Source organism: Pogona vitticeps, chromosome 2 (genome assembly GCF_051106095.1).
Source record: "Pogona vitticeps strain Pit_001003342236 chromosome 2, PviZW2.1, whole genome shotgun sequence".
In the NCBI taxonomy this organism is placed as follows: domain Eukaryota; kingdom Metazoa; phylum Chordata; class Lepidosauria; order Squamata; family Agamidae; genus Pogona; species Pogona vitticeps.
Window position 1 is genome coordinate 127,787,485 of NC_135784.1, and position 134,049 is coordinate 127,921,533.

The following is a 134,049-nucleotide window of genomic DNA, read 5'->3' on the forward strand; positions in this document are numbered from 1 at the left end:
AGATTTGTATGCCATAAGTCCTCTTCCTAGCTGCCCCCCTAACTGGTCTTTTCCTAATCTGTAAAACTCACCATTATCACAAGGATGTTTTGGATTTCAGATATCCCTTCCCCATCCCCATTTAAGATGTTATCAACAAAAATGGAACTAAATATGGTGTAATTGTTGTTGCTGAACTTTCTTTGCATGTGTTTAATATAGATTCCCATTTCCATTAAAATAGATATGCGATTTTTGGGTGGAGGGGGGTGGGCTTTAGAACTAAATAAGCTGTAAATACAACAAAAACTCAGACCAGGGAAATGTGGAAATTGAACCATTCAGGCTGGTAGCCATCATTTGCATCAAATCATTCCTCACACACTTGGCGATAATCACCATTTAGTGGACCACGATGCTCAGTAAACCAGCATGGTTGAAGTAAAAAGACAAAGCCAGTTTGCCTCCTCCACTCCAGCAGCAGCTTAGATTGAGGACAGGTTTTGATTGATCATGTGGCAAAACCTTTAGCAGAGTTTTCTTTAGTTCTGAACTCGAGTGCAACAATAAGAGAACCACATTTGCTTCATTTTCTGCTGCTGCCTGGGTGGTTTCTGCTCTTTGAAGGAAACAGAGCACTTTGCTGGTCTCCTTCCAGTGACAAATTAATGCTAGGAAAAGATGATGGTGCTGCTCTGCTGTCATTTGAGAGGCTGAAGACTTTGCAGGGTTGTGTGCAAAGGGGAAGCCCTGCAGCTTTCTGGTAACCTGAAAAGGTGTGAGCAATAGGGAACCCACATTGATCCCATAGACGGAGCTGGGGAGGACTCCAGGATCAAGGAGGTGGGGTCAAGTAAGGAAGAGAATATTGATAGATTGATCCTGGCCAAAAAAAGAGAGATCTCCATGTGGGATTTTGTATGTGATCCGATGGGTATTTAGCCTACTGTTTGGACCACTGTAGGGATCGGTTGGTTCTTTTTGAAAGCGAGCACATGACATAATCACTGCAGAAACCCAAACCATGTCCACAGAGTTTCTGTCTACACCTTTCTGGCCCCTGTCATTGGCTTCTACTTTTTGGGAGCAGGTAGGATTGCTCTGATTCAGTCTGTTTCCCGCTCTTGTGATCACTTGAAACAGGCCAAAATCGAGCTTTCTGCTGACAATTTGTCATTTTGTGAAATAGCTTACGAAGACAGCTACTTCACAGTAGCAGCAAATTAATCACTTCCTCTGCTCTACAGAGGGTCGGAGGAAGTTTTTTTTTTCTAAGTGTGTCATTCATTGAGTCATTCCAAAAAACTAATGGAAAACAAATGTGTATTTTGACAGCAGGGAAATTGACAACAAGCTGCTGCAGACCAAACAGGCTCCCTTGAGCTCTGTACACTGTTGGGATGCGAGGATTGGTCCATAGGAATGGGGCGGTGCTATAAATGTCCAGGCACAATGCATCCTGGGGAAAAAATTTTCCTGTTCGGAAAAAAAACAGGTAAAAAAACATAAACCGAGGCTTTATTTTCAATGGATTTTGCTTCGTAAACAGAAAATTACCATATATTAACCGAGGCGTTCGTAAATCAAGGTACCACTGTATAGTCAATTCACATCTGACTATATGGAAATAGTCCCTGAACAAACTACACTGTCATACAATAGTGCCCCATAATGTAACATCTTACTCCCATGCTCCATGTTTTTATATTTTTCTATGCTTTTGATTTTATTTATTGGATTGTAATTTTATCCTCACTGCTCTTTATGACTTTTGATTTTCCACCATATGTATTGAAGTTGTTATTTGCTATTTTGTTACTTTGTTTTTATGCTGCTTGTTGCAAGCCACCCAGATGGGCAGTACAGTGGTGCCTCGCTTAATGGGCGCCCCGTTTAATGACGAAATCGCATACGACGAACTTTTTGCAATCGCTTTTGCGATTGCATTGCGATGTTTTAAATGGGGAAAAATCGCTTTGCGATGATCGGTACCCTGTTTCGCTTACCGATTATCGCAAAGCAATGATTTTCCCCCAGCTGATTGGCGGTTCCAAAATGGCCACCGGCTAAAAAAATGGCCACCCGCTGTGTTTAGGGATGGGTTCTTTGCTTACTGGGCAGCGAAAATGGCCACCGTATGGAGGATCTTCACTTTAAGGTGAGTTTTAAGCCCATAGGAATGCATTGAAGGGGTTTCAATGCATTCCTATGGGCTTTTTAAAATCACATAGCGACGAAATCACTTTGCAGCACTTTTTGCTGCACCGATTAATGTTGCTATGCGAGGTACCACTGTATATAAATAAAATAAAATAAAACAAACAAACAAACAGCTTGCCACGGGCCAAGTTATTCTGCTCCTTTCAAGTCTGTTACTGTAGAAGATGCTCTCTCTGCCTTTGCCTTTGTTCAAGAAAGTTTCCAATGAGAGTCCCAGAGGGACATCTCAAGCAGTAAAATGTCTTGAGCTTGCTGTGGTCACTTTAGTGATATGTGGATCAACTGGACGATTAACCTTCTAGACCAGGAGAAAATTATAGAAACATGTTTAACCAACAGAAGTTTCTTTTTTTGAAATTAGATTTCAGAATTCTAGTCTGATAATTCTTCTGTATCCAAGGCAGACCTTTCAACATCACAATAATCCAAGTTTATGCACCAACCTCCATTGCTGAGGAGACTGAAATTGAACAATTTTATGAAGATTTACAACACCTTCTAGAACTGACACCGAAGAAGGATGTTCTTCTCATTCTGGGGGACTGGAATGCTAAGGCAGGGAGTCAAGAGATAAAAGGAACAACAGGGAAGTTTGGCCTTGGAGTTCAAAACGAAGCAGGGCAAAGGCTAATAGAGTTTTGTCAAAAGAACAAGCTGGTCATCACAAACACCCTTTTCCAACAACACAAGAGGCGACTCTACACATGGAAATCACCAGATGGGCAACATCGAAATCAGATTGATTATATTCTCTGCAGCCAAAGATGGAGAAGGTCTATACAGTCAGCAAAAACAAGACCTGGAGCTGATTGTGGCTCTGATCATCAGCTTCTCATAGCAAAATTCAAGCTTAAACTGAAGAGAGTAGGAAAAATTACTGGGCCACTCAGTAGAAGTGAAGAACAGATTTAAGGAACTGGATTTGGTGGACAGAGTGCCTGAAGAACTTTGGATAGAGGCTCGTAACATTGTCCAGGAGGCAGCAACGAAAACCATCCCAAAGAAAAGGAAATGCAAGAAAGCAAAGTGGCTGTCCAACGAGGCCTTACAAATAGCAGAAAAGAGAAGGGAAACAAAATGCAGGGGAGATAGGGAAAGTTACAGAAAATTGAATGCAGACTTCCAAAGAATAGCAAGGGGAGACAAGAGGGCCTTCTTAAATGAACAATGCAAAGAAATAGAGGAAAATAACAGAAAAGGAAAAACCAGAGATCTGTTCAGGAAAATTGGAGATATTAGAGGAAAATTTTGTGCAAAGATGGACATGATAAAAGACAAAAATGGAAGGGACCTCACAGAAGCAGAAGACATCAAGAAGAGGTGGCAAGAATACACAGAGGAATTATATCAGAAAGTTTTGGATATCCCGGACAACCCAGACAATATAGTTGCTGACCTTGAGCCAGACATCCTGGAGAGTGAGGTCAAGTGGGCCTTAGAAAGCCTGGCTAACAATAAGGCCAGTGGAGGTGATGGCATTCCAGTTGAACTATTTAAAATCTTAAAGGATGATGCTGTTAAGGTGCTACATTCAATATGCCAACAAGTTTGGAAAACTCAGCAGTGGCCAGAGGACTGGAAAAGATCAGTCTACATCCCAATAGCAAAGAAGGGCAGTGCCAAAGAATGCTCCAACTACCGGACAATTGCACTCATCTCACACGCCAGCAAGGTTATGCTCAAAATCCTACAAGGTAGGCTTCAGCAGTATGTGGACCGAGAACTCCCAGAAGTACAAGCGGGATTCCGAAGGGGCAGAGGAACTCGAGACCAAATTGCCAACATGCGCTGGATTATGGAGAAAGCCAGAGAGTTCCAGAAAAACATCTACTTCTGCTTCATTGACTATGCAAAAGCCTTTGACTGTGTGGACCACATCAAACTATGGCAAGTCCTAAAAGAAATGGGCGTGCCTGACCACGTTATCCATCTTCTGAGAAACCTATATGTGGGACAGGAAGCAACAGCTAGAACTGGATATGGAACAACGGATTGGTTCAAAATTGGGAAAGGAGTACGACAAGGCTGTATATTGTCACCCTGCTTATTTAACTTATATGCAGAATACATCATGCGGAAGGCTGGACTGGAGGAATCCCAAACTGGAATTAAGATTGCCGGAAGAAATATCAACAACCTCCGATATGCAGATGATACCACTCTGATGGCGGAAAGTGAGGAGGAACTAAAGAACCTTGTAATGAGGGTGAAAGACGAGAGTGCAAAAAACGGTCTGAAACTCAACATCAAAAAAACGAAGATCATGGCCACTGGTCCCATCACCTCCTGGGAAATAGAAGGGGAAGATATGGAGGCAGTGACAGATTTTACTTTCTTGGGCTCCATGATCACTGCAGATGGAGACAGCAGCCCTGAAATTAAAAGACGCCTTCTTCTTGGGAGGAAATCAATGACAAACCTTGACAGCACCTTAAAAAGCAGAGACATCACCTTGCCAACAAAAGTCCGAATAGTCAAAGCTATGGTTTTTCCTGTAGTGTTGTATGGAAGTGAGAGCTGGACCATAAAGAAAGCTGACCGCCGAATTGTGGTGTTGGAGGAGACTCTTGAGAGTTCCCTGGACTGCAAATTGAACAAACCTATCAATTCTAAAGGAAATCAACCCCGAGTGCTCATTGGAAGGACAGATCCTGAAGCTGAGGCTCCAGTACTTTGGCCATCTCATGAGAAGAGAAGACTCCTTGGAAAAGACTTTGATGTTGGGAAAGTGTGAAGGCAAGAGGAGAAAGGGACGACCGAGGATGAGATGGTTGCACAGTGTCATCGAAGCAACCAACATGAATTTGACACAATTCCGGCAGGCGGTGGAAGATAGGAGGGCCTGGTGTGCTCTGGTCCATGGGGTCACGAAGAGTTGGACATGACTAAACGACTGAACAAACAAACAGACAATTCTTCTGTCCATGCAAGCATCTTTTTGATGCTGGTAGATCAACCACTGGGTTTCAGAAGAGGAAAAAAGCACATGGAAGCAGTGACGCTCAACTAATTTTAGTAAGAATGGAAGAGTGCCAATTTTGCTGCTAAATTCACAGGCCCCCTTAGATATGTGAATAAATAATATCTTCTGAACTTAAACACCTATAAATCTATACCAGCAGGATCTTGTGCAAAAAAAAAATTCTTGCAGAAGTCTGGACAATTTTAAAGTCATGCTACATTTTTCTGAAATAACAATAGCCTTTCCATTCTGAAATATATGTACAGTGGGGTCTCTACTTAAGAACGTCCCTACTTAAGAACAATCCAACTTAAGAACAGCTCCATTTGCTAAATTTTGCTTCTACTTGAGAACAGAAATCCAAGATAAGAACAGGAAAAAAAACCTTTCCTGCTCTTTTTTTAACCTTAGGTCATCTTAGGTTAAAAAAAAATTCTCCCCCTAGTGGTAGAGTACGTATTAACCAGCTTTGCATTAGTTCCTATGGGAACTAATGCTTCAGTGTACGAACACACCTCTACATAACAAAAAAACAGCCAGAACGGATTAATTGGTTTTCAGTCCATTCCTATGGGAAATTTTGCTTCAACTTAAGAACGTTTCAACTTAAGAACACCATTCCAAAATGGATTAAGTTCTTAAGTAGAGGTTCCACTGTAGTTTCTATGGACGGAAAAGAGCAGATACAGATTAAATGGTTTTCAATGCATTCCTATGGGAAATGCAGATTCAACATAAGAACTTTTCAACTTGAGAACCACCTTCCAATACGGATTAAGTTCTTAAGTAGAGACCCCACTGTACATCATGGCATTTATTGCCTAAAATTGATTTTTAAAATATATTGAAGTGCCTCTTTGTTGTTGTTGTTGTTGTTTCCTACCATCAAGTTGCCTCCAATTTATGGCAACCCTATGAATGAGTGATCTCCAAAATGTTCTGTCCTCAATAGCCCTGCTTCGCTCTTGCAGGTGCAAGAGCTCAGCCTCTGGCTTCCTTTAGGGAGTCAAACCATCTCATATATGGTCTTCCTCTTTTTCCTACTACCCTCAACCTTTCCTAGCATTATTGTTTCTTCTAGAGAATCTGGTTTTCTCATAATTGATTATCTTTCCTTTATTTCTGCCCTTCAGAGTCTCAGTCTTCTTCTGATTCTTTGGCTGCAGTCCCCATTTGGATTGGGGACAAAAAGCTCAACCAATGTATGCAACATCTTTCCTCATTGTTGATATTAAAGTTATATAGTTCTTTAGTCAGTGGCGGTGGTAGGGTGGCTGCAATGGAGGGGCAGCAGTGGGTCAAGGTGGTGGCAGGGAGGTGGCAACCCTTGGCAGTGGCAGCAGTGGCAGAGGCTCAGGTGTCAGAGTAAGTTGGCTGCTGCAGCAGCACAACTGGAAAAGGTAAACCAACCACCAACAGGCATGGATCGAAAACTGAACTGGTTCATGGTTCAGTTTTCTGATTGGGTCAAAGTTTGTGTCCAATCACGAACCATGAACCATCATGAACCACCATTTTTTCAGGTTATGCCCATCTCTAGTTTCTTCTGTCACCCATATAGTTTTTTTCTTTTCTTTTTGCTACTAAAACTTTCTTCTTCAGCATCTGTAGCTGGAGAGTAGACTTGAATGATGGTTATGTTAATAGTTTTTTTTTCCTGGAATCTAATCAATACTATTGGGTCAGATTTTGCATTACAGCCTCTAACTGCCTGTGCAACATCTTGCCTCAGTATTCAAGCCATTCCAGTCCTTCTGAGATTGCCCTTTCCAGAATAGAAACTTTCGTAGTTGTCTTACTGAAAACACATTGTTCTAGTCCACTTTAATTCACAACGCCAACCACTTGATTCATATGACTCTCACATTCCATGTTCCAACCGTATGTATTGTACAGCATCACATAGATTTTAGCCCAAATCAAAACTTTTGGGTTGGCCATCTCTGTTGTCGCCTCGGCCAAGATGGGGCAGGTGTGACAGCAGGGAGAATGCTATCTAGACAGGGGATGAGGATGCGAGGGAAAAGGGGGGAAAGGGGGAAAGGGGGACAAGGATGGGCAATCAGGAGTGGGCAATCGGAGAGCAGGCAGGCAGGCAGGCAAGCAAACAATCAATCAGGTGTGCAAATGAATGGGCGGTTGGGTGGGTGGTGGGTGATCTGACAGGTGGGTGAGTGGGTGGGCAAGTAAGCAATCAGATGGGCAGGTGGGGGAGTGAGCAAGCAATCAGATGGGTGAATGAGCAGGTGGGGACAAGCGGGCAGACTGAGGGTCCTGGCAGCTCCTCCTCCAACCCCTGCCATGGCTGATCATCCTCCTCTCCACTCCTGTTTCTTCCCTCATGCTGGTAAGGTACAATTTATTCCAACAGAGGGGGTTTATATCTACCAAACCGAATCGGTTCGGTATACTATCTGGTGGAGAAGTATTTTACTTCACCTTCCAGTCAAAAAATTGCTTCCTGGGCAAAAGCAATTCATGCTTGCATTTATGTCATGGAGAGACCTTGGTTCTAATTTGCAGTGTAATCACTCCCTCCCTTGGTTCAGGCCCCCAGTTTTTCATCTTTTGTGTCCCAGCCTTGGAATATGAATTGTATGCTGCTCCTCACATCAGAACACCTATGCTGTCCCCAGTACCTATGTTTGAGAGACTCAGCCAAATAAGCTTTACGACTTCCCTGTAAATCCTTACAGAAGCTAAGTAAACCCACAACCCTCAGAGTGTCTTACAGATTTGCCAGTTCAAAAGCCTGGGCTAGGACACTCTCTCTGTGTGTCAGGGCTGCACGTCTGGCTCGTCTCTGAAAGTTAGCTTTGATTTCATCCCCAAATAGCATAAATAAATAAAAACCCTTGAAGCTCTCTATTAATAATAGAGCAGGGCTGAAACAGGGAGCTGCTCTTTGTAAAGATTCCTGCACACGAGCAGCAGGAGATCAACATGCCCCTGGCTTTAGTGAAACCCAGGAACAGAATCAAAATTTAAGGAATTGGGGAGCAAAGAAGGGGGTTTTGCCTGTGAAGTTTTGGCAACGCCTGCCATGTCTCCTTGCCTCTGATGTGAAACCTTGCTTTGTTTCTTTCCTGTATGATGGATATGTCTTGGGGAGCAGAGAGAACCTAATTCTGTCTGAAATATACACTGCCTGTGTTTATGTTTTTAGGATCTGTTCCCAGATCTCTGTAATCCATTTGTTATGGGGATACTATGCTTCAATCCCAAACACAGTTACTAGGGAGGAAGCCATAGAGAATATAGTGGGACTTACTATTAAGTAAACAGCTATAGGATTGCAGTCCTGAAAGCTGACTATATGACTGAGTCCTCAGCCACTGAGCATTATCCCATGACACAAAAGCTATCCGTGGGTGTTATAGTAGGATGGCTAAATCTCAGGATACCAAATGAAGTCCCTGGGAATTGCTATGGGCTTCTCTGATTCTTCAGGCAGGGGGACAAATCTTGAGGCAGGTAGGACTGAAAAAGGTGGAAGTTTGATTTTGAGTGTGTGTGACCTGGGTTTAAAGACTCATTTCTGTCTATTCCCAGTGAAAACTCCACATGATCTGACTTTATAACTCCATAAATATAGAAAGCCTTAGCATAGCTGGTGACAACAGCTGCAAATGCTGAGTGCATTTTGCCATTATCCAACCACCAAAAAAATGTGCCCCCTCCAGCTCAGAGTTTATTTATTTATTATTTATTTATTTGATTTATACCCCACCCATCTGGCCTATAAGACCACTCTAGGCAGCTAGAGTTGCTGTATTATTGGTTAGTTGGGTTCCACCTGGATTCTGGGCCCATTTATGTGGTCTCTCCTCATAACTAGTTTTCAACATCAGCTGGCCCAGAAACACGTCTGATCTTTCTCCCAGTTCTTGTCTGCCCCACCTTTGTGACATCACAAGGACATACCTTGGATCTCAGAGAGTGGTAACTGTGTTTTTTTTCAGAGTAGTCTATTTGTCTCCTTTCATAGTTATTTAAAATGATTTACAGGAAGCAAGATGACTATATAAAACATATGTAGAAATATGCCATTGTGACTTTCAAGGGAAGAAAATTAAAATAATACCTACTGGATGGATGTTAATGTCTTTGCTTAGCACTTCTTTGCCAGGATGGAGTGAGACCATCTTACACGTACGATTTTAACAATGTGTCAGGAAAATGATGTTAAAAACCACTAGTGAAAACCCTGGACACATGGCTAAAGACCTCAGTTCTGTAATGTATCACGTGGCACATGATAAACCCAAGGGGCAGGGAGGCCCTGGTAGCCACAGGAAGGACTTTGCCTACTTCACTCTCCTCAGCCAGCCCATCATGGGAGTGTCATTTAGAGAACCAAAAAGAAGCAGGGAGGGAATGGCCTATAAATACTGCAATATGGAATGAGCCTGAAAGGAGTCATTAGTAGGAACCACAATGAAAAAATATTGGAATGGAACAGGAAGCAACATTTGCTGCAACTACTGCTACGACTCCAACCACTAGTGTCTCTGCAAAGGGGTGACCCTAGTGTGGTGATGCCAGAGGAAGGGAGCCCACAGGACTGACTCTTTTTCATTATTTGCTGAAACAAAGACAAGGGGATTGGTTTCTCCTCACCTCCCACCCTCACCCCATTGGAGGGAAATAAATGTTTACCTTGTTTTTCAAAGCATGTGAGGAGAAGGCCAGTGAAAGGTCACCTGCAGGGAGGTGGACACAGCAGGGCCAGGTCCCTTTATCCCAAAGGGCAACTCCCCCAACCAATCAGCATATAATATTAAAACAAAAAGCCTACCAGGGTCAGAGGATTCCTATAAGCAACCGACTGTGGTCATTTTTTTTAAAATCACAGGCCTGCTCTACACATGGAAACCATGTCCAAACATGAGTTTTGCTTCAATTCCTCCTGCACACACTTTGTACCATTTTGAGTCTTTCTGTTAACATCTGCCATACACCATGGCACAGGTCTGGTGGCACTGACTGGCAGCAGCATTTCAGGTTAGATTTATCCCACCCCACCCCCCCAATCCTAGACGGAGATGCAGAGGATCAAACCACATACCATGCTGGACTGTAGTCGAAGGCACACGCAGATCATCTGTGGTTTGATCCTCTGCATCTCCACGTAGGATTGGGGGGGGGGGGTCTAGCCTGAAGTGCAGGAGAGCTGCTGCCAGTCAGTGCAGACAATTCTGGCCAAGAGAATTGATGGTCTACCAGTGGTCTACCTCAACACAGGGCAATTTCCTACATTTCCTAGTTTCCTTACGATAAAAAGCCCATAAGTGGTAAAAATCAGAACAGTTGAACAATGCCAGGTGACTTATAGTGACAGGAGCCCTCCACCTGGAGGCCTCTTGATTCTTTTGTCTGTGCGATTTTTTTGTCCTGTGCAGGACATATTCCACTGAGAGCATGCACTATCCTGACTGAGGTATGCCACCGCTCAAGGGGTGGGGCTAAAACAGCAAATTGTCCTGTAGCACCTTTAAGTCTAGCAGAGTTACTGTAGCCGGAGCCCTACTCTTCATTGTTAGTTGGTGTGCAAGGAGACTGACTCCCCAGGTTGCAAGATTTCACCTGTGTGTGCCCACAGCTGCAAGGTCAGGAAAAAAATTCTCTCTCTGTGTGTGCTTTCTCTCCTCCCCCCACTGCCTTCCATTCACCCTTGAGGGAATAGAGTTACTAAGCAGCTAATGAGTCCTTAACAACGCTCCCTCCTCCTTCTCCCCCCCACCCCCTTTGCCTTCCACACTCTGTTTGACCAATGGCAAGTATTGGAAGGATGTATGTCACAAAGGGTGAGGGCGGGATAGAAGCTCTGAGTGGGAGGGAAGAACAGAAAGATGTTGCCACTGGGGCATTGGGTGAACAGCAGCCTGTAGAGACAGGAGCCTCCATCCATACCTTTGTTTCCTCTTCCTCAACACACTGCCTGCAGACAGGTAAGTAGCAGCCCCAGTGACTACCTAGGAGGCCTCTTCTAGCTGCAGTGGAGCCACAACCTACCAAGGATCCACCACCTTCACTGAGCGCATCAATCGTGCAGGCAAGCATCTTTCGTCCACCAGTCTCTGGGCATTGCCCTGGCACCCTGAGTGAGTAAGTAGTCTGTCAGAAGACAGCCAGCAAGGCACAAATGTCCCTCTCCAAAAGGTTGGCTGCTTCAGAAATGAAAGGGGACCCACCTGCCTATGGGGAAAATGAGGCAAAGAGATGCTGAACATAGTTAATCGTGAGAAGCACTGAGATATATATTGTTGCACCTCCCCACCCGAAAATTATGACAGTCCACTGTACAGATTCCCAAAGGAGCCATTTGTTATAGATTTTCCAAGAAACCTGGGAAATGTATGGGATGCCTGTCTAAGGGGAGGGTAGAACTGAATGGAGAAGAAGAGGGAGGGAAAACGAAGTGATCGTCAAATTTACTCAAGCTTATTCTCAAGTTTATTGTTAATTGCAGAGAGGTGGGATTTAAAAGGCCAAGGGAGTGGAATGTGCTGGGAGGGATATTTATTTATTAAATTTGTACTCTCGCCTTTTTTGCCAGAAAAGGCTCTCAGGGGAGATGATGCTGTAGGAACATTTCTGGTCTCTTTCCCTATAACCCAAGACCCTAATATGGGTTCATGTGTAAAAATGGAGAAACTGCAGAAGTTTACTTGCAAGTGGACAGGGCAGGGCAAGGGAACAACAGCAACACTCAGCATGCTAGTAATGGCATAACAGTAGCATGCCCATCATGTCTGTGCACATTTAGCATGGGGATTTCTTTCTTTCTTTCTTTCTTTCTTTCTTTCTTTCTTTCTTTCTTTCTTTCTTTCTTTCTTTCTTTCTTTCTTTCTTTCTTTCTTTCTTTCTTTCTTTCTTTCTGGACCTCAGGTATTGTAGGGGTGCACTCTATATGAACAGGTAACCTGCCATTACAAGGGGGAATTCTTTAAGAGCTAATTCTGTGATCATCACAAGGGGAACTTTTCTGGCCTCTCTTAGAGTTTGAAATTAATGTGGTGTTTTTTGTGATGGTCTTCAGGGAGGAAGCACATAATTTTGCTTGCAAGTCTGGTTTCTCAGACATGAAGGTATGGACAAATCATGTCTATGGAGCTCTAATGTGGTTTCTTCTCTAACCACGCTTGGTAATATAGTTTAGCCCTGGGATTCTGGATTAACTAGAGTGTCTGATCTCTGAATGCAGCCGTTGCTAGCTGGCCTAACAGAGATAAACCAATGTTTGAGATTAACAAGCACTTGAGCACACCAATGTGAAATTAAAGGATGCTTTAAAAATTAATTTCCCAGTTATTACCACAGGATAGCTTTCCCTCTTAATTTTCACTTTTTAAAAATTTGTTTTGCTGTAAGGATCTTCTTGGGCCATGTGGCTACTGTAATTTTCAAAAATGAATAAAATAACGGCATCTATCTGGTGGCTTTGTAACTTATACCATGTTTTCATAAAACACAGCTTTTTTGTGGATACAGAAATAAAGCAAGATCTTTGATCTTGTGGCTCTATTTAAACTCATGTGGCAAACGTCTGTGTTCAGCGTATGAGGAGAGTCTGAACAGTTGTCTCTGTATGATGGAAGCCGACACTCATGTGTTCAGGGCGAAAACCTGAACAAGGCTTCCTGAACTTACACATCCAGTGCCTCCATGTAGATGGTCAGAACTTGGAGTCAATTAATTACAAGTAATGTAGTTACTAGCAACTAGTTACTCTGTAACAAGCAATGTAAGTAGTAACAACAAAGTTGCACTAACAATAGTGTAATCTGAAGTGACAAAGTAGGTGTATTCAATGTTTTCAAGTTACTTTCACACAAAGGGCATTTTAAGCATTTTAGAGACGTTTTGATGGGATATTTTTCAAGCTTTGTGTCATTCTGTTCTCAGTCCTAAGTGGCAAGGGAACTCTTCTTTGGTTTTTATCTTGAACATTTCTGTAACTATTTGCAAAGTGTTGATAAGGGCACTGCAGTGCTAATGTCTTATGACATGGATTACTTGGGTGATCACAGCAACATTAGTGGGCAAACACGCTGCCAAGAGGTAATGAGTAACACAGTGGGTTTCTTTTTAAAAGGTAGTGTTCCAAAGTCTTTCCACAATTGCCAGAAGGAGACATTTTTCAAGTCGAATTTCCTTGCATTGGGCCATTTTCTGGGAGCAATCATGGCACAGGAGACAGCAAGCTTCTCAGCTGGACTTTTTTTGGGGGTAAAAAAAATACTTTCATGGACACCAGTGAATGCTTTCAGATGTATGGCTCTTTTTAAAAAAGCAAACCTACATGCTGAACAGCTAGGAAGTGGGGTAAGGAAGACGGCAGAAGGGAAGGGAAGGGAAGGGAAAAGAAGGCTTCATATTGGATGGGGCATCCCCCATGGGCAAGATGTGGCCCACAGGCTGGAGATTCTGCATTCTTTGGGCCAGCAGGTGTTGAGGAGAGGCTAATCTATTCTAGACATCAAGGAGGAAGGCATACAAGAGAGGAGGGAATGAGGGTGTAAGTGCAGATGAACATATGTGAAGCAGAAAAACAGATCGGGAAATACACAATGGAGAGAAAAGAGAAAAGTTTTAAGTGGCAGTTTTAAAAATAACATTCTTAAACTGGGATAAACTTTCATGGATACCATCCAACTTTGTCAAAGGCAGTCTATGAAAAAGTACACCAAATACATGCTTGTGTTAGTCTTTGAGTACCACTAGACTCTTTGTTGCTTCTGCTGCTACAGGCTAACACAGCTGCTTCCCATAAAACAAGGGGAGACTTTCTTGAACCTGATTCTGAAGGCAAGAGGGATGGAAATGCAAGTTAAAATATTTTAGAAGCCACTGTAACCATGCTCAGAAGCTGTTCCAAGATACTTTTGAGGAATAGCAGCAAAGGGTGATCTCCAGCTCATACGTCACTTGCATCAAGATACCTATAGCGTTAGAGATGGGCATGAACCAGTTCATACCAGTTCGTAAAGGTGGCAGCTGAGGTGCTGCTGCTCCCTTTTTCTTCCTCCTCAGCTGATTATCCACTCAGCAGGCCCCGTTTGCTTGCTTTTTCCATCTCCTTGGCTAATCTCCCATCAGGAGCAAGAGCACAGGATTCTCTGCCCTGCCCCTTTTGTCTGAGTGGGAGATGAGCCCAGAGGGCAGGGCAGAGAAGCCTGAGCTGTGGTGGGACTGTGGAGGAGGGGCAGGAAGCTAGCACGCTGTGCCTGGCGAGTGGCTGATTGAGCCAGAGAAGGTGGTGGAGGGAAACAGCAGGGCCTGTGCTGCTGCCTTTATGAGTTGGGAAGAACTGGGACGAACTAGTTTGTGCCCATCTCTATATAGTATCCAAAGCCAATTGTGCATTGTTACTCATAGATTATGTTGACACATGAGGCAGGAAATTACATCTGCTCCTCTTCCTCACTCTGGCAGTAAAAATATACTGACTTTTTGTGACACCCCCCAAACCCAGGGGTAGATCTATTATAAAACTAATGAAGCTTAAGCTTCAGGGTCTCTAATCCCAAAGGGGCCAAGAAGCAAATTTAGTCCATTAAAAAAAACTATGATGATCTGTCATGGAACAAATCCACCGAGTAAGATAACACTTGTTACTGAGACTTTGTTGCTGGTTGTGAAGCTCCTCCCCCCACGTAACAGTTCAGACTTCCAGACCCCCCCAAAAATGTAGGTCTGCCAGTGCCCAAACCTGCTCCTGAGCCAGTTCCTTCTTCATTCTTCCTAATGGTAGGGCTGGGCATTTTGAACAACCCTGACATCAGCTGTGGTGCCATGTGATGAAGGGAAAGAGGCCAGGTTGAGAGAGGGCGGACAATGGAGAGGGCATGAGATGGAAGGAGGGGCTAGGAGTGGGAGAGGAGAAAGATGAAATGTGGTGTAGAAATTCAGATTGCAGGACTCCACCATATAGTCAAGGGAATATTAAAATAGCTATGGGTCCTTGGAGTGAAGTTTTCTAGATCTATTGGGATACAGGACCACTCCCAATTCACCTCAGTCCAAGCTACACACCTGGTATGTCTGAGCCCTCAGTTTGGTGAATTTAAGCATGATTAGCTCTGTGTCAGATTATTGTTGAAGTGTGAAAATGAAGAAAATATTATATATTATAATTATATTATATTATATATATATATATGGGAAAGTAATAATTCTGTTCTAAAGGCTCTGGCAAATTCTCATTTTTTCCATCTTTGTTTAATATTGTCATTCTGAAAGAGATAATAGCCAGATGTTGGATCAGAACTCTCAGGGTCTGAACTACTGTTCATGCTGGATTCTCAGAGCTGAAATCCAACAACTTATTGGGTTCCATGTATGGGAAGCCTTTCCTTTAATCTTCTGTTTTGTTTTACCCATCATCAACTCTGGCAACCAAAATGAAGTTTTCTCGGCACAATGTAGTCTTCTGTATTTGTCATTAGATTTCATATTATGTACAGCCAGGTATTTACATTAGAGTGCCATGAATATTAGATTTCCAGCATACAATTAGCTAAGTGAAAAGCACAATAGATTGCATGTCAGCTTGAGGTTAGTTGAACCAATAATCTCTCTGTGTGGGTCCACTTTCCAAGGTAGCTTTCAAAATAACTTCAGAACTGCTATTGTGTTTTCAAAAAGACACTGTCAACCAGTTGACCTTGAGCGATCTTTTCTCTAAATAAATTTGTTGAGTACTGGTGACAGCCACATAATTTTGTTTGCAAGATGAAATAAGATACGTCCTTCATCCTAGCCTAGCCAACATGGCACTTGGCTATGGGATGCTGTGTTGATTTTTCTTTTCTGTGTCATCACTACCATATATGTTAATCAAAAGATTCTTAAGATAAGTAGATGTTTGAGAGATAAGATCTGAATTGTGTCTTTCATGATTTATCAGCATTATCATCATCATTATCATGTACAGTTAAGCTATAATCTCAAATTGTAATCTTACCTGGGAGTAAGCCTCATTGATGTCAATAAGACTCACTTCAGAGTACACACGTATAAGATTGCACTATAGCTGATCAATAATTTGCTGATCATTTTAACGGTAGCCAGATTTCTGTTGCTGGAGGTGAAATGTTTTAACCTGCTATTGGGCTTTTTAGTTGGCTTTGTTAGCTTACAACAGAATTTCTTCCAATGCACACTTGTTCTTATTTTTCTTTGATGAAGGAACTCTGTCTGGATAACCATTTGCTACCATGGAGCTTGCAGGCTCTACCTTGACGGCAACATATGCCCATCCGAGACCAACACCCTCAAATTTTCTGCCAGCCATCAGCACCATGGCCTCAAGCTACAAGAACCGATTTCCTCACTATGCTCTGACTCACAGCTTGAGCCTCCCTTGGAGACCCAGCGCCTATTACAAAGTTGCGGCCATCACTCCAACTCTGGCACCTTTCTCCAAGAGTTCACAAGGGCTCACTCCAAGCTACGCACTCCCCTTTGTTTCTAACCGAACAGCCCTTTTTACTAGGTACACTCCTGATGACTGGTATAGATCTAACCTGACAAACTACAAGGAGTCAGAGGCATCCCGGCACAATGCTGAGAGGCTGAGGGTGGACACCTCCCGGATGATTCAAGACAAGGATCAGCAGACGAGGAAAACCCAAACAGAAACAACAAAAAATCTGGGAGAACGAGTCAATGATATTGTGTTTTGGAAATCAGAGCTCAACCACGAGATCGATGGAATGATTGGGGAGACAAATGCTCTTACAGACATGAAGAAACGACTGGAAAGAGCCCTGGTAGAAACTGAAGGACCACTGCAGGTACAAGGGTCAACTTGGTTGAACTGCAATAATACCAGCAGTGGGGGGAAAACTTCAGAAGTAGTAGTACACCTTTTAAGTAGGCCTTCTCCCGCCAAACCAGGAGTGGATCTCTGGGAACTCCCACTTCATCAGTTTTGCAGTTTGATTGGCCATTGGCTCACAAAGGATCCCAGGGCAAGCCATTGGTCCCAAGCCCCACTGAGGTTCCCCATTTCCGCCTTAAGATAGTATCTAAGCTAGTAATAGCACCTGATGCAGTTCCACATAGAGCAAAAGGAACTTGTAAGTTAAATGAGAAAAGCAACAGTGTAGAGCACTCATTCTAAATAGGAGCCATATGCCCCCCCTTGGGGTCCCTGGCACATTTGAAGGAGGGCCATAGCCTGGAAACACTTTTTCACATACCTACTTCTAAGGTTTGTTATGCAACTTATACAATCCTGGTTCGGTCTATATTTCTTTCATAATATGTTTATGGCTGCAACCAAAAACATTGGAGAATGGTTGGTGTAGAGAATCATTAGTTGTCATTCTTTGTGACAAAAAAATAATTTGTTCCCTGTTTGACAAAGAAACAGGACTTACACATGGAGTGGTACTGAGGCAAGTTAATTTGTGGATACAGCCCTTTGAGATTTTGAATAATTACCTGAGCACACTTCCCCCTTTTTGTAAAGGATTTACATCCATGCTTCTTTTTTGTGTTTATTAGAAAAATGCACTTAGGATATGATAGTGGTCCCGGTTCTAGCTAACTGGGTTGGAAATGTCATTAGCCACCCTTTCCATCTCTAGAGAACAAAGGAAAGATGTCTTATCTCCTCCTTGGATGAACAAGAAAGAGATGTGAGAAGGAAGGAACTGTCACCACCAGTCCTAAAAAAAGCAATCTAAAGTTGAAGGAAAATCAGGACAGATCAGAGCACATTAAAAGTCTAAGAAACCCAAGGAGGGTGTCTCTATTCTTCCCCCTACAAAGATGTGTATCTTCTTGAGTGCAGGCATACTTGTACTGAGTCACTTCCAACAACTATCTTGGAAGAGTCCTCTTTCTCTGGGTTCCTTTTCATCAACAGTCCCCTTCTGCATGATGCTCCTTTCACTTCCTCCCTCTTTTTTCTTTTTCCTGCCCACTCAACGGACAGTTAGTAACCCATAGATGCAAGATATGCTCAGCCTTGATGATAAGCATGCTTAGCTCTCCGCTCTAGCTTGAGAATTGCTGGAAGCCTTGGCAGACCTCTGAATAATGTTTGATTTTGTTGCTGTTCCGTAAGCCAAAACATTTGTTTCCACTGTTGTCAACAGCATTTTTGTCAAATCAGTGTCCTAGGCCAAGGCTTTATTAAGCCAGTCAAAGCAACCTTGATCTCCAAGGATCAAGGACATTTACCTCTGTTGCATCAGTTAAAGCTGTCTGGGTGCTAATTAAGAGTGCTGTGTTTGTATCCAATGATGGCATTTTCTGACTAAGAAAAGGTGAAAAATAATGGCCCTGCTTCTATATAAAGACAAATTTGGCAAACATCCAACACAATAAATAGGCTTAATTATGCTCCATTCTAGTGGAATGTAGTGGCATTCTGGCCAACATCCCATTGCAAGTCCAACTAGAGAAGGCCCACTGGCTCAACTAAATTTGCTTAACTAATAATTTACAGCCATTGATTCAATGGCTGAAATCCTCTTGTGCAGTAGTGCTAATGGTGTAACTTTTAGAGATGAGTAAAATCTCATCAGACATTTGAGTCAAGTGACTCATATACAACAGATAATATCTATGGAGATTTCTGGGTGTTTGCTTCTTGAGGTTGTGCAGTTTGTGTAACTGCACAACAGGATTTCAACCAACTCTTATACTGGCCTTTGCATTTTGGTTGAGACCCACATTTTAATTCTGTAGTGCTACATTGTCTTCTCAGTTCTTCTTGGTTTTGCTAGTCTGTTGCTGCAAAAACAACAAAGAGTCTCACACCTTAAAGACTAAGAAGTATTTTGGTGGACTGCCTAGCACCTTTAATCAGCTACCTTCAGTTTGTGAAGTCTTCCACCATACAAACTTGTTAATACTTTCAGATGCCATAAAGCTGTATGTCCCATCAGCCTTACCAGTTTTCTGCAATGTTAAACAGGTAGCTCAGGAATGCTTGCTTCATCGAGAGAAGAGGATGGGTATTGATCTCGTTCATGATGATGTGGAAAAACAACTAATGACGGTAAGTTCATGTGATACCCTTAACAGGAAAAAGTGTGTGTGGGTTTAATTCATGCTTGGCTAATAGCATAATGTTTAGATGCTCTGAGTCCATTAAGAGCTGGCTCAGGTGATTATTTATATCCTTCCCTTCAACCCAGAAGTGTTTTCAGGCAGGATCAAACAACTGTTCTGCATGATACTCCTCAATTGTTTTTTCCCCCAGGATCTGTAAATAGGAAATATAGGGGTGGGAAGACAATTTGGCACACATAAATCAGGGATGGGGGAATATCGCGTCCTCCTGTTCTTAGATTTCAGTTCCCATTATCTGTCCCAGCATTTATGCTGATGGGAATTGGAGTCCAGCAGCATCTGGAGGGCCACACATCTCCCAGTCACCATGTAAATGCTTCACAGTAGGAACCAGACACAAAGGAAGCAAAGTAGTTTTGAGAACAGCTGCATTAGCTTTCTGATGGATACTCAGAGATATCTTCCAATCTGTGATTATTGTTCTTTTCAGTGAGGGGTGGGTTTATGAGGAATTACTGGATAGATATGTAAATAAATACCACACCCTATAACAAGGAAATATATACAAAGCAAGTGTATTCCTCTGGTACATCTTGTTGATATCTTCTGAGTTTGCAGTAAGAAAAGGAAGCAAATTGGGCTCTAAATTGAGGACACCAGAAATCCCCCAGGGACAAAACTTCATGAGCGTGTAACGTTCTTTGTGCCTTTTAAATCAGCTGAGCAGTTTCTCATCTCTTGCCTGTGGCTCCTTCCTGTTCTTCCTGTAGTTTCTGGACATTTATTTAGGAATCTCAATGGAGTCACAGAAGCCAGGAAACATCCTGACAGCAATTCTACATTTCTCATTTCTCCTTTGGACGTGCCTTCCTGACCTTGCCTTCCTTTGTACATCCTGTCTCTTAGTCTTACCATGTGTAGGTTTCCTTCTCTCAAGTGTTTACTACTTCAGACGTGCAGCTCCACCATGGCCACTGCCCCTTTGAACTGTGCATGTTTGGTGGAGGGGCAGATCTGAAAAGTGGAAAACTTTCTTCGATGAGACGGGCAAGATATTACAATCTTAACACATAAAATGGTAAGGTCAGGATTGGGGCTAAACTCTAGGATTTAAAAGCGTATGCATTGTGATATCTCACCTAATAAAGATTTACACTATTGAGTTCAGCCCCTCCACCCAACATACACCGTACTGTGTCCTGCTGAATGCTACTGAGCTCAGATTCTGGATCAGGGAGTTCTTTGTATTATATACTAGCTCAGGGTTGGCCCCACTGTACTTAATTAAGGGCTGGTCCAAATACCTATCACAACATTCAGTGGTGAGAACAGCAACTGGCCAATGCAGAGTCTTTGCCACAGTATTATTTTGGAATCCTGGTTCAAACCCTGTGACGATGAACAGAAAGTTTCTTGCTGATCTCAATAAGAACTGGACACTCCCATTCCAAGTCTATTTCTAAGTCATTTCCAGTTTCTCCTGCTCAAATCTCTCCTCACCCCACCCCCGTGCTAGACCTATATGTTGGCCAAACCTGATTGTCATTTGTTCCTTCTTAGCTCATGAACTCAAGGGCCAACCAGCTCAACTTGATGGCAAACGCTATTGGGAGGATACTTTCCTCCAAAGGCAATAAGGTGTCTCCACAACAAAGAGAGTGCCATATGGAAACATTCGGTCCTTGGTAGCTGGATGGGTCTTACATTTTGCCTGTGTGAAGTGCCTGTGGGCAACAGAATAACTCCAGGCATGAAAAGAGTCTTGAGACATGAAAGCCTCCCTAGCTAAAGGGCAGTGTGTGACTGACAAGTGAGTGAGAGGAGGAGAAGCAGACAGAAGCGCATAAGCACAATTCTCCATCCAATAGAGCAATTCTTCCTATTAAAAAAAGAAAGAAAGGTGGGGTGTGGGGAGAGTCTTGTGGCAGCTTTCAGACTGATAGATTTAGTTTACTGTGCTTTGTTTTGGGGTACAATCAGCTTTCTCAGAAAGGATAAAGAGAAATTAAGACATAGGTGTAGAATTAGAGCACCCTGGAGGCTTCCAGACAGATGGCTCCTAACACTGCTAATCAAAAGGCATTGGGCAGCTCTTCCTTCCATCTTCCCTCCTTGTAAAATTATGTGAGTGCATAGAGGAGCCTGCACAACCTCATCTTCCTCTGGACGCGCTCCTGGCCTGAGGTGGCCCAGGTCTTGCAGTGAAAAGGTCTCCCATCCTAAAGAATAAAGGCACCTTAAGACATTTCCTGGAGAGAACTTTCTCCCTGTGCAAACGTTTGGGAAGGCTTCATGTTGCCAGTTTGCAGACAGATCATTAATGCAGGGCTTCCCAAGGAAGGGGATTTGAATGGCGGAGACTTTGCAGTGTCCCGCTACCACAGACAGGAATTGTCACATTTTGGGACTGCTGCTCCTGAAATAGTCCACCTGGCATGCTTGGTGGCCATACTGATGAGGATGTTCTGAGAACGGTAGTCCAAAAACTTATGTTTTCCATTTCTACTTACTGCTGATTTTATTCAGAAAAAGTAGAGATTTTCAAACAGTTGTGTCCCGTCCCCCGGCCCTGCCACTAAATATTCTTCAAAGAGAGGCTGTTTATCGTACTAGATGAGAGTCAGTGAAATCAGGTCTTGGGGTCAGGTCGACAAAGGCCCCTCGAGACCCCTGATACTTTTACAATAATCGTACACTGTCAAATCAGTTCTGACTTATCGTGACCCTTTGCATGGTTGTTCTAGGTAAAGAGTACTTAGGAGTGGTTTGCCATTCCCTTCTTCTGGGGGTGCCCTGGGACTGCGCGGTTTGCCCAAGGCTACCACACAGTCTGGCTCTTCCGGGATGCACACTGGGGAACTGGGTCCGCAGCCAGATAACTCACTGAGCTATTCAGACAACTATATTTTCATATGGGCATTAGTCACCTCCTGTCTCCCCCTTTTTGTGTGTGACAAAATATGTGAGTTCCAGTGCCTGAAAGCCTCTAGAAGTGCTGTTTTAAATTTTAAATACATCACAGCCCCCCCCCCCGCTAGCTTGCTTTAATGCTTAAGAGTACCTGTTTTTCCAAAGTGGAAGAGGACCTGTGCAATCCCCATGGAGTCCTGAATACTTAGACTGTGGTTTTGTGCTTCATGGGGGCATGTAGGGGTGGGTCAATTTTTTTCATAAAGTACTTGGTGTTACTTTCATTAATCAGAGGAAATATTGACAGGATTTTTTGCTTCTCTGACTTGACCAGGAGGTTGATGTCATCCACTCTTGCCAAGAGAGAATGAGAAGACATTTGGATAAGGCAGCGGCCCAGCTGGTGTAAGGAAACATTTCATCTCCACTTTCCTCATATAGACTTTAGAAACAAATTCTGGCATGAGCACCTCATCAGTTTTTCCTATAGAGCAGCTTGAGAGTGGTGGTGGGGGGAATGTATCCAGTATCCTTGTTGCGTAGCTAGACTGGAAGGAAACCACATGCCGGTGAGAGTTACAGAATTGAATGCTGAACACGTGTAATAAAAAGGCACAGAGATAAATACTTGAGTATTCCAGAAGTTAGCCTTTCACCCAGCTAGCTCTTCACCAGGTAGCAACTACTTATAGGTGAGAAACTTGTCAGACTCATTGTTGATCACAACAAGTTACATGGTCTTTATCGGCCACTGGGACTGGCTCTGTTTCTAAATCTTTAAGCATAATGTATAGATCTGCCAGTCTAAGACCAGAGTTATGTCCTATGAAACACTGGGAAACTGAACTCCCAACCTAAGATTCTAATAGCTTTAATATCTACCTGCTTTAAGAAGAGAAAATACAAAAGTTTATAATAAGTATACGTTTATAATAATGATAAGGGGTCTAAGGAGAGTGAATTCTATTTTAATTATTTGTTTTGGTTTTTTGTGTGGTGGTGGAGAGTTGAAAGCCCAGTTCACCTTTACGCCCATTTTACTACAGAGCTGACCGGGCAGCCCAGCATGAGCTGGAGAAAGATCTGACTGACAAACAAACAGCTCATCGAATTGATGACAAATGCCACCATCTCAGGAACACATCTGATGGCATCAGCTATTACCGTGGCGTGGAGCGAGTGGATGCTACGTAAGTGTCAATGGGAGCCTTGTACATTAGCACCCTTGGAGAAGGGTTTAAGTGGCCTAAGCCACATCTTAATGCTAATCTTCTTCTTCACTCCTGTCAGAAGCAATCTAGTGGTGCTTCCAGAGTGGAAGGATCAGTTGATAGGGGACTGTCATTAGCCAGAAGTCACCAAAATGTGTTCACAGGCCTCATATTCTTTGGGAAGGCTCATTCTGTGTTCCCTGCTAATGCTAATGAAGTACCAGATTAAAATATCTCTTCCCCTCCCCTCTTTTTTGTGTTATGGCAAGCTGAATGCCTCTTCCCTAAACAGGAATGCAGGCCAGAATTCTGCATTGCCTGAGTGTCTGAATTTCTTGATTTTCTGCTCACAACCTGGGGTTCAATCCCAAGTAGCGGCTCAAGGTTGATTCAGTCTTCTATCCTTCCAAGGTCGGTAAAATGAGTACCCAGCTCACTGGGGGGGGGGCCAATGTGTAGCCTGCATAATTAACTTGTAAACCGCCCAGAGAGTGCTTGAAGTGCTATGGGGCGGTATATAAGCAGCACACTTTGCTTTTTGCTTTTATGTCAAGGGTTAGGAACACATGGCCAGAGGCTATAAGGACCAACGCCTTGCAACCTGATTTTGAGGTATCTGCCACTATCACATTTTAAGAGAAACATGGCAGGAGATGGTGCTGCCACAGTGATATGGTGAAACAAAATACTGTTTGTGGTGGTTTCAGGACATCTGTGTGCAACGCCATCCCTCTGCTCAGAAAACCTGCCCACCCCAAGTGTTTGTTAGAGTCTTCTTCAGCCTGGTATCCTTCAAATGCTGAGATTTGTCAGATCTGCTTTCATTTTAATTCCTGCACTGAGCAGGGAATTGGACTCAATGGCCTTATACACCCCTTCCAACCTCATTGTTCTATGATTCTATGACCACAGCTCTCAGAATTCATGACGATTAGCCACTCTCATTAGGGCAGACGGGAGTAAAAGTCTAAAATATCTGCAAGTTGAGGGAAAGTTGTATAGTTATATTTCTGAAGATCCACAGAATGGATTACAAAGTCCAAAGGTTTAGTGAAAATGGTCAGAAAAGCATAACTAGTGCAAAAACTAGAGTAATTTGCACATCCATGTAGAATATTTGATGTCTCATTTTTTTTTGACAATTCTGCACTTAATAATTTTGCATTTGACAGCATTTATGACTCTTTTTTTGTATGTGGGAAAAGACTGAGCTCAGCTGCTATCAAAACATGATTATTAGCCTCTGATAGCTCTTTATTGTTATGTGCGGTCAAGTCCTTTTGGTCTTATGCCAACCCTCATGGTGTTTTCAAGATACGTGAGATATTCATTGCTACCCCCCTACTAAATTTCTACCCTGAAAGGAGATTTGAACTTAAGTCTCAAGAGTCCCTGTCTGATACATTATCAGACTGACTATTATTATTGGAAACATCAGGTGATGATGCCTCATCTACACCAGCAAACCATCACCTGATGCTTCATTTAGTGACTGAAATACAGTTGCTTAATGTAATAAGTTGTAACTAGAGTAAATTTGTGGGGATTGGGGGTGGTCACCTCCTCCATAAGTTCCATTGATTTGATGGGCTTCCTCTAGTTATGACTTGCTATTCCAAGCAATAGGATTTCAGCCATTGAGCTAGATGTGAGAACAAATTATTGTTTTATCATCTGAGCTTTCATAAGCATTAACCTATACTTACATCAGCTGACAGTCAGAAAACTCACCCATATCTGGAGACCTAGATCTGTCTTATGGAATTACTGGTTTAGCCAAGATCCATTTAGAAAAATATGCGATGATAATTTGAGTCATGCCTCTGCTTAGTCCATGCCTTTCATTTTACAGTATAGTCTCTAAACCAGCCATTTGTTTCAAAGGGAGAAACAACACAGAGATCATGCTGGGTCCATATATTGCACATTTGAAGGAAAGAAACTGCAAAATAGTTGTGGACTCTCCTTTTTTAAAAAAGAATCTGACTTGGGGTGGTAATGTGAGGAATAAGAAGAATGCATTTTGGCAGGAGTCCATGTAATTTTAAAATCTCTGGCTGCTTCCTTAACTTAATTTCGTTGTATTTACATTTCTCTGCAGCTGCTTCTCTTCTTTACTCTTCTTTACTCTTCTTTACTCTTTCTCACGTTGAACTCCATATAATATAGGAAGATGCTGCAAGATTTACATTTAGAAAATGTAGGCATAAAAGCTGTTACACATGTTTTTAAAATACATGTGGAACTCCTTGTAAATGCAGCCACCACTCCCTCTGCATCCAGTCTTTATTACTCTTTCAGGAAAAGCTTTGCAAACCATGTGAGGACTCTCTTGTTGTCTCTCCTTGTGCTTTCCCAGGATTTCAGTGCCAGAATCCTGGGCCAAGTTTACTGATGATAACATTCTACGCTCCCAGAGCGAGCGGACAGCCTCCTCCAAACTCAGAGATGATATTGAGACACTGCTAGTGGTGACAGCCAATGAGATGTGGAACCAGTTTAACAAAGCCAATGTTGCCTTTACCAACCGCATCTCCGAAACAGCAGATGCTAAAAACAAGATTCAGGCTCATCTGGCAAAGGTGGGGTCAATCGCTTAGCTTTCTCATTGGGGTGAAGGGCTTTCCCATGGAGGGCATTGCTCTGTTAAGCTGTAGAGAGCTGTGAGCTCTGAAGTGGACCTGCTCTCATAGCATCTAGCACAGCTTGTGCAATAGATCTCCATGGAGCAATGAATGTCTACAGGAATTTTTCTGGAGGGAGGGAATACAAACCTGCTGCATATTAGAATTACTTGTGTACATATCATGCACGGTAACCGCACCATATGTCCCTCTCTCTGTATCATTAAAAAAAAAAAACTGTGTATTTAGGATTGGGGAGAAGAACGCCTCCCATCCCTCTGTACATTTCAGTTAGTTTGTGTGTTGTGTCTCATTTTATGGCTTTGTAGCATTATACAATCTTATACCCATTTAACTAGGGGCAAGTCTCCATGAACCAGTCTGAATTGTGATAGGCTGAGGACTGCAATGTGCTGTCACTCTGTTTTGTTGGTATCATTTCTACTATCAAACAATGTTTCCCAGAGTGTACAGGAATATACAGGACTATGGTATATTCTGCTTAGACGCTTTGAAACTTTGTGGTTTTGCGCATTAGAAGGTAGCAGCAGGGCGCATATCAAACAATGTCTTTGGAGCACTTTGTGCACATTGCCTTAACTAAATATGCTTGTATGTGCATATACATTCAGAGCACCCCCTGTAAGGGTCTGTACTACAGAGCTTGCTTGAAGTTACTTTTTAGACTGTGATTTCTATAAATCCCCCCAATCAGCATGGTCCATGGCCATGCTTACTGGTGTTATAAGATTTGTATTCCAAAACATAACCTTGTTTTTGAGTAGCAGCTTCAGAGAAGCTGGTTTGAGGTGGCAAAAGCATTACAGAAAAGAACTGACGACAGTGCAGAACATCCTGCCACCTATGTCAGGACTGACATAGTGACATTGGAGCACCTGTGCATCAGTGCACCCATTGCAATTGCATCATAGTTGTTGTGTGCTGCTAATACAGGAACAGTCTTGTCCACCTCATGTTGCATCAATAAATGCACGGTAACCAATAACCAGGTCAACATACTGAGAGAAGTTAGGGAATTATTGGTATAATACCCCAGGTTCTTGATGAATTCTGTTTCTTTTACAGAACTGCAATAAAGGACAATAAGGGAGGCGAGGAGCAGGATCTTTGCTAAAGTATACATTTATATAGAATTGTAGTTTTAGAAGAGGGCAGCCATGTTAGTCTGTGCTAACATGTCAACCAAAAACAAAACAGAAGTAAAAAATTGAAGACAAAAATGTTGTGACATCTTGAAGACTAACTGCTATATTTTAATGTGAGCTTTCATGGACAGCAGTGGAATTGTCTACAAAAACTCACATTAAAATATAGCAGTTCGTTTTTAAGGTGCCACAATGTTTCTGTCGTCTGCATTTTTTAATTTTGGTTTTGGCTTTGCCTGACATTTATATTAAAATTTCTCTGTTTTTTTTTTAAACTTACTTGCAGACTCTCCAAGAAATCTTTGAGACAGAGATGACCATAGAAGCCATTCGGAAGGCGATTAGGGACAAGGGTCCCCCCTTGAAGGTGGCTCAGACACGTCTGGACGAACGCACCCGTAGACCCAATGTAGAACTCTGCCGGGACTCTGCCCAGTTACGGTAAGGAAAAGCACCTGGTTGGCCTCCCATAGTGAAGAAACAACAGCATGTGTTGATTATATATATAAATGGCATATCAGGTTAGATGATTTCTCTGCCTAGTCCAATGTTGTCTTCTGGCTAGCAGCAGCTTTGCTCAGTTCAATATCTTACGTTTTCTTTATCTGCTGTCTTACTTTTTCTTTAAACTGGACCCATCAGGAAGTGAAAATGGGAACTTCTAAGTACTAAATCTGCATCCTGTGCTACATAGTCATAGTCTCCCATTAGCAGAATCCTGTCCTTGCATTCCCATCCAGCTCTGCCTTGTCATCCACAATCTTACATGCTTAGAATCAATTAAAATATCCTCTTTCCGTGACATATTCATTAAGAAATTATCTCTGAAGGATGAAAATGCCCTGAGCTTAGAGCAACCCAGCAGTGACATCTTACAAGGCCTCTGTTTTATATCAACTCTGGGGACTTGTTATTTCTTCCCCTTTAACAAAATAAAAGCCAAACAAAGCACTGGAACAAATTATCCCATATACTGTACCACAAGATGGCCTCAAGTCTTTTGTGGGTATTCCCTGTGATGTCATAATGTTCAAGATGTCTCTGGTATTCCCTGAATATCAACTGGATTTCTGGCTACAACTTGTTGGATGTACCAAAACTCTCAACACAACTCACCACACACAGAAGCAGGATCCTGTTGCTGAGAATCAAAATACTGCTTTTTCTGGAAGAAGAATCCTCAGGGTACCTGAGCATACCTGTCTACAGTAACTATGATACTCAACGGATATTTCTACAGTACAGAATAGCTAATAACTAATCTGGGTTTTACAGCAGTTTGGACAGAATAAAAATTGAATATACAGAAGAAGGTGCTGGCTCACCTTCTCCATGTCGCTATTTTAAGTCTGTCCCTTTATGTACACCTATTGTGCAACAGGTGCAACAATTTAACCTGTTGATCCTATACCTGTCAGCAACCAGTTCACCATTCATCCGGTGAAGGGTTTTCAGTTCAGCAAAAGGAGTTTGTATCCCAAAGCTAACAATCCAATTAGCAGCCTGTGTTGTGATTTTAGTTGCTTGGTTATTTGTGTCAAGGCCCAGCAGACATTAATTGGACATGCAATGGGGAGACGTAGAAAATTGTTATGTCCACTATCCTAGCTGCAAGGATGTTGGGAAAATAGCTAACTTAATCCTGATCTAACCCACAAGAAAGGGATACAGTCTTTCATTTAGAAATTCTGAATTCTGACTGTTTAGTGGTTGTGAATGTATTATAGGATCAATGGCTACATAATCTGAATTCCTACTATAGGCTGCTATGGTGAAGGGAACAGGTATTTGTCTAAGACACCACCAGCATCTTAAGCTTCACTCTGAATGTGGTTTACTAAACGGGGAAAAAATATCTCACCTTAATGTGCTTTCTTGGCAACCTGATTGCTTTTCTTCACCTTCCTCTTACTTACTGCTCTTTTATGTGAATTTTGCTAGGCTCTGCTTTCTCACAGTGGTTGACAAAGGAATGTGAAGCTCATAAAAAACAAACTGACAAACCAGAATACCAAAATGTGAACAGGAAACCACAACTTTCCATTCTTCCCTGCCACGCCCCCCCCCCCCTCTGAGTACTGCAGCCTCCTACCCTGGCCTTTCCCCATAATTCACTCTAAAAGTTTAATTTATCAGGTTCATGGGGAAAGACCATATATTCTGTTGTTGCTATTTTCCATTAAGTACTTCTGATTTACTCCAATACTGTGAAGTAATGACCTTCAAAATGTCTTATCATTTACAACCCTGCTCATTTCTTGCAAATTAAAGGGTATGGTATCCTTCACTGAGTCAATCTATCTCATGTTCAGTCCTCCTCTTTTCCCACTGCCACTTTTCCTAGCATTATTGTCTCTTCTAGTGAATAACACCTTGACTTTGTATGTCCAAAGTAACATAGCCTTAGTTCAGCTGTTTTAGCTTCCAATGAGTTTGGTTTTTATTTGATCTCTCATGTTGTGCACATAGACTGAGAGCCACAAAGGTAAAAATACATATTTCTCTGACATCTCTGTCAATTGGAAGCCATACTGTTTCTCTCCTCTTCTTCTACAGTAGCTTTTTGTCCAGGATATAGGATACATATCTGGACAATCAAATATTGCGGCTCTCCCGTTGCTTTTTAAATGGTGCATAGCTTTTCATGATCTGCACAGTCAAAGGCTTTACCATAATCTGTAATCTTTTTATGAATCCATCTTGACTACATGGCATATAAATATTCTTGTTATAAAATCTTGAGTATTTCTCTTCATCTGCATGAGAAAATAATACAATGCCCCTAAAATTAACTGTGCTTTTTAGTGTCTTTCTCTGGGATTGGAATTAATATTGAACATTTCCAGCCTGTGGGCAATTGTTCTGTTTTACATATTTCTTGGCATATTTTGGTTAGGATTTTGAGCAATTGATACATTTTGTTTCCCTTAAAAAAAGTTTGCTAATCTATGTGTACCAGCTGATTTACAGACAGTTCTTACGATCAATATCAGCCTTAGCAAGACCATTAGTATCCATACATTGACTGCTGTTTATTTTGTAGTTGATGAAAATGGGAGAATCTTGTGTTACTTTAAAGACTAAAATATTCATTATCGCTTTTGTGAACTAGAGCCACTTCAACAAATTTGTGAAGTATTTATCTGGAGCTGCAGGTATTTATACTGTTGAGGGTATTAAATAGTGAGGTTAGTAGAAATAAATGAACAAGGTATGGACAGTAAACAGTTACATTATTAGGAATGGCCTTTTGCATATGTTGGTGATGGCACTGATATAGAGGTGAAGGAACATTCCTTATTTGGACTAGGTAGTATTGTCATTATGCAGAGGATTTATTAGAACCATAAACAATTAAAAATTCTTCTGCTGTGCTGAATTTACTAACACGCCTTTCTTGTGTTCAAACTCAGCCTTGTGAACGAAGTCTATGAAATTGATGATACAATCCAGGGGCTCCAGCAGAGGTTGAGAGATGCAGAAGATACCCTCCAGGCGCTGGTTCACACCAAAGCCAACCTGGAGCATGACCTGGCTGTCAAAGCAAATTCACTTTTCATTGACCAGGAGAAATGTATGGGAATGCGGAAGACCTTCCCCAACACCCTGAGGCTGGTGGGATATACATAGGCTAAAGCCAACATAAAAAAAAAAAAACATTTAGAGACATGGGCGCCCTGACTCAGTAATAAAAAGTGTGTGTTGGGGAGGTTTGTTCTATTGCACTTTTATGAGTTTGTTTTTTTAAATGAGATGGTATATTTTCATTTATTAAAGAATACTCCACACAGGACTTCAGCTACTTCCTGGTTTGGTGTGTCTGATGTTTTCACGTCTCTTCTAAAAGGATGTTCTTCTTTGTGGCATCTGCAGATATATTTGCTGTAGCATGGAGCCCAAATCTACGCATGTGTATTTGGAACCAGTGCCTGTTGGAAGTTCATTTAGGATTATTTGCCAAGCGGTGTGGATAGGAGGAGGAAATGTATGTGCAAAAAGGATGGGCAGGGTGACTGGTCCTGTTTTTTTTTTTTAAGTTGAAGGCCTGATCTAGTAGATAGGCCAACTGTGCTCAATACCACCAACCATCTATCCATGGCCCACACTGTCTCAGGAAGGAAGGCTGAACCCACTCCTTGGTTCTTCCCACCGAAGCAAATCATTGTTCCTAAATTCTTTCTGATCATGTCTATGCATTTAGTACTAGTATCTGAACCAGACTCTTAGAACAGTCACTTACAGTATTCTTACTTTTTAACCTCTAATTCTGGGACTCTCATGCTATAGACCTTTTAATATTGGCATGAAGGAATTTGGAAATACTTGATGTAATTAGCTACTAAACACCCTTGTGTGTAGTTGGCAAATGAAAGGATAATTATCTGGCACCAAATAAAGACAGCTTCTCTGTATATCATGTTCCAAGTCATCAGACATTTCTACCTGTGTTAATTATTATTATTTTCCTTTCATTGAGGTATATGTTAGTTTCTACATGTCTCATGGTGTAAGGTTGCACTGGGGTGCAGTGTAACACAGAAAGAAGGCACTGTGCATTTCAGTTGCCAGAGTTTACTCATGACAGAAAATGGCTTATCAGCAGAGATGAAGATGTTAATTTAGCAAAACTTCAACTTGGATCCTCATGGGAACATTTTGCACTCCATATGTTGGTATAAACAATGAGGCCCGTCAGAAGGGGTGCAAGATATAACAAACAGGTCAGTCCTATTTTAAATAAGCTCTTTCCATAAAGGCAGGCAAGTACAGCTTGTTTGGAAAGCACAGCCAAAGTTATTTTGGTGAACTTGGACAGACAAATTTGAATCTTCAAGGCTTCCACTTATAAAAATGCCTTCTCGAATTAGAAATTTATATAATCGCCAACAAATCTCCATGATCCGCAAATTAGCCTATAATTAGTGTATCACTCCCCCACTACATATCTGAAGAGTGGTGTCATGAGCACAGCTAAGATGCACCAAGATTGCTACCTGGCCTCGGAACAGTGCTATAAAATGTCACACTTTCTTCTACAATTACTGTATTGGATTTTTAGTTCAATCTGTTTTTGAACTCTATTATCTGCTTATTTAAAATATTATTCATAATCTATCTCCAGCCCACAATTATCTGCCAATCCTGTCTAGTTTGGTGATTATTTATAAATATTTTGATTATTTATGATTCGCCATCTTGGACTCTTTGGGTTTTGGTTTTATTGTTTTTAAATTTGTAAACTGCCCAGGGTAGTCCCGCTTAGATGGGCGGGATAGAAATCTGATAAAAAAATAAATAAATTTAGTGATGACCAGGCACTGTGGCCTTGGCTGTGCACCCCTCCTCCTCCCAAAATTTAGCCCCAATCGACAAAAACAAAGAACTCTGGGGTTTTTTAAAGATTTATTTAAAAATAAGGAAAGTTTCACTGGTATGTTTGTCATGAAAACCTTACAAGCAGCCACTCTTCCCCACTCCTGAACCGTGCAAAGCAAACCCTGGTAAACTGAAATATATCATTATAGTTTTTACATCCAGTACATACAAGCAACAGAAATCCAGCAGACATATTACATCCAGGACAGCTGTGGGAAAAGAGCTGAAAGGAGGCTTAGAGATCAGTAACTAGAAACGGGGCTGTGTAACTGAACAGCCAAAATTATCTCCACCACCCATCTATATCAAGGGATAAATATTCTCCCTCCATTTTCCCTTATGGTTAAAGGTTACATACCCTGGAGCCTCAGCAGTTGAAACCCAAGAGACACCATGGGTGAAGAATGGGGAAATGAGCAAGATCTACACAAACAGAAAATGATATTTTTGACCCACACAATCTGAGTTGAAACAGCAGACAAACCATGTGAGACCGGTCCTGCTCCCCTTATAGGAGAGAGTGGGCTTTCCATCTTCCTGAAAGTAAGGGTGAAATTTGTGACCTGCAGTTCACCTGTGGATGGGCAGTGATGTGGATGATGCCTTGGAGGCCACATGTGTGGACATGGAGGACTGGGATTAAAGGAGGAGGGTGAGGAGGAAGAGGAGGATCTTTGGGTGGGCACCATTGACAGGGAGGCATTTGAGACCCAAGAAGAGTCAGTGCAGCTGGAGCCCTCAACACCTGGTTGGGAGACAATCCGTCACTGGGACCCAACACCAGGAGTTAGGAGGAGTTCTTCATGTCACCAGAGGAAGCAGCCTGAATATTTCGAGATGAGACAGCAAGAGATGGGGCAGTTGGAGAACCAGCTCAGGGCATGTCCTCAGCAGAGGAAGCAGCAGGGGCAACCAGCCCTGCCACCAGGTTCTTACAGGCAGCAGCATTCCCATGCCAGCCAACTGGTCTTCCTCTTCGTCCTATCTAGCCTACTCCCACACCCCAGTACATCTCTGTGTAGACTTTGGCCATGCCTCCAAGAAGGAATACCAAACATATGATGCAGCTACCAGTAGTGGTGACAACCAAGGAGTAGCTGGGGAAGGCACTCAGGCTACTCTGATCCAGGAACAGTTGAGTGCTTGCATCCAATACTCTTGTTGGGGCATCCCATGCTTTATGCACCTGAATGGTATCTTGGAACTGGTAGAGGAAGTGGTATCTGTAAGTGATTGTAGATTGGTCCCAAACGACTTGAATTGTTTGGGAGTGCAGTTAACTTCCTGGCACCCTTAGAACTGCTTAAATTTTGTTGTTGAGCCATGTTGGCTCCATTACTATTGTGTTTGCTCCAATTAAAAAAAACCTGTTCCTGCAAACAGGTGGGGGCATGCTTTCACTGCCCAGAAAAGCACTCCCAAAGTACATCAAATGAAAACACCACCTAAGGATACACACACCCGTCTTCCTAGGAACCTCTGCAGAGGAAAGCACAATTGAATTGAGCTAACCCGCTAGGCGAAGGGGGAAAAAAAGCTGGTTTGGTAGGAAATAGGCTGGGAGGAATTAAATCTGCTTTGAAAGTCACACAGACATTTAAAAGTATATCAAATTGAAACAGCGGAAATGGACACTTTATCAGAAGTGATGAAGGACTGTCCTTTACAAAAGGCAACTGAAAAGATGGGACTTATTCTATAAATGGATTGAGTCAACAGACATCGTATAAAGAGCATACATTGAAATGAGAACTTAAATTTGGAAGGCAGAAAATAGTAAAAAGAGCAATTTGGAATTTTGACATGGCAATATGTATAGAATGGATGTTAATATGTCATTGTTTCTCCTTTTCCCCCTTAACCTCAATCCCCCTTTTCCTTTTTGTCACCCTTTGTTAAAAATAAAATATTAAAAAAAGCGCATATCAAATTCACCTGCTTTAGGAGTGGAGCAAATCCCAATGTATTTGACCATGTGGTCTCACCCTAAGTTTCTTTTTCCCAATTAAACACACATTAAGTTCCTCTTCTGTAAACACACCCCCATCTCATGCACAAGGCAAGCAATATCATGATTTCCTTTGGTTTAATGCCAGTTTCCACTGCACACCTAACTTCCTTAGACGTATTAGGTTGGTCAAATAAAGCTCACTATGTGGATAAGACATCACCATCTGTTCCAGATTTCCACCTCACAAGGTATAAATACAATAACTCAATTTAATAAAAAAAAAGGTGTGCCAGCACAGATATATATCTGAGAAGATACACAGCTGCAAAGACAAATTGCAACAATTTTAAAAGCCCTTGTAGCCCCCTTGATGGATATGCAACACAGTTTAAAAATGGTTTAAAAATTGTCCCAAGATGACATACACACTGGTCCCAAAACTTCATGACACCCACATGACTTTAAACTGACTTTAAAAAAAAAAAAACCCAATCCATCACCTGAGTTATTTAAATACTATAACCATATCCTTAGTTGCTTATCAGGTCCTATAGCTCTATTTAAAGGTTTGGCAAGGCATCACTCTCATGTTATGTTCAATACAGGAAACTGACAGGGTCCAGGAGAGAACCGGTAGGACCTCTCTGCTCTAGGTGGGTGCACTGAGTAAACACGATCCCATATACAAGCTTATGCTGTCCTGCTGGCTTTTTGGCTGAAGTCTCTGTTAGCTTTCAACCCATCCCCAAAAGGGAGTTGCATGTTCAAGCCTTTCAGCAGCCACAGATGTTTATTTACTTGCCTGGCCTATAAAGATGCCCCTGTTCGTCATTTCTTGTTGTAGAATACTACCCTTGGCAAGATCCTGTCCCACAACTTTTGCATCTTGGCAGAAGATTCTATCAGGATAGTAGGTCCAAACAGGAAGTCATTATTCTTTATGACCTTTTGCACCAAGAGTTAGGTCTTCTGAAGACTGAAAATAGCTGTTCTCTGCTTTCTATGTAACTACGAGACTTGTGTATATGGGAGGTAGATTTTTCTCTGTAACAACAGATGAAACTATGAGAACCAGCATAACACCATGCTGCCTGGTCTAATGCCGTGTTAAACCCTTGGATGCTTTCCTCCCATTACTTGTTTTCCCTGCCCCAGCACCTTTTAAAATATCTTATGAACCCAAAAATAAATCTAAGGATATGCTGAACTCATGTAGACCTTTCACTTCCCTGGTAGCTGCTATTACATCAGCTCCATGCGCAAGTGCTGGTATTTGTTTCTTTTGGTCAAGGGTTATTTTGACTGGAGCTTCCTTAGCTCAAGAATTTCAGATATTGTTACTGACTTGGAAGTAGTATTCTCAGTTTTAGTGTGGATCTACACAGGCTGACTGAAGCAACTGCTTTAGAAAGCAGATGATGGGTATTGTGAAAGGGCAGTAGATGTTTACTTGTTTAATTTCTTATGGTTGTATTTTTACAACCAATGAAGGGCAGGGCTGCTTATGGTATTTTCTCCTGGGGTAGGATTTTTCTGTTAGTACAAACGGGGGGGAAACCCCACCAAAAAGAAAGGTGTTTTCATGTTCTTTTACTGATTCCCAAAAGAGATTCTTAAACACAAATGTCTTGTGTCAATGAAAGAGAGGAATATGAAAGCTGGTGGGGGGGGGTTGTGTTTCTCTCCTTCATTTACTCTTTTTTTCACCCCTTCTCTGACAAATTGCCTAAGAAAAATTTCATCTAATAGGGATGTGAGGGCTGCTGTCCATAGCCAATCAGAATAATCAAAACGGGAGAGCGAGAAGAATTCTGAAGCTGTAAAAGGACCTAGATTGGCGGAACTCAGTGAGCATGTCCTTCGTTTGTTCCCCTCATTCCTTGTGGTATGCAAATTCCTGCCACTGTTCATTTTGTGTTGCTCGGCTGCCTGCCTGTGCTTTTCTTTATCTCAGACATTTTCCTTTTTTCCTTTCCTCTTTGGGATTTTTTTTTAATTGTCCACCTTCCCCCCTTAATTTCTTTGAGAAATTTTTCAGGTTTTTGGTTCTTTCCTCTCAGATTATTTTTACTGCTTGCCTACTGCTGCACTGGATTCAAAGAACAAAACAAAACAAAAAAAAGTGAGGTGGCTCATAGTAGTGAGGAGAGAGATCTCTCCATATTCTAGTCCTTTTGGTTTGGAGGAGCTTTATTTGCTTACTTTTCTATGTTTTGGGCAGAGGCGTGTGTGCTTTTTAGTTTGCTATGTCCTTCTCTTTGCCTGTATGTGAGAGATGCTTTCCCCATATGACAGATTTTTAAAAAGTTGTTGTTTAGTTATTTCTTCTGTTAAATGGGCATACTCCCTCCTGGAGTAGATTGATTCTCCGTTGCCTTGGATTTGCTTTTTGTGGGATAATTTTTTGTGGGTTCTTTAGGAGTTCTGGATGATTGTCAGGCAAGGATGGACTTTTAGAATTAAAGAACGCCTACTCCAAAGACAAATTATGGGAGTGAAAGCCTCCAAACAGAAGAGAGAGGGAACATACTTATATACCTCCATGCCACCTCTTCTATCAGTAAGAAAAGCACCCCACTGCTTTTCTTTCGGATTCACAAAGGTGCATGGAAGGACAAGTTCTGATGGAGACTGCCTCTTAACTCTAATCCTAACCTGACTCCTAACTGACATGGTATCAGCGCATATCTTGGTTGTGAATTATTATTACCTCACTTAATCTCGTCTTAATCTAATCTCAATCTTCTGTTGATGCAACCTAGAATCACATTAGCCTGTTCACTCCCATATTACCTCATGTTTAGCTTGTAGTCTGCTAAGACACCCATCTACTTTTCACAGATTTTATCACTGAGCCAGCTATCACCTATCCTATATTTGCCTTGTGGGGAAATTATTCTCAGATATTAATTGCATTAATTAAGCAGACTGTCACTCCTCCAAAATAAACAGTTAGAGTGAAAAAGCTAATTCCACAGAAGGTGTTATTTCTTTTCATCCTGGACTTTCAAAGGGCTTTTGAAGTCACTTCCTGTTCTGATAACCTCTCTCTCCTCTAGGCATATCTTCCAGATACTCAGTCTTTGGGTTACACCACTCCCTGCTGGGTTCAAAAGAGGATTAACAATAATTACAGGCAATTGATGGAATGGTTCATTCTGTTTAGGAACTGTGTATTTTCTTGGTCTTTTCTCCTGGGAGCTCAGAGGATGACTTAATGGGGGAAGTCCAAAGCTTGTTTAGGCAAGTGGGAAAAAATTATCCCTTTAAGTTGTAGTGTTAATTTTTAAGATCTTCCTTTTTTTATTTTGGAATCTGTATCCACACTGTTATGATCCTGGATCAGCAGCAATCTGTTATCTTTTTTTTTTCTTTAAGTGTTTTCTTTTAACAATTTTCATAAAACTTGCAAGCCTTGTCTGCAAGGCATTAGAGTGGGGAAATGGCTCTGTTTTCCAGTCCTTATCTACTTGATCACTTTGCTGAGTTGTATTTAATTTTGTGAATGTTCCCTAGTGCCTTCAGATACAAACACTGGGGTGGTGGAAGCTACATGGAACATGGAAAACTGCCTGGAACATCCTGACAATTCAGTCTTAGGGTAGAAACCCCTCATATACTGTGACTGTATAAATATGAATCAAATGAGGCAGAGCAAAGGGCTCAGAAGCATTAATGGGAGAGAGTGGCTCTTTCCACAGATCCATCATGTTAAATCAGGCATCATACATTTTCTTTCCAACATGCTCTGCAAAATATACATTTTTTTCTGGATATCCATGGAAGGGCTTTGGTTTTTTTAAAAATCTAAAAATAAATTTAGGGGCTTCTATTGCCACTCTCATGTTTTCCAGAACTCTGTTCTTTCTTTATATATGGTGTGGAACTGAGATGCAGGAGTGCAGCCTCCTATGGCTGAAAAAAAAGCAGAGTAAATGAAAGCCGCCCCGAGTAGACTGTCTAGAGGGGTGGGGTATAAATCGAATAATAAATAAAATAAATGTGTAGTTATAAAGCACAAACATAGCTTTATAGTAAATAGTTCTAAAGGGGGCACTGTCTGAAATCTTGTTGCTTAGTGTAATAATCGCAACTAGAGTAAGCCCATTTAATCAATGGGGATTTGTTAACTGCTCTGTAAATTCCAATAGGCCTACTCTAGTTGCAACTTACTACACAAAGCACCAGCTAATTTAGCCACTGAATTAATTCCATTTCTAGATCTGGCCTCAGATTCACCCCTACTTCTTTTGTAATCCTCTTTTACCTCTGTATCAAACATTTCCTACCTCTGTTCTCCAGCGGATGTCTTAACCCTTATAAAATCCTCATATTCCTCAGGGCATTTTACATTCTTTCCATGCCAGTATTTCTTTCAGTAACAGGAACTATTTTTTCCTTTCCTTTCCTTTTTTTCCCCCAAAGGAAAAGAAAAACTTCAGCATCAACCTGTCTTTCCTTTTCCTTGTATGCATGTTTATTGAAAACTCAAGCACTACTGTTGAACTGTGTCCGAACGACCTAGTATCTGACTTGGCTGTTACTTTAACCTTTAAGTATCCGGCTGTGGAGCCGCAGGTTAGGAGTTTGATTCACCACTGTGCCTCCTGAAGAGAAGAGCCACCCTGTGTAGCCCTGGGCAAGCTGCACAGCCCCAAGACATAACGAAGGCAGCTTGAAATCTCTGCAGGAGGCCTGCAAGCCACCAGCCTGAGTTTATATTGGAAGTAAACTTTTGGCATCATTACTGTACCTTGTGAAACAAGATGCCCTTCTATTCTTTCAAAACTAGGGGAAGCTTAAAGGGATGAAAAGAAGGTTGTTCTATCACACCTCACACCTCTTCTCTTACAGTTTCCTGTGCCGCCTTCTTCTTGGAGGGTGGAGATAATTAATCAGCAGGCATCATCTTCTTCCCCTTCTGCCCAGAGCAGCTTTCTGTGGCAGCAGAGTATCACCTACATTTGGATCCAAACAGCTATCATTGTTCAGGCCTTTTTTGTACAGTACAGGAGGTGCTTCCTTATGTTAGGATAGGCTGCTTTGGGGCAGAACTCTGCCTTACAAAGTGAGATGGATGGAGTTGATGCCAAATTAGCAATTTCCCATTCTCTGAACTTTCAGGGCCAAAACCTGAAGCAAGTTGTGGGTCCTTGTGATGTTACAGGAGCTAAACTCTTGTAGAACATGTGCAAAATTACAGCTGATGATGCATGGCATGTGAAACAATATGGATTTTATGCACCACTTCCTAGGCAAATAATTGGCATCTGTGCACTGGGCCAAGGAGCGCTGCTGGCATTTGAGGCAGGGGTGGTGGAGAGAGGTTCCCAGGCATTAAAGTCACCTTCCCACCAAAATGGAAATTCCTGTACTCCAGTGCCATTCATCTGAGATGTATCCTCCTTCCTGGAGAATCAGAAAAATCCAACAGTTCTCTGAGATCAAGCAATCTTTGGCATACATGGTGCAAATAAAACAGACAAGATACATCCAACTAACCGAGTCCTAATGGACTATCATACAGGAACAGCTTAAAGGTACAGATCACATTCCATAAAACACATTGAAATCTCTCAGAGGTTAAGAACCCCAGCACCACAAAAGATTGATTAGCAAAAGTCCTTTTGGAAAAGACAGACTTAAGAGCCAATTGAAAGCTTACGCAATCATTCTGTTGGATGGGGTTAGCCATGGCAAAGGTGCGTGAATGCTCCCATCACACCTTACACTTTGGGTTCATCCTACCTTGGGTCCCTTTTCCTTTCTGTTGATGCTCCCACACCCCATACTCACCCCAGTGCCAGGAAGTAAGTACATAAAGGGGACAGAAAGAAGAAGGATTAACCAGAGAATAAGAAATCGTTAGTGGCATATGCTTGTGAGATTAGGAGGTTGTACTGCTGGAGATTCAATTAATAGCATCGGCCAAGTAGCCCAATATCTTCTTTGTTGGTGAGATTGGTTGACTCTTCTGCTCGGTTAAGGAACAACTGCACGAGCGGCTTGTTGTCCAAGGAATGTGTATGTGCCCTTGGCAGTCTGAGGGAGTATTTCAGCAGAGTCTGTATCTATATTCAACCTATACGTATATCTGCAAACAAACTCAAATATTACAAACTATCATAACCCTTCAGTGACCTCCTTCAGAGGGAAGAAATCCTGCGTAAGTATTATGCTCCCAGAGTGTGTCATTGCTCAGAGAAGGAGGGAAAATATAGTTAAACATTGGAGAAATCTGTGTGGGAAGGAGGAAAGGAAAGGAAAGCCCTCACTGTGACTCATCTTTTTCTTCTTATCCAAGATATGAGCAACATTCAGCACAAGGCCCTTTATCTTCTCCTTTTTCTACACTGATTCCCAAACCCATTGTAAATCAATGTCTACAATTAGAAGAGTACGTTTTTTGCATGGAGAGTCAATTTTCCACCTTTGTTATAAATACTATATTGTGAACGTTTTCAACAGCTAGATATTCAGTCCCCCCCTTCAGCACAGTGCCGTATTCCTTTGACCACTATTCCCCCCTGCTTTTGATCAGTCCTTAAATAGATCGATGAGATGCTAAGCTGAGTCAGATTTCCTCTGATACAAATAGCTCAGTTTTCCAAACTTTCAGCATTCCGTGTCAGTGCAGAATTATTTTCCTTAACCTTTCCTGTTCTCCTCCTTGTCACAATTCCTGGAATTGCCAAAATGATTTGATTGCCACAAAGGCAGCCATCGTGCTCAGCAATTAGGGAGTCTGATATAATTAGTTTGTGGAAATTCCCTTTCATCTGAGAACTATCCCCACCCTTCCTGCTGGCATATTTTGCCTGTCATTTCTGGTGTATTCTTGTAGAACTATTCGTAGCGACCTGAGTAAAGAATTTTGGTAATGGATCAGAAGGTGAACAAATGGAAACATAACCAAGACCAGACTGGTCTGGTTTTGTTTGTTTGTTTGTTGTTTTGAAGATTGGGGACAGGAATTCAAGCTGTATTGGATGGGGCACATTCTCATAGGAGCTTCAGTCCAACAGCATCCAAGGGCCTTGCATTCCATGCTCCTCTGTTATATCAAGAGAAAGAAAAAAGAGGTACAGGTAATGTGGTATATGGTCTGTGTGGTATAATGGTGAGGGAGTTTGGCAAAGACATGGGAGATGCAAGTTCTAATCTCTACTGAGAAGTGAAATTCACTGAGTGACTATGAGCCAGTCACATACTACTCTTTTGTCGACCTCATATGTAGAGTTGTTACAATGACAAAGTGGGAAAGAGGAGAGACATCGATGCTACATTGACCCCAGTGGAGGACAAGCAGGATATAAATGGAACTAAAATGTAAATACAAACTAAGGTGTAGCCTGTCAGTTTGTATCTGCAGAAAAGAAATAATACAGGATACATACATGCAGGTAAGTTTTATCTGGATTGGACAAACAATTCTATGGGTTTCTCAGGAGTTGTTTAAAATGACTAATAGGATAGAGATGGAAATTATACAGCTTTTGGAGCAATAGCTGTGTAATCTGCACCGGAGCAATTGTGCTGGGATCCTGAAATAATGTTTTTAAAAAAACTAAATAAAAGCTATATTCCTAAAGAGATGGCATAAGATAAGGAAGGAAAAAGCAGTATGTTCTTACATGTATTCTGTTTTTCAGAACCCATTTTGTGGGGTGATTAGAAACTTAGCCTTTGAATGTGAAGGCACTGGTTGAAATCCTAATTTTCCTATGCAGTTTTTACTCTGTGTAGTCCAGAAAAAAATTTTTCTGAATAATTTACCTCACACAGAAGGTGGTGCCCAGAGATCATTATGGAAGGAAACCACCTCAGGTCATTTTCAAGGAGAAAGACAGGGTATAAATAAATAAATAAATAAATAAATAAATAAATAAATAAATAAATAAATAAATAAATAAATAAATAAATAAATAAATAAATAAATAAATAAATAAATGCAGTTATTGAACCGCCTCCTTATTAAGGACCGCCTCCTTCCATATGAACCTACCCGGCAGTTAAGATCTAGCCAGGGGGCCCTTTTGAAAGAGCCGTCCCTTAAGGAGGTAAGAGGGACGGCTTGTAGACAAAGGGCCTTTTCGGCAGCTGCCCCCAGACTATGGAATGCCCTCCCGACTGAGATTCGTCTGGCGCCGACGCTGATGACATTTCGGCGCCAGGTCAAAACCTTCCTGTTCCAGAAGGCTTTTAACTGAAATAATATTAGCTGTGGGTCTGATGGCAATTTTAATTGTATTTTAATTGTATTTTAATTATTTTATCTTTTGCTGTATTGAATTTTAATTATTGTAAGCCGCCCAGAGACCTCTGGGTAGTTTGGGCGGCATATAAATTGAATAAATAAATAAATAAATAAATAAATTTCAGAGTCTATACTAAAAGTCTGCAGCAGGTTGAACAAATAAATGCAAGATGTCTAGTAGCCATAATTTATCACTGAAAATAGTAACAATATGCATGGTAATAGTGTCTAAATAAACACACTGAATGTGACTGTCATCTCATTCCTTTAAAAATGACTAATCTCTGCTGTTCTTGTGGGTTTAAAGCAGAATAATAACTCGTTCTAAATAACAAACTACTTCTAATTAATTTCCTTTCTCAGTAACAAATTTCTGGATTCCTTTTCCAGTAAAAAGATACAATTAAGTTATATTATAATTTTATAGTTACAGGGTGTAGCCTAAGTAAATACTGTAGTGGAGGAGGAATCTCACAGGGTCCAAGTGCTGGCTCGTACTATGTTTCATCATCTGTTGTTAGTGTCGAGGCAAAGAAAATACGGATAAGGAAAAAGTATATATTGTACATGGACTTGTAGCTTTTGGATTTAAAAAAAATCTAACTCCAAATAACTAATTTAGTTCCTTTTGAGAAATGGGAATGGAAAAAGTTACTATGGCAATAAATTGCTTTCAGGCGCCTTGGAGCAAGGACAATTAACAGATTATCTTAACTTTCCAAGTTCCAGAAGTGAAGAGAGTCATAGCAATATGGACAAAGAAGACTGGGATCTTCACGGTGATACTCTGCCAGTTTCCAAACAGACTTTGGAGCAACGTAAGGCACAGCTTTAGCAGCATATGTGTTTTGAATCTGAAAGCCCCAGTTGCAATATACATTCCTGCCTGTCCAGCTATCTAAACAAAAATGACTTCCGCAGCCACGCCATCTCCATTCACACACCCGTTTTCCAAGCCCTTTATGAATTCCATGTTTTCTGACCTCAAGCTAGAGTTCTGGCTTCCCCTTCCCCCTTCTCAAGCACATTCCACCCCCCACCCCCACCCCCACCCCCTGCTTTGCCTGGTTTTAATCCCCAGCAGAGGAAATGAGAAAACCATTTCAAAGATTCTGGTGGCAGAACAAGGCTGGTCCGTAAAAGATTTTCCATGGAAGACCAAAGCCCAGTCTTCAAGACTAAGTCTGGGGATGCGATGGGCTCATTGTTTTTTGTACCTTGAAAAGTTACGAGACGGCTTCCATGCAGGATCTTCTCCTAGCCCTTGTTCAGCAGTGCTAATGATGGCCACAGCAGGTCTGTTTCTTCTTGTCTCTGTTCTAAGACCCAGCGTTCTGGGTCACGTACTTTCATACAGAGAAAAATACATAAACCTGGTGAGCACACGGCCAGTAACAATTCCCTGGATGCAGTAGATGGAATTACTATACGAAGACAAAAAACACAAGAAATGCTATGGGGACTAGACAACACAGATCGCACACTGTTAGAAGCTGAAAGCGTATTCGTGTTCCAATTCTGTCTGAGCTTTGTGTCTGACCAGTTATTAAACTTGCACACAAAGCCTGTTTACCTCCCAGTGACCAATCACAGAGCAAAAGCAGAGGTGAGGAGGTGAGAAAATCTTCTGCTAGCATTGTTCAGCACTTAAGGAGTTTCCACGGCTAACAACATGAGTCCAGTATTATCTGGACTGAACAATTGCTCACTTCACATGCTATTGTTTCCGCTTCAGTATATGCCAAAGGATGACCAGGGACGTCTCCATGAATGGAAACGAAATGAAGTGAATCAACGTATATGGCCAGGACAGCCAAAGTGTGGCCCTCCAGATGTTGTTGGACTGATTAAAGTGGATGGAGGTTACTTCTAGCGTATGGGGAACTTTTCTTAATATAGGCAGGTGGGATGGGAGAAATCTGCGCTAGCTTTACATTTAGGTTGCCTGGCCATCCTGGCCCTGGTGCTACTGCAATCAGCAGCCTAGATGGATCCACAGAGGGGATCTGCACAAACTCAGCTCATGTGTGTCTTTGATGAATCCAGACATCCTAGTTCAGATTTTCATCCCCTCCCCCAAATATCCTGTGCAGATGCATTTTTATATGCCTGTAAATGCAGGGGATAATTAGATTGCCAACATTAAACCTCTCTGGTGCTCATTTCATACTGAGGATATGCTTGTACTGAGAGAGAAATATTTTCTGAGAAGAATAAGAACACACTGATCTGACCTTTACAGCCCATTCATAAGGACTGTAAGGAGAGCAAAATCTTCAAAAATGTACATCCATTTCCCATTGACTAAATAAAGAAATATTTTAAACCCAGCATTCCGGTAAGACCGTGGTGTAGTGGTAAATTTAGAAGCACAGGTGTTCATCATGAAGGACCCCAAAGCTACCATGTGCAAAGTCAAAAAATGCAAACAATTGGATCCATGTCAACTAATGAGCAGTGACTTGTTTGTAATGGCTCTTCATTACCAGTTCAAAACCAAACTACTCTCAAATACATTGCATTACAACAGAGAGCCACTGCTACAATGAACAAACAAACTTCTTGCTCTGCTACTGTGAGGACTGCAGCTAAGCTCAGAGGAACAGGGAAGCCAGAGTTTGTGTGTATGCATGCATGCATGTGACAGATGATATCGTCCCTGCTACTCCAAAAGTCCTAGTGGTTTGACAGTGCAAGCCATGGCTGTGCGACACCACTACTGACAGATCAATAGTGGTGTCCACCCTCTGCTTAAACATCTCCATCGAAGGAAAGTACCCCCTCCACCTCTCATGGGAATCTGATTCACTTCCAAACAGCTTAAGAAAAATTGTCCCAATATTCATCCAAAATTTGCCTCCCTGCAGTTTACAGAAGAGTTGCAGTCCTGCCCTCTGGAGCAACAGGGAAGAAATCTGCAGACACCCTACACAAGTCTTATTCAATATTCCCCTGATAAGTGAATCCAGCTGTTTTCAGTGGAGCTTAGAAGAGTAATTCTCAAACTTGGGGCCTGAGACATTCTTGGACTCCTAGGGGCTATGGTCATTGGCTGTGCTGGCTGGGTCTTCGAGGGTGTAATCTAAGAATATAGGGGAACCCAAGTCAGTGGCCTCGTAAGTTGGTTTAGAATTCTCTACCTTTTGTGCTGCTGCTAAAGTGTATGTATAACTAAATTGTAAACCACCCAGAGAGTGTTTTAAGCACTATGGGGTGATATATGAGCAGCACACTTTGCTTTGTGTGTATTGAAAGTCCATATATCATTGTATGTGCCACTGCTAAGTCTCTTTCCATCTGCTGCCTGTGTAAAATCCAAATATGTCATGCCCTCTCATGCCTTCACTTTGCAGAATGACTTTCCTTGTGGCTTGTTCACATGATTCAAAATATTTGGAAGCAGCATGGTTCAAAAATCTCTTGGAGCTATAATGGAAAACACATGCTCAATAAATATGTCCAGGGGCCCCCAGTCTGCTTGGACCACTAATCTTTCCCAAAATGAGACAAAAACCCCTTTTCTGAGACAGGATTATGGGCAGGAATGGAATCTCCTGCCTGTGCATCCTTCTCATTCCCTCATCCATAAAATGGTGCTAGCAGAGTCTTCCTTAGCCCCAGGCTACTCTGATTAGTTTTGGAGAAGGGGATTGCTTAGTTTTTAATTTAAAAGCCATGCTTGGCATCAGCCAGATAAAAGGCCTCATCCCATCTTATGTCTACTGGATGGAGAACAGGACACAGCTTACACCCTGTCCACCCACCCATTCACCCCTGCAGCCCCCAGCTACTAGCTTTCTCTGCAGTCCCTCACATCAGGATCCAAATATTCTAAATAGAGGACATTATCATCCATGTTCAAGAACCAAATATTCAGTAACAGGCAAAGCGTGAAAGAGAGTTTTGACAAAACGTGGGCAGTATATACTGCACTTCTAAGTATATTTGCAAGTGAGCAGGTCCAACTGCATATGGTAAAACTTAGTTTTGGGGTAAACAGATTCCATCACTACCATGTATCCTACTAGCTAGCCCCTTGGCTGAAATCCAGTAGTAAGTCACAAGTGGGATAGGCCCATTGAACCAATGGAGCTTACAGAGCGGTTCTCACTAAAGTCCCACTGATTCAATGGGTCTGTTCTAGTTGTAACTTATCACCAGGTTTCAGTCACAAGAGAGTTCTGTCTAACTGCCTAAATCAAACTTGTGGTACATTCTGTGCTTCTTTAATCCAGACTAACATGTGGTGCATGCTCTACTGGATGGGTATAGACTCCAGTGGCTGGACTACGGGGCCTAATCTGAACTGGGTGATCCCAGATTTTTGACTGGCCAAAAGTGATATGCTTCAGCCAGAAAAAAAAATTGGCCAAAATTATAACCCCAAGTCGCAATTTAAGAATGAAGTCTTCAGTCTGCTTCATTTTAAAGCCAAGCACATTTTGGCCACAGAACCTGTTACAGCTGTGAGCTGACAGCTAACACAACAAGTAGGCCACAACTTGTAGGAATCTGCAAAAAAGGAGACAACTGTGGCCAACTGCAATCACACATAGGGCTACTGCCATGTGTAACACAAAACAATTTATTTTTATATCATCAGCTCCCTCAGTTCAGGATGGGCCTAAAGGGGATGAAGTGAGAAGTGAAGAAACTCAACTGCTGGCAAATATTTCTTTCCTTTCTCTTTCCCCCCCTGCCCTTCACATCTGCCAATTGTAGGCTAAAAAAGGGAATCTGGAAGTTTAAAAGCCCAGTAATCTTAGACGTTCTCCGTTCTAAGATATTCCAAGTCTGCTGTCAGTATTGCTCTTGCTTTGATTAAATTGACATATGCTAGCTTTACAAAATGCATTATATATGTAGTACACAATGGAATTTTCCTTGTTATTCCAAAGCATAGGACTGCAGATCAGGATGAACTGATGTGTAAGAAAGACTGAAACATCTCCTCTAGTGACTGTCTGCTTTAAATTTACTCTCTGCAGCAGGGGCTCAAAAGGGGAAAATATCTTCCACAATTAGTCTAGTGGTTGGAATATCTGTTGAGAGACTGAAGGCTTGATGGGCATTTGGTCTTCTGCAGGGATGGGTTAGTTTACTCTTTTTTCTTGCGACCACACAACATAATCCCTGAAACAAACCAAATTGTCCCCCGAGTGGCCCTACCTGCACCATTTTGAGCCCCTGTCAGGGGCTTCTACTTTTTTGGTGTGGGAAGGATTATTCTGTTTTGGTCCATTTCTAGCATGTGTGATCACTGGGAATGTACCAAAAGTGAGCCTTCAAGCTACCAAGGCTCCATTGAATTGGAATTTCCAATACTATGAAGTGGCTTAATAAGCCAGATACTTCAGGATAATCAGCAAACTGTACACTTCCTTAGCCCCTCAGTGGTGAAGAATGGGTCATGATTTTTTTTTTAAAAAAAATACCCTCTAGTAGCCTATCACTGAGGCACTGCATCGCTTTTTTAAAAATTGTGGTTTTTGTTTGTTTGTTTGTCTGTCTGAGAGACCAGCCAAGACACAGATTTGGCTACAGGCAGTTCCTTGACCGGTCCTTTAAGAGAAACAAACAAACAAACAAAACACACACACGTTTTCTTTCTTTTTTAGTGATGCAATGCCTCAAAAATAGTTTATTCATTTTTTTAAAGTCACTTCCCCTACTCTGATGAGCAGAGGAAGTGTTCAATTTGTCGATATCCTGAAGTGGCTTGCTTATTAAGCCACTTCACAGTATTGGAAGGAGCTGGACCAAATGAGGTCATTTGAACTACAATATGCCCTTTGGATGTAAGGATCACACCCACTGTAATAGAGCCAGCATAGACAGCCCATTTGCAGCTGTTTCTGCAGCTTTGATGGAAAACAAAACTAAATGCAACCTGGCAGGCATTCTTAATACTAGTCTTGAATGGTTCTCATATCTCTTTGTAATCAGCAGGATGCTCTCAGAAGCCAATAAAAGGCAAATATTCATTATCTTATCAAAACTTTCCCTTGTCAGTCCTTGTCTTGTCTCTTCATCTGTTCAATGTGTTTCTGATGATTAGAGTCAAGAACAGATAATGATATAGATTCTGATGGGTAAACAAGCTGCTGACACCCACTTCTACTTACCCTTTACCTCAGTGCTTCCCAACAGAGATGGGCACAAACCGCCAGTTCAGTTGTTCTTCCTGATTCGTTTACTGCCACAACAGGTGTTTGCTGGTTTGCACCACTTCCAGCAGGCACCCACTTGGAAGCAGAGTCCTGGCTTCCCTGTCCCTCTTCCTCTGGGTGCTGCTTCTGGGTGAGCACCTGCTCGAGGGGAATACCTGCTGTGGCAGTAAACAAACAGGACAAACTGCTAAACTGGTGGTTTCATGACTATGTCTAGGTCCCATCCTTGGGTAAACCAAACATTCTTGGACTTCAGTTCTCAGAAACCCCAGTCAGCACAGCTGAAGGTGAAGGCTTCTAGGAGTTGCAGACCAAGAACATCTGGGTTACCCAAGGTTGGGAACCACTGCTTTACATCAACTGCAAAATAAAATGTGGTGCTCCAGAGGTTGTTGGATTGCAGTCCCCATCAGCCCTAGCTTGTATGGTCAGTGGCAAGGGATGCTTGGAACTATGGCCCAACAACCTCTGGAGGGCTGCATATTGTCCACCTGTGTGTCATCAGATGAAAGTCCTCCAATTTTTATGCTTGCAGAGTATCTAATGCCACGAACAAACTGCAGGACAAATATTTTGGTCCTGCTATTCTGTTCTATGGAGGATAAAGTAAAGCTACAGTTTGAAAAACAACAGAATTTTAAAATTCGTCAAAAGTGTGCTAAAACCCATCGACTGCCATCAAATTAATAAGAGTGCAGCCCTTTCTGATCCTATGCCACAGGATCTCCTGCTCGGAGCTTTAGAGCATTCTTTTTTAGAACTACCTCTCTCAGTGTATAGTTTGCTGGAATGTGTTTTAGAGACTTCTGGAATTTATAGGGGGGGAAAAAAAAGCTTTTCCAAACTGCACTTCTCCCTCACTCTGTTGACCAAGTCACAATACAAGTAGTCCCAGCCATAGTTAATTAAGGACACTGAGACAGAACATTTACTGAAGAACAGGACATTGGCATATCAGCCAGGATTGGTAGTGGATGAGGCTGGCCATCATCAACCAACCACATGCTCAGTAGTCATGAGTCTCTCTCTCTCTCTCTCTCTCTCTCTCTCTGTGTATGTGTGTGTGTGAGAGAGAGTGAGAGAGAGAGAGAGAGAGAGAATAAGGCATATATTACAGATGCTTGCTCATTTAGTCTTAGAACTGCTTAGAGTTGGAATCACTTCCTCTGCCTTGTCTTACAGGCACCTTCTCATTTTGGACTCTGCACTAGAAGGCAATTACACTGTATTATACCAGCTCCAAGAAAATGGGCATTATGCAACAAGAGACAAAGTGCCTACTCAGTCTTGGAAACAAACTGCACTTTATCTGAACATCTTCTCAAACGAAGAGTGCCCAAGTGCTTCCCCCTCGAAAGCAAATGCCCATGACTGGAATGTTTGATGGAACGCTTGGAGTGAAAGTGTGCACTTGTCTTGCAGCCCAGAGCTTGGCAGAGGAAAGAGAGCAAGATTGAGAGACAGGGAGACTCCACTTCCCAGTCAGACAGACAGGAGAGCAGATGAGTTATTTGGGGATATTTTCTTTTCCATTAATCAAATCTAAATGTACATTTCCTTTCCACTTGCTTCAAATATCACACCCTCAGAGAATCCTGATCAATAATAACTTAAAACTCAAAGAGTGCTAAACTGGCACTTGGCTTTCTTTTCATTTCTCTCTGACACTTTTCTTTAAACCAAAGAGATTAACAAACTGCAAATGCACAAATAAAGTTAGCCAGGTATAGACTCAGAAGGGGGAGGAGATAAGACAACAGAACCCCAGGGCAGAGGGAAGCAGTGTCTAATGACTCCTGCAATTCTAATGTCAGTCATGACATTGGGCCACACTCTGACTATAGGTCATATAACCTAATTCAGCATACAGTATTTTTAATCAGAAGTAAGTCTTGCTGGGTTCAGTGGGATTTGTCCTCAATTACTGTACATTGCAGTCATAGAGCCCATTTCAAAGCTTCATAGAATGGCAGGGATTAAACAATTCTTTAAAGGTCACCACAACACACATTGTTCTTCATGCCCCCCCCCACTTCTGAATTCCTCTGCAATTTCCAGTATCATCCAATTTGTGCCACAAGTGGAGATAACAACTAAAGCCACCTGTGAAAGTAGAGACTGTAGGGCAGAAAGTGTGTTTAGCAAAGCTTGTCTTCATGAACAGCTATAAGATACTTATTTCCAAGTTTGGGTACCTATATTTCATTGGACAACCATCCCTATATTTCATTAGACTCCATCTCCCAGAATCCTGAGCCACTAAGCTTAATAGAAGAGGTTGTGTGAATTCTAGTCCAACAATATCCTCCACAAGGTAGAAACTACTGCTCCGAGGGATATTGGGAATGAACAACAACCAACTAGAGCTTGTGTTTTGGAGTTTAAGTGAATAGCTTAGCTATTTAAAAAGGAAAAGTATGCAGAAATTCAGTCTTGCAGCTTAAGTTGATGTGTACCAGAATGGCAACAGGGGTTCAAATCCTTCTCAGTGAATCTTGGCATGCACTGAAAAGCTTTTGGTGTGACTAGGCAGCTCAATTATGCTGGGCTGGATTGGTCTAGACCAGTGGTTCTTAACCTTGGGTCACTCCGGTGTTTTTGGACTGCAACTCCCAGAAGTCTTCACCACCAGCTGTGCTGGCTGGGGTTTCTGGGAGTTGCAGTCCAAAAACACCTGAGTAACCTAAGGTTAAGAACCACTGGTCTAGACCAGTGGTTCCAAACCTTGGGTAACCCAAGTGTTCTTGGGCTGAAACTCGCAGAAGCCCCAGCTAGCACAGCTGGTGGCGAAGGCTACTGGGAATTACAGTCCAAGAACATCTGGGTTACCCAAGGTTGGGAACCACTGGTCTATATAGTGTTCTAAACAGGAACTCTTTGAAGTGTGATATATCATTTGGGGCAATCCTTGCATTTATATGTAGATATTGACTTTGCCACACCTCAAGCAAGCTTGATTAAAATGATTGTAGACCAATCTTCTTTCCCCTTTAAAGGAAAGGAGGGTGGAACAAAAAAGAAAAATCCCTCTGCTTCTCAGTGCTTTGCCAAATAGAAAGCTTCTTTGCTGCTGGTCTGCAGAGGGGAAGGGAGAGAAAGATTTCAGTTTCTTTTTAACTGTTGATAATTTTCCTACCCTTCCCTTCTACAGACCAGTGGCAAGGAAGGTTCCCATTTCTTGAGATCATTAAGTGGCTTAAGCAAAAGAACAGTGAGTTTTTAATAAGATATTTTTTTCATTCTTTTTTAAAATATTGTAATAATTCATTGTTTTTACATTGTTTATTTTTAGTACTGTAAAAAGGGATCTGGGTTCCTTTTTTGAGAAAAATAGGATAAATATATTTTAAATAATTGAAGAAGCCACCCTCTTTGGTTCAATCTCAGCGATCACACACTCTGGAACTGAACCAAAATGGAGTGATCCTGCACACACACACACACACACAGAGAGAGAGAGAGAAAGAGAGGGGGGGGACCCACAGCAGCCCCTGACATGGGCCCAAGAAAATCCCCAGCCTGAGCTAAACTGTGGGACAAACATACACCTGCATGATTGCACCCTTTGTCCACCCAAGCATCTCTCATTCTTCTAATCAAAGTTGCAGATAGCACCTCCTTAGAAGCCAAAATCATATTAATGTCTCAGAGACATGATGCCAGCAGTCCTTCAAATCTGAGCAATCATAATTGCAAATCCAGCCTGATTTACCTCTCAATGACCAATTGCAAAACCCAAAAAAGATAATTGGAAAACTATGGGAGGTGAGAAATGCTCCTGCTGTGAGAATCACACACCTTTCAACACTTACGAGCCAAGTGTAATGAAATTATTTGTCCACTTCCAGATGTGTAATTCCTTAATCCAGTGGTGAAAGCTCCCCCCCCCCCCTTCAAGCTTTCTGGAAGCCACAGGGCTCTCACCCTGGTGGTTTTTACAGAGAGTCTCTCCGCTGCAGCAACGCATCAGATCTACTGAATGCCAGGCACGGATAAGGATCCCTCTTGCTATGCCAGAGCAGTGACAGAGAGGAGATTTTGGGCGGTTTGGGAAGACAGGTGATGGGGACGTGAATCTGTTTCAGAAAACAAGGGAGAAACTTCTGGCACCTTAAAGATTAACAAATCTTTTTTTGGACCAAGCTCTTTTGGACGGCGGCCCACTTCGGATGCAGGAGGGCTGCACTCTAGGAAAGGAAAGCATATTTTCAATAGCACCGGTTAATGATTTTTACGGCTGTGGCAGCCCAAGGGGGACGGGCGTGATCCGCGATTCGGCGGTGGCCCGGTGGGAGGGACAGAGTTGACGCCAGTTTTTGCTATGAGCTCCACGGGCGGCGTGAGAGCTACGATCTGTGAGGGTGGGATCCACATCTAAAAATAAAGAGAAGAATCCAGAACAAATTGTGCCCCCCGATCTCTGTGTTTTATTTATTTATTTTGCGCCGTGATAGCACAGGAAAGTGCGGGGTCCACTTTAAGGCGACCAACAACAAAAAGCGTCCGAAGGTTGATTCCAGCACGGCTGGGAGGGGGCCGTTTCCCCTCCCCCCCGGTGGTAAAAAGGCGTCGTGAGGAGAGACCCCTGAGACGGCAGCTGCTTTCCTTTTCCCCCTTTTGAAATTCTCCGCATGGGGATGGCGCGGGAAAGCAGAGGTTCCCTCCCTCCCTCCCTCCCTCCGTGAGTCCCAGGACAGGCTCCAGGTGGGCCACCTCGGCTTTCGCCCGTGACTGACTGACAAGGCGTTATCTTTCTCTCGCCGCCGCCGCCGGCGGAGCTCTTGAGCCAAGCGGTTCGAGGCGGGCAGAGGAGGCCAAGGCGGCCACTCCCTCGTGCAGTCATCCTCTGCTCCCCCCCCCCCCTAAATAGGCCCTGCGTGCCGGCTGTGTTCCGCGCCGGGAGATAAAGATAGGGGCGCTGGCCCTTTAAATAGTCGCGGGTGTTCTCGCTCAGGCCACCGTGACATCTCTGGGCGTTGGGACCCGGGTGGGGTGGAGTGGGGTAGGGGCCGGAATAAACCGGGCCGGCACGAGACCGCCGGTGGCAGTAAAGGGCAGGGCAGCGGCCAGGACTCACCCCCCCCCCCCACACACACACACCCGCGGAGACGCCCCGGCACATCGTTTGCCAGGATCGACGGCTCGGCTGGCCTCCCTGCTTGGGATTCGGGAGCCGCACTTGGAGAGCGCCTCGGCTCTCGGTTTCTAGGGAATAACCTTGAGGAAGAAAACTCGCGCGCTTTTTTTTTCTTTTTGGCCCCGGTAAGTTGAGGTTAAAACATTGCCGCCGACGCCCAGCTCCGATCTCGGCCAGGGGTCGCCCTTTGGGGGGGGGGGGGAAGGCTCGGCGTGCCGAAATTTCGCGGGCGTCGCCGCTTCAGGAAAGTCGGCGGCTGGTTCTTAACTCGGATCGTCCACGCGAACCGCATTCCCACGAATGGTGAAGTTCCACCGCTCCGTTCAGGCTGGCCTGACGGGGAGGCGACAGGCTGCGGGGGGAGGATTGCCGGGCGGCCTCTGACAGGTGGCAACCGGGACAAAAAAATGAATTATTTCAATGAGCGCTGCAATCCTTCCCCGCCCCGTCGGAGCCTTCTCTTAAAACATCGAAAGAAAACACGAGCGAGCGCTTCTGCTTGGAAGGATCGACGCGACGGCAATGTTGGGAAGACATGTTTTTTTGTGTGTGGGGGGGAAGAAGCAGCAAACCCAGGGTTAACTGGGGGGCTGCCGCGTGAGTGTTGCAGGGATTGAAACGAGAGAAGAGCGGCTGTGGGAAGCTCTTGCCTTGGCGTGCATCAGCCGAGCGCTTGGTTAAGGAGCAGCTGTGGGGCAAAGTCTCGGTTGGAGGTCTTTTGCTTGGGTTATTCCCGTGGACCTCAGGCGGTGTGAAGGAGTGAAACCTTCCTCCCTCGTGACAGCACCGGGAAAGTGTCACGCACGGAGTGAACCGGGGAGGCCAGCCGATTTACTTCGGGGCGCCGTAGATGATGTTTTCGCCTGGGCGTCCCTCTGCCCCTTAAGGCGCGTCACGCCGCCCGGGTCTTAAGCAGGAGCCTGTGGGCACCTGCGGGGCCAGGCCTGTCTGGGCGGGTTATCTGTCAGTCAGGATCCTGGCATCCGGTGGGTTGCATCCGAAACCGCCTTAAGGACCGCCGCAAAGCAGAGATCTGAGCCGCCGTCGAGCATCGGCTTGCCTGGACTAAATGGAAGAGTTTGTGGGGTGGAATGGCGATAGATCATGCTCCCCCCTTTCCTTGGAGAGGGATCGGGACCGTGATTTCTGTCGGGACTGTTATCCCCTCCCCAAAGGTTGGGAGGGGAAAAGAAGGCGAAGCTACTCCCCTCCAAAATAAAATAAAATAACTGCTGGCTTTCTAGCAGTCCGAGACCCAAAGGAGGCGCTGGGTTGGGGAGCGATCGCAGGCTGGAGTCCCCTTCTTGCCTTCTCTCTCTCTCTCTCTCTCTTTCTCTTCCCCCTCCCCAAGCGGGCGAGGTATTTATAGGCCGAGCCCGGGGCGCCCCGCCCGCCCCTCTTCTTCTCGGCCTGTCCGCGCCGGCTGGCGAGGCAGGCACACCCCGTTTGGCGCCCGGCCACGCGCGGGGCGTTGTTCCTGCTTAAAGGCGAACCTTTCCAAGGCCCGCCCCCTCCTGCCGGACTCAGCCGAGGTCGGGACGGAGTCGCCCGCCTTGCGATCGGACCCGTCGAGCGAGCAGGGGGAAGCAGGCGAGATCGCCGGGGAGGGAGCGAACTTGTGCAGAGCAGAGGTATCAACAATTCTCGGGCCCTTCAGGTGTGGGGTGTGTGTGTGGGGGGGGGGGGGAAGGGGAGCTCTCTCACCCCATGGCCCTCCGCGACCCCGTCTTTGAAACCAGCGCGTTTTAACCTGCGGGTGCTGTTTTCGGCTACGAAGAAAAATCGGGGGGGGGGCGCAACCTGGATCTGTGGGTTCCCCCCCTGCCGGCGTAACTGCAGGGGATCCCCTGGGGAAGGAGGGGGGTCCCCGTTGGCTGGACCTCAGTGGGGTTCTCGACGTTTGGGTTCTTGCCGCGCTCTTCTCTCTCTCTCTTCGTCTCCGGGGCTTGGCTGCATAAGGGGAGAGCGCGCTCCGTTCAGCCCGGGCTGGGGCTGATATAATTAGAAACGGCTTGAAACATTTTAGCACGTAGATCTTTCCCCCCTCCTCTGACTCTCTCTCTCTCTCTCCTTCCCTCCCTCCCTCCCTCCCTCCCCTTCACCCCGCCGTCTGAATTCCACTCCTCATAACAGTCGCTTGGCAGATTTTGAAATGTGTGTAATAGGTTGGAGGAGAGGCGCCGATGGCTGGAGTTTTGTTTTTAAGCCCAAAACTTTTCTCTCTGCATCTCCGGTCTCCTCCACCTACTTTCAAAGCCGCCCCCCCTCCTTGTGTGGTGTCTCTCTCTCTCTCTCTCTCTCTCTCTCTCCCCGTCGCCAATATTGCAATTAAATACCTGTTTGTCTGCTGATTCTGACTCTGTATGATGTCTCTGTTTGGATGCCCTCCCCCATCCGCTCCCATTTCCTCTGTCCCATCGCTGCCATCCTCCCCCTTCCAAAAAAACTCCTAGTTTTGAATATTCTCCAGACAGTTTTGTCATTTTCTTCAGCGTCGGTGGGGCCAGTTGGGCTGCGCTGGGGTGCTGGGCTGGTGGTTTTAATGGAGTCCAAATGCTGATTACATTTGCAGGAGAATGGTGGCTTTGTGGCATAACGGTTTCCATTGCCCGCCTCCTACACCCCCCTGAGCCCCAGGAGGGCTGGGCTGGGCTGGGCTAAGCAGGCGGCTCTGTTTTCCTACTTTATTTTAAACCTTGCGCTCTTGGGCTCTCTTTTTAATGCTTTGACACAGTCTCCTAGGCACACCTTTGGAGAACAGAGATTTGATTTTTTTTTCCCTTGCTGGTCTCTGCTTCTGAGTGGATTCTCCTTTTTCTCAGCACCAAATGGAACGTTTGAGGAAACTGATGCCTTTTGAGTTCCCTTCATATGCCAGCAGTCACCTTTCCAAATCTGGAAAGAAATGGAATCCAGTCACAGGAAAGGAAATAACCCGAGGTGTGACATTTTTGTGGTGTAGCAGATGGAGAATTTTGCATTATTCTCTTGCAGTCTCGTCGGTTCTGATGTTTTCTTTCTGTGTGGGGCAGTGGCTGTGCCCAGTCTTCCTGGGTCTGGTTTATTTCAGAGCTCTACCTTTTATCTTCAGACCTGTTAATTTGGTTGGGATTTGTCAAGCACACAGGCTTTGTACCTCCTTGTAATTGTAAATACTCCATTCTTTTAGAACTCCAAATTAAGAAATTGGAAACTTTTGATCCATTTTGGACACACAATTAATTTAAACTGCCTTCTGTTCATAAAGTGGAGATATGCTTTGTGCATTTGTTGAGCCTCCTTAGACTAAGCCTTATAGGGTATGGATTTTGTCTCTAAGGCACCCTCTACTGTTTGCTTCTAAATGATAAACTCTTTGTCCTAAGATTTCTGCATGCAGAAGACAGCTGGCCCCAGGTCCCAAACTTCTTTCCACGTATTTAACAATGTTATTCTCCTCTTTTTTTCCCCTCCAGACCAATCCACAGCTGTTGCCAAAATGCTCCTGTTGTTGTTGGGAATCATTGTGCTCCATGTTTCAGTTCTCGTCCTTCTCTTCGTTTCTACAATTGTCAGCGTAAGTACCAACAGTCCTCCTGACCTGTTTTTATTCCTTCAAGACCACTGAAATAAACCAGTGTTTAGCAGTCCTTAGGATCTGCTCCAGTGGTCTCTAGATTGCAGTAGCATTATGTCCAGGTAGAGGTCTTTGCTTCCCAGTAAATGTTTTTAATGCCTGCTTACTTAGGAATAAATCTCATTCATCTTGATGGAATATGTACATTGACAAACAGATTGGGACTGTCTCATTTATTAGCACATTTGCATCTTTACTGGATTAATGAAGTCACAGTGTCCTGGAACAGTTTTATTTTCAGTACCATAAACTTCTGGATACTTGGCAAAGAAGCTTTGCCTTTCAGAGAATGTATTTTTGAGATGTGCAAGCAATTCGGTGTACTTGAGCCCTTTGTAGATGCCTTTTTGAATCACTGTAGTTTAAAATAAAACAGTAAAATTCAAGTTTTAGGATTAAAATGGGCTAAAACTTAAGCCAGAACAAATTTGAGGTGCTAAGGGAGAAAGCACAGTGGCACATGTGTAGACTGAGTTCTCCCTCTACTAGGTAACTAATGTCGGCCATCATATATTCCGCAGCAGGGAGAAAGCTTTCCAGAGTGCTGGAGGTGGCTTTGAGCCACATTTCTGTTCTTGTGTTAGAGATAACATCCCAAATGGCAATGTCCAAATGTCTTTGATCTATAGCTAGTTTGCTGTAGGCCTGTTTCATCTGTATGCTTTTCAAAAAGCTCTTGTAAAAATATACATAACCCGCACCTGCAACGGATGTATTGGGAGCATCCATGGAAGAGGTCTCCTAGCCCTGCCACTGAGGGGTCAGCAAGCTCTGTGAGGTTTGGCAGCAGCTTAAACAGCGAGGCAGTGAAGGTGGTTCTCCCCCCCCTTTCAAAATGCAGTGGGGCCAAAGGAATGAAAGAACAGCATAGAAAGAGTACTTCACTGCCTCCCATTGAAAGACAGATGTGTGCATTTTGTGTACTCAATCTGGAAAAAAGACACCTTATTTATGCACAGAGAGCTTTATTGTTCCTATGACTTATGGCATCTCTGTGAATAAGTGATCTCCTGAGGGTCCTATGATTGCCAGACCTGCTCAGGTCCTGCAAATGCAAGGCTGTGGTTTCTTTTATGGAGTCAATGCATCTCACATTTTAACTTCCTCTTTTCCTGCTGCCTTCAACTTTTCCCATTATTGTTCTTTCCAGTGAGTGTTGTTTTCCCATGACTTGACCAGAGCATGATAGCCTCAGTGTAGTCTGCTCTCTCTCTCTCTCTCATCAAGAGAGTGTTCTGGCTTGATTTGATCTAGAACCTACTTATTTGTCCTTCCAGTAGCCACAGAGAGCTTTAGAAAGCTCTTAAGAGGTTTTTGTTTTTGTTTTGACTCTTGATTCACTTAAGGTGTTAAAGGTTCTCAGAACTTGCCTGGGAACTGGCATTAAGTTTGAGATGTCTTTGTTCAGCCTACTGCTTCTCTTGGGTGCTTAACTTCCATTTGGCTCCATCTGTTTCCGTGTTTTCCGTCCTCTCCTGACTCTTGCTTTTTCTCCCCCGCAGCAATGGCTTGTTGGGAATGGACACCTGGCAGACCTTTGGCAGAACTGCACCGTCGGAGCATCCCCAAGTTTGTTTCACTGCTCAACATCATCTACAAATGGTGAGAATTCTGAGTGCTGTTGTTCTGCCTGGTCCCTTTTCAGGACTCTGCTAGTTACCATCCTTTATTTTAATGCACCATATAGCTCTGAAAGGAATGTGACAATGAAACTAGCTCTGCTGACTTGTTCTCCATACAGTCTGGCCAAAAGTCCCATCCCCTCTATGTCTATAGCCTTATATTCTCTCCCACCCACCCCCACCCCCCATGGTGTTAAGCATGTATTGTCCAAGGTCTTGTAAACCTTTCAGCAAACTGAGTGAACCTGCCTGCATCTTCTGGTCACAGGGCCCTTTCTCTTTGAAAGCAGCGATGTAGGTGCTTTCTTCCTATTCTTAAACAGTGTTAGCTGTTGGTCCATGAGATCTGCTAGTTACATCCTTTCACTGTATTGTGAACGACGTGGGTGTTTTTTTTTCCCTAGACGTGGGGGACAGAAACATGGTTTTATATATGAAGGACTCTGGCTGCATCCTTCTGTTACAGCTACATAGTTACCTGCTACTTTGCAATAAATTTGATACTTCTATAATGTTCAAATCTGACAGCAAAATAAGCAATGCAGAAACAATTGTATAAACAATATATTTTTTTCTATGGAAGATGACATGGGATTTCTCTCCCCCACTCCTTTGGACAAGAATACTCTGTAGGCGGAGACACACGGTGCGATCAAATGGGTATCTGTTCCCGTCCTTTGGTCTGCTGTGGGAGCAGATGCTGATCCACTCCTTTTCCTGGTGTAATTGTTGGAGTGAACCAGAACATTTTGCCCTGCGCTTTTCTGGGTCCCTGTCGGGAGCTTCTGGTTTTTTCTTTTTCTTGTGGGTAGGATCCTCCTGCTTTGATTCGTTTTCTGCACATGTGGCTGCTGGGATTGAACCAAAGTGAGCTTCCTTCTTTAATTTCCCAGCTGGTTTCAATATCCCTGCCTTATTAGTGGATTAAACAGACATCTTAGCTACTTAATAACATAAGCATATAATGATATGCTGGCAATGGGACAGTGTTGTCTTCTGCATCTGAGAAAGTCAGAGGGAGCATATAGTACATACAGTCTATCCTCCGATCACTTCTTTTGCCTCCCCCCCTCCATTTGTCTGAGGTCCTGCCTCACTTTGCCTAATAGTATGCCTACCTTTGATAGACATTAATGTCTATAAAATAAATCCCTCTAAAACTTGGACCCTTTTAGTAGAATATTCAGCATCCATATGGAGCGATCGACCGCACCACATGACTCCTCAAGTGGCCATGTTTATCATCATCTATACCAAGGAAAGGAAAGCAAAACCAAACAAAGCTGCCTCAGTGCTTTGCCTAAGTCACTTCATGATCTTGAGAAATGGAAAGCTTCCTTGCTGCTTGCCTGTGGAGAAGAAGGGAGAAGATGTTTTCCATTTCTTTTTAATTTTTGGAAACTGATCCAGTGCATCAGGAATGCTTTGAAAGGGCTTTTAAAAATAAAATATGCAGCATCCATGGGCATAGGGCACCATGATGACCACTAGGGACATGATGACCATTCGTATATTGGGATTACATCAATTTATATATGTGTAACTTTCTGGTGATTATTGGCTGTGGGAATGTGGACTGAGACAACAGGTTCCTTGTTTTCCCGTCCAGTTGGAGCTCATGTTCTAGCCTTGGAGGGGAAGAATGGTCATTTTGATAAGGTGCCATGGGAAAGTGAAGACTTTTCAAGTGTGCTAGATAGCACTAGAGCTTTTTGTGCTGGGCAAGCATTTTATGGATATGTAGTGTGTGTGGAGGGCAGGATGGTTGTGGTGCATGGGAACAGAAGAAGCTGCCCTGAAATACAGGAGGGATAGAGAAAGCTCTTAGCCTACTAATTTTTAATGCAGGCTACTGGGGCCTCAGCAGGTAAGGTTCCCTTCTCATTTATCTCTATAATCCATAGCCTAAATCCAGTTGCTAGTCCCAACTGCAGCAGACCCATTGGGCTTTATGTATGTGCAGAGTAGTAGGTGTACTGCAGTTTGGAACTGTGGCTGGATTTAGACATTGTTCTTTTCATTCCATCATCAGGATTTGAATGTGTAACATTTCCCTCATCCCCCCAAAACAGCATCCCATTATTCTGAAACTTGTTAAGAGAGCAATGAAACTTCCTTCCACTGGGGGCACCTTTGAGGAACTCATTTCTGGTTTTGTTGGTTTTCCTTCCCTTTTTCTTTCCAAACTGATAGGCATGGGATTTCCTGAGTTCACTTCTATTTTAGCTATGATGGCTAAAAATGGAACTAGTGGGATCTCATGAGTGGAAGAATACCAAGGGCTTGGAACAAGCCAAGGAGACAGCTGTCTCCAGCAAGACTTGCTTACACGTGTCCTGAAGGCATCTGAATGCTTGTTGTTGACCACAGGACTAGCTCCTCATTTGGTGTGTGCACTTGAACCTATGAAGTACCAGGTGAAAGCATTTTCCTGGGTTAGCCCCCTATGCATTGATGATATAGGTTTGTAGCCAAAAGCAGAGTTTTACCCATGAAAGGGAAGTGGAAGGAAAAACAGGGTCAGAGTAATGACTCGCCCTGAACCTTTTTCAATTTAATTCAATACTCACTGGCTTCAAGGTAGTTCTTTGGTCAGCAACTATATGCTCCACCCAACTTGGATGAATCATAATGTTCTAGCCAAATTCTTCTTCTTTTTGGCAGCAGGGACAAGTGCTTTAGACACACATCTTGGTTGGAGGAGAAAATGCTTTGAAATTCCAAGGTTCCTCCCAGTTTATTCCAAGGGTAGAGTGAAGAAGGTGCAGCTAGCAAGGACTGTAGATTTCTACAATTTGGTGTAGATACAAACCGAAGACAGACCAGAGAAGTAACCCAGGGCAAAATGGTTTGAGGAATCTTCATCCTGCCTAGTGCTCTCAGCAGATAACACAGTGTATGGAAATACAGAGACTATTAAGATAATGAATGTACTGCCAGCTATCAACCCTCTTGCTACATACCATTTGGTGATGCTCTGAGGATGTCTTTAAGGACACAAAGCCTCATTTCCATTGCTGCCTATCTTTGTTCATGCTTCTTAGGTTATGTGGCTTTGAAATAATGTAATTTTGATAAAAGCCTCTTGCTCCATCCTTAGTTATGCAAAGAATGGAGTTCTTCTGATCATAACTTGGATTAGTAACTGCACCGGATAATTTCACATTGAGTCATCAGGAGATTCGTATCCTAGGACAATTCATTTAGCATGTCACGCAAGATAAATGAGCCCACTTCTGTATATCCTATAAGGCTGTTTATTTCAAAGCAGAGTTGAAATGAATGTGGAAGACTTGCAATTAAGATTTTATTTCTGATATTTGGGCCTTTAAAAAAACCACCATGATTTGTAATTTGAAATTAAACCAATTCAGTATTTCTTAAATACTGAATCACTTTGTGTGTGCGTGTGCGTGTGCGTGTGTGTGCGCGCGCGCGCCTTAAAAAAGCCCTGCCATATTAAATAGTAGTGGGCTTTGGATTCATGAAACTAAAATAATTCAGTGAGTTGCTTTCATCCAGAGGCAAGGGTCCACATGACAACTGTGGGTCCATCCTTTTTCAGATGACCAAATAGAGTTCTACACATAACCATACTTAGAAGGAGCAAATACCAGGGAACACAATGGGGATGTCTGGGTGAATACCCACAGGACTGCACTGCAGAGGTAGCAAACAGGGAGCTAGTTTTCAAGCTTGACCGAATTCTTCTTTGGGCTGGGTGTGGGAAAATCCAGGCAGAAGAGCCCAAGCATGGTGGAAGCTCTGTCCATTGAAGGAGGCGTCACCCCTCTCAAACTAGAGATAGAATGCTCAGGCACATGATCCGGAGTGGCACGCGGGGGGGGGGGGGAAGGTAATGTTTCTGTGGCTGAAATGCACATTGGCTTACCTTTTCTTTTGCATATTGTCTAAGACCAGCCCTACCACAAGTTAGCCCACTCCCTGTGAACTATGTTTTGTGCCCCATGGAAGGAGAGGTATACCTTTGTCCTCAAGAGTGAAAAGCAACAGGCTGGAGGCAGTTTTTCATCTGAGGAAAGGGCTTCCTAAGGGCTGCATTGGTTTGGGGGGGGGGGGGGAAACGACCTTAAGGAAAACATTTATGTAACTGAAACCAGGTGTCCTTTGACCTTCTGTTACTTTGTTCTCACTATAAAAGAGGATTAATTTTGCACCAAAGCATGCTAGGGATGAGCTTGCACTCCTACGTTTCCCTGTTGTATCCTAAATATTGCTGGCGAAATGTTGAAAGGGTTGAATTGGCTTCTTGCCATTTTTTGGGGGAAATGAATGAGTTTGACTCCGGTGAATGATGAGCATTTATGACCTCCATGAAACTCAAAGCCTAGTATCTTAGGAATGGCATCCTCATACAATTGAAGTTGAGTAAAGCTTCCCAGTCAACTTTTTTTCAAAAAGCACATTAAGATTTCATCCTGAGTCCACAGCTTTCAAATCTCTGTTTGGAATAAATTCCGCAGACATCAAAACCAGAGCATTGAACCTCAGGGACAATAACACTGTTAGAAAGTGGTGGGCCTTTCTGTTATTGCTCTTAGTTATGCTGGGGCATTTGTGAAGCAGTTCAGGGTGCCACAGACATCCTTGGCCCTTAGGGGAGGAGTGAGGGAGTTCACCTCAGAGGGTGGATGCTGAGAACTGGCAGCCAGGCATTGGAAGTGACAGCTGTGGGGGCGGGGGGTGCCAGGCCTGCCTGCCTCTTTTCCACCAGCCTCGTCCCTTCAGCTGAAGTGGACGATGAGGCCAGGTCGGAATCTCAATGCACCATGTCTCTGTGGAATCCCTGGTCCCAAGTGTGCTAGTGATGAGGAGGGATCTATTTTTGTTCTATGACTTCAGGAAAAACAAAACAAAGCACCCCAGAGGAGGTTTTCCAAAAAAAAACTTAGTAGTGGTCTGGCAGAACTAAGAAAGTTCAGCTCTTTGCTTGGGACAACTATGCAGTTCTGTGAGTTTTTAAACAAAACAACCCACAACTCTGCGGACACTTCGTTGCTGTAATGCTGATAGAGGTTGCACTGTGCAAGATGGGTGTGTATAAATGAGACTCTTCTGCGTCTCACTGCTGGCCCCTAGTGGTAGAAATTCAGTATGCAAGTGCCTGGATGCTTGGACTTTTTACAATGTCGCTGATGTCGTTACAGTATGTCCTTAATCAGCATTTGGTGGCATTAGTTTAGGTACGAGGGCTGTAAATGCAGGGTAGGCAAGCCATTTCAGAGTCACTCATGCGAGGATGAATTTGGCTGTGCTAGTGTTTCATATAAAAGACGCTCTTCTTAATTCCTTCCTGCAAATGGGAGATGGGGGGAGCCAGCTTGGCCAGCTAGGAATGATGAAGGGATGCCCGCTTTTCACAGTGGAAATGTACACTAGAGGAAAGCACAAATGCTTTCCCAAAGGAAAACTACCGTAGGATTCTCGGCTTTTGTTTTGGATCAGCAAATTCTTTTCCGGCAGGGTGCTTTGAAGCAATAAGGACCTTTTAGGCTCCATCATATATATCTGGAAAAGCACACACCCATGTCTGGGGCTGCTGTAAATCTTGCTTTTCTCCTGCCAGATTCCATAGGCTGAGCTAGGCCCCCACAAAAGACAGCCCACCCGAATCCCCTTCTTCTGGCTCCTTTATCCTGCTGTAAAACGTTTCTGTGCAAAGAATGGGTCAGTGTACCAGTTTTCCCAGATATGATTCCCATTATTCTATCCCTACATTTCAGAGGGCATTGCACCTTCTGTTTTGAGCTGTAGAGAGCCTGTGGTGTCTGATTCTCACGGTGTGACACTCACATTCTCACACTCACACACATTCCATGTTTCAGCTACAGAAGCTATTAGCTGAGTGGCTTCTTAAGCAGAGGCATTTGTATGTGGAGTCCCAATTCTGAAATTTCCTCCCAGAGGGGATCTGCTGAATGCCGTCATTTATGAGGCCTTTGGCCTTGGGTGAAAGTCTCCTCCCTTTCCTCAGGCTTTTGAGGAGGATACCAGTTCCTTGTATTTGTTGGGATGGTGGCGGCCTTGTACTTAACTACTGTTTTAAATGCTGCTTGCTGGTTTTATTTGCTATTTGCAGTTTTTTGTTGTCGTTGTTTTTGTTTTTTGTTTTGTTTGTTATAAAGGCATGTATGTTTTAAATGGCCTTTTGGACCCAGATTCTTTTTAGTTCCTAAGAAATTCAATGCAAGGTGTAGGTGCCCCCCCCCCCGCTCACCTCCAGGACACGCCCAAAAATTGCATCATGCTTGAAATTCCAGCCTCCTGGCTCTGGGGTGTAGGGCAATGATCAAAACAGCCCCCAGAGCTTATAGGAGAGGTAAGGGATTGTCAGGCTAGGGCTAATGATGTCATCCTGAGTGTGGATACTTGAAAGTTAAGTCCTGCTGTGTGGATGAGGGTTGCATCCTCAATGGCTTCTAGTTTCACTGCAAGTAATGAGCATAACTGGCATGGTTTTTGTGCCACTCACCTGGAAGATGTTATCTTTCGGATAGTACAGAGGTGGCCATTGGTCAGGAGTAGTTGTCCTTTGAATCACTGAAAAAGTGGAGGCAACCTGTTGGGGAATTTAAACCTTTTGAACCAGAAGAAGAAGACCTGCTGTTAGAATGGGCTTCTCTTCAGCTTCTTTCTTAGCCCTCTTCAGGGCATCCTGTATCTCCTTTCAACAACACAGGTGGAAGGAGAATATTTTGGTCTCCTCTCTCCCTTCCTTGTTTTATCTGTGGAAGCAGTGGTGAGTTTGAAGAGGAGAGGTGCCTACTCACGTGCAGGCTCTGCATGTGAATAAGATTCCAGACTTTCCCAGCTTCTTGTGTGCCTATAGAGATGAGAGGTGAGCAGAAACCTTTCCTTTTGTCATCCATCACTGCTTTCTTGGAAAAAGCAAGGACTGGGTGCACTCCTGTAACTACTATGCTGAATCAAGATACAATAAGACCTGAATTCCTTCTCTTACTTCTGCATCTCTAGTCTCACATAGTTACACTTCTCTCTTTAACCTTCAGGCATGCTTATTCATTGATTTTTATTACATTTATATAACCCACTTTGCCTCCAGTAACCTCAAGACAATGTATAGGATTCTCCTTCCCCATCTTCAACCAGATTGAGAGAAAGTGACTGGCACAAAGTCACCCAGTGAATTTCATAGCCAAGTGGGGATTTCAGCTTGGATCTGCCGAGTCCGTGTCCAGCACTCCAGCATTGGCTCTGGCAACCTAAGACTTGCCATCTTTTTTTCAGGATTGCTCTTAATTCTTAGGATCCTGACCAATGCCACCGTCCTGCAAATCTCATTCCTGCATATTTCCCACTCACATCCTGCAGTGAGCTGAAATAATCTGATGCCTTCTTTCTGCTTGCTGGGGTTTTAGTTTATATATATATAAAAAGTTTTACATTAGGAATTTGGTTGTTCCTTTTGTTAGCAGAGCACAGGACAAAGACAAAAGCATGGACAGATTTTTGCCCAACCTCATTAAACGTCCCTTAGGACACTGGTTCTTAACCTTGGGTTTCTCAGGAGTTTTGGACTGCAACTCCCAGAAGCTGTCACCACCAGGTGTGCTGACTGGGGTTTCTGGGAGTTGCAGTTCAAAAGCATCTGAGTAACAAAGGTTAAGAACCACTGCCTTAGGACATACAGTCTAGTCTTTTTGCAATAAAAAACCAAAACAATCACTGTAGATGTGTCTTAAGAAAAGGAAATTTTCTCACAGTTATCAGCTGTTGTTACAACCAGAAGAAAAAAGGACAAAAATTGAGTTTTTAGAAAGTTGGTCTAAGGGGATAGACAAACCACAACAGAGGAACCAGAAGCAGATAGGAAGAAGGGGACAGCCCAGTGATAAAGGCAGGAGAAAACCCTACCAGTCAAATCAACGTGGTGGTGCTGCGGGCTAAACCACAAAAGCCTCTGTGCTGCAGGGTCAGAAGACCAGCAGTCGTAAGATTGAATCCACGCAATGGAGTGAGCCCCTTCGCTTGTCCCTGGTCCTGCCAACCTAGCAGTTCGAAAGCATGCAAATGTGAGTAGATAAATAGGTACCACCTCGGTGGGAAGGTAAAACGGCATTCCCTAGCCACGCTGGCCACACAACAATGGAAACTGTCTTCAGACAAGCACTGGCTCTATGGCTTGAAAACTGGATGCCCCCTAGAGTCGGACACGACTGGACTAAAAAATGTCAAGGGGAACCTTTAGTAAGAACAATAGGGAATGCCCCCCACTCCAAATGTTAAGGAATGCAAGACTGCAATTTTCCCAATATTTCCAACAGAAGGGGTGACAAAACAGATTGCAGATCTGTTTCCTGATTGCTTTTTCATGCCAGCCTTCTCTTGGGCATTGTGCCATGCTTACATGTACAGTACTTCACTTGTGTGCATAAATGATCTTGTGACCCTGAGAGGGCAGTGTTGGCTATCGACCACTAGAAATTGTTTTGCCTGCTACTGTTCTAATTCTTACCCTCTGCTGTGCCACTGAAGTCTGGAAGGAACTCTAGGCCAAAAACATCTGGAAGGCTACAGTGGATCACCTCTGTCCTAAGACACTGAAAGTGGCACCACACCTGCTGAGGGTCATACCTCAGTGTGGATCTAGGGATGAACAGACCCTTCGATGTGCATAGGGGGAGATGCAAAAGACCTTGCGCTCTGGCAGACTGGCATGACTTATTTAACCCACTGAAGGTGTGGCCGACACTGCCAGGCAAATGGGGTTGGACTTCTGTACCTTTGGTACTGAATGTCTTCATGTTTTTATTGGTTCCTGCTTAGCATAAGCAGATGGAGAACTGATGTTGTCAGCTGAGACAAGTTCCTAATGCAAAAGCTGGCATCATGTCTAAGGGCAATTGATTTGCTGTAGACATTTCTGGTACGATGCTGAAATAACAAATGATACTCCTTTCCAAGAAGCTATTGTTAATTTTGGAGTTGTTTCAGTTTCTGTTATTCAAGTGCCACTACTGGGAAGCAGTCCGTTTCCTCAATCATCTACAACGTTGGCATGGGTTTGCAGGAATGAATCAATGTCCCCTCATGGTTCTGTAGTGTGTTCTCTCTCTCTCTCTCTCTCTCTCTCTCTCTCTGTGTGTGTGTGTGTATGTGTGCGTGGGTGTACGTGTGCTGGATTCCATAGGTTACTGATACCTTCACTGGTTCTTGTCATTCATAAACTTTGTTGTCTTTGGAAAAAGCAAAACATAACAAACATCAACACTGTATTCCCCCCCCCCCCCCCCATGGTGCAGGATACAAAAGCATCAGCTATCATAGGGTTTGCTCGGATTTTCAGAATCATCAGTAAAATATGCTTTTTCTTTCCTCTGTGAGACTAATCAAGATCTGACTCGGCCAACACCCAGCAGGACTGTTGCAACAACCCAGAAGTCTTGTGACAAGAAGCGGCTTCCAGAAGCAGGCTTTTGAAAGCCTTTAGTGCCAATTGATTTCTAAAGCTGCAGGAGCCCCTTTGCACATTTACCACGAGTAATCTGTACTGAAGAAAAGTGGGACTTAACATCTGAGTAGACATGCATGTAGCTGGGCTGCATTAGAAGACCCCCTTATAACTATTCCATGTCCCTGACTGTTTTTTTTTATCATAGTGTGATCTTGGGCTTGTCATTTAGTGGCTGAGCACAGGTTTTGTATGCAAAGAGAGGTAGTGCTGACTTGTATAGAAAAAGGATGGTCAAAGTGCAGTCCTGGTCAACATGCAGCCCTCCTCCCACCCCCATCAGTTGTTTATGCATTCTGTGGCCCATCAAAGTCTTTCATCCGTTGTCTCCTCAAAAAAGTGTGTTTGTGTGTTTGCTTTTTAACCAAGCAAAACCTCCTCCAAAATGCTCATTTTTCAAAATGTCTGGTTCTGCTTTGCAGTGGGGGTGAGGAGTTCACATTTTCTGTGGTCTGTGCTGCCTCTGGAGGATCTCAGAGGCAGAAAATTGGCTCCAGGAAGCACCAGCGTTGTTCACTCCTGGCCTAGAAAGTACTTAGTAGATGGAACAATCCTTGGACTTGGTAGTCGGCAACGTCTTATGTTCCAGCATCGTACCTCCGGGCCAGACAAACAGCAAGAGTGTTCCTAAAGAAAATGAGGGCAACCTGATTCATGAGTGATTCCCCAGTGAAATGGATTTCCAGGCTTGGGAAGGGGTGTCATCCATGCAAACCTAATTCCAGGCGATAGTTATGGTATTCTTGTGAGGACAAGAAGATAATACCCATGTGCTTCAAGTCAATTCTGACTTAAGGTGACCCTGTTCAGAGTTTTCTGAAGTGGTTTCCCATACCCTTCTTCTGACATGACCTGGGACTGTGCAGCTGGTCAAAAGTCACACAGGCTGGCTTTACTCAGAGGAGGCACAGTGGGAATTGAACTCTCAACATCTGGCTCTGCAGCCTGATACCTAATCCATTAAGCTATCCAGTAAGCGACATGAGAAGATGATAACTTGATAGAAAACAAGCAACCTCCACTCTTCTCAGCATTTTTTGGAGATGATTTTTTTTTGGGGGGGGGGGATTTTTTTCTTAAAATCTCCAAAGCAAACTTGTATATATAGAGGAGAATTGTATGCATGTCCAACCAACTACTATTAAGTTGGACTAACTCAAATAGGTCCCCCCTTAACATGTGTATCCTTAGAATTTTGGTTTTAATTCCTTTGACAATATGAGTAAGTAAGTCTCAGCATATTCACAAACACTGATTGGAATACAATGGCTTAAATCTAGCTAAATCATTTAAGTTTGCATGCTGAGCAATTATGACAAAATCCAAACATGTGAAGGAGACAAATGCATGCCTGAAATACAGATGTGTTGCCATAAAAGACATACTGTATATATACATATTCCTACAAATTGTCAAGGTTCTCTCCTCTGTACCCTTTTCATAAACATGGGCATGTTCTTTGTAAGAAATAAGCATCAAACTGAGGTGGGATTTTTCACAGGCCTATGAATTTCTATTATATGGATTAGAAGGAGTTCAACTCTTGTAAAGCTGAATTCCTCTTTGTTGCTGGCTGGTTGGAGGGGGATATTGATCAGGCTAGGGCTGCATCACATCAGAAACTTTGATAAGATTAAGTCCCCTTGAATTTGCATGAGTTCTTCTTTTGGGATGGCTATTTTGGGTGGGAGGCAGCATTTTAACCGTAAGATGCAAAACTAAAAGTCTTTCAGAGCTTTCTATGCCCACAACTTGTGTTTAAAACTGGGCCTACAACAGTTTTTGTAATTTACCTAGTTCCCTAGGATTTACTGTTAGGATGAAATGCAGGTGTTTGGCAATCATTCCTGACTAGGACCACTTGTTTGGCAAGAAGGATCAGCAGAAGCACCTCCCCACCACCTCCTTTATCAGGCAGTTGAAACCCCTGGTCTTCAGTAACTCTTGCAGCCCTGGAGAGGTCCACCAAAAGAGGAAGAAAAGGCAACACAGAACTGTCACCACAACCGAGAGGCATCTTTGTGAACTGCCACTGAGAAATCAGCAGTATATGACTGGCTTCTCTTGTTGCCACAACGCTCTGTTGCCTTTTCTTTTCTTTTTTGCTGCAAGCGTGTAGAAAGTAAGATCATCCACTTGATATTTAAGACCTCACCTATTCCCTTCCTCCTCCCCCCCCTCAAAGAGTGGGGCAAGGAGCCACTTAATCCACTTTAGTACACTGCCACACTCCCCTGTTCTTTGGTAACTTCCTTCTTCATAGAATGCAATCCAACCATTTCCTGACCCTGATCCAAGTCTCTCTAGGAAACAGAGAGCTACAATTCTCTGTTGCAGCTTCTGGCTCTTCTTAGTCACTTAGTCACACTTGCAACAAATGGGAATTAAAATAAAAATAAAAAAGCACTTCTGCCCTTTGTGCAGTGAACGGAACAGATAGATTGGGTACAATGTTGCTTGCAAAAAGTTTAATATAATTATTCAAGTTTTTTTAAAATGTATATTTTTTAAGTATTTAAGTACTGTACGCTTTAAGTATGTTTCAGTTGACAGGGTAGGGCTGATACTTTTAGTGGGAGCCTTTATATGGTGATGATGGGTGGGGGAGAGAATTATGAATTTTGATACTGTAATACAACATATTACCAATATCACCATATTCCATAACTATGGCTTCACAACTATCTTTCCTTTAAAAATATACAGATTAGTCTCTTTTTCCATGCCTCCTCTCCCCTAGTTATGCCCCCTCAGGTGTTTGGCTTTTAGGCTGCTGGCAAATCTAAAAAATGCCCTCAGACTCTGTGGCAATTGCCCACCCCAGTCTAAAAAGTTGCAGGCTCTCCATCCTGCTTTGGGATATTGTCAGTAAACTTGTCTTTAATGGAGAAGTAGTTATATAACAAAAGAGTAGAGCAGGATCTGTGGCACAAGACAGATATGGGAGAAATATAGCTTCATTAGCTTTTCTATGGAGTATGGGAAGCCCATTAGTCTTGCTTATTTTGATTTTTATTGATACCTTAGCTTCTTTTCATTATGAAATGGCTGGAATTCTATTGTATATTTACACCTGTATAACTTAATCAATGTAAAATTCAGTGGTTAATGGTCATGAGTTAAGAAGTCAGCAGTGTTTTTTCTGTCAAGATGTGCAACTGCGGTGTGATCGTACAAAACCATCACTGATTTCTGAACTGGTAGCAATTTGCTGCTGAAATTTCTGCCATTGGTTTAATGCTGCAGGTATAACTCACAGGATTCTGGCCAGTAATTCAAAATAGGAGTGCAAAAGTGATAAGACATAACAAAATCATGCAGTCTATATAAGTAATAAAAAAATTAAAACGGGGAGAGCGTAAAAACAATAGGCATGGGATTTTTGGAACTGGTAGATTACAACTCCCAGAAGTTTGCAGGAATTCTCCCAGTCACACTTCTTGGAGATTTAATCAATACATCAGTGTTATGACAGGTGTTTTCAAGTTCATAAACTAATGAATTCAGACTGCAACAGCCATTTTCATTTTGTGAAGAAGAGCAGGGAAATGGATAGGCAGGGCTAAGATTTGTGGGAGTTGCAATGAATTATGATGTGGTAGTCTCTAACCAACTGTACAAAAAGCCTCTTTAAAAAACCTTAGTCTCTTGTAGCCCACATGGAACTTGGCCCCACTTATCGACTTTCCCTGTCTTCTCCAAAGAACAAAAATAGCTACTGGAGTCTGGTCCTCTGGCAATGGTGATGGCCAGAAAGTAGCATTAGAAAAGAGTATGTTGATACTAGTGGCACACCTCATTGCTTTAGACCTCCCATCTGGAACGTGCTTGTTTGGTTCAAGTACATTCTTACTGGTTGCAATCACTCCCTAACCTGATCAGTATGTACAAATGTTCTACTCATAGTTTAGTTTGTCCGGCCAAACATTCCTTGTGTAGGCTTATCTTAGGAATTCAGGAGTGAGCCCTGCGTTTACATCAGAAGATTATTGGTCAGATTTCCAGATGAAACAGCACCATGGAAAGCAGTAGAATGATGCCAAAAACCCCATGGAATTATAAGCGCTCTGTGGACATTATTGTACATTGCATTCTTCAAGTGACACTTCTAGGGGCCGAGATATATCTCTTATCTCCATTCTTCTTTTAGTTTGAATAGGCTATGGTTCTTCAGCAACTTTATAAACAGCTTGGACGAAGGTGTGGAGAAAATGCTCTTCAGATTTGTGCCTGGGTGCATTAACCTGGCTGCCTTAACAGGAGAATAGTGTCTGGATGAAGGAAAATAAATAGTTGCCCTCTGCTTTGGTGAGACCTCACCTGTGTGTCCACTTCTGGGCACCACAATTTAAGACAGACATTAGCAGGCTGGAATATCTCTAAAGTATAGCAACCAAGATGGTAAAAAGTCTACAAAACAAGCCCTTTGAGGAATAGCTGAGAGAGTTAGTTGAGTGTGTAGAGTCTTGGGGGAAAAAGACAGAGGGAACATGAAAGCCATTTTTAAATATTTGAAGGATTGTTTTGTGGAAGTCAGAGCTTGCTTGTTTTGTGTGGCTTCAGAGGGTAGAACCTGAAACTGGAGTCAATTCATGAGAAAGGAGATTTCAACTAAATTTTAGAGAAAACATCTTGACATTTAAGAGCTGTTCAGTGGTGGCATGGGTTGCCAAAGAGGGTGGTGGCATCTCCCCCATAGTAGATTTTTTCAAGAAGAGGCTGGGTGGCCATTGGTCAGGAGAGCTTGAGTTGCAGATGTCTTCATTTGGACTTGATAACCCTTTGAACCCTTTGTAGCTCTACCATTCCATGATTCTATGAAAAGGGAGGCAGATTTGTGGGGAAAACATTTTCCAGTGCCTACAAGTCATGAGGGCTATACTGTATATGAATTCCTGGCTGTTATGACTATCTGTTACATTTATGCCATGCCTTCCTATACTAGATAGTAGTTACAATCATACAACAATACAAACAACAGTAGAAACAAATTCAACCATAAAAACATTTTTTTAAAAAGATGAAGCAAACAGGACCATGTTGATCTTGTTTAGTTGTTAAGTCGTGTCCGACTCTTCATGATCCCATGGACCAGAGCACACCAGGCCCTCCTGTCTTCCACTGCCTCCCGGAGTCGTGTCAAATTCATGTTGATAGCTTTGATGACATTGTCCAACCATCCTGTTCTCTGTTGTCCCCTTCTCCTCCTGCCTTCACACATTCCCAACATCAAGGTCTTTTCCAGGGAGTCTTCTCTTCTCATCAGATGGCCAAAGTATTGGAGCCTCAGCTTCAGGATCTGTCCTTCCAGTAAGCACTCAGGGTTGATTTCCTTCAAAATGGATAGGTTTGTTCTCTTTGCAGTCCAGGGGGCTCTCAAGAGCCTCCTCCAGCATCACAATTCAAAAGCATCAGTTCTTCAGTGGTCAGCTTTTTATATGGTCCAGCCCCCACTTTCATACATCACTACTGGGAAAACCATAGCTTTGACTATGCAGACCTTTGTCGGCAAGGTGATGCCTCTGATTTTTAAGATGCTAGGTTTGTCATTGCTTTCCTCCCAAGAAGCAGGCATCTTTTACTTTCGTGGCTGATGTCACCATCTGCAGTGATCATGGAGCCCAAGAAGGTAAAATCTTTCACTGCCTCCATATCTTCCCCTTCTATTTGTCAGGAGGTGATGGGACCAGTGGCCATGATCTTGGTTTTTTTGATGTTGAGCTTAAGACCATTTTTTGCTCTCTCCTCTTTCACACTCATTGAGAGGTTCTTTAATTCCTCTTTACTTTCTGCCATTAGAGTGGTATCATCTGCATATCTGAGGTTGTTGATATTTATTCCGGCAAACTTAATTCCAGCTTGGGATTCCTCCAGTCTAGCCTTCCGCATGATGTATTCTGCATATAAGTTAAATAAGCAAGGAGACAATATACAGCCTTGTTGTACTCCTTTCTCAATTTTGAACCAATCAGTTGTTCCATATCCAGTTCTAACTGTTGCTTCCTATCCCACGTATAGGTTTATCAGGAGATAAATAAGGTGGTCAGGCACTCCCGTTTCTTTAAGGACTTGCCATAGTTTGCTGTGGTCTGCACAGTCAAAGGCTTTTGCGTAATCAATGAAGCAGAAGTAGATGTTTTTCTGGAACTCTCTGGCTTTCTTCATAATCCAGAAAATGCTAGCAATTTGGTCTCTAGTTCCTCTGCCTCTTCGAAATCCAGCTTGTACTTCTGGGAGTTCTCGGTCCACATACTGCTGAAGCATACCTTGTAGGATTTGAGCATAACCTTGGTAGCATGTGAAATGAGTGCAATTGTACGGTAGTTCATGGGTCACTGCCTTGTCATGGTGAGGGGGCTTGAGTAACTCAGAAAAGCTACGGGCTATGCCGTGCAGGGACACCCAAGACGGACAGGTCATAGTGCAGAGTTCTGACTAAACGCAATCCCCCTGGAGCAGTAACTGGCAAACCACTCCAGTATCTTTGCCAAGAAAACTCCATGGACAGAAACAAACAGGACCAAAGCAGTCATTAAAATCAAAGGATGAGAGGAAATTATTTGAAGGACTGTCATGTGGAAGCCAGAGCAAGCTTGTTTTGTGTGGCTGCAGAGGATAAGACTTGAAACCATTAAATCATCCTAGTAGTGAGGCAGATCCCTCAAAGGACCGATTATCATCAATTTAGATACTAGTACACATATTTGAAATGTTAGCTTTAATAGCTCACTTTTCCTTCATGTTGAGCTTTTCTCAGAGGCATCCAGTTGGCCACTGTGATCAGGCATCTTGAGCTGCTGTGAGAGGCCAATCCTTGTGTAAACTCAGATTTTTTTGTTACCCAAAGCTCACCTAGAAGTAAAGCTCACTGGTGTGTTTCCATTGCAGGAACCTGGCAGTCATGTTTCCCATTTTAATATATTTAGTTGTGAAACTTTTGGGTTGCCCCATAACATACAGTCATTGAGGTTGTTTGTAATAATAATAATAAAAATTAAAATGCCAAATTAAGCAAAGAGGGTAGCATATATACAGCAAGAAACAAAGCCTGTTCCAGCTCCTGAATTAAACTACCCTTTTATAAAAAAATGGAAAATAGCTAGACTGAAGCAGTTACTTGAAGGGCCTAAAAACAAACAGGAAGATCTTAGCCTGGCAAGAAGAAAGCTATACATGGATGATGCCAAGGAGAGACTCTGTGGGAAGGACTTTTGTGTACATTTTCAGAGAGTTAGCTGTGTTGTTTCAGCAAGGTTGAAATCAAAATCACTGTGGTGTCTTTAAGACTAACAAATTTGTTTCAATGTGGGGATTTGCGAATTACAACACACTTCTCCAGACAATAAGTGGGTTGTAATCCACAGAATCTCACATTTGAATAAATATGTTAGTACTGAAAGCATCACACATCTTCGGTTTTGGTTTTTATCATCAGCATATTAGAACTGCAGAGGTGGAAGGGACCCTGTGGATCATTAAGTCCAGCCCCTGTCTAGGAGGCACAGAGGGGGCTTGAACTCCCATCCTCTGACTCTGTATCTGGAAACCTAAACCACTGAGCAGTTCTTGTAGGTACTGTTTTGCTTTGGATGTTGTTTTGGCTCCTGCACCATGTCCTTTCTGTGAAGAAGTTATTTTTACAAAGTAACTACAGGTAATCTGGGTTTAGAACACTCCTCAATCCAGAGCTTTCTGGTGCCCTTACTTGGACAGCCGTTGACCATTGGCTGTGCTAGCTTGAGCTATGCTGGGATTCTACCAGGTTAAAGATGGCTGCAGAATGATTTGAGTGTCCTTAGGGTCCCATTGCCTTTTGCCTCCTTTCAGAGAAAGGACACAGGCAAATAAAGTTGTCCCCATCGTTGTCCCTGTTGCTCAGAAGGATGCTTTGGGGAGCCCTATAAGTGAGTGACATAGGGACATATTCAGCAGGATCCTGTAGAAGGGATTGTTGTGCCTCCACTAAGAGTCCTAAGAAGTGCTCTGAAAGTGTCTTTTATGGTGGCACAAGGGAGCTAAGAGACATTAGAGTCAATTAGATTCAGGCATGCAGGGCATCTCCTTGGGACATTCTCTTCCTCGCTGGAATGCTTAGATCAGGTTCCCAGGCAGGGAACCGTCAAGGGGTCCCTCTAGGCTTATGGATGAGGGAGGGCACTGTCCCACCAAACCTTCTTCTAATCTGTTTGAAACCTTTCAGAGATTTTTTTGCTTGCACTTAAAGATATCAGTTGAAGAAGGGAACACAGAGTGCATTTTTGTAATTCCTTTATGGGAAGAATCTCAATTTATAGCTTCTTTCTCTCCTGCTCTGGAAGGATTCTGGGCTGCTATTTCCAAGATTGTAAATGAGCATGATTGGTGTTAAGAGGATGGACATGAAAGCTTCTGGAGAGTCTGGTACTGCGTGATAGCGAATGGAACAAAAGGATTGTTCCTTTATTTTATGTTTTTTTTTAAAGTGTGCCTATAATCCTAGCAAACTGTGTTACCAGTACAGATCAAAACTGGCAAGGAAACCACTTCTGCAACTGCTTCTTTCAATCCATTTAAGGAACATAAGGTGTGTATTGCTCCTGAAATATACTTTAAGTATTTGGGTAACTTCCGGAGGTCCAGCAACCCTACAATGATCATCTTTGGAATTTAGAGGGTGGACCCACTGCTACAACCTTCATGCTATTTTTTCCTTTAAAAAAATTTTTTTTTAAAGTTTGAAAAGCTCTGTTGCCCTGTCTAGTGGTCACAGAGTTTTAAAATTAACATTTGGAGGTGTAGGGGCCTCTAGGGCATTGGAGGGGGAGGGGCTCAAAACATGGCAAATTTGCTACTACACAGAAGGGGAATTTTTTGAACCATTAGATTTGAAAATACATTTTCTTGTTCTTCTTGGAATAGAGATGCTGTGAAGCTCCATGGGAGCCAGAGGGATGACATTTTGTCCCCCAGGAGTCCTCATGTTAGCCATTCCAGATAGGATCTGCCCTTGAAAAGAAAGGGCTTGCAACTGGGCAATGCTTATCAGTATTTGGGCACAAGAGTGCTTTTCTAAAGCTGTAGGAATACCTCAGTGGCTAACAGAAGAGAGGTTTAGGGGACCTAAGATCTTGGTAGTGTAGTGCTTTACAATTTTTAAGTGCTTTAAGTCATGCTGGGGAAGCACTCAGAACTAGTTATCCCCTACCCAAATGATGCCATCCATGAAAAATCCACAACCCCACAGCACTATTGCAAGCCCTTTCTTTTCAAGGGCAAAGAAAGCTATGAATTATCTGAGGAGACTGGATCCTATCCTTGATTGCTGCCACTGTTATTGCTATCACCATCACTCTCCTCATCCTGCTCTTGAATCATTTTGACCTAATTCATGTCCAATTAGAAATCATAGACAGATGCTCAGTTGCATAAGATTGGCTGCAAGGCGGTATACCCTGCCTGCTGGGTCCCACAAATCAGTTACAGAGAGTGGTGCCGATTAGTCCGGTGACTGGACTTTATCTCCTTTTTTTATTTCTTCCTCCTCTCCTCCCCACCCCACCCCAGAGCACAGGTCTCCAAAGACTGGAAGTCTGTAATTTGACAGGGAGAGACAAGAGATGTTGGAGAGAGACATGGAGGCAGAGTAAACAAGGAACCAATTAGTGTTACCTCAGTTACCCTTGTTACCTGAGCATGCCTTTAGATTTAGTTACATATAGGCACCCTTTCATACGATGGCCCGGGCTCGACAACCAGGTCCTCAGTTAAAACCCTTTGCAGTTGATTCACTCCTCCCTTTACATTGGCAGAGAACTAGGAAGCTGAAGTTATTTGTACCTTCCTGTCCTGTGTCAGTTAGGAACTACGATGAGTGACTTCCAGACAGGACAGGGTTTAGAAGACGACTTATAAACTGGTTCCTGAATTCTGGCTTCTTTGTTAGCCTATTATTATATTTCTGTTTCATTTGGAATGGAATTCCATGGTTATCTGGAGCTCCCTGGCTCGTTCTGTGGGGCAATCATTGTGACCTTGAAGAGGTAGCCTGTGGCTAGATGAAGCTCATACATACGCTGGCTCATTAAGTCAGGATTTGATCACCCAAACACAGCCCAAGAGCATGTGTTATGTGTAGATATGGGCATGAACCAGCAGTTCATGCTGGTTCGTCCTTTGAACAAACAGATGTTCGGCGGTTCTCAGTCCCACCTCCTCTGGTGGGCACCCACTCAGATGCAGTGTCCGAGGGAGGACTGGGAACCACATCTAAAGGACAAACTACCGAACTTGTAGTTCGTGCCCAACTCTATTTGTGTGTAAAGGATTTCCCTATATGACTTTCTGCCTGCTGATCTTGACCATGTCAGTGTTGAAGGTATGTTGCTTGGGATCAAGCTACAAGTAGCCATTATTTGTAGGATGTATTTCCCTTTCCATCCCTCCAGAGAGTTATTTATGGGAATTATTCCTGTACCTGGTAACTGATCTTGTCAACTGGACCGCTAAGAGATGCTGGTGAGAGAGAAGGAAATATGTTTTACTAGCTGCTCCTTGTGGATGGGAGCTGCAAAGTTATGCTGAGAATCTTTTGGGCATGAGGGAATAAAGTACGGAGGTGGACTCGCACCCTTAATCACGTCTGGCTAAATGTATGATTGGGAAGCAATATAGTCCATTCCTTAGGCAAAGGTCAAAAACCCAATAATTCACTGCCGCCTTTCTCATCTCTAACTAGATCATCAGAATAGGGTGCTTCTGTTTCTTTGTTTTTGTTTTATCATTTTGTTATTGGCTTGGATTGGATCTAGAGACCCATCTGCAGAATGCGGCCAGCAGAAACTGGACTCGGTCTTTCCAACCGCTAGAGTGTGAAAACCGTATTAAGTAGCATTAGGGTATGGTATCTGGAATAAAATTGTGTTTAGGCTGCCCAAAGTAGCTTATGTCCTTCTAGTACTTATTTTCATTCCACACACACCATTATTTTCATTGTTAACAAATCACTCTGGCAACTACTGTACATCTGTCTAAGCCTACTACATTCTTTCTACCTACTATTAAGTGACTGTATTTTGTTTTATTTGGTCAACACGGGACCTATATTTTTAGACTAGTTTTGCTCTGATCATTATTATTCCTCTCAGTTTTGAGGGGGAAAACTTTTTATTTTCATTCATAACATAGTTTGGATACTTGTTTAAAATCAGCTGAAGACGTTTACAGGGTATATTTGAGAATGCTGGCCAAAGAATGGCTTGCTCAAATGCTCTTCCATTAAGAGGTATTCCCAGGTAAATACTATTCGGACTGCAGCCTAAATCAGCCCAATTTTGTTTTCTTAAAACTGGGTTTGAAACAAACGTGTATGTGAAATGATTTAAAAAAAAAAAAAAACTTGATTAGAAGAGGGCCAGATTAGTGGTGCCTCGCACAGCGAGGTTAATCCATTCCGGATTAACCCTCGCTGTGTGAAAGCATCGTTGAACGGGGCAAGAAAACCAATTGGAACGCATTAAACAGTGTTTAATGCGTTCCAATTGGGCTGAATACTCACCGTTCAACGATGCTGGCAGCCATTTTTGTGTCCTCCCCTCGCTGAACGAGGGCGCGAAAACGGTGCGATCAGCTGTCCGGAACAGCCGAAAGGGCCGGGCGCAGCGTTTTCGCTCCCTTGGTAAGCGAGGAGAGGGCGCGAAAATGCTGCGCCTGGCCCTTTCGGCTGTTCCAGCGGCCATTTTGAATCCGCGGAACAGCTTACCGACCTTCGCTCTGTGATTCCTGCCCTATCTAGGTGCCGTTTTGCGATCGCTTTTGCAATCGCAAAAACGGCACCGTTGCGCGGATTTGTCGCTCTATAGAGCGACCGTTCTGCGAGGCACCACTGTATTAGTAGATCTCCAGATACTTTGCAGGATCTAAAAAGGTTTCTGACTTCCAGTAATTTTAAATAGGCAAGTTAAGAACTCACACCCCCCCCCCCAATATAATTTTCTGCCATGGCTACCCTTCTACAACTTACTTGCTGCTCAGTCTCAGCAATTCTTCTCCCTAAACTTTAGGTTGGTTGCTTTTGATTAGGTCCCCTGTCCAGTTTTAGAATTCTGTGCAGGAATATCTATTCTGTAGTAACAATAAATTTGTACTTGTCTGTGTAGATTTACAGAGACCAGAAGGTTGTTGCAGCTGGTAATGATGTGCAGTGGGTAATTGCAGAGAATGGAAAAGTTACTGTTTTGAACTGTAACTCTTAGCATGCTGGGTGGTGATCATGTTGGCCAGAGGTTCTGGGAGTTGTACTCCATAGAAGTAATTTCTCCCAGATGTTGTGCTTCACTTGTCTTGCATTGGTGGACCTCTGCCTTCCAATAAAAACATGGTAGACCCCAGAGTGTTTAATGAGCTGTTTCTTAGTTGGGGTGAAATTATAATACTTATTAACCTAGATTATGGTTTCTCCAAATACCAATTCTCCTTTCTTTTGCCTCTTTTCTCCCCATGTTTCCTTGCATGAAATTTCATTATATTGAATTAGGCCAGACAAATGGTCCACCTAGAACACTATGCTTGGTCCTAGGTCTTTTTTTGAGGTCTCGAGTAGAATTTTCTCCTAAGCCCTACTATCTGAGATCATGTGTTTTACTGGGTTTACTAGGCAGCTTTCTCTAATCTGTTGCTTGGCTGATGTTTTGGACTTCAGCTTTTATCAGCCCCAGGCCATATAGTAATAGTCAGGAATCCTGAGAGCTGATCTTTGAAACATCTGAAGGAAAGGGCGAAGAATGGAAATCAAGGCTTTTTGCACATACAACAGGTGTGGTCACATGCTAAGCAATGGAGTGCCCCCCTCTTTATGTTCACCATTACCAGATAAGCCAAAATGAGCGCACACTCTTAAACTCAGTGATGTCACCTGTGAAGTCCTTCGGCAGCATTATTGTTGCCCTGGGGGGCTGCATTCTGGAGGATAATACATTAGTGACACTTTAACTGCTCTGGTCTGCCTGGGGTTACATTTGAAGGGCCTGGAGGAATGTGCATAGTGTATCTTTTGCTCTCTTTTAACCTAGGAGCTCCCAGAGATAAGGAGGTATTAAAAAACTTTATGTGCATTGTATTGATCTCCCAGGAGACGAAATAGCTCTCTCAGAAATACTACCTTCTGTTCAAGCTGTTGAAAAAAAAAAAGGCTGGTTGTTCTGTGTGGTAAAGCAATAGAAAATCCTGGTTTTGCTTAGCTTCTCTGCTGTGGAGTTTTCTTGCAACCTTGTGGGTCAGATCTCAGGGGCCTTTAGCCTGATGCTGGCACCCTGCCACTGCCTGCTGGATGAATGGGGATGCCCTATGCCACCTGCCCCATCCACAAGGCTGCGTCACTCATCCACAGCCCACCCTGTCTCATGTGGGAATTGCATCAGGGCAAAGGAACTTCCACCTTCCATAACTAATGCCTGTTAACCCTCTTTTATCCTAATATGGGGGGGGGACCTTGTCTCCAACTCCTATTCCCAGATCTATGTTTGTTTAGGAAATGAGTTTTAAAAACTGTGCAGTTTATATACTGCCCCATAGCACTTCAAGCACCCTTGGGGCGGTTTACAAGTTAATTAAACAGGCTACACCACCACCCCTGCCCGAGAGCTGGTTACTCATTTTACCAACCTCAGAAGGATGGAAGGCTGAGTCAACCTTGAGCCGGCTACCTGGAATTGAACCCCGGGTCGTGTGCACAGTTTGGGCTGCAGTACAGCGGTTTAACCACTGCACCATGAGGCTTCTAAATGTCTTCTGTTCAATAAAAAGGAAGTGCATTGGGAGGCCTGAGATTCCATCATGCACTGAGGGAAATCAAGCCTTCTGAATATATGGAAGAGACAACACTAGTCTTTTTTTAAATGCTCTGTGGGACAAGACATCGAGAAATAATTTTACATGTCAGAGGTCTCACATATAGCTCTTATCTGTGAAATCCTCTTCAATGCATGAAGAATTATTGCCTATTTCTTTGGTTTAAAATCAAAAAATGGAAGAATGAAGATGAATTATGGTTGGTTATTTGAGATGTTTTATATCCACAGCCGTTCATTTCAGTGTAAACTGTACTCTTGTAATAGACAATCTGTGCTTATGAAGGTCATCCAGAAATGCAAGGATGTGTATGTGGGAGTTGAGACTTAGTCAGAATACTGGAATGACAGCTGGTCCTTGGCTTTTGGTAAAATATTGTTCCAGATATTTTTGTAAAATATTTGCTGGCATATCTAACCAGGAGCTGAAATCATGGGCTGTAAGTGCCTCACTGAAACCAAATAACCCTCACTGAATTCAAGTAGATGTCATTGCGACCTTATTTTATTTTATTGATGTAAGTATTTCAAATCCACTATATTTTCCCCAGATCTGCAGGATACAATCAATGAAATCAGCTTAAAGCAATTTACACACTTTAAAACAACATTATTTATTTATCAGAGTAATACTTCTGTGACTCAGCCTGATCAATTATGGTGAACGACTACTGCCAAATACAGTATTCTGTCTGCAATTTGGAATAGTCAGATTGTATGTAGCAATTGTGGGAAATGACTTCTGTAAAATATCACAACTCCAGTTAGCATTATTTCCCAAGTGTAATTTGAGAGGAATGGGGATTAAATAATAACAACAATGATAATCCTAGAACTGCGGAGCTGGAAAGGGACCCTATGGATCATAGGGTCCAGCCCCTGTCAAGGAGGCACGGTGGGGAATCGAACTCCAAACCTCTGGCTCCGCAGCCAGCTATCTAAATCACCGAGGCATCTAAATGGCCGAAGTATTATTACAAAACCACTTTCAAAGTAGCTGTTTTGAATCTTAAGTAAAACTATGCGTTCCGATTCTGGGTTTCCCTTCCCTCTGAATGTTCTCCTAACCAGAATACACCCATTGAATGAATGGGACTTGTTGAGCACCTACACTTGCAAGTGTTTTGATAAGAAGGGAAGTGCCCTGGATATATTGGACATTGAGCGACTATAGGAATTTAAAGATGGAGGGACTGAGTGACTGATTGACCGCCATCGTGAGATTCAGAAGGTAGTATAGAATGTGCCACACTCAAATGCCTCAACCAAAGCACCTGAACCCAGGCCCACTAATACCGGAGCTGTACTTTTCACTCAGCCACCTAGTTTCCTTCATTTGGACATGAGCTGTCACCATTTCCAGGTCTAACATGCAGATTTATCAAGAACAGCAGGGGTACTACAATTAGTAGCTGATTTTTAAAATTAGGTCCTGAGATAACTTAAGAAGAGCTATGTGGGAGCAAACAGACATGGCCTCCCTAGCCTTCTCTTCCCATGGTGGCCAACAACCAGAGGTCCACAGGAAGTGCAGAGGAAGGGCATGACTACTGTAGCCCCTTCCCCAGAGCTACAATTAGGGTGGGCCACTGGAACTTTGTCCTGGGGCACAAAAATATGGAGGGCATCAAATTCTAAAGATGAATTGAGTGGTGGGTGTTAGGAAAATAAATAGTAGCACCTCCCACCCCTATTTGCTTTCCTTTTTTGGAAAGCATAGTTCAATCTCTCTCTCTCTCTCTCTCTCTCTCTGGAGCAGAGAAGACACCATATTCTGCTCCTTTTTTCTGAGTCTGTGGGAGATAGTACTATTCACCCTGGGTGCCACGATTTCTACTTATGGCTCTACCAATCCCACTGGTGTTCCACAGCAATAGGTATTATAAGCACAGACACTGGAAATAGTACTAGCTAGTAAACCCTGGAAATATAATTGCCTACAAATTTGACCAATCCCGTTTTCAAGCTGCTTGCTGCCGCCTGTGGCAGCACATTCCAGAGTAACTTTCGTATGTGTGCGTGTGTTCTGAATTTCCTCTCCCTTCAGCTTCTCTGAGGATACTGAACCAATAAGCAGCGGTTTTTTGGTTGCACTTTCTGTAGGATTTTAGGCAGGGCAGTAATTAAGGTGGAGCAAATGAGGCTTTCCCCAAGACATAAAATGTAGAGGGTGCCAAATCCTTGAAGTGAATCTACTGGTGAGTAGATGACAACACTTCCTGGTCCAAAATGGCCCACAACACTTTCACCCTTCTTCTTCAAAAACATATTCTTTTGAAGTGGAGACACAACATTTTCCTCCCTTATTGTCTCAGCGTGGAGGGCATGAGGGAGGGTGCCACTTGCCCCAAGTGCCAAAATGGCTAGTTACAACCCTCCTTGAAGCTCCGAGGCTGAATTTCCAAGAGGCCTTCCATCGTAGCGATCTCTAGAAATGCCTGGTGACTTCACTGGAGAGGAACCGAAACTCGCAAAAGTTGTTTTTGGACTACAGCTCACAGAATCCCCAAGCTGGCCTATCTATTTGTTTAAAATGGCTTCCAAAAAAGTATCTTTCCCAAGCTCTATGAGGAATGTGTGCATGGATAACCGCTATGGCCGTTTTTCAATGTGGAGCTTCCTGCGGCTGCAGAGATCGCCTGTAATTTTCACACCAAACAACAGGTGGATAGTGGATCATGTAGGGCAAAGACGTCAGCCTCTGTCAACTCGAGGGGTGAATTCTGCTTCCGAGGAGTTCTTGGCTGCGTTCCAGGGACAGGTGGGGCCAACAGCAAAAGAGCAGAACTCAAATGCCAGCATGTTTTACCTTTAAGCTCTTACTGTTAGTGACGTAAGCCTTGGCAGAAGCATTTTCAGCCCCTTAGAATGGGGTCGGGGGAATCTACAGAAGTCAGGAAACCATCTAGCAGTGGCGTTATAGGGAAAGGGACCTGACAGTCTGGGAAATCTAGAAGGCAGGATTTGAACCCCTGGAGGTACAGATTCAGCCCTAGGACCAGAGATTTCCCCACTCCTTTGTTCTGCTTTTCGCTAATCCTTTCTGATTGTGGGCTATTTTTTTTTAGCTCATGTTGTCAATAGCTGGAGCAGTTGGAAATCAACGCTGGAGCCCTGTTTATAGATCTGCTTGTAGAAATAGCAATTCCTGGGCATGATTTGTCTTAATTGACTTTTGCGTTCTTTTTCTCTTTCCAGAATGGCTGCAGTCTGTCCAGGCTCTGATGGTTCTTTCCATCGTCTTCAGTGTGATGTCTCTGTTCCTGTTCTTCTGCCAGCTCTTCACTCTCACCAAGGGTGGACGTTTTTACCTTACTGGCTTCTTTCAGGTCCTTGCTGGTAAGTGGAAGGGGGCTGGTAATGTGCTTCTGGGAATACTGCAAAAAGAAAAAGGAAAAAAAAGGGAGAAAGAAAGCTTCCCAAGCTAGAGCAAAGCTGACTAATCATGGAAAGAAAGGACAACAGTAGAACCACACAGCCTGCTGCTTTGATGGGGGCAGGTTTGAGATGGAGGAACACAACACTTTTTTTTGTAAAATTGGTATATTCCACCAGTAGACAAGCCCAAAGGCATGAGGCAGAGCCCATGCACTGTAGCAGCCACCTGAGTGCTACATGTGAGCCTGAGATGGTGCAAACTGTTTTTCAGTGATGTGTATATGCTGTAAACCAGCATAAGTTCTCCAGGTGTGATTGGATTGAAAACCCCATGTGGCCCACCAGAAGAGCCAATGAGATTGATAGTTTGTGGAAAGATGCACCCCACCACTTGTGTCCCTGCTTTAGACTATAGGCCACTCCCTAAGAAGATCTGGAGGGCCCCAAGCTTCCCAGTCCTCCCAGTAAATAAATCCTTTCCTGAATTGTATACCATGCATCATATTTTGAAAGTACAGTAGTCTAGGAGGGCAAGGCCTTGCAGCAGCATTGGAAGTAGCCTCTGTCTGTGCCATGGAGGTGGCTCTTATTTGGATCTGGGAAGTCGCCTCCAAGAGCCCTTAAGGGAAGTGTGAAGGAAATAGAAAAGACATTGCCACTGCATTCCTTACATTATTCCAAGAGTACATTCACAGGGCTGGTGAGTCTCATGGTGCAGTGGTTAAACTGCTGTATGGCTGTCAAAACTGCTCACAACCTGGGGTTGAATCCCAGGTAGCCGGCTCAAGGTTGACCATGACATGTTGATCAGGTTTAAAAACCATTTTATTAGCCAAATAATAGCCGGCTCAAGGTTGACCATGACATGTTGGGCCAGGTTTAAAAACCATTTTAAAAATACATATTTTTAAAAATGTGTAAACATTTCATTTCTATAACAGTTAATCCTGAGGGCATTACTCCAAAGACCCAAGTGGATGAACTGAGGCAAATGGCAATGAGGACTGTAAGATGCTGGGAAGCAAGAAGGGCTTGTGGACTTTGCAGGATCAGGCTTACATTCCTGCCTGTCCCTCTAGCACAGTCTGACTGCCTCCTCATCCCCCAGCTGGTCTGGAAGGGGTAGCAGAATACAATGTGGCATGGCACTCTCTCTCGTGTTTCTGGACTTGAAATGTACCACACCAGCCAAATACTGGCTCATGACCTTGAGATGGACTGGACTACCATCAACCACCGCTCACTCTCTCAGTTCCACAGCTCTTATCTGCTGCAGTCTGAGGGAACTGCTGCTTCTGAATAGCCCTTGTGTCTCTAGCAACCTCTCTGTTCCCTATCTTTTGGATGCCAGTTCCCTTGCTGCATTTGTAGGACTTTCTGTAGACATTAATCCATACTTCAAAATATTAGGGCTGGAATAAGTGAAGATTCAGAACTCATCTAGCCCTTGTTCATGTTCTATCTGTTTAGATATCTTGGTGTGAGCAAAGGGAACCTTTTGTTTCTGCTGGGCGGGGCATTAAGCCAATATCCCTGAAGGAGTCTGTGAGAGAGTAACTTTCCAGGCCATCCATCATTGCCTTTTGGAGGCATTCCTGCCCCTCAGGCAGTATTTGGATATCTGGCTCAGCCCAGCTGCTCGAAAAAAAGAGCCGTGATATTAGTTTTTGCTGTTTCATCTGCCTGCAGGTCTAGAAGGAACAGGATGTTGAGTACAGTAGCTCTCTGAGAATTAATAGTCCTGTTTCTGCTCAGTGGGGAGGGATGGGATGAGGTCTCTTAAGTAGGAGGAATATGCGGTTAAAACCAAATGCATTCTAATAATCTGAGAGTACACAAGGCTTGTTTATTATTATAGCTTAAGGAGATTTGGTCTGTGTCAGGATCAGAGATGTTCCAGGAATTCACTGTAACTTGCTCTGAAAGAGTGGGATGCTACACATAGACAAACAGGAATCTACAAAATTGGGCTTGCAAAATAAATTTATTATGCAAAATGTGGGGACCTCTCGGAGGAATACCATTTGGAATGTCTGGTTGACATTGTCTGCCCCACGAGACATGATGCTCTGAGGGGCGTCAGGGGGTGGTGGTGGTGGTAGAGAATCAGACCAGTTTGTGCCTGTGTGAATGCCACTTATCTTTAGACCAGTAACTTGGTTTCTGAAGCTACATACTAGATCTTAAGTGCAGATGCTGTTACAATAGCTTTCAATAGGATTTGTGCCTACAGTGGAGCCTCGCTTAACGGCGATAATCCGTTCCAGGAAAATCGCCATTAAGCGAAAACATCATAAAGCGGAAAAAAAAACCATTGAAACACCTTCAATGCGTTCCAGTGGGGTCAAAATTCACCGTCCAGCGAAGATCCTCCATAGGGCAGCCATTTTCGCTGCCTCTCTTGCGAGGAATCCGTTCCAGAAAACAGTGGGGAGCCATTTTGTTTACCTGGCAGCCATTTTGAAACTGCCGATCTGCTGTTTTAAAATCATCATTTTGTGAAGAATCGGTTCCCAAAGCAGGGAACCGATCATCGCAAAGCGAAAAAAACCCATTTAGACCATTGTTTTGTGATCGCAATTACGATTGCAAAAAGATCGTCGTAATGCGGTTTCGTCATAATGTGGGGCAGTTGTAAAGCGAGGCACGACTGTACATTTATTTATCTATTTAAGGTATTTTTACCCCACTTTTCTCCTTTAAAAGGACCCAAGGTGACTTACATAATTAAAAAAAAACACTATTTAACACTATCAACAGTGAGTATACAAATACAAAAAGAATCAAACAAATACCATATGAAAAAACATAAGCACCACCAAAACATATTCAAAGCAGTAAAGTACAACAATCCATTTAAAGCATAATTTATCCAGGTGATTGCTGTGTGGCTGACACATGGCCGTGTGTGTGAGAGGCTTTTTCCAGTGGGAGGAAAAACAAAAGTAAGATGGTTTGATTTCAAATCAGGTGAGAAACAGCTTATGGGTCTTGCCCGGACTGAAGTGCTGTGGCACCTTTTTGTAACATTAACATCCCCTCTTTTGTATTTTCGAAACTTTCTTGGGAAAGTAGGAAAAGGGCATGGCTGAGTTGCTCAGGCTTTGATCTTGTTGCAACTGGGGAGCTGGTCGTCTTGAAACACGCCAGTGGCAGGCAGACGGGGGCCCTTGCGGAGTGTGGGTCAGGGGCCTGCCTCAGGTTCCTGCCTCGCTGGTTTAAAGGGCTCCCCCCTCCCCCCCCCCAGTGTCCTTCCATGCAGGAAGACTTCAACTAGGAGCAGATCAGAGAGGGGTGTGAAGCCATGGCCCAAGTGACCACGGTGAGGGCAGGATGCTGGTGGCAAGGTGACATGGTCAGTCCGTTCAAACAGGGAGAGAGAGAGCAAAGAATCTGCTCTTTGGGATGATGCTCCCAGTTTCTCTGCATCTTCTTCAGTTACACATGAACTGAATTTTAGCACAAGTTTTGGGCTCGGAATTGAGCCCTGTGACCTTTGCTCCCTAATGGCCTACTAAGATTTTTCTGTAATGCCAAGCTAAAATTGCCCCGGTATCTCTGCTTTCTGCGTGGTTCTTTTTAAATGCACAATCCATTGCTCTCTTGTGTCATGTAGGTGATTTGCGGTATGACCATGGCACTCCTTCTCTCTCTCCCCCCCCCAAACCCACCCCAGACCAAGACACAATAGTGCTTGGTTGCCACACGTGGGCTTTTTGCTGGAGCTGTGGGCGGGTCCCCTCCGTGACCCAGAGGAAGGGAGCTGCCTCAGCACCTTGTGAGCTTGAAGGCATTCCCACTCCTGCACTTTCTGGGAACAAAGAGGGCAGTGTCCAGAGAAAGAACAGCTCAAATATCACTGTGGTTAGGTGTAGGTGGTCCCGAGGCACATTGCTGCTGCGGTCGGGCTTTGGGAACACAGGCTCCTCTGGTGGCACATTGAGCAGGTTATGGAATCGCTGGGATCAACGAAAAGGCCTTGTTCTGGGCTGTGAAATAGAAGAGCCATTGTGTGATCCTGGCAGTCCCTCGCAATGGGCACTTCTCGCTCGCTTGCTCGCTCCCTCTCCCTCTCTCTGGATGGAGGCAGGGATTTTGGAAATACTTTCAGAACTGTTATTGCTGATATAGTGGTACAAAAAAAAAAGAGCGGGGGGAACAGCTGAACTTGGTGATATTAAGAGGAGAGGGGGTGTGGTTTGACCTGCTTGCATTTTGAACACAGGGATTTTGGACAAAGGAGGCAGCAGGCTGGGGGAAGAGTAGAGAGACTGTACTTAGATTATGAGCCTCAAAAGAGGCATTATGCTGAGTACATTACAAAACAGGGTTCCAGACAAACTGGGATCTCAGATGGAACATAATTATCCAAGCTTGCCTCCGTATGAAGAGAGTGGTTAACTAACTTTTTCTGTCAGGCATTGGAGGCTATTTTCTGTTGAAAGAAGACAAGTGGCTTTTTAAAAATATATATTTTATTGATTTTATATTTTTTTTGCCCAGTTGGGAGGCAACCTATTTTTTTTATACAGTTGCAAGTCTGAGATTACCAGGACTGATGACTGGATTGGCCCTTACAGAAATTTAGCCCACTTCTTTATTCCTTTTGAAGTGGGAAGGGGTTGTTTTGATCTAATGTCTTTATATTTCGTAAGTGCTTGTCTTTAAAACCAGAGCCTGAAAGAATGACTGGTTTAGATCTTCAGCTCCCAGAACCCACATGGACACTGGCTTTGCATGAATCATAGTTAAGTTAAAGCTGCCCTACACGAATGACTGGGAGGCAGTCGGTGAAGGAGTGTTTGAGAAATGTTCCATCTTGGCCAGATCCCCTATCATAGTCATGGATAGATGTCCCTCTGTGTGTGCTTGCTTACACATCTATGCTAATTTTCTCTGTTTTCTGTACTCCACAGGCCTCTGTGTGATGAGTGGCGCCGCTATCTTCACAGTGAGACATACAGACTGGCATCTCCCCTCTGACAATGTCTCCTTTGGCTTCACATACATCCTGGCCTGGGTGGCTTTCCCACTAGCCATCATTAGTGGGGTGATCTACATCATCTTGAGGAAGCGCGAATGAAGTGTCAAGTTGAGGCCACTGAAACCAGAGCACTTGGGACAAGGAGAGGGGGCATCAATAAGATTAAAAATGGAAGGGGAAAAAAAAGGAAGTTAACAAAACAACAACAACACACAATCACACACACACACCCAAAACCCAACAAGAAAGGAAGGAACAAAACTGAGAGAAGGGTTTCTGTGTTTATTGAAGATGTATATAGTATCTATGGTTTAAGAAAACCTATTTATAACACTTTTTACATATATGTACATAGTACTGTTTGCTTTTGTTTGTTGACCTGCCGCCATGTTTAAAGCCTAAAGGAAGTGCCTAAGAATTCTTAACTTGTAACATTATAATTAGGGTGCCGAATTTTTCTTTTTCTTGCTGTGGAAGCGAATGGATCCCTCCTCCAAAGCTTTCCACTTCAAAACCCAAACCAAATGCAAACCCAGAACCACAGGTTGGGTCCCCAGAATAGTTATAGTGTGCCTATTATGCACTGATATTAGCCAAATAATAGATAGAAATGCTGTGCAGGAAGGGGAAGATCATCTACCAGAATGTAAAGTTGATAACCAAGGTATGGGTGGGTGAACTGAGTGCCTGGATCTTTTGGGATCAGGATGTGGTGGGGTACATGAAGTGTCTTCCCACCTACTCATTCTGAAACTGTGTAATTAGGCTGCTCACCTCCCTATGCCGTCCCCATTGATTGCCCTCTAAGTTGCTTTGAAGGGAAAGGTACAACTGTCATCATTTGACAACCCTCAGTCTATCTCAGAGGGGAATATTTGCAGTTAGAGTTCAACTTCTTCAGGCTGAACAAACTAATCCAGTGCCTTTCTGCATGTTTTTATGATGGCAAGGCATCCACTGAAGCTATATTAGAAGACAGGAACATCCCAGTGGGATGAGAAATAAAAATAATGCATGACCAGTTGATTCCTATAACTAGGTTAAAACCTATACTCCAGCCCTGCCTGATGGAGGTGGCCCAAGGAGAGACCATGATCTTCATAAAAGGGGTTTCCTCCCTTTCCTTAGGAATAGGCTAAAGTGGTGAAGAATGAATAAACGTTTCAAAGCTCCAGACCTTCTAAGCTCTCCCTTCCCTCCCTCTTCTCCTAAATTCCTCTAGGAAATTGAATACCAAATCTGTGAAATGGTGCTATCTACTTACCATTCCTTATATTGCTAAGCCATTTAACCTTTACTCACTGGAAATTCAGATAACAATTTTGAGATAAATCATGGGATAGGAATGATAAATAATTCTCTGTCATAGATACTGCCTATAACTGCTTTTGTACTTAGAAAAGCTGCTATCATCATCATTATTATTACTCTTATTTTTTTAAATAAAGCATTTATAACCAAAGGCCCTCCCGCTTCATGGACAAGAAGAGGGAAGTCAGCAAGCCTTCTAGCCCCACCCCACCCCGCCCACCCCTGGTAGGAATCCTGTCCCCTCAAGGTCCTCTGTAATCCTTTTCTGTGCTTCCCAATGTGCGTCTGGCAATGAAATGTACTGGCAGCCGTATGTAGATGTGTCAGCGGTGCCTTCTGATGCTAAGACTCCAGACATTATTATACAATTATTTTTGCTTTGCTTTTCTGATTTTATACCAACTGTGTGGACTAAGAAGCAACAAAATAAAAGAATAACTCAAATGCTTTTGGCTTTCCACTGTATCTTTTTCTGTAGCTGTGCATAAATGTCTGCAGCCATGCCCACCCGCAATGACCTAACAAAGGTATCTCCATCATCTCTACAGGCACGCCCAAAGATTTGACCATTGGAAAAAAAGTTTTGTTGCTCAAAAAAAAAGTCACTATGTGTCCTGTAGGGGGCATGGGGGCTGGGGAAGGCAATTCTGTCATGTTTCGGGGGTGGGGGTCAGGGTCAGCGGTAGCACTTAAGGTTTTTTTAAAAAACATTTGGTCACTAGATGGTGAAATAGGCCTTTTTCTAATTGGGGGGGGTGGATTATGGAGGAAAATGAGGTAGGTTGAGATTCAAAATGTTCACTTTTCCCCCTGATGCATTTCTCATCCGAGCTTTTCACAGAAGACTAAGTAGTGACTGTCATCTTTTGCGTTTGTGATGGCTGGGTGGGCTTTGATGAGCCATTTGTGGCAGATGGAAGAGGGTGTCTCCTTTGAAAATACCGGCAAGAAGCCCCAGCTGATACACCATGTGGTTGCATCGGATGATGTGGCCCCAATGGAAGTGGCCCATCTTCAATTAAGATTCTTTGTCTTTGAGACACACTGGGTCTGACTTCTTTATAAATCCTTGTGACCCAAAGCCATTGGAACTTGGAATTTGGCGCAACATGATTGCCCCAACTCGGGCTGGCAGTATTTGGCCTCTGAACCTCTTGTCATCATGACCACGATTAACACTAAGAGATTGGAATTGCATGCCCCCAGAAGCTGCTCTGTAATCACATCTGTACAAGCAGATCACAGAAAGAAAGTCTATATATACTCAGTATCACACAAGGTAGATGAGAGAGTTACTGACTGCTTGAACTGGCGAGCAGGAAAGAGGGAAGTCTGTCTGTCCAGTCTGGATTCCCTTCTTATGAAGGAGGGGGAAATAGGTTATGCAAGGTTCATATCCTTGGAGCAATGGTCAGAACTAAATTGGTAACCACAACCTGCTAAGGAGACTTTTTCTGTTGCTTCCAAGTTCTGTTTACTCTGGGTTGCAAACTATTTCTAATAGACTGGATTCAAAGCTGATCAGGCAAAGGGCCTGGAGTTGCACAAACTACGTTTCCAACTTGACTCTTAGAGCCCCCACTCCTAATAGAACCACACCATTGGACCAGCAAGAGGGCAATTTCTCTTTATTTGTATGCATTTCCAAGCCTGCATACAAGGTGAGTCTGACAATTAAATTCTCTCTCTCTCTCTCTCTCTCCCCTCTACATATAAAGTTTTTTTCTATTATTAAGTTGTAAGCCACATTACATCTCAGTTTATGGGAGAAAAGAGGGATATAACTCAAACAAGTGGACATGCATGAAATCTGGAAATAGCATAGTTGTCTCAGTGAATATTATTTCTTTAAAATTCCAGACAAACAGGTGTAGAGTTTGTGTGTTAAGCATGTTTACATTTTTTAGTAAAAGATCTTTTGTTGTTGTTTCTTTACCTGAGTATATGAAAATTTGTGGGTTGCGGCTCTTTTTTAGTGGATGGTTTCTGAGAAATTCCACATAGAACGGTCAAACAGATTTTATGCTATCCACACTTTAAAATGTGCTTTATTGTGCCGGAAGTTCACTAGCATGTGTGCTGCTTTTCTACACTATGTTGGGGTCTCTCATTTAAGTGTGATGCTTCCCCTAACCTGTACTGTATACAAATAGAACAAATACACTGAGCAACACAAGTTTGTTGACACAAAGTGTGTGTGTGTGTGTGTGTGTGTGTGTGTGTGTGTGTGTGTGTGTGTGTGTGTGTGTGTGTGTGTGTGTGTGTGTGAGAGAGAGAGAGAGAGAGAGAGAGAGAGAGAGAGAGAGAGAGAGAGAGAGAATAAGGGGACAAGGGAAATGTCAATGTCTAATAAAAGTTCAGCTAAAATAACTCTGAGACTAAAGTGTAGAGAGGTGACTTCCAGATGTTCACCAAGTTGCATCGTTGGTCCCCAGACTTGGTTTTTGTTTTGCTTTGTTTTTTGCAGTGGTAAAAGGGAATGTGTGGCCCTCCAACTGTTGTTGGATTTCAGTTCCCATCACCCCCAGGCAGCATAGACAATGGTGAGGGGCACAGTCTGGAGGGCGACAGGTTGCCCATCACTGTTTCCTAAGGTTCCCCTATAAGAATGGCAGCATCTTTACAATTACTGTCTGAACAGACTGAATATATATATATATGAATGGGTGTAGATCAGGAGGAAGGCCTGGCTATCATAATCCTTCTCCCCCTCTCTCCCTCTGTGTACACTGTACTGGGGGGGGGGCATCTCAACACACCCAATAAGTGTGATGGGCATCTCAGAAATGCTTACCTGGGATGGGTAGCAATCCGGGCAAAGCTGGATCAGCTCTCTTCTGGCTCTCTCCTGTCTCCTCTTTCAAATGACAGAAGGGAATGGCCAATGAAAAAGCTTGTGGGGGGGGGGGAAGTGGTGTGAGGAGCAGCTGTACTCTGAAGCCTTCCCGAAGCCAAAAGGTGGGCTAGATGCAGTTGCACTTCAGATTGCCCCATAACCAGAGAACTATGACCAGTTTGTAACTTCCATTTTGGAATGTTCTCATGTCTCCATTCTAAGATGGTGCTGGACCAGCTAGTCTCACTCCAGAAACAACCAACCCCCCAACACTTAGATTGTATTTCACACTTCAAAGTGAACATAAAGTAAAAGCTGGGATAAAATTGATCTTGAGTCTTGCAGAAACAAGAATAACTCACTGGATAGACACTATAACAGAGCTTGACCTGGCAAGAAGCAGCCAGAAAGCTTGGAGACTACTGAAAAGACTGAGCAGAGATCCAAACAGACACTGTAGGCAAACAGAGCCCTCAGCTGAACAGCACACTGACTGCTCCTGGCGGCGAGGACGAACCAATGCATAATAAAAATAAAACATCAAAGGGATATTCAGAGTGAATCCAATGAACTTTCTACTGAGTTCATATTGGTGGAACTAAAAAAACTCCATAAGAAAATGTAGAAATGGCAAAGTGGCAGGACTTGATGATATCCAAATCAAGCAAATGAAACATTTGTGACAGAACACAAAGGAGTGGCTCCTTCAACTCTTTAATAACTTCTGGACAAGCAAACAGATTCCGAAAATATTGTGGAAGTCAAAATGAATAGGTACACTGAAACCAGGTGAAGAACCATCAGATCCACAAAAGCTACAGGCCGATCTCCCTACTATGCCACTTGTACAGCTTGTCTGAATGAATGATATTAAATCATGTAGCCCCTAAAATGTATTAAACTGTGAGCCTCTTCTAATTCCGGAACAGGCTGACTTTACAGACTTTAGAGCTGCATGGCTCAAATCTTAAATCTAACCCAGCGTATAGAATATGGTTTTGAAATACAAAAAATAACTGGAGTAGCACTTGTTAACTTTATAATGGCGTATGAGATCTTCCACCCTCAGCTGCTGCTCAGAAACTCTACCTCCTTACTAAAGATCATGGACTAACAGAAATGGACACTATTTTACTTCAAAACTAACAATTGTTTGTTGAATTTCAAAGGAGGTACATTTGCTGGAGAAATCAAACAAATGGTCTCTCACAGGATAGCATCCTGACAGCATTACTTTTTAACATTTACACAAATGTTCAACCAATATCCCCATACTCCAAGGGTTTCATCTACGCTGCCTTGACTGTCCAACAGGGAACCCTCAAAGTCACTAAGCACCAGCTAACCTCTGCATTAAAAGATCTTTCCTTATATTATAAAAACAACCAGCTGAAACCAAACCCTTTAAAAATCACAGGTCTGTACTTTCCACTTAAAGAACAGAAAGGAAGCTCTGATTTGGCTGGGAAGGCAAGATTTCGAAACACTGCCCTACCCCAAAGTATTTAGATGTCACTCTGGATCAAAACCTGTCCTACTAAAAATATTGTCTAAACACCAAACGAGAAGTAGCTGCCAGAAATAACATACCTTAGGAAACTGGCTGGGTCAAACTGAGGTGCACACTTACAAAGAGTAAGAACAACAGCTTGACCTTGTGCTACTCCACAGCAGAATAAGCTAATGCCAAATGGTATAAATCAGCACATGCCAAACAAGTGGATGTAGCTCTTAATGAATCATGTAAGATTATTACTGGCTTCCTGAAACCCACCCCCCATTGAAAACGTTTGTTATTCAGTTGGCGTTGCACCTCCAGAAGTACATTGAGAGGTGTTAGCAAATAATGAACAAAATAAGGTAATATAGCACCCAACCCATCCACTTCATAGACACCAACCCCCTGGAAAACTGTGAAAATCAAGGAAAAGTTTTCTGCCTGCATGTCAAGCTCTGAATATTAAAGCAGAAAAGGCAAGGCTAGAGCTAAGGAGAACAAAAACAAATAGGTGAATACTGAAGAGTGTCTCTCCCACCAGGAGAAGACTCTGGCTGGGCAATCTAGAAGTCACTTAATAGACTTCTAAGCAAAGTAAGAAGATCAAAGAATAATCAAGTGAAATGGGCCACTTGGATACAAGACAAATTTCCTGTGACTGTGGAGAAATTCAATCAGTGCAGCACTTAAGTGCATGCAATTTATGCCTGACTACATGTACAAAAGAGGATCTAGGAAATGGCCGAGATAACACTATTGAAGTAGACTGCTTCTGATCAAAAAGAGTCTAATTATCTAAACATTTTAACTTATTTTTAAATTTTACATATGTTTCATATACATCCATAATTTTAAATTGTGCAAACCTCTGATAAGAATAAAGAAAGAAAGGGGCTTTATTCCAGAGCCAGATTCAAGAAAGTATGCAGAGTGGCTTTGGGAGTGTCATTCCAGAAAGCCTCAGAGTTGCCCCCTGTCTCTCTTGCCTGATCTGTCGGGGTGAGAAATGAGTCAGTCCCTTCACTGTGCCAGTTATAGCTGTTGTAAACCAAGCAAGTGATACTGCCATGTGGTAAACTCGAAGGAGAGGCAAACCTACAAGCCCAGGGCAGGACTGGCAGACAGTTCTCAGAATCCTCCAGCCATCATAGGAGATTCTGGGAACTGGAGTCTAAGAAAGTTACTTTCCCATGCTTTCGGTTGGGGCATCATGGGTAAGTTGTTTAAAAAGCCTCCAAAGGGCTCTGACTTCCCTCCGTTGCCAGTGGTTTAGACATTAATGGCTGTGTGTTGTGTTATTTTGAGGGGACAGCAGATTTACACTGTTATACAAGCTGCACACTCACTGCTTTATATTGTAGACAAGTGTCATCTCTCCAGTGTTGTCACATGAAAAGATATACTAAAATATTTATAAAATGTGAGGGGGCGTACTCACTTCTGTGGTATACTGTACATGCTTCCCCCCCCCCCTTTATTAGGAAAAAGAACTCCAGGTGTTATTCCTTACAGCCTGTGGTTCCCAACCTTGGGTAACCCAGATGTTCCTGGACTGCAGCTCCCAGAAACTCTGGCCAGCACAGGTTTTGGTGAAGGCTTCTGGGAGTTGCAGTCTAAGAACATGTGGTTTACCCAAGGCTGGGAACCACTGACATACAGTAAAGAGAAGGATCTGCTCCAAGGAGTATTCCAGTTTGAATCTGGTGTGTTTGGAGCCCGGCTGCCTTGGTTTCGGAGTCTCAGTCGATTCAAAGAAATAGAGCAAAGTGATTGGCTCACAAGGCAGAGTGCTCTTGAAATCTCAGTAGACTCCAGACCGTTATTCACTTTCTAAATCGTTGTGCCAGGCTACCAATCTTTTTTTGAAGCAATGAAAGATGGTGGAAGATCGCCCTCTTGTGGTACAAGGTAGCACCGCCAACAACTGTTCAAGGTGGGAGCGACATTCTGAAAAGCAACTTACACATTCTGAACAAAATAGTATACATACCTTCTTCCAAGTACAATTTGAAATGGTGGGGAAATGTTTGCACTTGATTTCTGCCTGCAACTTACTCTGCTTGAAATAGCTAATACTTAGGAGTAATTTTAGGGATATTATCTAAATGTTCTACATCACTTAGTCTTCTTAGAACTTCAGTGGGACCACACATTTATGCACCAAGTGGTTATATGACTGCTGGAAATGCCCCCTCTCTGAGCTGTTCTGCACTGGAGAATGTCTCTCAACAACTGCTTCCTGCACTGTGCCGTTTGCAACATGGGCTGAGCAAACTTTACTTCTGCTTTTTTGCTTTGGAAATGCCTACACGTAATGCTAAATATGAGCGAGCTTTTATTTAATTTTTTTAAAAGTAGCTTTCATTTACACCTCAGAGTCACATATTCCTCACTTGGTGATGCAGCAGCAAGGTTTAGCTGTGTGCAGCCTAGAAAGATCAGCCTTGAAAATAATGCATTCAATCGCTGAATTGGAGCTCTGTAGCCAACAGGGGGTGCTCCAGACCACACTTCTTTGTCACAAGCAAAGTGTGCTCATTTTCAAAGGAGGGAAAAGAATCTAGAAGCTGCTCTAAGACACGGGAGAGGAATGTCGCAGTCCCTGGACTGAATCAGGCCCACAGAGGGGCCCTGTGCATGCCTCCTCCTTTTGGCCAATGCCCTCCCTGCCCATTCCACCAACCCACAATTCCCACACAGTAACAGAGAGGTTTCCCATGCACCATTTGCCATCCCGTTTGGGAAGATGTACAACATGAGAAGCTGTACTGGGATAACATCTCAAAAATGATAGAATGATTTCAATACGAATCCAAGGCAGACCTTTCAACATCACAATAATCCAAGTTTATGCACCAACCACAGATGCTGAAGAGGCTGAAATTGACCAATTTTATGAAGACTTACAAGTTTGGAAAACTCAACAGTGGCCAGAGGACTGGAAAAGATCAGTCTATATCCCAATCTCAAAGAAGGGCAGTGCCAAAGAATGCTCCAACTACCATACAATTGCACTCATTTCACAAGCTAGCAGGATTATGCTGAAAATCCTCCAAGGCAGGCTTCAGCAGTATGTGGACCTAGAACTCCCAGAGGTACAAGCTGGATTTCGAAGGGGCAGAGCAACTAGAGACCAAATTGCTAACATACACTGGATTATGGAGAAAGCCACAGAGTTCTAGAAAAACATCTACTTCTGCTTCATTGACTACGCAAAAGCCTTTGACTGTGTGGACCATAGCAAACTATGGCAAGTCCTTAAAGAAATGGGAGTGCCTGATCACCTCCTCTATCTCCTGAGAAACCTATACATGGGCCAGGAAGCAACAGTTAGAACTGGATATGGAACAACAGATTGGTTCAGAATTGGGAAAGGAGTACAAGGCTGTATATTGTCTCCCTGCTTATTTGACTTATATGCAGAATACCTCATGCGAAAGGCTGGACTGGAGGAATCCCAAACCGGAATTAAGATTGCCGGAAGAAATATCAACAACCTCCGATATGCAGATGATACCACTCTGATGGCAGAAAGTAAAGAGGAATTAAAGAACCTCTTAATGAGTGTGAAAGAGGAGAGAGCAAAAATGGTCTGAAGGTCAACATGAAAAAAACTAAGATCATGGCCACTGGTCCCATCACCTCCTAGCAAATAGAAGGGAAGATGTGAAGGTAATAACAGATTTTACTTTCCTGTGCTCCATGATCAATGCAGATGGTGACAGGAGCCACGAAATTAAAAGATGCCTGCTTCTTGGGAGGAAAGCGATGACAAAGCTAAACAGCATCTTAAAAAGCAGAGACATCACCTTGCCAACAAAGGTCCGCATAGTCAAAGCTACGGTTTTCCCAGTAGTGATGTATGAAATTGGGGGCTGGACCATAAAGAAAGCTGACCACCGAAGAACTGATGCTTTTGAACTGTGATTCTGGAGGAGACTCTTGAGAGTCCACTGGACAGCAAGGAGATCAAATCTATCCATTCTGAAGGAAATCAACCCTGAGTGATCACTGGAAGGACAGATCCTGAAGCTGAGGCTCCAATACTTTGGCCATCTCATGAGAAGAGAAGACTTCCTGGAAAAGATCCTGATGTTGGGAAAGTGTGAGGGCAAGAGAAGGGGACGACAGAGGATGAGATGGTTGGACAGTATCTTTGAAGCTACCAACATGAATTTGACCTGAGTCCGGGAGGCAGTGGAAGACAGGAGCGCCTGGCATGCTCTGGTCCATGGGGTCATGAAGAGTCGGACATGACTTAATGACTAAACAACACAACAGCATGTAACATAGCAGTTTGAAAGTAGATAAATAGGTACCACCATGGTGGGAAGGTAGCAGTGTTTTGTGTCTAGTTGCACTGACCATGTGACCATGGAAATTGTCTTTGGACAAACACTAGCTCTATGGCTTGGAAATGGGGATGAGCACTGCCCCTAGAGTCAGACACAACTGGAGAATTGTTGAAGGGAACCTTGACCTTGTGCTTTACAGCACGAAAGGGATTCCTGCTGTTCACTCCAGTCAGTGATCAGAGATAAGATGTCAGCCATATATCATCCTCGCTGGAATGGCACGCAACACAGGAACAGTCCTTACTTTTCTAAATACTGAAAGATGATCTTTAAAATGCCAACTGATACTTTTTCTGCATCCTAAGGGTGGCACAGAGATGCAATGCCAATCCCTGCTGAGAGAAACATGAAGTGGGTATCCTGAAGGAGGAGTCTAATTATGTCAGAGGAAGTGAGATCCTTGAGGTTGGGCTCTTACCATCTCACATCACCTGGTCTGTCTGATTTGTCTAAGAGGGCAATCCGCTTGCCAAGACCAACGTGATTCCACTGACAGGTAGTTTTTGTAGAGTTAATTACACACTTGCATGTTATCAGTGGGAGGGGGGGTTTAGGATCTAAAGGGAGTCTCTTTTACATTTTTTGCCTATTGATAGTTTCTTTTTTCTGCCTCTGCTTTGGCATTCCCCTCTTCCTGTTTGCTTTGTTTTTTTTGTTAGTCCCTCTCATTGTGCACACACCTATGTTACTTTGATCCTAGGACATTGTGTTTCAACTTTCAGCACAATGAGCGATATTAGCAACATTTCTCCTCTAGTTCTCCTGCCCTTTTCTTCACCATTTCCATTTCCTTCTACATCTTATTCCTACCCACTATCTGTCCTAGGGTGTAAGTTCATATAAACTACAGGTTCTGGAGTTGTGCTTAAAAAAAAGGTGATATGTTTTTCATGCTTCTGTTGTGTCTCGTTTTTGATTTTTTAAAAATAAAACTGGCTAATATAGTGTTGAAAAGGTTTAGCAGTATATCAGTGTAGTGCACTCTTTTTAATTACAAAGACAGAAATAATTTCAGTTAAAACTGCAGTTTCCAGAGATATGGTGTTTCCAAATGTTTTGTAGTACCTGTAGTTCATACTTCAACCAAACATGGCTATTGATTCAAAGTTTGCTTTTAAAAAATTAACAACCAATAGAACACTGAAATGTTTTATCAGTATATAGGTATAGCAAAAAAATGTGTCAGTTGATATAGCAGTAAAATCATTATAATTCTTTAAAAAAATGTAAAAGGACATCAGTGTTATTCCAGTAGCAATGCAAACCCACGGGAGGAAGAGACAAAAGTGTTCAGTCTCACACAATGTCTTGCTGCGTAAGTCTAGATCTGTGTTCTCCTGACACATCCAGCCATGTTCCAGAAGGAGTGGGGGAAGAATCATTCACTCAATACAATCCCAAGCCAAAAAGATACAAGAGGAAAGACATCTACACATCCACAAGGCACTGCTGGCTGAACAAAATGTACCAAATAGACATGGAAAAATATTGGATCTATTTGGGACTGGCAAGAACATTGTCTGATCATCAGAAGAAAACTTTGAAATAATCAGTGAGGACTACAAGACAAATAGCACAACAAATGCTCATCTCAATGTGCCCATAGTCCTAATAGTAAAACAAACAAGAAACATTTCTTGATATCATTCTCAATATTTTACAGACTGAACATGGTTAGAGTTTCTAGACATTTAAGATTTCTGCAACTTGATTGGGCCACCTACGAATCTTGCTATTGTGTTTTTTCATTGCTTTTGATAAACTTGTTCAGCAGTGTTTATGCTTCGCTCTCTTACGTCCTCCAAATACACCTTGTCACAGCTCATGCTGCTGATGTGTGATTGCACAAGATTTATTGCACTCAATTAGCAAAGCAACAAAGTTTGTTAGCGACACATAATTAATCACCCAAACAAAACAGGAATAGACTAAGTGCCACAGGTCCATAGTCTATACATTCTGCCCGAAAGGGATACATTTGGTCAAAGCTTACTCAAGCTTTTATTAGGGAAATAAAATGAGCTACAATGATGCATTTTCTTTTATTGGTATCTTTCGGTAGGGTGCTTTTCTTACCCTTGTTGTTTCATGTGGCATAAAATTTTATTGTGCCACTTTCATCGATAGAATTTATTGCCAGTGAAAATCGACCACATTGAAGGATGTAACGGTGACATTGGTGAGTTGAAAACAGTGTAGATATTTCTGCTTCTCTCGCCACTTGGTTGATCTGAACAGGCTGACGACAGAAGCCAGCTACATGAAGAATACACAAAAGACAGGTAATATGGAAAAATCAGCGAGATGAGAAAAGAAAAAAGTAATCTCAATCTGCTCAGTCAGAGGTTTCGTTAAAAAGAAAATCCCAAGTCACCTATTATGGATTGTCATGATGCTTGTATTTTGCAGGATTAGGACTAACAGGGCTAAAGGCAAATGCCAACGTATGTCATACCTAGAGCAGCAGCAGAATTTCTGAAATTGAGTCAATGAGGTACACACACTTTTTCCAGATCTTGAAGGGCCACCCTTGCATCACCTTGACACTCACAGTATATATATCACATCCTCTCTTTGTTTTGTTTTGATTTTAGAAATAAAACACTAAGTACTTCGGACTTGATCAAAGTCTTTCAGGGCTTGATCACCCCTGCCAAAAGAACCTCAGTTACACTGATCATTTAGGCTGTTTCATAATTTTCTGTTCACATGATGAACAGCCAACATTGATTCATTTGCCCTGGTAAGCAGTTTATTTCCCCCTTGCTAGGGGCTGTTTTAAATTGTACTGCAGTTGAATCATTCCATTTGCAATCATTTCAGTATGTGTGAATGTGGCTGTTGATTTATTTCCTTTACAAAGAGGTCAGATTTCTGGGCACTTCATGGCCATAGAGCTTGTACCCTTAAAAAAAGGAGTAGGTATTAGTAAGCCACTAAACAACATGAATAAATTGCTCAGAATGAGACAGCTGGAAGGAGACAGTCTCCAATCCCTTGCAGGTGAAAGAGGGTTAGAAAGAGAGACATTTCCTGCATTAAATTGTAAAGAAAGGGATGTAATATCAACATCTACCCGCCCTCTCTTTTTAAAACCCGGTTCTTCACAATATGGTTCTTCCTCTCCAAGCTGTGCAAAAGAGAAAAGGAAAAGGAAAGCCAAGAACTGCAAGGGAGATATATGCAGGAAAATAAAAGAAAGATGAATGAGTGAATAAAGAAGGGAAGGGAAAAGGGGAGGAGGAAAGAAGGCATGTACTTCTTATTGCTTTGTTGGTATGCCACAAAATAACTTTTGTTATTTTTAAAAAAATGGATGGGGGAGCTGAGTGCCCCAAGAAAGAGTAGGAAAATGGTTGCTGTGGGTTTTTCGGGCTCTTTGGCCATGTTCTGAAGGTTGTTCTTCCTAACGTTTCACCAGTCTCTGTGGCCGGCATCTTCAGAGGACAACACTCATTAGAGCACAGAGTGCTGTCCTCTGAAGATGCCGGCCACAGAGACTGGCGAAACGTTAGGAAGAACAACCTTCAGAACACGGCCAAAGAGCCTGAAATACCCACAACAACCATTAGATCCCGTGAAAGCCTTTGCGAATACAGTAGGAAAATGAATCAATGCAAAATTAAAGAGCAGTGGAGCCTGCTATAATGGTTTGAATAGAAAAAAATAGAATCAATGCAGTTAAAAAAATGTGAACACTCCTGTGAATACATATACCATGTGACTGCTGGGGGAAAATGTATCGGTACAACTGGGATTATTTTCTTACGGTATGTGTGATTGAGCCCTCACATACACATTGTTCATTGCAATGCTGCAAATTTCTCACACATTTTGATAAAGTCATGACAGTGTATCACCATGTGGTAACACAAATGAGCTTTTTGGATCCAGAGAATTCACTGAAAGCTCTGCCACCTCTATTTCAGGAAGACCAGCTTCCCCTCTTCCCAATTGATGCCAATCAACAGGATGCCCTGACCCTTACATATCACATTCAAGGGGCTAAAAAGGCAGAGTTAGGAGCCCCTTCTGTAGCCTATTTGCATCCCCCTAAATCAGATCAGATCTAATAGTGTCAGAATTATAGGTAAATATGGCCAGTTTCTATAGGGATGTGATGGCACTGTGGGTTAAACTGCAGAAGCCTCTGTGCTGCTGGGTCAGAAGACCAGCAGTTGTAAGATCAAATCCACGCGACGGAGTGAGCTCCCGTCACTCGTCCCAGCTCCTGCCAACCTAGCAGTTCGAAAGCATGTAAAAATGCGAGTAGATAAATAGGTACCACCACGGTGGGAAGGTAACGGCATTCTGTGTCTAGTTGCGCTGGCCATGTGACCACGGAAACTGTCTTTGGACAAACGCTGGCTCTAGCTCTATGGGTTGGAAACAGGGATGAGCACGGTGCCTTAGAGTCGGACACGCCTGGACTAAATGTCAAGGGGAACCTTTACCTTTATGGCCAGTTTCTACCCTTTGTTTCAGCAGGCAAGCAGGCAGCAGCCACTCTCAGATGGTCACTCAGGTCTTCACTCCTAATCTTGCTTGCTGATTCTCTGACTATAACTGGCAAACCTATGCACAAAGCTACCACATCCCCAGCCCCTTACAATTCCTCCAGCACCTGGCATTTGTTTCATCAATACAACTTAGCATCAAGGGCATTAAATGCCAGCTTTTTGCTCATTTTCAAGGACCACTGCCTTAGTTAAACTGAGGCTAAACCAAGAGTCATTTAATTGGAGCTTTGTTGTGCTGGGCATGTCAAGAGGAGTTACACAGTAACTCCTCCAAGGCCCCTACAGGAGTGTCCTTCTTTGAAATTGCAAAAAAACAAAACAAAAACAAAAAACCCACAAAATTTGCAGCTCTTTGCCCCCCCAATGAACAATTTCTGCTTCAGGAAGCCTTCAAGGGCAGTGGTTTACACTTTAAGAGCCTTGGGGGGAATCCCCCCCCATGAAATAAACCCTGAAACCAGACAATCTCACACACATACTAACTATTTCCTCTTTTTTTGTTTTTGAATGGCTGCAATGAACATTTCCAGCTCCATGCTGGAAGAGGCGTAGCCGAGGGCAAGCATTTGGCCATTGAGCCCCCTGGGACTGCCAACCGCACGCCAGATTCTTTCCCCAAACACACAGTGTACTCATTGGACTCCCATAGGATACATCCATTAATATAAAACCCTGACGGACTTCCCTGATTTCCCTTTTTTGGAGTAAAAATCAAATACTCCGAGGCTAAGAGAGGATATGTTGCTTGGACTGGGATGGAAAGCATTGCTGAGAACAACAACTCAAGCTATGGAAACTTCGGCCCCATTCAGGGACACCAGCCGTTTCAGTCTCTCTCTCTTCCTCCCCTCCCCCCACTTTTAGGCAAATGTCCAATTAATATATTTTACAAATAAATTAATCCTCTCTAGTCTTTAAATTGATGACATTTATCATTAGAACAAAACCAAACCAAAGAGTGTAGATGATGGCAAAGGACTAGGGCTGCCTGGTCAGGAGCATCCCATGCCTAGAGATGTCAAAACCAACACCCTACACCAGGAAGCAGAGCCTTCTTAAGGGTTTTGGGGGGTGGATCCTTGTAATATCACAGAGGTGGGGGAGTCAAGTGTTGGGTGGGGAACCAGAAATGGTTCTGGGCCAACTGATTGTGGGAAATGGTATAAAGGAATGGAAGTAAATGGTAAACTAGATAATGTGGCAACCTTGCATTGCTTCTATCAAGACTTCTGAAATAAGAAGGCTCAAAAGATATGATGCTGCTGCCCCACTTCTTGCTTTGCTTTAAATGTCCACGGGTTTGCATCCGTCAGTGTTCACGCCAGCCTTTTCTCGTGTGGCCACGGTGTGCAAGTACGCCACTCTAAAAACACCTTTTGTGCTGAGCCACAGAGGCCAATGGCAGATGGGGACGGTAAAGGCAGGTCTTCACCAAGCTTTGAAGCCCTCCCACCTACCCACCTACTTCCTCCCTCTCCAGGGCTGCACATTGTGAGATCTGTTTCCCCCATGGAGACCCTGAGAAGCCTAGCAGTTCCCTGAGACTCCAGCCAATGCCCTGAGACCGGGCCGTCTAAATGCGGAATTCAATTTCTGGCTGTAACTGAGAAAAGAAAAACAACAACGCTGAAAGAAACAGGAGGGTGATGCCCAGTCTCCTTGCCCAAAGGTCTGCCCTTTCAGCCATCCAGACAAATGGGGGCGATGACAGCATCGTCCGAGTGGCCCTTCCACACAGAGCCAGGCCAGGCTGTTTTAGCAGTTGTGTCCCACCAGCAGGAGGTCACAAAACCCGCTCGGCTTTGATCTCTGTTTCCCATTTTACATTCATCAATGTCACTTGCTATCTGTAGCTGCATTTGCTCTGTTCCTCTTCCGCTAACCCCCCCCCCCCAGAGGGGAAACCTAATTTCAGCATTTTCACAAGCAGGGGCAGGAGAGAGGTGACAAGGTGGAAATTTTTATTTAAAAAAAGGGGAACTCGCACACATAAAGATGGCTTAATTACAGCACACACAGAAAAAAAAATATCTGAAAAAAAATCTGATTGCATAGACCCTGCCTGCCATCCCCCATCAGCCTCTGCTTGAAATTCATTCATTTTCACAGCTTCATCCATCAAAGAACACTTTTCATCTATAGAAACAGGGTTTAAAAGGGGAGGAGAAAAAACCTCAGGAAGCTTAATAGGATTTCAGACCACCCCCAAAACACATCCTCTCCTCTCAGAGGCTGTGCTGGTACACTGGCAACCTAAAGCTACTTGCTTCTTCCACCCCCTTGATACAGTTGTGTGTTCAGACAACCTTTGGTGGTGGCAGCGGTGGGGAAGCAAGGGTCCAGTGGCTTGAGGTAAAATCTACCACATGGATTTCTCTTGATGCTAAAACACTACAAACAGCAATAACAAGTGAAGTGGAATCAGGGTTCCTCTTGTCAGAGGGTAATGGATTTGCTGTATCCAAACACTGGTTTTCATTCTCAGTATCACAAAAAGGTGTCCCAAGAACTCAGTTTTAAACCCTTATTTTTAAAAACTGCAATGTGTCTGGATGCAGAGGAAACCAAAGCGATTAAATGGAGGCCATTTAGGATTCGCCTGCAATGCCACAGGGGCTGCAAAATCTCAAATGTGGGAACTCTAGGATTAAGCAATGCCGTGCTGGGTCGAGTTAAAACATCTTCAGCTGATGATGGTGGACGACCAAGCAATGTTCTCTATAAGGAAGGGCGACAACCCACGTAGGAGAGCATTTATTTTACCTGTACAAAGGCTATAGTTCCCAGCATCACCAGCCAGGGGTGGGAAAAACAGACCAGAGGTAAGCATTTGTAGTCTTCCAGAAGTTGCTGGACTTCAACTCCCATCAGGTCTAGCTGACACAGCTAGTATTGTGGGGATGCTGGGAGCCAGAGTTTGAGAGATCAGTTCCCCACTGTGTGCCTCCTTGGCAGGGACTAGACTCATCCAAAGGGTCCCTTCCAGCCCTGTAGTTCTAAGACGATGATAAGGTTGATAATGATGACAGTGATTCTCTAATTCATGTTGTCCTTATGATGCCAGCACTGCTTTTCATGTCCGTGTTTTTTCTGCTGGACTTTTTAATTTATTTCTTGGCTTGTTTTCTCCCCCTGAATGGTAGCCTTGGCCTTTCGGGTTCAGGAGGAAGGGCTTCTTTCTCCCTCTCTGTCCCTTTGACTCTCACCAAAGAGAAAAGAACTGACCCATTCCCCTCAGCATTCAAGGCGCTCTTTGAAGTAAATTAAACTAAATTAGTGTCTTGTGATACAGATGAACTTCAGAGCCTCCTGCTGTGGCCCAGCCCAACCCTTGGAGGAATCCTCAACCCCCCCCCCCGTCTCTCTTTTGCTTTTGTCCCTTACCACTAATGCGGTGCAAACCACCTGGGGTGGGTGGTGGGTGGGGTGATCTGGATGTGATCCCATCTGCCCTGGCACCATGTCTCCCCCGCCCCATCATCACCCCCTTCCCCTGCCAAGGCGAGGGGAGCATTTAATGGACCAGAGAATGAGGGTGAGTAATGAATGGCTTTCCGTCTGCTCTTCTGTGTCTAATCTTTTTTTGTTTGCCCTCCCTCCCCTTTAATGAGAGACATGACCCCCCCTAATCTCCCCCAGGGTCCTGCCATGACCCACGCCTCAAGCGCTGGTGTCTCCAACGGCCTGGGACAAGCCCGGAGCTGCACCTGACCCAGCGCCACACAGAAGCAGGTGGAACAGCCTGGGGATTTCAGGCAGACAAGCTCAGCAGCCCATCATTAATGCTCCCTAGGTTTCATCGCTCCCACTGGGCCGGCCACTCACTGGGCTTTTGAGCTGGATAAAATCACCTGGGAGTGGAAAGGGGGAAGCCTAGGTGGGAGCTAAAAGGGGAGTGAGGGCTTGGAAAGGGGAACATGTTTCCCAAAACGACTGTAGCCAAACGGGTTGGTGGCACGGTTCCTGCTAACAGGATTAGCAAGCAGCCTTACCGATATTTAAAGTACTGGAAAGGAAGTGGGCGCCTCGCATCGGGAGGAAAGCCTTCCTTCGGGCTACGGGCTTCTAGGCCGGCAAGCCATGCATCTCAAGGAAATAAAAACTAGGCTTCCCAAATCAGTACATCTTTCCCTGCATTATTTGTGCCATACCTTTACAAGAAGAGACATGTGAAGGGGCATACCAGCTCACATTTTGAAAAGTAAACAAAACAAAAGAAACTTGAACCTTAAAAAAAAAAACTACTTACAGATTGTCCCCTTCCCCCTCTCTTCCCCCCCTCCCGGAATTAAAACAACAGAATTGGTATTTGAGTTGTATTGGTGGTAAGAGATAAGAAGCTGGTCAGTTTAATTCACAACACATGGGGCTCTTACCCAGAACTACTGCCGCACAGGATGAGGCGGCACAGACTTTAAGTACCTTGAAAGCACAGAAAGCCCTTATTTAATTTATTGTTACTACACACTGGGCAAAATCCTGTTCACATAACCTTGCATCACATAAGCTTCCTCTCCCTTTCCTTTTAGGTCTCAATCTCAGCAGTAGTGATCTGCCACTGATTTAAAAAAAAAAAAACTATTAAAGTCTTTCCTCTCATCACCCCAAAGATCTCAAGAGCTTCCCCAGGGCAAAAAGGGATGCCTCAGGATTTCCAGTGTGGTGTAGGGGATTGAATAATGGACTAGGACTCTGGACAGGGTTTGAATCCCCACTTGACCATGGAAATTCCCTGGGGGAGTGGAATTGGTTCAACCACATCTTAAATATCTCACTTACCTTAAAAGCTCTCTCCCCCTCTCTCTCTCTCTTTATCCATTTCATTTGTATCCCATTTCCATTTGTGTCACAGCACTACTCTGGGCGGGTTACAATACAATAGAAAACAAAAATAAGAACAGAAACATTAAAAACAGCAACAATAACTCTATAGGGTTGCTATAGTTTGGTCCCAACTTGACAGCACAAAACATGGACACACAGCAAGCCTCAGAGTGTAAAAGGAGGGGACAGGAAGTTTTTAATTACCTTAAATTGAATGCTTCCAGCACCTGATGCAGATAATGTGGTGCAACGTTATGCAAACAACATTTTGCCCCTTTACTGCTGGGAATTGGCGAGGGGGGGGAGTGCTTGTGGCTTTTCGTATGCCACAATATCTTGGCTGGCCTTGAATTCTATACACCTTGACTTCAGCAAGTGGGGGTGCCATACACTGCCCTATCTCAGTGCCATGGGTCTGGTGTGCCATTATGTGAAGAGCTTCAGCATCACAGGGCTATTAGCCGTTGTGATGTCGGAAGGACAAAACCCTTACTGGGCAGCAGTAACCCAACATGGAAACAAGGAAGCTCAAGCAGTTGTGTGATGGGATAGCAGCAGATATCATATGAATGAAGATGTCCCGTGATGGGGATGGGATTTTTGGGGAAATGGGTGGAAGACAGCTGTTGTGTTTGGGTTCCATGGGAGAAGCCCCACATCTGGCACACATGAGATTCCAGCTGGGAGTCAAAAAGCTACAGCCGGACCGGGAAACATGTGGTCCCTCCAGATGTTGCTCAGCTGCATTTCCAACTGTCCATCACCACTGGCCATGCTGGCATTGGAGATACAGTCCAATAGCATCTGGAAGCCCCCCCCCCCCATTCCCCACTGCTGGGCTAAATGATTCCTCCACTGAAATGGGGCTGTAAATCATGTATGGAACCAAAGGCAGTGTATATCCAATTCCCACCCTGAGGTCCTAAGACAATGTAGCTTCTGTTATTCAAAGTGCCAGTTCCACCGGAAGAAGATAGTCTTGAGAAGCGTCATAAAGCCTACTATTCCTTCAGTTGCTGTCTTGAGGAAATTATATCACACGAAACCATAACATATATACCTAAACTAGGATCTGCCAGATTTCCTTTTTGACAAAGAGGAAATAAAAGGCATGGAGAGTGAATTGCCCTGTTGCACAACTTTCAAACCACCAGGAACCACAGCATGAGGGGGCAAGGGCACTCTTCAAAAAGGTATATGATATACTACTTGATGCCAACTTATTTAAACCAAATGCTTATGAAAGTGCAAGCCAATGCGAGTCTACAGGTGATTATGGGCAAAACCTGATGTAACAGTGGGAAGAACCAAAGTTCAAGGTAGGTGGTATTTGCAGTACTGTACAACTTTCCCCTTCCTTCTCTACCACCCCACCCTTGATTCCACGATGAAAAAAGGTGAGGATAAATGTCTGGATGAAGGCAGTGCTTAATGGCACATGGGTTCCAAGCTGTTCAAAGTTAACACCTTTTCTTGAGCTTGAAAACAAACTGGCAGTTAGTGTAGATAAAACCAAGTGGGAAGGAAGTATTCTGAACCCCTCACTTCCTAATTCACCCTCTCTTTTTTTGCACCAACTGTGATTTCCAAATTGTGTTGTTTAAAGAGTGGCCCCCAGATCTAATGTTCCAGTCAGTACCTAATGCCCATTCCCCATGTCACAAATCAATTTTCTGTGGCAATTCTCACAGTTCATTATAGAACTACAGTATTTAAGAGAGGTAAATACAGTATTTCATATTGTTCAGAACAAAGAATGCTGTACTCAATCTCAGGGTTCCATCATGCAACTAAGCTGCAAACGTTTCGGGGGGGGGGGGGAAGAGAGAGAGAAAAAAAACAGACTGTCCTCTTCAGGCCCTTACCACCATTCCTTAGACTTCTCCCACTGAGAAGCCTTCCTCAGTCGGAATATGAGGCTACACCTGACCTGTCAGTAACAGGATCCAGAGTCACCACAAACTCAGTTTATAAGCCAGTTAACAAATAAGGAGTTTAGATTGTGTTTTGTGGCTTGTCAACAAACCATATCTCCTTAGCAGAGGGGTTTTATACATCACAGGCCTCTTTCCCCAAGTCACACCATGACTTGTTTGCACAGTCAATGGATAGTTTGTACACAATTTGAGATACACAATTTTGCTTCCTTTCCTCTTAGTCTTTGTGTGCCTTGGATGCTTCGATGCTGTCCTTCCCCCACCCACGTTTTCAAATATGTTACTATTTCATGCATCCTTTACAAATCCTTTATAACACTACAAGCACAAAGAAGTGCATATAGACTGCCAAAATACTTTTTAGATCAAAAATCTTTGAACAGAAAGAGAAAGGAAAAGATAAGGAAAGGAAAGATGCAGAGGTAGAGAAATGGATTTTTTTTTTAAAGCCAGAAGGGACACAAACCAAAGGTCTGAACATTCCAGTCGGTCTATCTTCTGGGAGATAATACTTTTAATTTTTGCCACACAAAGGCCATGTCCTGAACCAGAAGGGGTTTGCCTCATTCATCATGCTTCCTTGCCACACAGTGCTAGGCCTGACAACCATAACACTTGAAAATGAGAGGAGTGGACATAATTAATGCTCATGAATTGCAAACACTCCTTTATTAAAGGGCTTCTGCTTGCTCCGAACCATCTGCTTGGTATCACTAGGACTGGAGCATCCTCGGGCTATAATAATTTGTGGCTTTAATAATTTTACCTCTTAATTAAAGCTCAGTTTGCACCAGAGTGAACACAAACCAGTGGGCCTTGTCCAGGCTGGGCTGAAATGAGATGAACCTTGATAGATGGATAAATGATAAAGCTGGACACTATTAGATAATGTTAACAGGGCCAATATGTGGCCCACTTTCATCTTACATTGGAGCCTACATTGTGATTACATGGCCCAAATAATCTGAGAGTTGTGTTGGAGTATTATTGTATCAACTCATGCAATGTGCTTTTTATGTTGCTGTCCCTGTTCTCATGGGGTTGATTTGGTGAAGGGGACTACATCAGTCTTCAAATGACCTTAAATAGACCCAGAGTTGACATTTTGATCTACCTATAGGTCTGTCCTGACTCCACCTGCATTATGTCCTTGTCCATAACTGTCTTGCCTGGAATTAATTTTCTCTCTTTTTTAATTCTAAGTAACATAGCACTGCACCAATTTTGCCGATGAAAAGACTTTAGCACTTAGCTTACAGATATGACACAATACTAAAGGAAAATGCTTTATTTAAAAAAATTAAAATGAAAACAGTTTGGATAGCAGACATGAGTTCCCAGTGAAACAGCATCCCACACCATCTCAAAAGCATCACATGAGCTCCGGGAACACTCATGCACACAGAATATGACAACACAGCTGTTCATACAACCAAAAACGGGTCAAAAACCAACACAATGTAGAGAGAGAGTTAAAATAAATAACCTCCCGACAGGTGTTCAAAAAGAAATCATTTCTTGAAGAAAAGGGAGCATTTTCCCCTGTGCTTAGAATAGCACTGTGTAGTCAGGAAATTCTGAATCAATTCGCATCGTGCTAAACCTGGAGTAACTGGAAGGTGTATCGCAATGTAGTTGCATTCTTCATCTCTTCCACTAACTCATGGATGTAATGAGCCTTTTTTTTAAGTGAATGGTGAGCTATTTAAACTCTTTCAAGATAACTCGAAAGAACAGAAACCAAGCCTATGACCTAATAACAGAGCATGGAATAGTTACTTTTCTGAGCTACAGCTCCTAGAATGCTGCCGTTGCATGGCCGAACTCTCCCAAGAATAGAGATGGGTAATTCTGGCCTTCCAAATGTTTCTGGGCCAAATTCCCATAATCTTTCAGCACTTGGACCAATGGAGGTTGCAGTCCAGCAGCATCTGGAAGGCCGCGTGTTCCCCATCCGTGGCATAGAGGCAGGAATAATGTGCTGATCTTTACCAAGGACAACTGTTGTTTTCTCAAGTCCATCCAATGGCCCTATTTGTTTTTCAAGAGTGAATGAGTTAGGGATACTTTTCAAAAGTCTTCTTTAATACATTTATACACATACGTGCATAAGAATACTTTAGGTCCCAGCCTTTCTCCTCAGTTTCTACACTTGATCAAGGTGTGGCACGGATATTGGATTTTGTTTATAAACATATGCATGTAAAATGCACCCCACCATCCCCGTCCAACCAAAACTGGACTTAGTCTGGTCCTTCAAATGTTTCTGGGCCACAACTCCCAGCATTCCTCATTGCTGGTCATGCTAGCAAGGGCTGGTCGAAGTTGCAATTCAGCAATGTCGAGAAGGCTTCACTTTGTACAAACACGCTCTATATTCCCAAGTATAAAAATATGTTGTTGAATGCACTTGAGTTCCAGCTATTCTACAAGTAGCCCAAACTCACTGCAAGATCATGGTGTTCTGGGACATATCCCTACGTTGCTTTTTAAAGGAAATCCCTATGGCCACTCACTAACATAACAGAATAGATTTTCAATAACTACTACAGTATGCAGACGTTAGTGCCACATGATAGGTTATTTTACCAATAAATATGATGTATGGAAGAATGAGAAAGCAAGGAAGAATGATGTGAAGACAGGTGTTAGAGATATATCAGTTTCCTTGTCTTCCTTTCCATCTCTGAAATGCTGGGGGAAAATAATGAATGAGAAGTGCATCTAGTGAGCTTGGGTTCTGCCCAGAAACAGGTGAGCTTCAAAACTGAGCAGAAGAACATACTGGCATAATAATAGAGGTGGCTTTTGTCCATTCTCCCTCTGGTGTATTCCCGCTCCAGAGGGGAGTCCCCCCAGCCATTCAAAGTAGATAATCAGTGGGTGGAAGTGGGAAGAGAAAGGCCACATACTGCCTCCACTCTTCTTTGGGAGTGTCTTGGAACACAGCTTCCCTGCTTCTGCCGGGAGAAGCCAATTCAACACCCAAGTCACTATCTATTTTCAGGAACCAAGCAAGACTAGCTATTAAGGAACTGTGAAAAGAGGTAAGGGAAGAAATAGCAAACCTAAGAAAGGAACTTCTGAGATACCGCAGCACTACTGCAAAACAAAAATTTCTCTCCTTTGCATTTCTGTTGGCCAATAATTTTGTCAAGGAAATGCAAGAGGAGGGAGGGTGGCATACTACCTTCACCTAAGGATGGTTGGATGTTTCTGTAGATTCCCTGTCTAGCACTGATCCTATATGCCAAAGATTTTTATTAAAGGGATACTCTGTATATTTGCATCCGGCTGACATATTGACCATAGGGCCTTGTAACAACCGCCAGCAGTCCATGTGCTGTCAAACCAAAGTCAGCACATCACAAGGCACAGTGACCGATCTCTGATACCAGCCAGGCCCAGATGTTTTTGTGGAAGATGCAAGAAAGTGAGTAAGAGAACAAGCTGCTATCTTTGTGCCCAGACTGCTTTCTTCCACCCCTTTTGAATTTCTTCATGACCTTTCGGGAGCTGCATGATATTTAAATAGGAAGGAGTGACCATGCCTGAAACGGATGGGGGTGGTGGAATCAATTTACTCCACACTGTTGCTAGGCATGAGGCCAAAGGCTGAGGTCCATTAGTAAAACTAGTTATGAATTAATACTCCGTAATTCACACATCTTAAGCCCTCATATGGACAGAATGCGGTATTTCCTGAAATTTACTTTATTGATTAAAGTGCCATTTGAATGATACAGGGCCAGATTCTGCAGCAGGGTCATTACCAAAAGGAGCACTGCCAATCACATTTGTAAACAATGTTCTATCTGTTGAAGTGTATTAGTTAATTAGCAATAGAATGCTCCAGGTGTGGCATTATGCTATTTTATTGACTGTTTTGTTTATAATTTTTAATTATTATTTGCTCTTATTGTTTTATTATTGCATTTGATTTATTTATTATCAACCACCCAGAGTAGTGCTTTGCACTAACTGGAAGTGTGTTCACTAACTAAAGTGGAAGAAATATATCAACTTCGCCCTTACCTGGATGAGCGGAGCCTGGCAGCAGTCACTCATGCACTGGTAACAACCAGACTGGACTACTGCAATGCACTGTACGTGGGGCAGCCTTTGAAGACGGTCCGGCGACTGTAACTGGCACAGAACCAGGCTGCGCAGCTGGTAAGTGGTGCCACTGCACAGACTCATATCACACCGTTCTGAAAAATTTACACTGGCTGCCGGTTGCTGCTCGGGCCCAATTCAAAGTGCTTACTTTGGCATATAAAGCCCTAAACGGCTTAGGACCTGGTTACCTAAAGGACCACCTTCTTCCATATGAGCCTGCCCATCCTCTAAGATCAGGCCAGGAAGCCCTTCTGAAGGTGCCATCCCTGAAAGAGGTGAGGGGGGATGGCATGTCGAAATAGGGCCTTCTCGGCTGTTGCCCCCCAACTTTGGAATGCCCTCCCTATAGAGATCCGCCTGGCTCCAACACTCTTGGCTTTTTGGCGCCAGGCAAAGACCTTTCTGTTTAGCCAGAATTTTAATTAAACAGTATTCCCTAGCTGGCCACATGAGCAGCAGGACTTATTAACTTTAATGTTTTAAGAATTATTTTAATATATGCTATTTTATATTGCCTTTTAAAATGTTTTTAATGTTTTTAAGTTTTAATGTTGTATGCCGCCCAGAAGCCACTGGTAATGGTGCAGCTAAAAAATATTGTAAATAAATAAATATTGAACTGTCTAATAGACTGTAGCATTTTGTGTAGAAATGGTCAAAACCCCACAAAGAAATATTGACATTTAAATGATTGCTGAATAAATGAAATGGCTGGATTCTTAAATAATATGTTCTTGTATGCATGTTTTCCACTTAACTACAGTACTACAGCATTTTAGCAGACAATCTAGTTCTTCAAAAGACCTCTGATTTATGAATGTGGGATAATGTGCTTTTCTATCTATGATACACAATGCCAGGAAATGGCTATATACAGTGGTGCCTCGCTTAACGAGCGCCCCGTACAGCGATGAATTCACATAGTGATCCCTTTTCCGGGATCACTAATGCGAAGGCATCGCGTCGGCCCCAATGGGCAAAATTCACATAGCGAAGATCGGTAAGCGTTTCGCTTACCGACCTTCGCTTTGCGACCCGCGGATCAGCTGTTCAGTGTGTCCAAAATGGCCACCGGAACACCCGAAATGGCCGTGGGCAGCGTTTTCGCACCCTTGGTAAGCGAGGGGATGGGTGCGAAAACGCTGTGCGCGGCCATTTCGGGTGTTCCGGCGGCCATTTTAGACCCGCCGAACAGCTGATCCGCGGTCTCGCTGCGGCCGAAATGGCCACGCGCAGCGTTTTTGCGCCCTCCCCTCGCTTACTGAGGGCGTGAAAATGGCTGCCGGACCCGGAAAAAATCGCTTTACGGTGAGTTTTCTGCCAATTTGGAATGCATTAAACGATGTTTAATGCATTCCAATGGCTTTTTTTGATCCGTACAGCGATGTTTTCGCATAGCGAAGGTTAATCCGGAACGGATTAACCTCGCTATGCGAGGCACCACTGTATTACACTCACATTGCCAGCAGGAAAAAAAATGCCAAGCTTTACATAGCAAAGGCAGCCTGAATTTTGACTATACTAATGTCAGCAGTCCAGATGGTCTACACTACAGGATACACTCTTATTCTTACTACAATTCACAAAGAAACACCAAGCAGAGGAAAATCTGAGAACCTGACTCTTTTTTCATGATTTAACAACTTCTCACCTAAACACAAAGCAATAGTCACGGCACAATCTCAACCAAAAGGGCAATGAAACCTTGGGCAACTAAACAGTTGTGTCAAGTTATGAAATTTAGTTATGGAATTTTGTAGTCAAGGGCTAGCCAATCATATAGGCTAAACAGCAAGAAAGTTTCGTAAGAATCCGAGAATAAGACCTAGGATGAACAGGGATGATATGAATTAGATTGTGTTGACTGGCAGCAGTTTATAGTCTGTACTATAACCCGACGTAAATATCCTAGCTAATTGAACATCACTTTATACATTAAACCAGTGGTTTTCAGCCTTTCCTATCTTACATGCCACCAATAACACTTCCTCAAAGAACCTACAGTAAGTCTCATATGATACAAACAAAAAAGCTGTTTCTAAGGACATTTAACATGTTTATAGCAAGGGTGTGGAATATGTGACCCTCCAGATGTTGTTGGACTACAACTCCCACCAGATCTAGCCAGCAGAGATAATGGTGAGGGATCCTGGGAACTGCAGACCAATAACGATGTTTCGTTATGGGATCATAAAGGAACTATCTTACAAGTATTCAGACTCCTCCACCCAACTCTGCAGGTTCTCCTTTTGTATAGCTGGTCACAAACTGTTTGTGAGAATGGTTGTTAAACCAGCGATATGATCAATTGCCCAACAGACTATGCCCGAATGGGGGAAGCAGTTAGGTGCTTGCTCTTATACTCCAGATAGGACACTGTCAATATCTGGAGGATCATGCATGACTTACTCCTGGTTTCCACTTTCCATTTAGGGTAAACTGGTGGTGCTGGGGAATTAGGTGAAATGCCATGTACTCAGTGGTGGATAATCTGTGGCAGACTGGGCTAGTAATAAAGGGGCATGCCACACTTGAATGGGGAAATACAGGGACTGAGGGAGAGTAAATGCCTAATAATTTATACCAATCTAAGCCCACCTACACTACTCCCATGTCCCACCTGTGGCACTGTAGCATGGATCAAGAAATGGTACACTGTGCAATCCCATTCACCAGGTTCAGGTCCCACATTTTGTGACATCACAGAGTCTGGATGTGGCCTGGGTGATTCAGCGGGCTAGGATCAACTGTTAGAGCCTGTATAATAATTCAGGATTTCTTCCACACCTTGCAATGTTGCTGGAGCTTCTGCAGAGCTCATTGCCAGTCTATGGGACTGCGTGTTTTCTTTTGCCAACAAGCAGACTCACAAGCTGTAGTGCCACTTCTCCACTCCCAGTTTGACTTCACATGGTAAACTAGACCTATGTGCATGAACAAACTACCTCTCTCTATCAACCTTCTCCTCACATCTTCATATTGAGTTAGGAAGTCCTGCTGACAGCTGGGAATGAGTATCCAGGCCCAGAAACTACCTCAAATAAAGAAAAAAACAAACACACTTTCTCCTCCTCCAGTTGACTGAAATATACATATATCCCAGTCTGGAGGCTCCGGAAAGCATAATAATGCCCTGAAACTTCAAACAGCACCTTGAGATTTGACAGTCCTGCTATGCAACAAACATGCTTATCACCACATATATGCATGACAGGGAGTCATGACCCCAGCTCCTTATACATAGGGCAGGATGCAAGAATGAAGTTCAATTTGTCATACTTACACAAATGTGAGAGGCAGTTCTATTGGGTTGCCTACACAGCTAATTCTTCACATTCTTCTTCATGCTGCATAGCTAAAGTTGGTACACGTGGATCGTGTTCCAAGTTGGCAGGGAGCGAACCTGCCTCCCCACCATGTGGAACACAGGCTGATCTTCCAACCAAAAGCTGGGTCAGGATGGAGGGGAGCACAACTTCCTTGTCATGCTGTTCTCTTATACCTAAGGTATCTCCAAAGGCATCTTCAAAGCTATTTCATATTCATATATTTTTCCTATCAGTTCTAAAGGAATCATAGGCTTTGCTACCAAATATGTTCTACCCCTGGATTGTGACATTGCAACTGGACCTGCTGAGACATCGTCTGATATTTGTGGTCTGGTAACGAATGCATGGTTTCAGTTCCTCCTACAAACATCTGAACTTGACCCCCCCCCCCGCCCCACTTTGTGATTTCTATGAATGGCATTTATGGAGTTAAAAGTACACCAGTTTAGGTGACCACTGGATCAGCCGTAACATGGACACCATCAGCTCAGATGTGCTCCAGTACAGTTTCCAATACAAGTCCTGGGGATGTTTTTGGGATAGCTTTGTAAGGTTCCTGTTAGGAAGATAGGATGAAGTGTCCCCAACCTTCATCCCTTGCTTGCTCTTTTGGCAACATCTTATATGAAGAGATGTTAAGATTTCACAACCATGCATGCATTTGTGTGCCCATTTCAGTTGGCCTAAGAAACTTATTGGCATAATATGGATTTTGGTGGGCTTAATTTTCCTTAGGAAGACTACTAAAAGGTAAAGGTTCCCCTTGACAATTTGTCCAGTTGATGGCAAAATTGGCTCTTCTTCCTCCACAGTGGAATCATTTTACACTGAAGTCTTATACGGTGTATGTACATACAGAAAGTAAGCATGCTGCTGTTTAAAATATATAACATGTATTCTTGCAGCAGCCCTCTCTGAAGACAGACATAGCAGACTGTATAAATCAGGCGTCTCAAACTCAGTTAACCTGGGGGCCGCTGGAGGCAGAGTATGGGTGAGGCTGGGCCACATCAGATTTTCCGCCAAGCAGAGCAAGAGCCCGAGGAAGCCACCCAGGAGTTTCTTTAGCCTGACTGGGGCTGTGAGGAGCAGGAGGAGGAGCGTGTGAGCCCTCGTCGCCGGCCACGACCCCCTCCGGCTCTTTCTTCACTACCACCAGCAGCAGGAGCAGGATGAAGAAGCGGAGAAGGGAGGGAGTGCCGGCGACTGCCTAGCCGGGGGGGGGGGGGAGGGCACGACATACATTTTTTAAAAAACCCTCACAAAATCGCCTTGCCAAAGGAGAAAAGCTCCCATCAGTACCCACAAAATTAAACAGAATGGGGCAGGTCCCCCCACAGGTGCACGCGGGCATGCGCACATGCACACAAACACACACACATACACGGAGGTCCGGCAACCTTCCTCTGAGGGCCCCCCTCAAAGAAAGGCACACTCAGCAGCACCAGCTACCCACCACGATAGAGGAGCAAACTTTGCGAGGCGAGCCCAGGCAGCCTCCAGAGCTGAGGCGGCTGAAGTAGGATGAAAAGGAGGAGGAGGAGGAAGCACCACCAGGTGCTGAGACGGCTGCTGGCTGGGCTAGTGGTGCTGAGAGAGAAAGAGAGCCAGAGAGCCGCTTCCCTGGAAGAGGCGGCGGCAGCAGCAGCTGCTGTTGGAGGCACTCTTCCGAGGACGGGCTGGGAGCAAGCTCTGTTCTCAGGCATTGCTCGGCAACGGCTCAGGTGCTCGGGGAAAAGGGATGGCAGCGCACCTTGCTCGCCGGCTCTCTCCCAAGACAGCACCTCTTGCACCCTCCATCCAGACCTGCAGCTGGCAGACAGGCGAGCTGGCTGGCAAGCTGCAGGTCCGGATGGAGGGTGCAAGAGGTACTGTCTTGGGAGAGAGCCGGCGAGCGAGGCAAGGTTTTTTTTTACTTTTGACAGCAGAGGATGTGTGGGCACTTTGGGGGGGGGCAGACAAGGCAAGGGCCACAAACTATCATCCGGAGGGCCGTGAATGGCCCCTGGGCCGCATGTTTGAGACCCCTGGTATAAATCAAGAAAGCAGCAAACAAAAAAGAAAGAAAAAGACTGATAGGTTTCTCTTCAGCTTCTTGACACTAGAGGGAGGCTTTGAGCTACATGTTTCTTTACATCCTGAGATCTTCATTTTTAACCCTGACAACTGCTTTCTGTGCTATCTTATCAAAACTCTCCCGAGACTGGATGCACTGAAAAGCAGAATATTTGAGGAAGTCAGTAGTGCCATCATTAAGCCAAGACATGTATTCCTACATGGATAATATTTGCTATTCTATAATTTCCCCAAAAGCAAAGAAATAATGAAGCTGCTTTAAATATTTTTTTGCACATAAGAAATGCTTTCCTGTAAGGGTATCACTGAAATCCATAGCAAGTTCATGTCAGGTCAGGTTCCCCAGTTCTGTCTGGTAGCCATTGCGGCGATTTCCTCCGAAGCCCCTATTCCCTCAAGTCTTCACAAGGTTCTCGCTCTTCTTCTTTCTTCGCTGCCACCAGGTATTGCTGCCTTAATACCATTTAATCAAGGAGACATGTGTGTTTTTAAAACTTAAGTCATTTATTAGATCAGGGAAGTTAATATATGATTAATATTCAATAGGTAAATCACAGGTTGCTAATCACTTGTATTCGAACCAATTCTACTTTAACTTTAAAAGTCTATTAACTCTCAGTTCCATTCAGCGTTCTCACAGATCTCTAACTCACTCTTAGTTCACTTTTAAGTTTCACACTGTCTCTCACTACCAGAATCTCTCTTCGTACTCCATACACCAGCCTTCATATCCAGCCCACCCCCCTGGCTCCGCCTTCCGTCCTCTCATTGGCTCCTTATGCACTGTTCAGCTGTGACAGACAGGTGAGGGCAGGGCTGTTCGCTACAGCCGTTTAGGGTGGGTTCCGGTTCTGATGAAACAAGAGCTTGTGACATTAAATTATGTACTGAAGCTACAGTGCATAAGGCCAGAATTCCTATACAGCTTGATTAGCAAAGACAATATTGTCATCTGCCCCCTAAAACTCCATCTCCCTTCACTCTTTTTAAAAAATTCATTTTATTTTTATCTTGTCTTTCTTAAGGTGTCTTACAAAGGATTCAAAAGACAAACCCAACTAAACAAAACAATTTAACACATATTAGAAAAGGTTAAACAGCATATCACCTTCCATTAAAGCCCCTTCTTCAGCAGCCCCTTGGTTTCCCAAAGTCTGCCTGAACCAAAAGGTCTTCATCTGCTGGGAGATGGACAGGGGGCAGTGGGGTGGGGGGCAATGTGGCCTCCCTTGGGAAGGAGCCCCCAAACCTGGAAGCAACCACAGAGATCCCCCTCTTGTCCTCACCGGGTACGCCTGTGATGGAACTGAGACCAAGGGCTCCCTCAAAGACCCAAACACCCAGGAAGGCCAATACAGAACGGGTGGACTGGACCCATTTAAAGGTGTGTAGGTTAAAACCAGAACTTCAAATTGAGCCCAGAAATGGACTGATACTGTACCCAGTTAGGCTAATGTCAGCAGTCATTTTGCTTCTGCCCACAAAGCAGCTACAGTCTGTACTCTGGCTGCAGCATCTTGGACCCACTGAAGTTTCCAAACACTTTCAGAGACAAAACCCATGTATAGCACATTACAATAACCCAAGTGGGATGTAACTAAGGCATGCCTCATCACAGAGATATCAGATAGCTCCAGAAATGGAAGATACTAGTGTCCGGAACCCTGGATAACTTACCCTAGGAATTTCTCTGTTTCTATTTAATAGCATTGGGCTCTTCCTGAACTTAGTTACTGTCCTCAGAGTAGCTTGGGGGGGGGGTGTCCCAGAAGCACATCCTCTTATAATCTAAAGTATTTCAGGAAAGTTTGTTCTTTAATGGCAAATTAAGACTCATTAGGTTTACAAAAGACCCTTACAGGATGAAAGTTGGTTCACTGATATGGATCTATAGCTATCTGCCTTTAAAAAAAAAATTCCTTGAAATCATGGCTATGGAGACTCTTTTGACGAACGTCTGTACTTCACAGAGTTTACACCAGTGGTGTGACATGTATTTGCACTAGTTTTCCCACCACCCATTCCAGGGTCGGCAGCACTTCAAGAGATCAGTGGTATCACGGCACCTTTGTCCTCTTTCCTACTTCTCCAGCACAGCCTGGATGATTCTTTAAAAAGTTAAAGAATCATAACTCTACAGGCTTCTCTGATCCCTGTAGTTTGCAAATTGACTAGCTTCGTTTTGTCCTACTCATCAGGATTCAACACCAGCTCAGTCTGCATCCTGAATATTCAGGCCCAATGCTGGGAATGGATTGCGTGGATGAAGAACTAATGTATTTTTCTTCTAATGATGTGCTAAGTACAGCGTTTGATTTGTCCTTCCACTCCAGGAACAGCTTTACCCATGGCTGGAGAACTGCCTGCACCACCCGAGAGGTTAAACTGATGAAATCTATTTGGAAGAATACTAAGAGAAAAGCAGACCTTGTATTTCGCACTGCAGTATCCGGCATGAGCAGGACTGTCTTCAACCGTGTGGATTTGTTTTCAAATCCGAGCGTCACCCCTGGCCACAGCGCTGCGTCCCGCTTCCCCCTGACAACAGCCCGAGGCACAGTTGTCTGATGCAGAGTGTGTGATTTGCTTGAGATGTTTTGATTTAGAAACACTGCTTCGCTGCAGGAGTCCTTGGAACCCTCCCGTCTGTTACAGACAGAGATCTGAAGCTGAGAGGCAATGGCTCGCACCAGACCACCAGGGAGTTCCGTCACTGAACTAGCAAGTGAACTTATGTTCCCTTAGACCTCCATGAAACACTCTGTCCGACATTGCATTTACAGTCTTGCACTCTGCGCCTATCTTCTGGTCTGGATTCCTTTTTTTCTGATCCTGTACATACAGCATACACAGGGATGCAGAGAACATATGCTCATGCATGAATTATTATTTGAATGTATCAAGCAAGATGTTTTTCAATACACGGACAATGGGGAAGGTATGGCGAATAACAAAGCTGCGGTTCTTCCAATGTAGGCTTTTATTTTATTTTATTTTAATTTATTTATTTATTTGATTTTTTTACCCTGCCCCTCTAGACAATGTCTACTCTGGGTGGCTTACATAGAAAACACATCAATACAGTATAACCTATATAAATCACAGAAAATACAATTTTATGGAGCAACTGCCCTCCGCTTCACTCTCAGAATTTTTCATGGGTCCAAATGTCATCACTTTCAATTTGCAAGGGTTCCACATCCTCCTCTCCAACTCCTTCAGTCTGTCTCTCTTTACCAGACAAAACCCACGAAGCAGAAGCAGACAGAACAGCTCTGCATAGTCCTTTGAATAGAAAATGAGGAGAAAATTTTCCCTAGAAATTCAAAGCAAGGGAATTAAAAATTAATCATTTAGCAGACCATGTGAAGTCCAAGTAAAGTCACAGCCAGTTGGTGGAAAGCAGGTGAGGAAAGGACAATGCAGGTCTCCCTCACAAATGAGTTTTGAGGTCTAGGCTTTGTTACAAGGATACACATACATTAGCACAAGGGATGCTCCACAGCAAAGCAAAAGGAAAGTGTGCTGCTTATATACCACCCCATAGCACTTAAAGCAATCTCTGGGGGGTTTACAAGTTAATTATGGAGGCTACACATTGCCCCCACCCAGCAAGCTGGGCACTCCTTTTACCAACCTTGGAAAGACAGAAGGCTGAGTGAACCCTGAGCTGGCTACCTGGGACTGAACCCCAGGTCGTGAGCACAGGTTTTGGCTGCAGTACAGCAGTTTAACCACTGCACCACGAGGCTCCTTGTACAGCAGAGACGGGAGAGTGTTGTCCCACAGCTGCAGCTGGAGTCCACTTCCTATCAGCCTTAGCCAGCGCAGCCAAGGATGTAGGGCAATAGGAACTGTGGTTCGACAACCTCTGGAGAGCCATATTGTCCTTATTCCTGCTCTACGGCTGAGAGTTCAAATGTGTGCAATACTGACATTCTTCTATGCCTTATTTTCTACTTCCTTAATAGTGGCTGAAATCCTGTTGCTTAGCATAATAAATTGCAACTAGAGTAAGTCCAATTGAATCAATGGAACTTATGGAGTTGATTCACCAAATTCCCATTGATTTAATGGATCTACTCTAGTGCAACTTGCTATGATAAGCAACAGGATTTCACTTGATGTCTTATATCAGGGGTTCCCAAACTAAGCTGTGCGCACTGCAGCTTCTCTGGCACCCCAGAGAGCCCCCAAACCCAGCTAGCAGTGCGGCCGAATTTTCTGTTTTTCTTTGCTAAGCTGGTGCTGCTGCTTTTCTGGCTCCTTCCAGCTTGCTTGCTTGCTTCCTGCTGTGCCCCATACCCCTTGTTGTTCCTCCTGCTCCGACACTACTGCTCAAGGGAGCCATGAGTCAGAAAAGTTTGGGAATCCTGTCTAATATCCTTGGCACACATCCCTCCAAATGGCCTGTCTTTTACACAGAGAGAATCAGATTATTTTTAAAGCAATTATTTGAAAATACAAAAATTCCTCAAAATGACTCTTAGAGGTAAGAAGCAAATGTTACTCATAATTCAAAAATTTGCAACATTGTCAACAATGTTAAAATGATTAAATGTAATTACTTCAGCCCTTAATTGTAACATTTGCACCTAGATTAAAACTGAAGGGATGGCTAGTGGCTGACGTGCATACAAATGAAAGTAAAGTCCAATGCTGCACAACACATACATGGAACAAGGAATGTGAGAAGTATGAATCAAGGTAAACTGGAAGTAATTTAAAAAAGAAATGGAATGAATAAACATTGCAGTGCTTTAGGTTAGTGAACTAAAGTGGACTGGACTGGAATATTTCCAGTCAGATGACTATGAAGTGTTCTACTCTGGAAATGACAAAATCAGAACAAATCGTGTAGCACAGTCAGTTATGGGCTATAATGCAAAGTCTGATGTCTGATAATATTATTTGTTCAGACTTCATAGAATACTTATCACCACAACCATAATAACCATAAAGGTTCCCCTTGCCCTCAAGGAGACACTCATTAGGCCCATTAGGAAGAAACCAAATTTGGCAGTGGACGATATTGGCAATTATAGGCCCATCGCCAATGTTTCTTTCCTTAGTAGAGAGGGTGGTGGCTGACCAGCTTCAGGCCCTTCTGGATGAAACCAGCGCCCTGCATCCATTTCAGTCTGGCTTCAGGCAGTGCCACAGTATGGAAATGGCATTCGTTGCCTTGTATGATGACCTCCTGAGGGATGCCGACAGGAGCAAAATGTCTCTGTTGGTCCTTCTCGATATCTCAGCCGCCTTTGATACAGTCAACCATGGTATCCTCCTGGGGAGGCTCTCCGAGCTGGGAATCGGTAGTGTGGAGTTAGCCTGACTCCGATCCTTCTTGGAGGACCATCCACAGAGAGTACAGTTTCGGGACAGTGTACTGACTCCGTGGAATCTCAATTGTGGGGTTCTGCAGGGCTTGATTATCTCCCCAATGCTATTTAATATCAACATGAGGCCACTGGGTCAGGTAATTAGGGGGTGTGGGGCTTCATGTCATCAGTACACTGATGACACCCAGCTCTACATCTCCTTTTTTGCTACAACAGTGGATGCTGTTCGGTCCCTTCAGCACTTTCTGGATGCTGCACTGGGATGGATGCAGGCGAATGGTCTGAGGCTGAACCCAGACAAGATGGAGGTCCTGAGGATTGGTGGCCCAGACATTGGTGGTTTGGGAAACTCCCTCACTTTTTTGGGTGTGTGTGTGTGACTCTCACCATAAAGACTGAGGTTTGCAGCTTGGGGGTACATCTTGATCTGGCGCTTAACATGGAAACCCAGGTAGCATCAGTGATCCGCACCTACTTTCATCTTTGGCGGATCGCCCAGCTGCGTCCCTATCTTGATGTCGGGGCCCTCACCACTCTGGTCCAGGTGCTTGTAGTCTTGAGATTAGACTACTGTAATGTGCTCTACGTGGGGCTACCTTTGAGAATGATGCGGAAGCTTCAAATGGTGCAGAATGTGGCGGCCAGATTTCTTACTGGGGTGAGAAAACATCAACATATCTCCCCCATTCTGGAGGCCTTGCATTGGCTACCTGTTCGTTTCCGCAACGATTTCAAAATATTAATGATAACATATAAAGCCCTAAACAGTTTAGGGCCTCAATATCTGGCATAATACCTACTTCCACCTAGCTTTACCTGTATCACTCACTCTAGATAGGAGGGGCGACTGAGGGGCCTAACGCTGAGGGAGGCCCATAGAAAAAGAACAAGAAAGCGGACCCTCAGCTCTGGAACAATCTCCCCCCAGAAATTTTTCTGGCTCCCTCGCTGGGCGTTTTTAAGAGCCAACTTAAGACCTGGCTCTTCAGACAGGTGTTCCCTCCTGTCAATACCTAACTTATTTCGCCATCCTTTAGTACATTAATATTGTTGTTTTATTTTATTTTAATATTGTTGTTAGCTGACCAGAGTAGACTTCGATCTAAATGGGTCGGATATAAATGAAATAAATAAATAAATAAATAAATAATTCAAGTCTATATTACAGCTACCAACAATGAAGAAGACGAAAGCTTTCATGCAAGCTTCTAAGAGGAAATTGATCACACGCCAAAAGAGAGAGACATGCTTATAATCATAAATGACTGGAATCCAAAAGTAGAAAGAAAAGCAGAAGCAAACATTGAAAAAATTGGATTGGGGTAGGGGTCTCTAAACTGCGGCCTGCCTTGCCTTTTTATGCAGCCTGGCAGGTGGGCGTGAATGTGTACGCGCGCGTGTGTGGGCATGAGTGCAGGTGGCTGCGCGTCTTCCTTCAGCCCTTGAAAATCTGGAACATTCATGTCATGGCCCTCACTCTGTGAATTTTGAAGACCCCTGGTCTAGGGGACAGAAATGAAGTAGAAGGATGACTCATAAAGTTCTGTGAAGCCACCAATTTCTTTAATGCAAATACATGCTTCTAGCAAGCAGACAGCTGCACATGTGCACATCCCCAGATGATCAATATGGAAATCAAATAGACTATATAATTGGAAGCAGGAGATGGGGAAATGAAAGCAGGAGATTTTCTCTCTGCCAAAACAAGAACAAGAGTGGATTGTGGTATTGATTATTAACTATTAATCTCCAACATTAAAGCAAAGCTGAAAAAGAACACTAAAAGCATCGTAGTGCCAAAATATAATTTAAACAACATTTTTGATAAATTTAAAGTCCTCATAAGGAACAGATTTGCACTACTAAACTCAATTAGCCATGAACCAGAAGAACTGAGGAATGAAACGAGATATATTATTAGGAAAAAATGCAAAACTTTTTACAGTAGTAAAAAGAAAAGAAAAACTTTGATGCATGACAGAAAAAACATTTAAAATTATAAAGGACAGTTGAGAAGCAAAAAATAAAAGATGTCAAAAATAGGATCAAGACCCTGAATTCAATTTTTCAATGGCTGTCAAGCAGAGACAAAAAGAACTATTATAATAACCAGTGCAAAGAAACAGGGGAGAACAACAAAAGGGTAAACCAAGATCTCTTCCAGAAGATCCAAGAAATCAGAAATTTAAGCCTCAATTAGGAATGACCAATAGGGAAGCACACAATCTGACCAAGAGAAAATAAAGAGGTGTAAACTGTATTGTGATGACCTACATAGAAGAGATATGACTGACTCTTTGAAGAGGAATCCTATGATGAAGAACCTGCAATTCTAGCAAGTGAAAGCTGCTCTGAAAGCACTAGAAATAAATAAATCACCAAGAGTAGATGAAATACCGAGATAATTGTTTTGAGCCACACAGACTGAATCTGTCAGAATCTTAACTAGAATCTGCCAACAAATATGGAAATCAACACAATGGTCAACAGACAGGAAACGTTCAATATACAATCTAATTTCCAATAAAGGAGATGCTGTAAATATAGGACAATTGTTTTAATTACCCATGTAAATAAAGTGATGAACAAGGTGTTGCAACAAAGACTTTTACCTTATATGGAGCAAGAAATGCCTGATTTTCAAGCTGGATTCCAAAGAGGAAGAGGCAATCAAGATCAAATATCTGCTGGCTACTGGAGCGCATCAAAGAATTTCAGAAGAAGATTCATCTATGGTTTATAGACTACAGTAAAGCCTTTGACTGTGTGGATCATGAGAAACTATGGCTTCTTCTAAAAAAAAGGTTGTGTCTCAGCTATTGATTGTCCTCATGCATAACCTGTATTGTGGACAAGAAGCTACCATTAGGGAAGAATACGGAGAGACAGAATGGTTTTCTACAGGCAAAGGTGTCAGACAAGGATGCCTCTTATTCCCTTATCTGCTCAGTCTGTAGGCTGAACATATCATACAGAAAGACAGACTAGATTCAGATGAAGAAGGAGTGAAAACTGATGGAATAAACATGAACAATTTAAGATATGACCTCATCTTATTGGCAGAAAACAGCAATGGTTTGAAATAACTTTTAATAAAAGTGAAAGAAGAGAGTACCAAAGCAAAGTTGAACCTTAAGAAGACAAAAATCCTGACTTGAGAAGAATTATACAATTTTACTGCTGACAATGAAGAAATTAACACAGTATAAGATTTTGTATACCTTGATCCGATCATCAATACAAACGGAGACTGCAGCCAAGAAATGAGACTCAAAATGGCAGCAATGAAGGAATTAGAAAATATCACTGAGTGTAAGGCTGTGTCATGGAGAACAAGGCCAAGATCATCCACACTCTTGTATTCCTGATCACCATGTATGGGTGTGAAAGCTGGCCAGTAAAGAGAACTGACAGGAAAAAACTTGATTCATTGGAAATATGGTGCTGGAAAAGAGCTTTGTGGATACCCTAGGTTGCGAGAAAGACAAACAAGTAAGCCCTAGATCAAATCAAGCTTAAACTATCTCTGGAGGCACAAATGATGAAACTGAGGCTGTCCTACTTTGTCCACATCATAAGGCAAGATTCAGTGAAAAAGGTAATAATGCTGGGAAATGTTAAAGGCAGCAGGAAAAGAGGAAGACCAAATACAAGACGGATTGACTCCCTAAAGGAAGCTACAGGCTTGAGTCTGCAAGAGACAGTTGAAGACAGGACATCTGGCAGATCTCTCATTCACAGGATCGCAGTACGTCAGAGGTGACTTGATGGCAGATAACAACAACAGCAACATTACTTTTAACATATTACTTCCAGGCTTTTATTGAAATCCAGTGCTCAGTTTGGAAAGCCAGAAGAGGATTTCTGCATCAGCACTAATTGCACCTCTATCAGACTGCAGTAGTGCAGTGCCCCTAACATACAACCTGTACCAAAGCAGATTAGAAGCACTGCTTCCTAAGCAAATATGTACCAAATGCTTCCTTTTCCCCTTGGGAAATGGAATAAAACAGGCTGAATGGGGTGAGGAAATTCTCCCACTGTACCCATTTTTATTTTACTGACCCCCTGAAGAAATATATAATTTCTGGTTGCCAGCTGTAAACTCTGCTCCTGGCTTTGGTTCCACAAATCCAGACCGAAATAAATTAATTTCACAAACCATTAGTTTTGCAAACTATTAAATGAATAGAGGTGGATTGTTAAAAAAAATAGTATAGTTATGTATATGTGACTTCTTGAACTCTGAAAGTTTTTTAACCTTCATTTTGTGCAAGAAGAGCTGGAAAATAGAATTTCTCACAAATATATCAATGGACAAGCCTCATGAGCATTTTCTGAAAAAAATGGGTTGAATTTTGTAATCTTTCAGTTTGAAAAGAAGTCCATTTGGCTGATGGGGAAAATATAATTTCATGCTGAATCAAAGCCTATGCAGGCCATTTGGTTCTGGGAATTAAATTCTCCTGAAGCATAGAATAGTGGTTTCACACAGCCCAGCTACCCTTGACAGAGTGCAGTAATTTAGAATATGTTCCATTTACTTGTTAGCAGGCAAAATGCTGTGGAAAGTCTGCGGTTTAAAATGTATTTTGAAAGTCCTTGCTTGGTATGTTTATTCTCCTTTATTAATGGTATTTTCGCCAGACTTCTGCTTCTCCATTCTATAGTTTCTATTCTCCACCCCCCCCCCCCACTCCATTATTACGATTTCTTAACAGAAAAACCTTTTCTGGTGTTAACGGATACTGGAATTGCATTAAGAGGAGATGGCATAACCCCAGTTTCCGCTCACTCATGTCAAGCTGCATATGAAAACCAGGTGCTCAAAGGAAAAAATAATATCTAAATAAATAAATCTGAGGAGTAGAGGGATATTTGAAAACCACATAAAGGGAAACACAGTTCAAAATGTAAGGGAGGGAGAAATGAGCATTAGACTTCAAGTCATCTGTAATTCAGAGTTTACAGAATCACCTGCACGGCTAAATAACAGTTTCCTGTTGATAGCAGGTTAGCAAGGATAAACATAAATCCTTGCTTGTCTTTTTTTTTTGTATATAAGTCAAAAAAGAAACAAAAAACAAAAACAAAACCCCAACCCTCAAATTCTTTCTCATTGTTTGTGAGGTGATGGGCTTTTAATGTCAGTAATTCCTAAGGTCAACACATTTGCAAGAATATCTGACACATCAATAATTGCTGCCTTGTTGCAGTGACTTTTAAAAATTAAAGCATATGAGGGATTATTTGCATCTTTCTTACCAATCATCAACACACAGCTAACTAGAGCACAAAAAGGCCAGAATCTTACTAGTGTCTCTGTAAGACATGCATAACTTATTGAAGCTAATTGCAGCTAATTGAAAAAGCAAACTATAAACTGCGCTAGTACATCTTTATGATATGCCTGGTCCCACACTTGACTGAATAGATTGAGCAACCATTTCTCAGATTTGCTTGGATTCCTTTATTAAGTAGAGGGTTGGACTCAATGGCCTTATAGGCCCTTTCCAACTGAACTATTCTATGAGTCTATGAACTCTATGAGTCTTATAAATTAGCCCAAATTAGCTGTGGTAAGCTATATAAACCCTACATGAACACCAGTAGGATTCCAACCAAAAGGTGAACCAATGTATCCATGTTTTGAGTGTGGAGAGAGATGCGTTGTTATGTGGTCAGAATCTCTTTATTTTGTGGGATACAGCTTCAATTACAGCTTTCTGCTTCCCTTCCCTGCTCTTCTGTGGTTATAATAACATGTGTTCTCTGCCTGAAATGGAAAAGTTCAGTCAGGGTGTCTCCAAAGCCAAAATTCAGAGGAAAGTTGAACCATGGAACTCCATGCTACAAGGAAATTGCTATGGTAAAGAAGATAGCAATTCTCCAGCTTCCGGTACTTCACTTAAAGCCTCAAAGAACATGTTGCAATATAATGTCCCCCACAAGGTTTTTCAGATCAAGAAGTGTGGGCCCCCAAGAAAAGCTGTAGAGCAATGAAGATAACAGAAGAAAAAAGACGAGTAAAAGAAATCAGAAGAACTATTATCACTAGATAAGAAAAAACAACAACAGGATGATAGAGATGAACCTTGCTAGCTTCCAATGTTATAGTAAGTTCAAAGATATCATTGTAAGACATTCTAAAAGTCCCCTGAAAGCAAAGCAGGAAAATTGAAACCATTTTAATGTGGAAACTACGTGTTGGGAAATGTGAGGACAAACTGAGGAACAGCAGCAGCTCCATCCCTTTCTGGAGGAGGACATAACACTGTCCTTGTGCATACTTGCTACCGAAAGTGAAAGGAAGGAGTCGTATTTTAAGAATCTGCCATTGGGACAAACTATATACAGTATTTACAATGATGCCTCCAAAATAATATTTGGAAGGCTCTGGGAAGGTGCTGAAATCCTAAAAAAATGACAAGCAAAAATGAGCCTAAGCATTTTCAGAATACATTTTCCTGATAAAACACTCTAGAGTTCACTTTTGCTTCCTTCCCCTGAAACCTCGAGAGAGCATCGTGGCGCAGTGGTTAAAACGCTGTACTGCAGCTAAAACTGTGCTCACGACCTGGGGTTCAAATCCCAGGTAACCGGCTCAAGGTTGACTCAGCCTTCCATCCTTCCGAGGTCGGTAAAATGAGTACCCAGCTTGCTGGGGGGGGGGGGCAATGTGTAGCCTGTATAATTAAATTGTAAACCGCCCGGAGAGTGCTTGTAGCGCTATGGGGCGGTATATAAGTCCAATAAATAAATAAATAAATAAACCAAAGTTCACTTTGCTAAATGTTCTCCATCATTTCCCACTTTTTGCTGTCTCCCTGCCGCCAGCACACTGTACAAGAAAATGATGCCAGGTAGGGAGCATTAGGGACTAGTCTCCTTACACAAACTATTACAAAACACTAATCCTACAGGAAAAAGAAGCAGCAGCTGTACTATGGCCAGTTGTAGGAAATTGCTGCCAAATTCCCCTTCCCCAT

General features: G+C 43.2%; 2 protein-coding genes across 5 annotated transcripts; both read left to right on the forward strand.

The window, feature by feature from the left end:
• Nucleotides 1-7,776: 7,776 nt before the first annotated feature.
• Nucleotides 7,777-30,908, forward strand: TEKT3 (tektin 3). 2 transcript variants are annotated; one of them, XM_020802998.3, is made up of 8 exons: nucleotides 7,777-11,269; nucleotides 16,355-16,962; nucleotides 19,098-19,181; nucleotides 22,440-22,510; nucleotides 23,152-23,295; nucleotides 25,676-25,898; nucleotides 27,393-27,547; nucleotides 30,520-30,908. In XM_020802998.3, the coding sequence occupies exons 2-8, from the start codon at nucleotides 16,384-16,386 to the stop codon at nucleotides 30,734-30,736; spliced, it is 1,473 nt and encodes a 490-aa protein (XP_020658657.2). In that variant the 5' UTR covers nucleotides 7,777-11,269; nucleotides 16,355-16,383; the 3' UTR covers nucleotides 30,737-30,908. The 2 variants fall into 2 exon arrangements, with proteins under 2 accessions (XP_020658657.2, XP_020658658.2); XM_020802999.3 differs by having other exon boundaries at nucleotides 10,964-11,112.
• Nucleotides 30,909-53,947: 23,039 nt separating this feature from the next.
• Nucleotides 53,948-92,668, forward strand: PMP22 (peripheral myelin protein 22). 3 transcript variants are annotated; one of them, XM_020803010.3, is made up of 5 exons: nucleotides 53,948-54,122; nucleotides 57,453-57,553; nucleotides 59,116-59,215; nucleotides 85,750-85,890; nucleotides 90,846-92,668. In XM_020803010.3, exons 2-5 carry the CDS (start codon nucleotides 57,476-57,478, stop codon nucleotides 91,010-91,012), a joined length of 486 nt encoding a protein of 161 aa, XP_020658669.1. In that variant the 5' UTR covers nucleotides 53,948-54,122; nucleotides 57,453-57,475; the 3' UTR covers nucleotides 91,013-92,668. The 3 variants fall into 3 exon arrangements, with proteins under 3 accessions (XP_020658669.1, XP_020658667.1, XP_020658666.1); XM_020803008.3 differs by lacking the exon at nucleotides 53,948-54,122 and adding an exon at nucleotides 55,496-55,628; XM_020803007.3 differs by lacking the exon at nucleotides 53,948-54,122 and adding an exon at nucleotides 56,487-56,937.
• Nucleotides 92,669-134,049: the final 41,381 nt, after the last annotated feature.

What these genes read in the sequence shown, in the direction of transcription:
- PMP22 (XM_020803007.3), top strand. Translation starts at nt 56,826, where the DNA reads ATGGAACGTTTGAGGAAACTGATGCCTTTTGAGTTCCCTTCATATGCC. An exon ending in TCGTTTCTACAATTGTCAGC is followed by an intron (nt 57,554 to 59,115) that starts GTAAGTACCAAC and finishes TCTCCCCCGCAG; the next exon opens with CAATGGCTTGTTGGGAATGG. An exon ending in CTCAACATCATCTACAAATG is followed by an intron (nt 59,216 to 85,749) that starts GTGAGAATTCTG and finishes TTCTCTTTCCAG; the next exon opens with AATGGCTGCAGTCTGTCCAG.
- TEKT3 (XM_020802998.3), top strand. Translation starts at nt 16,384, where the DNA reads ATGGAGCTTGCAGGCTCTACCTTGACGGCAACATATGCCCATCCGAGA. An exon ending in AAACTGAAGGACCACTGCAG is followed by an intron (nt 16,963 to 19,097) that starts GTACAAGGGTCA and finishes AATGTTAAACAG; the next exon opens with GTAGCTCAGGAATGCTTGCT. An exon ending in TTCAGGCTCATCTGGCAAAG is followed by an intron (nt 25,899 to 27,392) that starts GTGGGGTCAATC and finishes ACTTACTTGCAG; the next exon opens with ACTCTCCAAGAAATCTTTGA.